General features: G+C 45.5%; 6 protein-coding genes across 11 annotated transcripts; 4 read left to right on the top strand and 2 right to left on the bottom strand.

Moving 5' to 3' along the window:
- The first annotated feature begins 88,060 nt into the window (after nt 1–88,060).
- Nucleotides 88,061–88,861, top strand: LOC147977397 (uncharacterized). The gene has a single exon (XM_087521154.1). The coding sequence runs from the start codon at nt 88,061–88,063 to the stop codon at nt 88,859–88,861; it is 801 nt and encodes a 266-aa protein (XP_087377280.1).
- Nucleotides 88,862–90,065: 1,204 nt separating this feature from the next.
- On the top strand, nt 90,066–93,360 carry LOC125553262 (DUF1499 family protein). Its single transcript, XM_048717070.2, has 8 exons — nt 90,066–90,298; nt 90,390–90,446; nt 90,570–90,695; nt 91,647–91,722; nt 91,819–91,911; nt 92,008–92,121; nt 92,243–92,330; nt 93,074–93,360. The coding sequence occupies exons 1-7, from the start codon at nt 90,186–90,188 to the stop codon at nt 92,294–92,296; spliced, it is 633 nt and encodes a 210-aa protein (XP_048573027.2). The 5' UTR covers nt 90,066–90,185; the 3' UTR covers nt 92,297–92,330; nt 93,074–93,360.
- A 1,883-nt stretch (nt 93,361–95,243) lies between these two features.
- On the top strand, nt 95,244–97,180 carry LOC125553261 (uncharacterized). Its single transcript, XM_048717068.2, has one exon. It carries the CDS (start codon nt 95,333–95,335, stop codon nt 96,956–96,958), a length of 1,626 nt encoding a protein of 541 aa, XP_048573025.1. The 5' UTR covers nt 95,244–95,332; the 3' UTR covers nt 96,959–97,180.
- Nucleotides 97,181–105,239: 8,059 nt separating this feature from the next.
- LOC125553263 (uncharacterized) lies at nt 105,240–109,295 on the bottom strand. Of its 3 annotated transcripts, none has more exons than XM_048717071.2 (4): nt 108,596–109,295; nt 108,287–108,479; nt 107,432–108,187; nt 105,240–105,471 (listed from the first exon to the last, which is right to left on the bottom strand). In XM_048717071.2, the coding sequence occupies exons 1-4, from the start codon at nt 109,214–109,216 to the stop codon at nt 105,344–105,346; spliced, it is 1,698 nt and encodes a 565-aa protein (XP_048573028.1). In that variant the 5' UTR covers nt 109,217–109,295; the 3' UTR covers nt 105,240–105,343. The 3 variants fall into 3 exon arrangements, with proteins under 3 accessions (XP_048573028.1, XP_087375446.1, XP_048573029.1); XM_087519320.1 differs by having other exon boundaries at nt 108,072–108,187; XM_048717072.2 differs by lacking the exon at nt 105,240–105,471 and adding an exon at nt 106,753–107,318.
- A 3,483-nt stretch (nt 109,296–112,778) lies between these two features.
- LOC125553264 (Transducin/WD40 repeat-like superfamily protein) lies at nt 112,779–117,059 on the bottom strand. Its single transcript, XM_048717073.2, has 10 exons — nt 116,765–117,059; nt 116,282–116,387; nt 115,890–115,950; nt 115,525–115,820; nt 114,534–114,673; nt 114,374–114,448; nt 114,201–114,291; nt 113,607–113,810; nt 113,461–113,505; nt 112,779–113,196 (listed from the first exon to the last, which is right to left on the bottom strand). The coding sequence occupies exons 1-10, from the start codon at nt 116,993–116,995 to the stop codon at nt 113,111–113,113; spliced, it is 1,335 nt and encodes a 444-aa protein (XP_048573030.2). The 5' UTR covers nt 116,996–117,059; the 3' UTR covers nt 112,779–113,110.
- A 383-nt stretch (nt 117,060–117,442) lies between these two features.
- On the top strand, nt 117,443–120,284 carry LOC125553265 (uncharacterized). 4 transcript variants are annotated; one of them, XR_015601893.1, is made up of 4 exons: nt 117,683–117,897; nt 118,302–118,665; nt 119,409–119,457; nt 119,900–119,987. XR_015601893.1 is itself a non-coding variant. In XM_087519319.1 (3 exons), exons 1-3 carry the CDS (start codon nt 117,644–117,646, stop codon nt 120,065–120,067), a joined length of 471 nt encoding a protein of 156 aa, XP_087375445.1. In that variant the 5' UTR covers nt 117,443–117,643; the 3' UTR covers nt 120,068–120,284. The 4 variants fall into 4 exon arrangements, 1 of the variants encoding a protein (XP_087375445.1); XR_015601894.1 differs by having other exon boundaries at nt 117,762–117,897; nt 118,472–118,665; XM_087519319.1 differs by lacking the exon at nt 118,302–118,665 and having other exon boundaries at nt 117,443–117,897; nt 119,900–120,284.
- Nucleotides 120,285–144,179: the final 23,895 nt, after the last annotated feature.

Raw genomic sequence — 144,179 nt, 5'->3', positions numbered from 1 at the left:
GTTTATTGGGTTGGCACGAATCAAGACTGGGATTTGTCACTCCGTGTGATGGAGAGGTATCTCTGGGCCCACTCGGTAGGACATCATCATAATGAGCTCAATGTGACCAAAGAGTTGATCACGGGATGATGTGTTACGGAATGAGTAAAAGTGACTTGTCGGTAACGAGATTGAACGAGGTATTGGGATATCGACGATCAAATCTCGGGCAAGTAACGTACCGATTGACAAAGGGAATTGTATACATGATTGATTGAATCCCCGACATCGTGGTTCATCTGATGAGATCATCGTGGAACATGTGGGAGCCAACATGGGTATCCAGATCCCGCTGTTGGTTATTGGCCAGAGAGCTGTCTCGGTCATGTCTGCATGATTCCCGAACCCGTATGGTCTACACACTTAAGGTTCGGTGACGCTAGAGTTGTTATGGGAATTAGTGTGCAGTTACTGAATGTTGTTCGGAGTCCCGGATGAGATCCCAGATGTCACGAGGAGTTCCAGAATGGTCCAGAGGTAAATATTTATATATGGGAAGTCCTATTTTGGCCACCGGAAAATGTTCGGGATTTTTCGGTATTGTACCGGGAAGGTTCTAAAAGGCTCCGGAGTGGGACCCACATGAACGTGGGTAGTGGGGGCAAGGTCCCACACCCCTGGTCAAGGCGCACCAAGATCCCCCCTTAGAAGGAATAAGATCATATCCCGAAGGGATAAGATCAAGATCCCTAAAAAAGGGGGATAACAATCGGTGGGGAAGGGAAATGATGGGATTTCTTTCCCCCACCTTTGCCAACGCCCCAATGGACTTGGAGGGCAAGAAACCAGCCCCCTCCAACCCTATATATAGTGGGGAGGCGCATGGGAGCCGCACCCCTTCCCCTGGCGTAACCCTCTCCCTCCCCAACACCTCCTCCTCCTCCGTAGTACTTGGTGAAGCCCTGCCGGAGAACTGCAAGCTCCACCACCACGCCGTCGTGCTGCCGAAGCTCTCCCTCAACTTCTCCTCTCCCCTTGCTGGATCAAGAAGGAGGAGACGTCCCCGGGCTGTACATGTGTTGAACGCGGAGGCGCCATTGTTCGGCGCTTAGATCGGAATCAACCGCGATCTGAATCGCTACGAGTACGACTACTCCATCAGCGTTCTTGTAACGCTTCCGCATCATGATCTTCAAGGGTATGAAGATGCACTCCCCTCTCTCTCATTGCTAGTCTCTCCATAGATTGATCTTGGTGATGCATAGAAAAAATTTAATTTCTGCAACGATCCCCAACAGTGGCACCATGAGCTAGGTCTATGCGTAGTTTCTATGCACGATTAGAACACAAGTTGTTGTGGGCATCGATTTTGTCAATTTACTTGCCGTTACTAGTCTTATCTTGATTCGGCGGCATCGTGCGATGAAGCGGCCTGGACCGACCTTACACGTACGCTTACGTGAGACAGGTTCCACCGACTGACATGCACTAGTTGCATAAGGTGGCTAGCGGGTGTCTGTCTCTCCCACTTTAGTCGGATCGGATTCGATGAGAAGGGTCCTTATGAAGGGTAAATAGAAATTGTCATATCACGTTGTGGTTTTGGCGTAGGTAAGAAACGTTCGTGCTAGAAACCTATAGCAGCCATGGAAAAACTTGCAACAACAATTAGAGGACGTCTAACTTGTTCTTGCATCATATGTCGTGTGATGTGATATGGCCAAAAGGATGTGATGAATGATATATGTGATGTATGAGATTGATTATGTTCTTGTAATAGGAATCACGACTTGCATCATGCAGATGAATATGACAACCGGCAGGAGCCATAGGAGTTGTCTTAATTTGTTATATGACCTGCGTGTCAATGAAAACGACATGTAATTACTTTACTTTATTGCTAACCGTTAGCCATATTAGTAGAAGTAATAGTTGGCGAGGCAACTTCATGAAGACACGATGATGGAGATCATGGTGTCATGCCGGTGAAGATGATGATCATGGCGCCCCGAAGATGGAGATCAAAAGGAGCAAAATGATATTGGCCATATCATGTCACTATTTGATTGCATGTGATGTTTATCATGTTTTTACATCTTATTTGCTTAGAACGACGGTAGCATAAATAAGATGATCCCTCATAAAATTTCAAGAAAGTGTTCCCCCTAACTATGCACCATTGCGAAAGTTCGTTGTTTCGAAGCACCACGTGATGATCGGGTGTGATAGATTCTAACGTTCGCATACAACGGGTGTAAGCCAGATTTACACATGCAAAACACTTAGGTTGACTTGACGAGCCTAGAATGCACAGACATGGCCTCGGGACACAGGAGACCGAAAGGTCGAACATGAGTCGTATAGTGGATACGATCAACATGAAGATGTTCACCGATGATGACTAGTCTGTCTCACGTGATGATCGGACACGACCTAGTTGACTCGGATCATGTATCACTTAGATGACTAGAGAGATGTCTATCTGAGTGGGAGTTCTTTAAATAATTTGATTAGATGAACTTAATTATCATGAACATAGTCAAAAGGTCTTTGCAAATTATTTTGTAGCTCACGCTTTGGTTCTACTGTTTTAGATTTGTTCCTAGAGAAATTTAGTTGAGAGTTGACAATAGCAATTATGCAGACTGGGCCCGTAAACTGAGAATTGTCCTCATTGCTGTGCAGAAGGATTATGTCCTTAATGCACCGCTCAATGTGCTGAACCTGGAGCGTCGGTTGTGGATGTTGCTAACATCTGAGATACACGTTTTGATGACTACATGATAGTTCAGTGCGTAATGCTAAATGGTTTAGAATTGAGGCACCAAAGACGTTTTTAAACATCGCAGAACATATGAGATGTTCCAAGGACTGAAATTGGGATTTCAGGCTAGTGCCCACGTCAAGAGGTATGAGACCTCTGACAAGTTTCTTAAGCCTTCAAACTAAGGAGAAAAGCTCAATTGTTGAGAATGTGCTTAGATTGTATGAGTACTACAATCGCTTGAATCGAGTGGGAGTTAATCTTCCAGATGAGATAGTGATGGTTCTCCAAAGTCACTGCCACCAAGCTACTAGAGCTTCGTGATGAACTATAACATATTAGGGATAGATATGATGATCCTTGAGCTATTCGCGACACCGCAAAAGTAGAAATCAAATAGGAGCATCAATTGTTGATGGTTAGTAAAACCACTAGTTTCAAGAAGGGCAAGGGCAAGAAAGGGATACTTCATGAAACGACAAATCAGTTGCTGCTCTAGTGAAGAAACCCAAGGTTGAACCCAAACCCGAGACTAAGTGCTTCTGAAATGAGGGGAACGGTCACTGAAGCAGAACTACCCTAGATACTTGGTAGATGAGAAGGCTGGCAAGGCCGATAGAAGTATATTGGATATACATTATAATGTGTACTTTACTAGTACTCCTAGTAGCACCGGGGTATTAAATACCAGTTAGGTTGCTAAGTGGTAGTAACTCGAAATAAAAAGCTACGGAATAAACGGAGACTAGCTGAAGGTGAGATGACAATATGTGTTGGACGTGTTTCCAAGGTTGATGTGATCAAGCATCGCATGCTCCCTCTACCATCGAGATTGGTGTTAAACCTAAATAATTGTTATTTGGTATTTGTGTTGAGCATAGACATGATTGGATTATGTTTATCACAATATGATTATTCATTTAAGGAGAATAATGGTTACTCTGGTTATTTGAATAATACCTTCAATGGTCTTGCACCTAAAATGAATGGTTCATTGAATCTCGATCGTAGTGATACACATGTTCATGCCAAAAGATATAAGATAGTAATGATAGTACCACATACTTGTGGCACTGCCATTTGAGTCATATTGGTTTAAAACGCATGAAGAAGCTCCATGTTGATGGATCTTTGGACTCACTCGTTTTTTGAAAAGTTTGAGACATGCGAACCATGTCTATTGGTTTATACGCATGAAGAAACTCCATGCAGATGGATCGTTTGGACTCACTTGATTTTGAATCACTTGAGACATGCAAATCATACCACATGGGCAAGATGACTGAAAGGCCTCATTTTCAGTGCGATGAAACAAGAGAGCAACTTGTTGGAAGTAATACATTTGATGTGTGCAATCCAATGAGTGCTGAGGCACGCAGTGAATATCGTTATGCTCTTACTTCATAGATGATTTGAGTAGATTCTAAGTATATTTACTTGATGAAACACAAGTCTGAATTATTGAAGGGTTCAAGTAATTTCAGAGTGAAGTTGAAGATCATCGTGATAAGAGGATAAAATGTCTATGATATGATCATAGAGATGAATATCTGAGTTACGTGTTTGGTACACTACTAAGACATTGTGGAAATTGTTTCACAACTAATGCCGCCTGGAACACCATAGTGTGATGGTGTGTCCGAACATCATAGCTGCACCCTATTGGATGTGGTGCAAACCATGATGTCTCTTATCGAATTACCACTATCGTTTATGGGTTAGGCATTAGAGACAACCGCATTCACTTTAAATAGGGCACCACGTAATTCCGTTGAGATGACACCGTATGAACTATGGTTTAGAGAAACCTAAGCTATCCTTTCTTAAAAGTTTGGGGCTGCGACGCTTATGTGAAAAGGGTTTAGCCTGATAAGCTCGAACCAAAAGCGGATAAATGCATCTTCATAGGACACCCAAAACAGTTGGGTATACCTCCTATTTCGGATCCGGAAGCAAAAGTGATTGTTTCTAGAAACGGGTCCTTTCTCGAGGAAAAGTTTCTCTCGAAAGAATTGGGTGGGAGGATGGTGGAGACTTGATGAGGTTATTGAACTGTCACTTCAACCAGTGTGTAGCAGGGCACAGGAAGTTGTTCCTGTAGCGCCTACACCAATTGAAGTGGAAGCTGATGATAGTGATCATGAAACTTCGGATCAAGTCAGTACCAAACCTCGTAGGTCGACAAGGATGCGTACTATTTCAGAGTGGTACGTAATCCTATCTTGGAGGTCATGTTGCTAGACAACAATGAACCTACGAGCTATGGAGAAACGACGGTGGGCCTGGATTTCGACAAATGGCTCGAGGCCATAAAATCCGAGAGGATCCATGTGTGAAAACAAAGTATAGACTTTGGAAGAACTACTTGATGGTCGTAAGGCTATTGGGTAGATGGATTTTAAAAGGAAGGCGGACAATGATGGTAAGTATCACTATTAAGAAAGCTTGACTTGTCGTTAAGATGTTTTCCGACAAGTTCAAGGAGTTGACTGCGGTGAGACTTTCTCACTCGTAGCGATGCTAAGAGTCTGTTGGAATTGTATTAGCAGTCACTGCATTATTTATGAAATCTTGCAGATAGTATGTCAAAACATTGTTTCCTCAACAATTTTCTTGAGGAAAGGTTGTATGTGATGCAACCAGAAGGTTTTTGTCAATCCTAAAAGATGCTAACAAGTATGCAAAGCTCCACCAATTGTTCTAAGGACTGGAGTAAGCATCTTGGAGTTGGAATATACGCTTTGATGAGATGATCAAAGATTTTGGGTTTATACAAAGTTTATGAGAAACTTGTATTTCCAAATAAGTGAGTGGGAGCACTATAGAATTTCTGATGAGTATATGTTGTTGACATATTGTTGATCAAAAATGATGTAGAATTTCTAGAAAGCATATAGGGTTATTTGAAAAGTGTTTTTCAATGGAAAACCTGGATTAAGCTACTTGGACATTGAGCATCAAGATCTATAAGGATAGATAAAAAACGCTTAATAGTACTTTCAAATGAATACATACCGTGACAAGATTTTGAAGGAGTTCAAATAAGATCAGCAAAGGAGTTCTTAGCTGTGTTATAAGGTGTGAGCATTGAGTGAGACTCAAGATCTGACCACGTTAGAAGAGAGAGAAAGGACGAAGGTCGTCCCCTATGCTTTAGACGTAGGCTCTACAGTATGCTATGCTGTGTACCACACCTGAATTGTGCCTTGCCATGAGTCAATCAAGGGATACAAGAGTGATCCAGGAATGGATCACATCACAGCGGTCAAACTTATCCTTAGTAACTAGTGGACTAAGGAATTTTCTCGATTATGGAGGTGGTAAAAGAGTTCGTCGTAAAGGGTTACGTCGATGCAAACTTTGACACTAATCTGGATGACTCTGAGTAGTAAACCAGATTCGTATAGTAGAACAGTTATTTGGAATAGTTCCAAGTAGCGCATGGCAGCTGCATCTACAAGATGACATAGAGATTTGTAAAGCACACACGGATCTGAAAGGTTCGGACTCGTTGACTAATAACCTCTCTCACAAGCAAGATATGATCAAACCCCATGGGTGTTGGATTCATTACAATCACATAGTGATGTGAACTAGATTATTGACTCTAGTGCAAGTGGAGGACTGTTGGAAATATGCCCTAGAGGCAATAATAAAATGGTTATTATTATATTTCCTTGTTCATGATAATTGTCTATTGTTCATGCTATAATTGTATTAACCAAAGACCGTAATACATGTGCGAATACGTAGACCACAATATGTCCCTAGTAAGCCTCTAGTTGACTAGCTCGTTGATCAATAGATGGTTACGGTTTCCTGACCATGGACATTGGATGTCGTTGATAATGGGATCACATCATTAGGAGAATGATGTGATGGACAAGACCCAATCCTAAGCATAGCACAAGATCTTGTAGTTCGTCTGTTAAAGCTTTTCTAATGTCAAGTATCATTTCCTTAGACCATGAGATTGTGCAACTCCCGGATACCGTAGGAATGCTTTGGGTGTGCCAAACGTCACAACTTAACTGGGTGGCTATAAAGGCACACTACGGGTATCTCCAAAAGTGTCTGTTGGGTTGGCACGAATCGAGACTGGGATTTGTCACTCCATGTGATGGAGAGGTATCTGTGGGCCCACTCGGTAGGACATCATCATAATGAGCTCAATGTGACCAAAGAGTTGATCACGGGATGCTGTGTTATGGAACGAGTAAAAGTGACTTGCCGGTAACGAGATTAAACGAGGTATTGGGATACCGACGATCGAATCTCGGGCAAGTAACATACTGATTAACAAAGGGAATTGTATACAGGATTGATTGAATCCTCGACATCGTGGTTCATCCGATGAGATCATCGTGGAACATGTAGGAGCCAACATGGGTATCCAGATCCCGCTGTTGGTTATTGTCGAGAGAGTTGTCTCGGTCATGTCTGCATGATTCCCGAACCTGTAGGGTCTACACAGTTAAGGTTCAGTGACGCTAGAGTTGTTATGGCAATTAGTGTGCAGTTATCGAATGTTGTTCGGAGTCCCGGATGAGATCCCACACGTCACGAGGAGTTCCGGAATGGTCCGTAGGTAAAGATTTATATATGGGAAGTCCTATTTTGGCCACCGGAAAATGTTCGGGATTATTCGGTATTGTATCGGGAAGGTTCTAGAAGGTTCCGGAGTGGGGCCCACATGAATGGGGGGACCCACATGAACGTGGGTAGTGGGGGCAAGGCCCCACACCCCTAGTCAAGGCGCACCAAGATCCCCCCTTAGAAGGAATAAGATCATATCCCGATGGGATAAGATCAAGATCCCTAAAAAAGGGGGATAACAATCGGTGGGGAAGGGAAATGATGGGTGAGGGAGTCCTGGATTAGGGGGTGTTCGGATAGCCGGACTATACCTTCAGCCGAACTCCAGGACTATGAAGATACAAGATTGAAGACTTCGTCCCGTGTCCGGATGGGACTTTCCTTGGCGTGGAAGGCAAGCTTGGCGATGCGGATATTCAAGATCTCCTACCATTGTAACCGACTTTGTGTAACCCTAACCCTCTCCGGTGTCTATATAAACCGGAGGGTTTTAGTCCGTAGGACAACTTCATCATACAACAATCATACCATAGGCTAGCTTTTAGGGTTTAGCCTCCTTGATCTCGTGGTAGATCTACTCTTGTACTACCCATATCATCAATATTAATCAAGCAGGATGTAGGTTTTTACCTCCATCAAGAGGGCCCGAACCTGGGTAAAACATCGTGTTCCTTGCCTCCTGTTACCATCCGGCCTAGACGCACAGTTCGGGACCCCCTACCCGAGATCCGCCGGTTTTGATACCGACATTGGTGCTTTCACTGAGAGTTCCTCTGTGTCGTCACTTTTAGGCCCGATGGCTCCTTCGATCATTAACAACGATGTAGTCTAGGGTGAGACTTTTCTCCCTGGATAGATCTTCGTCTTCGGTGGCTTCGCACTGTGGGCCAATTCGCTTGGCCACCTTGAGCAGATCGAAAGCTATGCTCCTGGCCATCAGGTCAGGTTTGGAAGCGTAAACTACACGGCTGACATCCGCGGGGACTTGATCTTCGACGGATTCGAGCCACAGCCAAGCGCGCCGCACTGTCTCGATGGGCATGATATAGCTCTGCCGCCGAACAGCGCCTTGGAGGCCACACACGCATTGGTTCCGACCATTGATTCGGAGCCTACTGCGCCGATCGAGGATCAGCGGTTGGACGCTGCCTCAGGGGCTGCGATCTCAGAGGCGATTAAGCCGAACTCCAGCCCCGCACTCCGCATGGCCCGTGACTCCGAGGAGCCGGATTCCTTTCCGAACTCCGAGCCCCCCGCGCCCCTGCCGATCGAATCCGATTGGGCGCCGGTAATGGAGTTCACCGCCATAGACATCTTTCAGCACTCGCCCTTCGGCGACGTCCTGAATGCGCTAAAGTCTCTCTCTTTATCAGGAGAGCCCTGGCCGGACTACGGTCAGCAAGGATGGGATTCAGATGATGAAGAAATTCAAAACCCACCCACCACCCACTTCGTAGCCACTGTCAACGACTTAACCGACATGCTCGACTTTGACTCTGAAGACATCGACGGTATGGACGACGATGCAGGAGACAACCAAGAACCAACGCCTATAGGGCATTGGACAGCCACCTCATCTCACGATGTGTACATGGTGGATACCCCTAAAGGAAGCAACAACGAGGAAAACGGGGATGGAAAGAGGGATCGGTCTCTCGAAAAACAATCAAAGCGTCGGCGTAAACACCGACCCAAGCCCCACCTCGATAAAGACCCAGCCATAGAGCAGGATGAGCCGGTAGACGACGAGCATGCCTTAGAGCAACCGTCCCAACAGGACAACCAGAATAGAGAAACCGAACATCCCTCCCCCGGCGAAAATGGCATTCCGGACGACCCTACGCCGGACAAGCCCACGAAGCAGAAGAACCTCCACAAACGGCTCGTTGCAACCGCACGCAGCCTGAAAAAGCAGAAGCGGAAGCTAAAAACTGCGGAAGATGCACTCAAGATCAGATGGAGTAAAGTAATCAATACCGCAGACAAATACGGCGACAGTCGCCGCACTAAAAGCTATCCGAAGAGAAAGCTACTGCCTGAATTCGATGAGGAGGCCTTAGAGCCCTCGCATTCCAAAAGTGAGAAAGCCACACGGTCGGATAGACGACCCCATGGCCAGCATAAAGCGGCAAGCAGCGCCGCACTTAAGCTGGCATGCGACCCACTTAAGGATTCGCATCATGGCCCAGCTAGGTCCATTTACGGGCCAAGAAAGCAAGCTCTCGTAAGCAATGCAGTAAAGCCATCATCAGAATCCAGCACACCCAAATACAGGGGTGCTGCACACCCCCTATGTTTCACCGATGAGGTCCTGGATTATGAATTTCTAGCGGGATTCAAACCCGTAAACATAGAGGCATATGATGGAACAACAGACCCTGGAGTCTGGATCGAGGATTATATCCTCCACATACATATGGCTAGAGGAGATGACCTCCATGCCATAAAATACTTACCCCTCAAGCTTAAAGGGCCAGCCCGGCATTGGCTCAAAAGCCTTCCTGAAAACACAATCGGAAGTTGGGAAGAGCTCGAGGACGCTTTGCGAGCAAATTTTCAAGGGACCTATGTCCGCCCTCCGGATGCAGACGATCTTAGTCACATAAGTCAACAGCCCGGAGAGTCAGCTCGGCAATTCTGGAATAGATTTCTTACTAAAAAGAATCAGATAGTCGACTGTCCGGACGCTGAAGCCTTAGTGGCTTTCAGGCATAATGTCCGAGACGAATGGCTCGCCAGACACCTCGGCCAAGAAAAGCCAAGAACAATGGCCGCACTAACAAGCCTCATGACCCGCTTTTGCACAGGAGAGGACAGCTGGTTGGCAAGATGCAGCACCAGTGACCCAAGTACATCCGAAACTAGGGATGGAAACGGAAAACCACAACGCAATAAGGACCGTCGCCGGACTAAGGAAAAAAGTCCGAAGAGCACGGCAGTCAACGCTGGATTCAAAAGCTCACGACAGAATCAGAAAAAGCCGCCCCTCGAAGATAACAGGGACAACCTATCCAACCTAAAAAAAATCTTGGATAGGGTATGTCAAATACACAGCACTCCCGGAAAGCCTGCTAACCATACCCACAGAGACTATTGGGTTTTCAAACAATCTGGCAAACTCAACACCGAACATAAGGGGCTCGACACACCAAGCGAAGACGAGGACGAACCCCAAAAGCAGAGTACCAGGAAACAAAAGAATTTCCCACAAGAAGTAAAAACAGTAAACTTACTCCACATAACAAAACGCGCGGCGCCCATAAAGGTACGCGCCCCACGGCCTATCCCAAAGGAATCCCGCCACTGGTTGTCAAAACCAATCATCTTCGATCATCTGGATTATTCTAGAAGTGTCAGGAACCCAGGCTGGACTGCCCTGGTACTCGATCCAATAATTGGCGGACTCCAGTTTTCAAATGTCCTTATGGACGGTGGCAGCGGACTCAACCTGATATATCAAGACTCAATCCACCACATGGGGATCGACCCAAAAAGAATTCGCCATAGCAAAACCTCCTTTCAAGGAGTAACGCCAGGTCCGGACACCCATTGCATGGGTTTTCTTCGACTCGAGGTTATTTTCGGCTCTGCCGATAACTTCCGTCGCGAAAAGCTGACTTTCCACATCGTCCTATTCTCAAGTCGCTATCAAGCACTACTGGGACACGAAGCTTTCACCCGCTTTAACGCAATACCGCATTATGCATCCCTTACGCTTAAGATGCCCGGTCCACGCGGCATCATCTCCTTAAAGGGGAAGCAGTGATAACACCTCCCCCAAGCGGAGGATTGTGCGGCCGCTTTAACAGCCCCACAATACAATGGCTTCACCAGCCAGAACATCGGAACAGGTCATTAAGACCACGGACACAGATAGACGAGTCCGGCACAAAAGTATCATTGATAAAGTCTTAGTGGCCATATACCCCTGCACTAGGGGCTTCACACGTATAAAATAAGAGACAATAAAGCTCAATTTTTCATATTTTACTTTACACTTTGTTTATTTCATATAACTTTTGTTCGGCACGCCCCTTTTTCAACTTAGTTGCTCTCTTTTTACAGATGAACGTCGTGCTGCGCCCGTTCAGGATATGACACAACGGAGACACATGCACAGACGTGCAGTAGGGACCCGTTCCAAGGATTCTTTTCAGATTAAGACCCTGCGCAAACCTTTTTTTACTGTCTCTTGTTGATACACATCCCTTGGTTCTATGACCAAGGAGGAGGCTGGCGTCTTGGCATGTGGCCACATCAGAATTCTTGCGCGTACCTGGACACTAGGGGCTTATACCTCAGAGCGTTACCTCGCCCGCTCTCATAAAGACCGAATACCTTAGGGAGTGTTCGGCGTCGCAAGTTTGGCCTTATATGCATCAGCTCCGAGTCATGATTTTGGTCAAATGTTGGGTTACCCGGCTCCTGTGTTCGGCCGCCTTACATTCCGCTCTATCGGCTAAGGCAGCACGAGGAGAACTACTGCGATTGTGCCCTGGTTCGGCCAGGCGAGCACCTCAGTAGAGAAAGCCGAAAACCGACTGTCATGATATGGTGTGAGACTGGTCAACCACTCGACGACTCTCCGGAATCTATAGGATTCCTCCGCATTAACGAAGGGCCGTTTCCCAGCCAGGCACATACACGCCCCGAATTTGGGCGAGCGCAGTCGCCACCAGGGGCTACCTAAATAGTCCCATTGTCAAGCTCCTATGGCTAAGTGAAAGTGTTAAAGCATTATAGTCCGATTGCCTAACTCGCTATGCTATCACCTCCTTTGTAGGACCAAGGTGTTGGATTAAGTGTGAAAATGCGCCTTCTGCGAGCACCCCCGCACTATGTGCATGGGGGCTGAAGCCAACGACTGCAATCTTTCAGATTTTGTACATATATCTTAAAACGGCCGCACAGGAGGTGTTCCAAATACTTGAAGGCACAAGTATAAAAGGCTACTACAATTCATCAAAATATTGCTTTTATAATTACATATGCTATCAGAACATAGCATCCTTTGAGCACTGCGTCTCTATTACACGAGCGCCTTCAAGGACTTCCTGAAAATAGTGCTCGGAGGGTACTCGGCTTTTGTCCGAATCTAGGGATGCAACAACAGTGGTCTCCATCTCTGCCCAGTATGTCTTGACACGGGCAAGAGCCATCCATGCGCCCTCTATGCATGCTGACCTCTTCATCGCATTGATACATGGCACCGCGTCAAGGAATTGCTGCACCAAGCTGAAATAACTCTTCGGCTCCGATCTCCCCGGCCACAGATGACCCATGACGTACTTCATGGCGAGTCCGGACAATCTATTCAGTTCGGCCCATTGAGCCAGACGATCGTCCACTGCCAGTGGACGCTCTGGATTCTGGAACTGCGACCAGAAAAGCCTTTCCACTTCGCGATCTTCTTGATCTCGGAAGTATTCGGTCGCATCAGCAGCACTCGCTGCCAAATCCAGATAGGTGTCCTCCGCACTCCACATCTGGTCCAACGGAGCAAACTTCGAATCGCAAAACTTCCTCCGCAGCATAAAGGGCTTTCCAGCCGCAATCTGTCCGGCCTGACGCAGCTCCTCCTTCGCAGCTCTCATCGCAGAGCGAGCATCCTTGGCATCAGCAACGGCCTTCTCTAAGTCCGTCTGTCTCGCCCGGTCTTCTTTCTCAAGAAACTTGCAATGGTCAGCAGCACTTTTTAACTTCACGGCCATCTCCTTCTTGCTTCGGCAGTGAGCAGCCTGTTCGGCTCTCAGCTCTTCAAGGGCCTTCTCGGCAGCCGCATCACTTTTCCTGGCTTGTTCCTTAGCTCGGGCAAGTTCCGCCCGAAGACTCTCCACGGCGGCCGCACCATCTATGTCAAGCACACACATTGTAAGATACTGGCATAAAGCTCCTCTTACCAGATGCCACCCGAGGAATTGCATACCTTGAGCCTCATCAAGCCACTCGTTGACGAGCACGATGTCGGCATCTGCCACGTCAAGTTGCCGCTTTAGTTCGGCAAAATCATCAGTTCGGATCGATTCCGGACACTTCGCCACCTATATACAAAGGCAACATTTTAGACCTGGGATTACGATCCTCTGCGCCGTCAATTTTGACAACGCACAGAGTCTCAGGGGCTACTATCTACACAGGGCGCATCTTGTTTATGCGCAACTAACAAAGAAGTACATTATCAAACGTACCTCAAAACCCGTCAGCAAACTTCTGACGGCCTCATGCAATCCGCTTTCCGCGGACGAAATCCTTCCAATCACCGTACCCATCAATGCACGGTGCTCCTCTGAGATAGAAGCTCGCCCCAGCAGAATCATCAGCTCCTCGGACCGCGCATCGGACGGTGCCGGACTCGTCCTATGACCTCCATCGAAGGCCGGACGCGGAGAACCTTGGGGGGACATATGGCTACCTTCCACCCCTGCCGGATTCGGAGAAACCCTCCGCGACGACACCTCAGGGTCGCCCACCTCGCCAGGCGGTACGGCAGGGGGAGGCGTTCCACTCTCCATCATCTCCGGAAGAAGATCCCCTGAAGACGAGCTCTGCTGAGAAGGGCTGAGGTCCGAGCTACAAAGTAAAATTTCGGTTAATCTTCTCAGATAAAAAGCAAGGATTTCTCTCATCCCTCTAAAGGAAAATCTTTCTCTACTTACGGCTCGCTGGAGGGCTGATCCCTTTGAGGGTGTAGTTCGGCCGAGGATCTCCCCGGCGTCGGACCCTCTGATGAGGACTTTTTCCCCCGCTTTGAGGCCATGGTCTCCGGGTCGTCAGAGGCGTCCCTCTTCTTCCCCTTAGGAGAGGAATTGTCGGTTCTTCCCTTCGGAGCAGCCTCCTTCGAGGAGGCCATAGTTTCCTTGTCCTCCCCCTCACTTCCCTCCAAAGGCACGATCTTCAACATCCTGACTAGCACGGGATCCGGCCTGGTCTCAGGAAGGGGAGCCGGACACCTGATCAGCTTTGCCTTCTCTATCCACTCCTGTTTAAAAGGACAGCTCTTTTAGGGGCGAATTTATGACAATTTTACGGATAGCGAGTCCGGGCACAAGGTTACTTACTTGAGTATCCGGGCGATTGCAGCTCAAACCTGCGTCCTCGGTCAAATCCGGACACATTGCTTGTGATCTGAAGAACATTTTATACATCTCCACGGGCGTTGCGCCCATAAAATGCTGGAGAGCTCGTGGTCCCTCCGGATTAAACTCCCACAGACGAAGGGAGCGATGTTTGCCGGGCAGTGTTCGGTGAATCAGCATGACCTGCGTCACTTTGACCAGGTTGAGGTCTCTTTCTAAGAGATCCCTAATGCGGCCCTGCAACAAGGGCACGTCTTTAGATAACCCCCAATCTAATCCTTTGTTGACCCATGACGCTAGCCGTGGTGGGGGACCCGAGCGAAAGGCAGGAGGCGCCACCCACTTGGCGCTCCTGGGAGCGGTGATATAGAACCACTCTCGTTGCCACAAGCCGAGCTCCTCTTGAAAGGAGCCCTCGGGCCATGGAGCATCAGCATTCTTACTTATGACAGCGCCTCCGCACTTTGCGTGCCGTCCCTCGATCATCTTCGGCTCCACTCCAAAAGTCTTGTGCCATAATCCAAAGTGAGGAGTAACACGGAGGAACGCTTCGCACACAACGATGAATGAGGAAATGTGGAGGATGTACTTCGGAGCTAAGTCATGAAATTCCAGCCCATAATAGAACATCAGCCCCCTCACGAAGGGATCCATCGGGAAGCCTAACCCCCGAAGGAAGTGAGACATGAACACTACGCTCTCACCGGGCTTGGGACTGGGAATAGCCTGCCTTTGAGCAGGCAACCTATGCAAAATTTCGGCGGTCAAGAACTTAGCCTCTCTCAATTTTAGCACGCCCTCCTCCGTGACGGAGGAGGGCATCCATCGACCTTGAAGGTCGGAACCGGACATTGTCGAAGGTCCGAAGCGCCTGGAATCTTGAGCCTAGGGTGTTGGAACTCGAGGCGACGGGCGAACTTGTTTTGAGATTGGAGAAAAGGAGTAAGGCCTTGGTCTCTTTATAAGAGGTTGAATACCAGGAGCCCTCCCCGTAACCGTTTGGGACTCGCCTTTAATCAAGAAGACATGCTAACGGGCACGATTGGGTTACCCACGTCCGTATTGGTGAGAATCCCGTAAATAAAGGGGACACGATCTCTGCTTTGACAAGACGTTCCAAGGAAACCGCCTCACAAAACACGCTGAGGTGGAAAAGCGAAAACGATTCGAATAAAGGCTTGGCCGTAGAGTGATGTCACGCTGCGGAATACGTCAGCGGATTAGATTTGTGTTAATATTATTCTCTCTGTGGCAATACGTGGAAACTTATTTTGCGGAGCCGGACACTACTCTTGGTGTTTATAAACTTTTATGCAGAATTTGGAGGAGGAACCCACCTTGCAATGCCAAAGAAAATCTATGCGCCGGACTCGTCGTCATTGAAGCCTGGTTCAGGGGCTACTGAGGGAGTCCTGGATTAGGGGGTGTTCGGATAGCCGAACTATAACTTCAGCCGGACTCCAGGACTATGAAGATACAAGATTGAAGACTTCGTCCCATGTCCGGATGGGACTTTCCTTGGCGTGGAAGGCAAGCTTGGCGATGCGGATATTCAAGATCTCCTACCATTGTAACCGACTTTGTGTAACCCTAACCCTCTCCGGTGTCTATATAAACCGGAGGGTTTTAGTCCGTAGGACAACTTCATCATACAACAATCGTACCATAGGCTAGCTTTTAGGGTTTAGCCTCCTTGATCTCGTGGTAGATCTACTCTTGTACTACCCATATCATCAATATTAATCAAGCAGGACGCAGGGTTTTACCTCCATCAAGAGGGCCCGAACCTGGGTAAAACATCGTGTTCCTTGCCTCCTGCTACCATCCGGCCTAGACGCACAGTTCGGGACCCCCTACCCGAGATCCGCCGGTTTTGACACCGACAATGGGATTTCTTTCCCCCACCTTTGCCAACGCTCCAATGGACTTGGAGGGCAAGAAACCAGCCCCCACCACCCCTATATATATAGTGGGGAGGCGCATGGGAGCCGCACCCCTTCCCCTGGCGCAGCCCTCTCCCTCCCCAACAGCTCCTCCTCCTCCGTAGTGCTTGGTGAAGCCCCGTCGGAGAACTGCAAGCTCCACCACCACGCCATCGTGCTGTCGGAGCTCTCCCTCAACTTCTCCTCTCCCCTTGATGGATCAAGAAGGAGGAGACGTCCCCAGGCTGTATGTGTGTTGAACGCGGAGGCGCCGTTGTTCGGCGCTTAGATCGGAATCAACCGCGATCCGAATCGCTACGAGTACGACTCCTTCGTCCGCGTTCTTGTAATGCTTCCGCATTGCGATCTTCAAGGGTATGAAGATGCACTCCCCTCTCTCTCTCGTTGCTAGTCTCTCCATAGATTGATCTTGGTGATGCATAGAAAAAAATTAATTTCTGCAACGATCCCCAACAAAAATGTAAAGGAGATCCGATAAAGATGAGATGTTGCACTATTCTCCTATATATATAAGAATAAGAAAAAGAGGACATGTATGAAAAAAAGTTAAAAGGAGGCATGACGGCAAAAAATAAAATAAAAGCACAAGTTTGATAAGATATAAATAGTGATGAAATAGGGACCGATACCTATGACATGTATGGCAAGAAATAGTGATGAAATAGGTGTTGGGAACGTAGTATTTCAAAATTTTCCTACGATCACGCAAGATCTATCTAGGAGAAGCATAGCAACGAGCAGGCAGAGTGTGTCCAGTGGCGAGTTCTCCAGGCAGGCTTCGATAGGCTTGAGCCTACCCTCCAAATTCACGGAATTGTTTTTACTACTAGGCTTCAAAAAAATTCTTAGGCCCGGCCTAGAAAAAACGGTCCAGCAGGCAGCCCACCTAAGAATCGGTGACTAACCCAGCCTCCCACACACTCGCACGTGCACTAAGCACATCAGGCGCACGAGCAGCGGCCACCCAATAACCTAGCCGCTGGCCGCTAGACGCCACCTCCTAGTCTGGCGCCGCCTCCCCGCCTCCTCGCCGTCGCTGCGTCCTCGCCGAGTGCCGCTTCCCCGCCGGACGCCGTCATCAGCCGAGCGCCCGAGCCTGCATGAGGGACGAGGCCACGGGGGGAGCCGGGCTGCGCCTGCCGGGGAGCTCGTCGCCCACGATGCCCAGGGCTCTCTACAGGTCACCGGATCCGCCGACTCCCCACTGGACGCCGGACGCCTCTCTGCAGGGCTCTCTGCAGGTCACCGGATGCCAGACACCAGAGTCCCAGTCCAGAGCAGTTCGAAATAGGTTGTCTGTTGTCTCTGTCTGACTCTGTTTGATTCTTCTTAGTTTAGTTGATAGTAGCTGCTAGTTTAGTTAATTCTAGTCAGTACGTAGTTTGGTTCTAGTCAGTACTGGTTCTAGTAACAATTAATTCATGAATGAATTTATGTCCTTGTTTATTTTTTTAATAGAAATGAAGAGAAAGAGGACTCTGCATAGTTGGTTTGCAAATAGTTCAAATACACTTCCTATTGTTCCAGAATCCAATGTTGCCCCAATTAATGTTATTGTTCAACCTACCCTCATAGAGAACATAATCCCTGATGATCCAACAAATGAGAGCACTAATCCCTCGGTTGATGTGAGCACTAATCCCTCGGTTGGTGAGAGCACCAATTGGTATATCACCTTATCGAGTTGGCATTAATTCTTCCAGTGGCAACTTCGTCGGTCGAGCGAATATTTTCAGCAATGAAGGTCATCAAAACCGATTTGCGCAATAAGATATCAGATGATTAGTTCAATGATTTAATGGTATGCTACTGTGAGAAAAGGATATTCAAAAGTATTCCAGATGATCAAATTATGATACGATTTCAGAAAAAGAAAAATCGCAAAGGACATTTGCCTCCTGAGTATGATGTTATTTCTTAGAGGTATATCTCTATTTTAGTACTAGTGCCTGGTAGTTAGTTGAGGGTACTTTACCATATCACTAACATTTGTGCCAATTTGGACAGATGGCTTGTAGTTTGTCACTTGCATTTTGGTGTGGAGGAGTCCTACAACTACAATATTGTTAGTAAGAAGCAACACCAGTATCTTGTCTTTGCCTTATTTTGGTTGATTCTCTAGTACTTGATGTATTAGTGTGCGGATTGTATGAAACTTTGTTGTTGGTCAATCATGCTACTAGTATTTGTCTTGAGAATCATGTCCATTTGAGCACTGTTTGGCACATATTGTCTCTATAAATTGGTAAAACCATTTTTCTTTCAAAATTCCAGAAAAAAATCAGTAAATACTACATGCTTCCAGTAGTAGGCTGGGAAATTTTGAGCTTATCTGGCCAAGAGGATTAGGAGATAATGGCCATTTTAGTCACCTAATTCAAAATTTGGTTCAAAATTTGATAATTTCTAAAAAATCCAGAAAAATTCTAGTATATAGTACGTGTTTCCAGTATTAATCTGGGAAAGTTTCAGTTTATTTGTACAAAAGGACTAGGAGATAAGCAGTTTTTTCTTCAAAAGAGCGTTCAATTTTCTCGGCTTAAACTTTGAGCCCACCCTTCGTTTTTTCTCTAGATTCTCCACTGAGTGTGTCCAAGTACCCTCGTACACCGAAAACGGAAGCGTTTAGTAACGTGGTTGATGTAGTCGAACGTCTTCGCGATCCAACCGATCCAAGTACCGAACATACGACACCTCCGCGATCTGCACATGTTCAAATCAGTGACGTCCCTCAAACTCTTGATCTAGTTGAGGCCGAGGGTGAGTTTCGTCAGCACGATGGCGTGGTGACGTCCATAACTATACATGTTCCTATGACTATGAGATCAAGCAACTCCCGAATACTAGAGGAACACTTTGTGTGCTACCAAACGTCACAACGTAATTGGGTGATTATAAAGGTGCTCTACAGGTGTCTCCGATGGTGTTTGTTGAGTTGGCATGGATCAAGATCAGGATTTGTCACTCCGATTGTCGGAGAGGTATCTCTGGGCCCTCTCGGTAATGCACATCACTATAAGCCTTGCAAGCAATGTGACTAATGAGTTAGTTATGGGATGTAGCATTACGGAACGAGTAAAGACATTTGCCGATAACGAGATTGAACTAGGTATTGAGATACCAACGATCGAATCTCGGGCAAGTAACATACCGAGGATAAAGGGAACAACGTATATCGTTATGCGGTTTGACCGATAAAGATCTTCATAGGATATGTAGGAACCAATATGAGCATCCAGGTTCCGCTATTGGTTATTGACCGGAGACATGTCTCGGTCACGTCTACATAGTTCTTGAACCCGTAGGGTCCGCACGCTTAATGTTCGGTGACGATCAATATTACGAGTTTATGTGTTTTGATGTACTGAAGGTAGTTCGGAGTCCCGGATTTGATCACGGACATGACGAGGAGTCTTGAAATGGTCGAGACGTAAAGATCGATATATTGGAAGCCTATGTTTGGACATCGGAATGGTTCCGGGTGAAATCGGGAGTATACCGGAGCACCGGGAGGTTACCGGAACCCTCGGGAGGTATATGGGCCTTATTGGGCCTTATTGGAAGAGAGGGAAAAGAAGCAAAGGAGGGGGTGCGCCCCCCGCCAAGCCCAATCCGAATTGGGAAGGCCCCCCTTCCCTTCCTTCTTCCTCCTCCTTCCTTCTCTCCTAGAACCAACAAAGGGAAGGGGGGAATCCTACTCCCGGTGGGAGTAGGACTCCCTTGGGGCACGCCTAGAGAGGCCGACCCCCTCCCCCTCCTCCACTCCTTTATATACGGGGGAGGGGCACCCCATGGACACACAAGTTGATCATTGATCTTTAGCCGTGTGCGGTGCCCCCCTCCACCATAATCCACCTCGGTAATATCGTAGCGGTGCTTAGGCGAAGCCCTGTTCCGGTAGCAACATCATCACCGTCATCACGATGTCGTGCTGACGAAGCTCTCCCTCGAAGCTCTACTGGATCGTGAGTTCGTGGGACATCACCGAGCCGAACGTGCAGATCACGGAGGTACCGTATCTTCGGTACTAGATCGGCCGATCGTGAAGACGTACGACTACATCAACCGCGTTGTCATAACGCTTCTTCTTACGGTCTACGAGGGTACGTAGTACTCTCCCCTCTCGTTTCTATGCATCACCATGATCTTGCGTGTGCGTAGGAATTTTTTTGAAATTACTACGTTCCCCAACAATTGGCTCCTACATATTCTACGAAGATCTTTATCGGTCGTACCGTTATGACAACATACACAATTCCCTTTGTCCATCGGTATGTTACTTGCCCGAGATTCGATCGTCGGTATCTTTATACCTAGTTCAATCTCATTACCGGCAATTATATTTACTCGTTCAGTAATACATCACCTCGTGACTAATTCCTTAGTCGTTTGCTTGCAAGCTTATGATGTGTATTACCGAGAGGGCCCACAAATACCTCTTCGATACTCGGAGTGGCAAATCATAATCTCGATCAATACCAACTCAGCAAACATCTTCGGAGATACCTATAGAGCATATTTATAATCACCCAGTTACGTTGTGACGTTTGATTGCACACAAGGCATTCCTCTGGTATCCGGGAGTTGCATAATCTCATAGTCAAAGGAATATGTATTTGACATGAAGAAAGCAATAACAACAAAACTGAACGATCATTATGCTAAGCTAACGGATGAGTCTTGTCCATCACATCATTCTCCTAATGATGTGATCCTGTTATCAAATGACAACTCATGTCTACGGTTAGGAAACCTTAACCTTTTTTGACCAACGAGCCAGTCTAGTAGAGGCTTACTAGGGACACGATGTTTGTTTATGTATTTGCACATTTATTTAGGTTTCCGATCAATACAATTCTAGCATGAATAATAAACGTTTATCATAAATAAAGAAATATGAAATAACAACTTTATTATTGCCTCTAGGGCATATTTGCTTCAAGATTTGCTGAAGTCCTATGTATCCAATGCCATTGAATAAGCAAAGAAATGTATTTTCTTGTGTGAAATTGAATTGAAAATTTCGGATTTGCGGGCCGGCTGGAGCAGCGGCCGAGCAGACCCCGCAAAACGGACTCGTAAAAGAGCATATTCCGCAAATATCCCTTTATACGGGTCCGTTTTGTGGAGTCTGACTCTGCGGCCGCCCGCGCCGACCCGCAAAGCCATTTTTCCGTGAACTGCAAATGCGTTTTGTGGGTCGGAGTTATACGGGGTCTACTAGAGATGCTCTAATAGGGATGATAGGCTACTCATATCATCAAGGAATTCCTTCTTTTCCGAGAGCCCATTCGGAAAGAATTTCGAAGTTAAGTGAGCTCAGCTTGGAGCAATTTCAGGATGTGTGACTGACTGAGAAGTTGGTCTCAGGTGCGCACGAGAGAGAGCAAATTGCGCAAAAAAGACTTGTGGTGATCCGTGGAGTCAGCCAAGATCCCACCAGAAGTAACGGCCAGTAACCGGCGGGTGTGTCCGAGGTGTTACATGCACATCTATCGAAAAGCGTCAACTTTGCGTCTTGGAGATGTCACACCGAGACATACAACTAAGTACTCCCTTTGTTTCTAAATATAAGTCTTTTTAATATTTCAATACAAACTAAATACGGATGTATGTAGACATATTTCAGAGTGTAGATTCACTCATCTTGCTCTGTATGTAGTCCCTTATTGGAATATCTACATAGACTCATATTTAGGAACGAAGGGAGTACTTTTCAGTGAGGAAAGTAAACAGGTTTAAAATCTAACAAATAGTTTTTTAAATATAATTTAGGAGTTAAAACATGTTTAAATTTTGACAACGAAGTACTTTTGTAACATGAAGCATATTTAAACTTGATAACTAAGTGTTTTTAGTGCGGTAAGCAAACATGTTTTTAATCTGACACATATTTTTTTTATAATGTAGCAATTAATATTCAAGCATGTTTAAATTTTGGAAAGTATGTACTTTTGTAACCTGATGTTTAAGCTTATTTAAACTTCATAACTAATTACTTCTTAATGTGACAAGTAAATTTGTTTAAAATCTGACAAATCGTTTTTTATAATCTATCAATTAAGTATATTTGGAACCAAATAATTCTAATCTGGGTAGCGATGATTTTGGAACAACAGTTGCATGTAGCCAACATCGGTGGAAATGTTTTCGAGTTAATTACACTATTGGTACATAAACTTGCAGCGCGGGTACAATCTCATACAAAAACTTACAAAATGACTCAAATTAGCACCTAGACTTGCTTTACAGGAACAAACTGATACAAATTAGTTGAAACCTGCCACGTCGGCTCTAGGAACTTGGCCCAGGACCAAGTTAATTTACAGGAACTCCCTGTTGTATGATGTAAATAGATCCCCCAGTAGCCTAGCCAGCCACTCTGTTCGTGTCGGTGTGAAACGACGCCTATGTGATCACAAGAATCCCTACTACGGTTGTCGGGGCACAGGGTTGCGAGGAGATCGGGGCTAGTAGACAGCACGAGGATCGTTTACCCAGGTTCGGGCCGCAAGGATGCGTAAAACCCTAGTCCTACTTTGGTGGGTGTATTTCTGAGAGTTCTTGAGCTCTCGAACTAGCTGTGGTCAGTGTGTGGTTCCAAAGAGCTGAATCCCTCTCCTTGTCACCTCGGGCCTCCATTTATAGGAAAAAGGGGTTGCCATAGTGGCACACAGGAGGTAGAAAGGTCTACAGTGGCACGAGGTTATCCCTCGTATTACAGGACAAGGTGCATTTAATGCACCGCTTAGGTGTCCTCTTGCTTTATCGGGGACGGGGGAGAGGCCCGTCCCATCCGTCGCCGCTTCTCCTCGCTTCGACACGCGCCTTGGCCAGGGATCCGTGCGGTGCCATGTAGGCAGGCAGGCAGCTGAGTTGGCTTGGTGGTGGAGCCTTCACGAAGATCTGCATGCCGCCATGCAGGCACTTGATGAGTTGGCCTGGGAGCAGCATGTTGCCACGCAGGTGCCCACCCAGCTGGTTGAGCTGGCATCTGCATGTGAACGGCGGTGGGAGCTTGGTTGACGTGGGCTTGGCGGTGGCCTTGCCGGCGTCTTTGGCGAGGGCCTTGCCGGGTGGCCCGGCAAGGGGTCTCGCCATGGCGTGTTATCGTCCCCGACAAGGATCTTGCCGGGGGTCTGGTGGCCTTCCTTGGCAGGGATCCTGCCGAGGATCGTCGTCTTCTAATCTGATCTTGAATATGTCTTCACAAAGATCCATATGCCACCACAGGGGTGCCTTTCCGAGCCCTGGCCCTATGCTGATGATGGCACTGGGGGCCGTGGGCTCAAGGGTGGCTCGCCCTGTTGGCGTGGGGCGAGCTGTCCTGGCAAGAGTCTTGCCGGGGCCGTTGAGGCCACCCAGCAAGGGTCTTGCCGGGGGAACCTTCTTCTTCCCTCTGCTCTTTGTGGTCTTGGCCTTGGCGTTGCTTTGATTGTCTTGGGCTTCGATCTTACCTTGGCTCACCTCCCTCGTTCTGCTAGGTGTGGCCGTGGGCGCGGCTCTGACTACCCGTGCACAGGAAAAGGGGTACAAAGATGCGCCCCTATTTTTGTACAACGACAGGAGCCCCGGGCCTGGGCCACACATAAGCGCAACATGTTGTTGAGCCAGGCCCAAAACGGTGCGCGGGCAGGTGGGGCGGTTTTCACCGTGGTAAGTTTCTTCGCGCGCTTCGCCTCCCATGACACGCGCGTGTGGCGCGGCGTGGGGGGTGTGCGTGACATGGGCGGCATGCGTGGGATGGTTTTCGCACACATGCGTCACGTCGCAGTAAAGAGGCGGCTCGCATCTTCCCCGTAAAAAGAGGGAGGCGTGGAGGCGCGGCTCATTTACTGAGCGGGGTCAGGGCTCGGTCTTGAAGGCGTCCTTTCCCCACGATCACGGGGAGTGGAGAGGTCGCCTCACCCGTCCCTTTAGTTCTGCACGTCTGCCACACATCCTTGTGGTGGCAAACAGTGGAGGCGAGAAACCGGGCCGCCGCTGGTTGATCGGCGGGTCGGTCCTGATTCCCCGCGCCTGCGGTGTCTGGATTGGCCGAGCGGGGCGGCCGAGCCTCAACCCCGTTCCTTTATAAAGAGGAGAAAGGGGGAAACGGCACCCCGCATTCTTCCATCTTCCATCTCTTCTCTGCTTCTGCTCTTTCCTCTCACCTGCCATGGAGAAAGGGAATCCTGGCCCTTCGACGGTGGCGGCGAGGGTCGCCGCTCGACAGTGCGTCCCTCCCCCTCCTGAACCCGTGGTGGCGGAATCGACCGCGAGGGGAAGGGGGAGGGGGCAAGGCCGAGGCAGAGGCCGTAGTGCTCGGGAAAGAGGAGGACGGGGAGGCACGCCAGCCCCTCCCCTGCCAATGATGCCCTTCTCGATGGAGGGCCACGTTGAAGACCTGCCTTGAGAGTTCTTCATCAGGCTCCGCCGTCCCCCAAGTCGTTGTCTTCGTCTCCTCACTCCGTTCGCTCTGGTGGTGGAGCGTGCCCCGCCCCAAACCCTCAGGTTGCACATGAGGGGCTGCGGGAACGGGGGCACGCGGGTCAACGTCGACTTCCCGGCTCCTCGAGTCATGTATCTCCGTCGTGGATGGAAGACATTCGCCCGCATCCACAGCCTGACGGCGGGGCTCGTCCTCTACTCCAAGTTAATGGAGGACGGCCTGCTCTTCGTCAAGGTCTTTGGAGATCTTGGAACTCGTCTGAAATGCTGCATGGGGAGCTCCTCTGGTGGAGATTCTGACGATGGGAGCTCGTCCTCGAGCGAGAGCGACGAGGAGGACAGCGGGGCGGACAGCGGGGACGAGTCCGACTAGGCGTCGGACGCCCCGCGCCTGGGCGGGTGTTGCAGCAGCAACATCTACACCTGGCCGCTCCTCCGGCAAAAGCTGGCCGGGGGCAGGGCCAGCTCCTTGAACCTTGCGGGGTTGTCTCCTTAGGCGGCTGGCGTCGGGAGGCTGCGGAAGAGGAAGAGGGCGGGCGGCAAGGCCGTCAACTCGGAGTACGCGGGCACCGACGCCTTCGTCGCGTATTGCCGGTCATGCCGCCTCATCTTCTAGCTCCTTTCCCGGCGCCGTCATCACCGGCCCGTCCGTGGGTGGCCACCGAGATGTTCTCTTGGTTCTTTCTGCTGCTCGTAGCTCGCCTAGGCGCCCCTTTTGCCCTTTCGCCTCCTTGACCTGCCTCCTGAGGAGAGGGACAAGAAAGGGATTACTGGCATCTTTATCTTTTTTTAGTTTGTAAGCCTGCGGGACTTTGTTAATTTTGAAACTTGTAATCCCCTTGCCCATGTTTTTCATCTCGCACGGACTGTACCTGTATGGGATGTTTTTAATGAAAAAGGGATGCTTGCCGGGTTTTTCGTTCGCAGGTAAATCCCTCGACAAGGAGTGAATCCTTGTTATTGTTTTAAGATAAACGGTTTTCGCCTGGCAACAGGCCTTGCCCCCCCCCCCACTCCAATCGACCGTTCTCGTGCTCTTGGCGGAGGCAGGGATGAAGTGGGTTTTAGGCTCCTCGTCCCACCTCCTTGCCGCCGCGGCTACAACCAAATCCGGACCCAGGAAATAATCCCTAGGTATAGGAAAAAAGGGGAGCACAGCAACCTAGAGATAAAAGCGAGGTTTCACATGCCCCAGTCCGATTCTGAAATGCATGACAGAGGATAAAAGACTCATCTGGACCTGCATCCCTTGGCAATCTCATCTTGCCGTGGTTGGATCCTTGTGCTTGCAGCCCCCGGCAACTCTGGCTTTTCGTGGTCGGGACGCCGGTCCGTTTCCTTCTTTCCGAGTAGCTCAGCAGAAGTGCTCATGTGCCCTGCAAACCAAAGGAGGACAGAAAAGGAACAAACAGACGCGCACTCGACCTCTAGGCTAGGGGTTAGTCGCCGCTAAGCACTATCAACCCTAACCAAGGAAGAGACTCGACCTAGCATGCATGCTATAACTTAGGGCACCAGCGCTTCATTTATTCTCGCTCAGGGTCTGCGTCTGGCTTTGTACAAAGGGTCACATGCCTCGTCGTCAAAGCTTGTACAAAAGGTGGCTTGTCGGGAGGCCTGGCAAGCTGCGCCTTATGGGTAAAACTTGCGAAGATGCTCGATGTTCCAGGAGTTGCTCACTGGGACGACATCTTCGGTCTCCAGGCGGACTGCGCCAGGCCTGGTGACTCGTATTACCCGATAAGGGCCTTCCCACTTCGGCGTCAACTTGTTGGAATTCTTGGCCGACTGAACGCACCGAAGAACAAGTTCGCCTTCCTCAAGGCTTCGGGCATGAACCTTGCGGATATGATAGCGGCGCAAGGCTTGCTGGTAGCATGCCGCTCTCACAGCCGCCCGAAGATGATCTTCCTCAAGGAGAGTCGCGTCATCTTGGCGCAACGGCTCTTGATCAAGCTCATCATAAGCGAGCACTCGAGGTGACCCGTATATGAGTTCCATGGGGAGAACTACTTCTGCCCCGTATACCAGGGCAAAAGGTGTCTGGCCGGTGGCTCGATTTGGCGTCATCCTGATTAACCAAAGAACCGCCGGCAACTCAGCAATCCGGCGCCTTCCACTCTTGTGTAGCTTGTCAAAGGTCTTCGTTCTCAAGCCTCGCAACACTTCAGCATTTGCCCTCTCCGCTTGGCCGTTGCTCCGTGGATGTGCCACGGAAGCAAAACAGACCTTGCTGCCGAGGTCTTGGATGTACTGCATGAAGGTGTGGCTTGTGAACTGCGTGTCGTTGTCGGTGATGACTCTATTTGGCACACCAAAATGGCAGACCAATCCTTTGAAGAACTTGACGGCTGACTGAGTGATAACCCACAAGTATAGGGGATAGAAACAGTTTTCGAGGGTAAAGTATTCAACCCAAATTTATTGATTCGACACAAGGGGAGCCAAAGAATACTCTCAAGTATTAGCAGCTGAGTTGTCAATTCAACCACACCTGGAAACTTAGTATCTGCAGCAAAGTATTTAGTAGCAAAGTAATATGATAGTAGTAGTAACGGTAGCAAAAGGTAACAGTAGTAAAAGTAATGCTTTTGGTATTTTGTAGTGATGATAGCAATAGCAACGGGGAAGTAAATAAACAAAGAACAATATATGGAAAGCTCGTAGGCAATGGATCGGTGATGGAGAATTATGCCGGATGCAGTTCATCATGTAACGGTCATAACCTAGGGTGACACAGAACTAGCTCCAGTTCATCAATGTAATGTAGGCATGTATTCCGAATATAGTCATCCGTGCTTATGGAAAAGAACTTGCATGACATCTTTTGTCCTACCCTCCCGTGGCAGTGGGGTCTTTATGGAAACTAAGGGATATTAAGGCCTCCTTTTAATAGAGTACCAGAACAAAGCATTAACACATAGTGAATACATGAACTCCTCAAACAACGGTCATCACCGGTAAGTATCCCGATTATTGTCACTTCGGGGTTAACGGATCATAACACATAATAGGTGACTATAGACTTGCAAGATAGGATCAAGAACTCTCATATATTGATGAAAACATAATAGGTTCAGATCTGAAATCATGGCACTCAGGCCCTAGTGACAAGCATTAAGCATAGCAAAGTCATAGCAACATCAATCTCAGAACATAGTGGATACTAGGGATCAAACCCTAACAAAACTAACTCAATTACATGATAGATCCCATCCAACCCATCACCGTCCAGCAAGCCTACGATGGAATTACTCACGCACGGCGGTGAGCATCATGAAATTGGTCATGGAGGATGGTTGATGATGATGATGACGATGGCGACGGATTCCCCTCTCCGGAGCCCCGAACGGACTCCAGATCAGCCCTCTTGAGAGGTTTTAGGGCTTGGCGACGGCTCCGTATCATAAAACGTGATGAATTCTTCTCTCTGATTTTTTTCTCCCCGAAACATAATATATAGAGTTGGAGTTGGAGTCGGAGGAGCTCCAGGGGGGCACGAGGTAGGGGGGCGCCCTAGGGGGGCAGGCGCGCCCCCACCCTCGTGGATAGGTGGTGGGCCCCCTGGCCTTGATCTTTTGCAGGTATTTTTTATATTTTCCAAAAAGTTGCTCCGTGAAGTTTCAGGTCATTCCGAGAACGTTTGTTTCTGCACATAAATAACGCCATGGTAATTCTGCTGAAAACAGCGTCAGTCCGGGTTAGTTCCATTCAAATCATGCAAGTTAGAGTTCAAAACAAGGGCAAAAGTGTTTGTTAAAGTAGATACGACGGAGACGTATCAACTCCCCCAAGCTTAAACCTTTGCTTGTCCTTTGATAAACTGAAAGTGATAAAGAAAAACTTTTACAAACTCGGTTTGCTCTTGTTGTTGTAAATATGTAAAGCCAGCATTCAAGTTTTCAGCAAAGATTATAACTAACCACATTCACAATAACGCTTAGGTCTCAAGTTTACTCATATCAATAGCATAATCAACTAGCGAGCAATAATAATAAATCTCGGATGACAACACTTTCTCAAAACAATCATAATATGATATAACAAGATGGTATCTCGCTAGCCCTTTCTGAGACCACAAAACATAAATGCAGAGCACCTTTAAAGACCAAGGACTGACTAGACATTGTAATTCATGGTAAAAGAGATCCAGTCAAGTTATACTCAATGTAAACTAACAATAATGAATGCAAATGACAGCGGTGCTCTCCAACTGGTGCTTTTTAATAAGAGGATGATGACTCAGCATAAAAGTAAATAGATAGGCCCTTCGCAGAGGGAAGCACGGAGTTGTAGAGGTGCCAGAGCTCGGTTTTGAAATAGAGGTGAATAATATTTTGAGCGGTATACTTTCATTGTCAACATAACAAGCAAGAGATGGTGATATCTTCCATGCTACACACATTATAGGCGGTTCCCAAACAGAATGGTAAAGTTTATACTCCCCCTTCCACCAACAAGCATCAATCCATGGCTTGCTCGAAACCACGAGTGCCTCCAACTAACAAGAGTCCCAGGGGGAGTTTTGATTGCAATTATTTTGATTTAGTTTGCATAAAGCATGGGATTGGGCATCCCGGTGACCAGCCATTTATCTCGTGAGTGAGGAGCGGAGTCCACTCCTCTTGAGAATAACCCGCCTAATATGGAAGATACAGACAGCCCTAGTTGATACATGAGCTATTCGAGCATACAAAACATGATATTTATTTGAAGGTTTAGAGTTTGGCACATACAAATTTACTTGGAACGGCAGGTAGATACCATATATAGGTAGGTATAGTGGACTCATGTGGAATAACTTTGGGGTTTAAGGGATTGGATGCACAAGCAGTATTCCCGCTTAGTACAGGTGAACGCTAGCAAAAGACTGGGAAGCGACCAGCTAGAGAGCGACAACAGTCATGAACATGCATGAAAATTAATCACCACCGAATGCAAGCATGAGTAGGATATAATCCACCATGAACATAAATATCGTGAAGGCTATGTTGATTTTGTTTCAACTACATGCGTGAACATGTGCCAAGTCAAGTCACTTAAATCATTCAAAGGAGGATACTACCCTATCATACCACATCATAACCATTTTAATAGCATGTTGGCACGCAAGGTAAACCATTATACTCAAAGCTAATCAAGCATGGCACAAGAAACTATGATCTCTAGTTGTCATTGCAAACATGTTTATTCATAATAGGCTGAATCAGGAATGATGAACTAATCATATTTACAAAAACAAAAGAGGTCGAGTTCATACCAGCCTTTCTTATCTCAGTCAGTCCATCATATAATCATCATTATTGCCTTTCACTTGCACGACCGAACGATATGAATAATAATAGTGCACGTGCATTGGACTAAGCTGGAATCTGCAAGCATTCAATAAACAGGAGAAGGCAAGGCAATATGGGCTCTTTCGTCAGATCAACAAGTATGCATACAAGAGCCACTTCAACAATTTGATTATGGTCTTCTCCTATCGACCCCCAAAGAAAAGAAAAGAAATAAAATTATTTACACGGGAGAGCTCCCAACAAGTAAAAGAAGAACAAGAAATCTTTTTGGGTTTTCTTTTTTAATTACTACTACAAGCATGGAGAGTAAACTAACTAAAAGCTACAACTAATTTTTTTTGGTTTTCGTAAGGTTTATCAAACACACAAGAAGAAAGCATAAAAAGGAAATTAAACTAGCATGGAGATACAATGAAAAAGTATGAGCACCAACATTTAGCAATAAGTGTGTGAACATAAATGTAATGTCGGTGGGAAATACAAACTCCCCCAAGCTTAGGCTTTTGGCCTAAGTTGGTCTATGGCCACGGCTGGCCTGGCGGATATCGATAATAATAGCTGGGGTCGTACTGCGATGAAGAAGAAGACTCCGATTGCCACTGGCTGGCAATCATCTCCGGATCTCACTGGTAATTAGACTGTCGTGAAGGATCAACTAGTGGTTCCGGCTCTGGCTCCATAGCTGGTGCAGGGTTCCGGTAGGCATGAATAGCCTTTAACGAAACAAGGTACTGGCCTGCAGATAAATCAAACAAAGAAGGTGCAGGCAGGGTAATGGTCTCAGGATGATGTTTATCAAAGAACAATTTGTATTTAAGCTCTCCTTCCCTATTCTTAACAATAAAATCATGTGCAACCATACTTTTATAATCTAGATAAACACGAGGCAGCACTTTTTCTTCCTTCTCATAATGCCTAATAGGTAGCATAGATGCCTCCAAAGATGGGGCCCTTTGTACGGTTCAGACTTAACCGTTTAGCAATAATGCCACCCATACTAACAGAGTTATCACCGTATAAACCATGGAGCAAAATAATAATATCAGGGACACTAAGGTTTCCACAGTTTCCGCGACCAATTAAACAACGACTAGCAAATAATGCAAAATAGCGTAAAATAGGAAAATGTATGCTAGTGATTCGTGCATCAGAAACATTCCTTGTTTCCCCTACAGTGATAATGTCAATAAACCCATACACATCCTCACGATGTGGTTCCTCTGTCTTGCCCTCGAAAGGGACTAAACAAACCTGTCGTGGAATTGTCACGGCAGATGTCCTTTTGCAAGGACTTAGTAGTGGAGCCATCGCAACTAGGAAGCTTAAAGGGGTTAATCGGGACAAGGACATGCGAGGTTTATACTAGTTCAGCCCCTTACGGTGAAGGAAGGCCTACGTCTAGTTGGGTTGGAATTGCTTGAGGTTTTGATGACCAGGGAGCGAGATACGCTATGCCTGGCTCTCGATCAGTTGTTTTTCGCCCTAAGCCACTGGCGGGTCGTCCCCTTATATACACGGGTTGACGCCCTGCGACCTACAGAGTCCCGGCCGGCTCATAAACAGTGTCCGGCTCGGCGACTAGTTACTTCTACCTTACAGTACAAGTTATACCATCACGGCGGTTTATCTTTACAGGCCTCAGAGTCGCCTGTGGGCCTTTAAGCCTTTTAGTGAACCGCCATCTTCATGCCTTGGTCTTGGGATTTTGATGAACCTCTATTTGCGTAACCCGGCCCCTCCTGGATGGCTTACATAAATAGTCATATCCCCAACAAAACCCGACAAAAATCATAAAGTGACATCTCCTTATGCTCATCATATAAATGAAACTCCACCGTAGGTGGTGAGTTCCTAGAATGGAAATGAAAGTTTTGCACATAGCTATTTGTGAGTAAGAGATACTGATCGCGTTGGTCATGGAGGAAAGCGGTGAGGCCTGCATTCTTAGCCAATTCATGAAAATCTTCATAAATCCTGGCTGCTCTCAAGAAATCATTGGGAGGCCATTCACACGCCCGAACCTCCGCGGTGCGAGGCAGATTATACTTAGGCTTCGGTGTCTTTTCCTTCGAGCTTCGGCTCAATGAGCCCCTCAAAAGTCTCTTCATCATTTTCTGAAAAATTCTGAAATTTTTAGTAACTTCAAAATAAAAGTAAACCAAACTCAATAATATTGATAGCAACTACTCCTACAAGTGCCTAGGGCCTATATCATGCATCAAAACTACTTGGAACCATACAAATTTGACATGCAAGCTCAAGAACATGGTCACCTAGGCAGCAAAAAATTGCAATGAATAAAGCACTAGAACAAAAACAAATTGGACCAATGGAGGAGTCACATACCAAGGAACAATCTCCCCAAGCAGTTTTATGAGAGGTGCTTTGAGCAAGGAGATCGAAAATGGCAGCAAAACGAGCTTGGACTCGGGTTTGAGCTGGATATTCGTGTTTGGGGGAGGAAGAAGGAGTGTGTGGGTGAAAGGATAAGTGGAGGAGGGCCACCGTGGACCCACGAGGCAGGGGCGCGCCCAGGGGGGTAGGGCGTGCCCTCCACCCTCGTGGGCAGGTGCTTGACCCCCCTGCTGTGTTCTCAGTGCCAAATATTCTCAAATATTCCAGAAAAATCATATATAAATTTCAGGGCATTTGGAGAACTTTTATTTTCGGGGTATTTTTATATTCCACGGATAATCAGATAACAGACAGAAAAATACTATTTTTATTTTATTTAATATAAATAACAGAAAGTAAAGGTGGGGTACAGAAGGTTGTGCCTTCTAGTTTCATCCATCTCATGATTATCAAAGGGAATCCACTAACAAGGTTGATCAAGTCTTGTTAACGAACTCATTCCGAATAACATGGAACCGGAGAAATTTCGAATAGCACTATGTTACCTCAACAGGGATATGCACATCCCCAATAATAAGAATATCATATTTCTTCTTGACAGTAGGAAGAGGAAATTCAAAACCTCCAAATATAATCGATGGAATTTTTCCAATAGAGTTGATACCATGAACTTGAGGTTGTTTCCTCGGAAAGTGTACCGTATGCTCATTACCATTAACATGAAAAGTGACATTGCCTTTAGTGCAATCAATAACAGCCCCTGGAGTATTCAAAAAGGGTCTTCCAAGAATAATAGACATACTATCGTCCTCGGGAATATCAAGAATAACAAAGTCTGTTAAAATATTAACGTTTGCAACTACAACAGGCACACATCCTCACAAATACCGACAGGTATAGCAGTTGATTTATCAACCATTTGCAAAGATATTTCAGTAGGTGTCAACTTATTCAAATCAAGTCTACGATATAAAGAGAGAGGCATAACACTAACACCGGCTCCAAGATCACATAAAGCAGTTTTAACATATTTTCTTTTAATGGAGCATGGTATAGTGGGTACTCCTGGATCTCCAAGTTTCTTTGGTATTCCACCCTTAAAAGTATAATTAGCAAGCATGGTGGAAATTTCAGCTTCTGGTATCTTTCTCTTATTTGTAACAATTTCTTTCATATACTTAGCATAAGGATTCATTTTGAGCATATCGGTTAATCGCATACGCAAAAGGATAGGTCTAATCATTTCAGCAAAGCTATCAAAATCCTCATCATCCTTTTTCTTGGATGGTTTGGGAGGAAAAGGCATGGGTTTCTGAACCCATGGTTCTCTTTCTTTACCATGTTTCCTAGCAACAAAGTCTTTCTTATCATAACGTTGATTCTTTGATTTTGGGTTATCAAGATCAACAACAGGTTCAATCTCTATATCATTATCATTACTAGGTTGAGCATCATCATGAACATTATCATTAACCTTATCACTAGTTTCAGGTTCATTACCAGATTGTGTTTCAGCATCAGAAATAGAAATATCATTTGGGTTCTCAGGTGTTTCAACAATAGGATCACTAGAAGCATGCAAAGTCCTATCATTTTTCTTTTTCTTCCTTTTAGAAGGACTAGGTGCATCTATATTATTTCTCTGAGAATCTTGCTCAATTCTCTTAGGGTGGCCTTCAGGATACAAAGGTTCCTGAGTCATTTTGCCACCTCTAGTCATAACTCTAACAGGATTATCATTATTCTTGCTATTTAATTCATTGAGCAAATCATTTTGAGCTTTAAGTATTTGTTCTACTTGAGTGGTAACCATAGAAGCATGTTTACTAATAAGTTTAAGTTCACCTTTGACATTAGCCATATAATCACCCAAGTGTTCAAGCATATTTGAATTGTATTTCAATTGTCTACCAAAATAAGCATTAAAATCTTCTTGCTTAACCATAAATTTATCAAACTCATCTAAGCATGGGCTAGCAAACTTAGCAAATGGGATTTCAGCTTTATCATATCTATAGAGAGAATTTACTTTTACTACCTGTGTCGGGTTATCAAGACCATGAGTTTCTTCAATAGGTAAAGGATTAAGATCATATGTTTCTTCAACAGGCGGTAAATTAAGACCATGTACTTCTTCAATAGGAGGTAAATTCTTAACATATTCAGCTTTAATACCTTTTTCTTTCATAGATTTCTTTGCCTCTTGCATATCTTCGGGACTGAGAAATAGAATACCCCTCTTCATCGGAGTGGGTTTAGGAATAGGCTCAGGAATTGGCTCCGGAGTGTTGGGGAACGTTGCAGAAAACAAAAAATTTCCTACGGTTTCACCAAGATCCATCTAGGAGTCCATCTAGAAACGAGTGATCGGATTGCATCTACATACCTTTGTAGATCACGCGCGGAAGCGTTCAAAGAACGAGGATGAGGAAGGCGTACTCGACGTGATCCAAATCACCGGAGATCCTAGCGCCGAACGGACGGCACCTCCGCGTTCAACACACGTACGGTTAGCGTAACATCTCCTTCTTCTTGATCCAGCAAGGGGGAAGGAGAGGTTGAGGAAGATGACTCCAGCAGCAGCACGACGGCGTGGTGGTGATGGAGCTGCAGTACTCCGGCAGGGCTTCGCCAAGCACTATGGAGGAGGAGGAGGTGTTGGAGAGGGAGAGGGAGGCACCAAAGGCAAGGGTGAGAGGTCCTCCCTTCCCCCCACTATATATAGGGGGCCTAGGGGGGGCGTCGGCCCTAGGAGATGCAATCTCCTAGGGGGGGCGACGGCCAAGGGAGGAATCCCTCCTCCCCAAGGCACCTAGGAGGTGCCTTCCCCTCATAGGACTCTTCCTTTAGGGTTTCCCCCACCCTAGGCGCATGGGCCCTAGGGGGAAGTGGCGCCCCAGCCCACTTTGGGCTGGATCCCTTCCCACTTCAGCCCATGGGGCCCTCCGGGATAGGTGGCCCCACCCGGTGGACCCCCGGGACCCTTCCGGTGGTCCCGGTACAATACCGGTGACCCCGAAACTTGTCCCGATGGCCGAAATAGCACTTCCTATATATAATTCTTTACCTCCGGACCATTCCGGAACTCCTCGTGATGTCCGGGATCTCATCCGGGACTCCGAACAACATTCGGGTTACTGCATATACATATCCCTACAACCCTAGCGTCACCGAACCTTAAGTGTGTAGACCCTACGGGTTCGGGAGACATGTAGACATGACCGAGATCGCTCTCTGGTCAATAACCAACAGCAGGATCTGGATACCCATGTTGGCTCCCACATGCTCCTCGATGATCTCATCGGATGAACCACTATGTCGAGGATTCAAGCAACCCCGTATACAATTCCCTTCGTCAATCGGTATGTTACTTGCCCGAGATTCGATCGTCGGTATCCCAATACCTCGTTCAATCTCGTTACCGGCAAGTCACTTTACTCGTACCGTAATGCATGATCCCGTGACCAGACACTTGGTCACTTTGAGCTCATTATGATGATGCATTACCGAGTGGGCCCAGTGATACCTCTCCGTCATACGGAGTGACAAATCCCAGTCTTGATCCGTGTCAACCCAACAGACACTTTCGGAGATACCCCTAGTATACCTTTATAGTCACCCAGTTACGTTGTGACGTTTGGCACACCCAAAGCACTCCTACGGTATCCGGGAGTTACACGATCTCATGGTCTAAGGAAAAGATACTTGACATTGGAAAACTCTAGCAAACGAACTATACGATCTTATGCTATGTTTAGGATTGGGTCTTGTCCATCACATCATTCTCCTAATGATGTGATCTCGTTATCAATGACATCCAGTGTCCATAGTCAGGAAACCATGACTATCTATTGATCAACGAGCTAGTCAACTAGAGGCTTACTAGGGACATGTTGGTGTCTTTTATTCACACATGTATTACGATTTCCGAATAACACAATTATAGCATGAATAAAGACAATTATCATGAACAAGGAAATATAATAATAATGCTTTTATTATTGCCTCTAGGGCATATTTCCAACAGTCTCCCACTTGCACTAGAGTCAATAATCTAGTTACATTGTGATGAATCGAACACCCATGGAATTCTGGTGTTGATCATGTTTTGCTCTAGGGAGAGGTTTAGTCAACGGATCTGCTACATTCAGGTCCGTATGTACTTTACAAATATCTATGTCTCCATCTTGAACATTTTCACGAATGGAGTTGAAGCGACGCTTGATGTGCCTGGTCTTCTTGTGAAACCTGGGCTCCTTGGCAAGTGCAATAGCTCCAGTGTTGTCACAGAAGAGTTTGATTGGCCCCGACGCATTGGGTATGACTCCTAGGTCGGTGATGAACTCCTTCACCCAAATTGCTTCATGCGCTGCCTCCGAGGCTGCCATGTACTCCGCTTCACATGTAGATCCCGCCACGACGCTCTGCTTGCAACTGCACCAGCTTACTGCCCCACCATTCAAAATATACACGTATCCGGTTTGTGACTTTGAGTCATCCAGATCTGTGTCAAAGCTAGCGTCGACGTAACCCTTTACGACGAGCTCTTCGTCACCTCCATAGACGAGAAACATTTCCTTAGTCCTTTTCAGGTACTTCAGGATATTCTTGACCGCTGTCCAGTGTTCCTTGCCGGGATTACTTTGGTACCTTCCTACCAAACTTACGGCAAGGTTTACATCAGGTCTGGTACACAGCATGGCATACATAATAGAACCTATGGCTGAGGCATAGGGGATGACACTCATCTCTTCTATATCTTCTGCCGTGGTCGGACATTGAGCTGAGCTCAATTTCAAACCTTGCAACACAGGCAAGAACCCCTTCTTAGACTGATCCATATTGAACTTCTTCAATATCTTATCAAGGTATGTGCTTTGTGAAAGACCTATGAGGCGTCTTGATCTATCTCTATAGATCTTGATGCCTAATATATAAGCAGCTTCTCCAAGGTCCTTCATTGAAAAACTCTTATTCAAGTAGGCCTTAATGCTGTCCAAGAGTTCTATATCATTTCCCATCAAAAGTATGTCATCTACATATAATATGAGAAATGCTACAGAGCTCCCACTCACTTTCTTGTAAACGCAGGCTTCTCCATAAGTCTGCGTAAACCCAAACGCTTTGATCATCTCATCAAAGCGAATGTTCCAACTCCGAGATGCTTGCACCAGCCCATAAATCGAGCGTTGGAGCTTGCACACCTTGTTAGCATTCTTAGGATCGACAAAACCTTCTGGCTGCATCATATACAATTCTTCCTTAAGGAAACCATTAAGGAATGTCGTTTTGACGTCCATTTGCCATATCTCATAATCGTAGAATGCGGCAATTGCTAACATGATTCGGACGGACTTCAGCTTCGCTACTGGTGAGAAAGTCTCATCATAGTCAACACCTTGAACTTGTCGATAACCCTTAGCGACAAGCCGAGCTTTATAGATGGTCACATTACCATCCGCGTCTGTCTTCTTCTTAAAGATCCATTTATTTTCTATGGCTCGCCGCTCAACGGGCAAGTCAGTCAAAGTCCATACTTCGTTTTCATACATGGATCCTATCTCGGATTTCATGGCTTCTAGCCATTTGCCGGAATCCGGGCCCGCCATCGCTTCTTCATAGTTCGAAGGTTCACCGTTGTCCAACAACATGATTTCCAAGATAGGGTTGCCGTACCACTCTGGTGCGGAACGTGTCCTTGTGGACCTACAAATTTCAGTAGGAGCTTGATCAGAAGTATCTTGATCATTATCATTAACTTCCTCTCTAGTCGGTGCGGGCACCTCAGGAACATTTTCTTGAGTTGCGCCATTTTCCGGTTCAAGAGGTAATACTTCATCAAGTTCTACTTTCCTCCCACTTACTTCTTTTGAGAGAAACTCTTTTTCTAGAAAGGACCCATTCTTGGCAACAAAGATCTTGCCTTCGGATCTGAGGTAGAAGGTATACCCAATAGTTTCTTTAGGGTATCCTATGAAGACGCATTTTTCCGATTTGGGTTCGAGCTTTTCAGGTTGAAGTTTCTTGACATAAGCATCGCATCCCCAAACTTTTAGAAACGACAGCTTAGGTTTCTTCCCAAACCATAATTCATACGGTGTCGTCTCAACGGATTTCGACGGAGCCCTATTTAAAGTGAATGCGGCAGTCTCTAAAGCATAGCCCCAAAAAGATAGCGGTAAATCGGTAAGAGACATCATAGATCGCACCATATCTAATAGAGTGCGATTACGACGTTCGGACACACCATTACGCTGAGGTGTTCCAGGCGGCGTGAGTTGTGAAACTATTCCACATTTTCTTAAGTGTGTGCCAAACTCATGACTCAAGTATTCTCCTCCACGATCTGATCGTAGGAAATTGATTTTCCTGTCACGTTGATTCTCAACCTCACTCTGAAATTCCTTGAACTTTTCAAAGGTTTCAGACTTGTGTTTCATTAAGTAGATATACCCATATATACTCAAGTCATCAGTGAGGGTGAGAACATAACGATAGCCACCGCGAGCCTCAACACTAATTGGACCGCACACATCAGTATGTATGATTTCCAATAAGTTGGTTGCTCGCTCCATTGTTCCTGAGAACGGAGTCTTGGTCATTTTACCCATGAGGCATGGTTCGCACGTGTCAAATGATTCATAATCAAGAGACTCTAAAAGTCCATCAGCATGGAGCTTCTTCATGCGTTTGACACCTATGTGACCAAGGCGGCAGTGCCACAAGTATGTGGGACTATCATTATCAATCTTACATCTTTTGGTACTCACACTATGAACATGTGTAGCATTACGCTCGAGATTCATTAAGAATAAACCATTCACCATCGGAGCATGACCATAAAACATATCTCTCATATAAATAGAACAACCATTATTCTCGGATTTAAATGAGTAGCCATCTCGAATTAAACGAGATCCTGATACAATGTTCATGCTCAAACTTGGCACTAAATAACAATTATTGAGGTTTAAAACTAATCCCGTAGGTAAATGAAGAGGCAGCATGCCGACGGCTATCACATCGACCTTGGAACCATTCCCGACGCGCATCGTCACCTCGTCCTTCTCCAGTCTCCGCTTATTCCGCAGCTCCTGTTTTGAGTTACAAATGTGAGCAACCGCACCGGTATCAAATACCCAGGAGCTACTACGAGTACTGGTAAGGTACACATCAATTACATGTATATCACATATACCTTTCGTTTTGCCGGCCTTCTTGTCCGCTAAGTATTTGGGGCAGTTCTGCTTCCAGTGACCACTTTCCTTGCAATAAAAGCACTCAGTCTCGGGCTTGGGTCCATTCTTTGGCTTCTTCCCGGCAGCTTGCTTGCCGGGTGCGGCAACTCCCTTGCCGTCCTTCTTGAAGGCTTTCTTACCCTTGCCCTTCTTGAACTTAGTGGTTTTATTCACCATCAACACTTGATGTTCCTTTTTGACTTCTACCTCTGCTGATTTCAGCATTGCAAATACTTCAGGAATGGTCTTTTCCATCCCCTGCATATTGAAGTTCATCACAAAGCTCTTGTAGCTTGGTGGAAGCGACTGAAGGATTCTGTCAATGACCGCGTCATCCGGGAGATTAACTCCCAGCTGAGTCAAGCGGTTATGTAACCCAGACATAGTGAGTATGTGCTCACTGACAGAACTGTTTTCCTCCATCTTACAGCTGAAGAACTTTGTCGGAGACTTGATATCTCTCGACCCGGGCATGAGCTTGGAAAATCATTTTCAGCTCTTCGAACATCTCATATGCTCCGTGTCTCTCAAAACGCTTTTGGAGCCCCGGCTCTAAGCTGTAAAGCATGCCGCACTGAATGAGGGAGTAGTCATCGGTACGTGCCTGCCAAGCGTTCATAACGTCTTGTTCTGCAGGGAGAATAGGTGCGTCACCTAGTGGTGCTTGTAGGACATAATCTTTCTTGGCAGCTATGAGGATTATCCTCAGGTTCCGGACCCAGTCCGTGTAGTTGCTGCCATCGTGTTTCAGCTTGGTTTTCTCTAGGAACGCGTTGAAGTTGAGGACTACGTTGGCCATTTGATCTACAAGACATATTGTAAAATATTTAGACTAAGTTCATGATAATTAAGTTCATCTAATCAAATTATTCAATGAACTCCCACTTAGATAGACATCCCTCCAATCATCTAAGTATAACATGATCCGAGTTAACTAGGCCGTGTCCGATCATCACGTGAGACGGACTAGTCAACGTCGGTGAACATCTTCATGTTGATCGTATCTTCTATACGACTCATGCTTGACCTTTCGGTCTTCTGTGTTCCGAGGCCATGTCTGTACATGCTAGGCTCGTCAAGTCAACCTAAGTGTTTTGCATGTGTAAATCTTTCTTACACCCGTTGTATGTGAACGTTAGAATCTATCACACCCGATCATCACGTGGTGCTTCGAAACAACGACCTGTCGCAACGGTGCACAGTTAGGGGGAACACTTTCTTGAAATTATTATGAGGGATCATCTTATTTACTACCATCGTTCTAAGTAAACAAGATGCAAAAACATGATAAACATCACATGCAATCAAATAATAAAAGTGACATGATATGGCCAATATCACATAGCTCCTTTGATCTCCATCTTGGGGCTCCATGATCATCTTGTCACCGGCATGACACCATGATCTCCATCATCATGATCTCCATCATTGTGTCTCCATGAAGTTGCTCGCCAACTATTACTTCTACTACTATGGCTAACACGTTTAGCAATAAAGTAAAGTAATTTACATGGCGTTTCTCAATGACACGCAGGTCATACAAAAAATAAAGACAACTCCTATGGCTCCTGCCGGTTGCCATACTCATCGACATGCAAGTCGTGATTCCTATTACAATAGCATGAACATATCATACATCACATATAGATCATTCATCATTCATCACAACTTTGGCCATATCATATCACAAAGCACTTGCTGCAAAAACAAGTTAGACGTCCTCTAATTGTTGTTGCAAGTTTTAGGTGGCTGAAAAAGGATTCTAGCAAGAACATTTTCTTACCTACGTGAAAACCACAACGTGATTTTTCAACTTCTATTTACCCTTCATAAGGACCCTTTTCATCGAATCCGCTCAAACTAAAGTGGGAGAGACAGACACCCGCCAGCCACCTTATGCAACTAGTGCATGTTAGTCGGTGGAACCGGTCTCACGTAAGCGTACGTGTAAGGTTGGTCCGGGCCGCTTCATCCCACAATACCGTTGAAGCAAGATAAGACTAGTAGCGGCAAGAAAGTTGACAACATCAACGCCCACAACAAATTGTGTTCTACTCGTGCAAGAGAACTACGCATAGACCTAGCTCATGATGCCACTGTTGGGGAACATTGCAGAAAACAAAAATTTTCCTACGGTTTCACCAAGATCCATCTAGGAGTTCATCTAGCAACGAGTGATCGGATTGCATCTACATACCTTTTTAGATCACGCGCGGAAGCGTTCAAAGAACGGGGATGAGGAAGGCGTACTCGACGTGATCCAAATCACCGGAGATCCTAGCGCCGAACGGATGGCACCTCCGCGTTCAACACACGTACGGTTAGCGTAACGTCTCCTTCTTCTTGATCCAGCAAGGGGGAAGGAGAGGTTGAGGAAGATGGCTCCAGCAGCAGCACGACGGCGTGGTGGTGATGGAGCTGCAGTACTCCGGCAGGGCTTCGCCAAGCACTATGGAGGAGGAGGATGTGTTGGAGAGGGAGAGGGAGGCACCAAAGGCAAGGGTGAGAGGTCCTCCCTTCCCCCCACTATATATAGGGGGCCTAGGGGGGCGGCGGCCAAGGGAGGAATCCCTCCTCCCCAAGGCACCTAGGAGGTGCCTTCCCCTCCTAGGACTCTTCCTTTAGGGTTTCCCCCACCCTAGGCGCATGGGCCCTAGGGGGAAGTGGCGCCCCAGCCCACTTTGGGCTGGATCCCTTCCCACTTCAGCCCATGGGCCCCTCCGGGATAGGTGGCCCCACCCGGTGGACCCCCGGGACCCTTCCGGTGGTCCCGGTACAATACCGGTGACCCCGAAACTTGTCCCGATGGCCGAAATAGCACTTCCTATATATAATTCTTTACCTCCGGACCATTCCGGAACTCCTCGTGACGTCCGGGATCTCATCCGGGACTCCGAACAACATTCGGGTTACTGCATATACATATCCCTACAACCCTAGCGTCACCGAACCTTAAGTGTGTAGACCCTACGGGTTCGGGAGACATGTAGACATGACCGAGATCGCTCTCTGGTCAATAACCAACAGCAGGATCTGGATACCCATGTTGGCTCCCACATGCTCCTCGATGATCTCATCGGATGAACCACTATGTCGAGGATTCAAGCAACCCCGTATACAATTCCCTTCGTCAATCGGTATGTTACTTGCCCGAGATTCGATCGTCGGTATCCCAATACCTCGTTCAATCTCGTTACCGGCAAGTCACTTTACTCGTACCGTAATGCATGATCCCGTGACCAGACACTTGGTCACTTTGAGCTCATTATGATGATGCATTACCGAGTGGGCCCAGTGATACCTCTCCGTCATACGGAGTGACAAATCCCAGTCTTGATCCGTGTCAACCCAACAGACACTTTCGGAGATACCCCTAGTATACCTTTATAGTCACCCAGTTACGTTGTGACGTTTGGCACACCCAAAGCACACCTACGGTATCCGGGAGTTACACGATCTCATGGTCTAAGGAAAAGATACTTGACATTGGAAAACTCTAGCAAAAGAACTATACGATCTTATGCTATGTTTAGGATTGGGTCTTGTCCATCACATCATTCTCCTAATGATGTGATCTCGTTATCAATGACATCCAGTGTCCATAGTCAGGAAACCATGACTATCTGTTGATCAATGAGCTAGTCAACTAGAGGCTTACTAGGGACATGTTGGTGTCTTTTATTCACACATGTATTACGATTTCCGGATAACACAATTATAGCATGAATAAAGACAATTATCATGAACAAGGAAATATAATAATAATAATAATGCTTTTATTATTGCCTCTAGGGCATATTTCCAACATGGAGGTGTCCAATTATTTTCATTTGTCAACATATTATTCAATAGAATTTCAGCTTCATCGGTGCTCTTTCCCTGAAAACAGAACCAGCACAACTATCCAGGTAATCTCTGGAGGCATCGGTTAGTCCATTATAAAAGATATCAAGTACTTCATTTTTCTTAAGAGGATGATCAGGAAAAGCATTAAGTAATTGGAGAAGCCTACCCCAAGCTTGTGGGAGACTCTCTTCTTCAATTTGCACAAAATTATATATGTCCCTTAAAGCAACTTGTTTCTTATGAGCAGGGAAATATTTAGCAGAGAAGTAATCAATCATATCCTGGGGACTACGCACACAACCAGGATCAAGAGAATTAAACCATATCTTAGCATCACCCTTTAATGAGAACGGAAATATTTTAAGGATATAAAAGTAGCGAGTTCTCTCATCTTTAGTGAACAGGGTAGCTATATCATTTAATTTAGTAAGATGTGCCACAACAGTTTCAGATTTATAGCCATGAAAAGGATCAAATTCAACCAAAGTAATTATATCAGGATCAACAGAGAATTCATAATCCTTATCGGTAACACATATAGGTGAAGTAGCAAAAGCAGGATCAGGTTTCATTCTAGCATTTAGAGATTGCTTGTTCCATTTAGCTAATAACCTCTTGAGTTTGTATCTATCTTTGCAAGCTAAAATAGCTAAATAAGCTTCTTTATCAAAAACATAACCCTTAGGAATAACAGGCAAGTCTTCATCATCAATTTCATCAGTATTATCAGATTCAATATTTTCAATCTCTCTAGCCCTAGCAAGTTGTTCATCAAGAAATTCACCAAGTGGCACAGTAGTATCAAGCATAGAAGTAGTTTCATCATAAGTATCATGTATAGCAGAAGTGGCATCATCAATAACATGCGACATATCAGAACAAATAGCAGAAGCAGTTTAGGTGTCGCAAGCTTACTTAAAACATAAGGTGAATCAAGTGCAGAGCTAGATGGCAGTTCCTTACCTCCCCTCGTAGTTGAGGGATAAATCTTAGTTCTCGGATCTTTCAAGTTCTTCATAATGATAAGCAGATATAAATCCCAAGTGACTCAAAGAATAGAGCTATGCTTCCCCAACAACGACGCCAGAAAATAGTCTAGATAACCCACAAGTATAGGGGATCACAACAGTTTTCTAGGGTGAAGTATTCAACCCAAACTTATTGATTCGACACAAGGGGAGCCAAAGAATACTCTCAAGTATTAGCAGCTGAGTTGTCAATTCAACCACACCTGGAAACTTAGTATCTGCAGCAAAGTATTTAGTAGCAAAGTAACATGATAGTAGTGGTAACGGTAGCAAAAGGTAACAGTAGTAAAAGTAATGTTTTTGGTATTTTGTAGTGATGATAGGAATAGCAACGGGGAAGTAAATAAGCGAAGAACAATATATGGAAAGCTCGTAGGCAATGGATCGGTGATGGAGAATTATGCCGGATGCAGTTCATCATGTAACGGTCATAACCTAGGGTGACACAGAACTAGATCCATTTCATCAATGTCATGTAGGTATCTATTCCGAATATAGTCATACGTGCTTATGGAAAAGAACTTGCATGACATCTTTTGTCCTACCCTCCCGTGGCAGCGGGGTCCTTACGGAAACTAAGGGATTTTAAGGCCTCCTTTTAATAGAGTGCCAGAACAAAGCATTAACACATAGTGAATACATGAACTCCTCAAACAACGGTCATCACCGGTAAGTATCCCGATTATTGTCACTTCGGGGTTAACGGATCGTAACACATAATAGGTGACTATAGACTTGCAAGATATGATCAAGAACTCTCATATATTGATGAAAACATAATAGGTTCAGATTTGAAATCATGGCACTCGGGCCCTAGTGACAAGCATTAAGCATAGAAAAGTCATAGCAACATCAATCTCAGAACATAGTAGATACTAGGGATCAAACCCTAACAAAACTAACTCGATTACATGATATATCCCATCCAACCCATCACCTTCCAGCAAGCCTACGATGGAATTACTCACGCACGGCGGTGAGCATCATGAAATTGGTGATGGAGGATGGTTGATGATGACGATGGCGACGGATTCCCCTCTCCAGAGCCCAGAACGGACTCCAGATCAGCCCTCCCGAGAGGTTTTAGGTCTTGGCGGTGGCTCCGTATCGTAAAACGCGATGAATTCTTCTCTCTGATTTTTTTTATCCCCGAAACACAATATATAGAGTTGGAGTTGGAGTCGGAGGAGCTCCAGGGGGCCCACGAGGTAGGGGGCGCGCCCCCCACCCTCGTGGACACGTGGTGGGCCCCCTGGCCTTGATCTTTTGCAGGTATTTTTTATATTTTCCAAAAATTTGCTCCGTGAAGTTTCAGGTCATTCCGAGAACGTTTGTTTCTGCACATAAATAACACCATGGTAATTCTGCTGAAAACAGCGTCAGTCCGGGTTAGTTCCATTCAAATCATGCAAGTTAGAGTCCAAAACAAGGGCAAAAGTGTTTGGAAAAGTAGATACGACGGAGACGTATCACTGAGCAGTCACCTTCCTCACTGCTTCCACTTTCGGCCACTTTGTGAACTTGTCGATTGCAACATACAAGTACTCAAAGCCCCAGACAATGCGGTGGAAAGGGCCTAGTATATTGAGCCCCTAGATCGAGAATGGCCAGGATAGAGGGATTGTTTGAAGGGCTTTAGCTGGCTGATGAAGCTTCTTTGAATGGAACTGGCACGCTTCACACTTGGTTACTAGTGTCGTCGCATCCTGGAGGGCGGTGGGCTAGAAGAAACCTTGCCGGAACGCCTTCCCGACAAGGGCCCTTGACCCTATGTGGGAGCTACATATGCCTCCATGTATCTCCGCCAACAGCTCCAGTCCTTCCTCCCGGGGAATACACTTGACTTTCACATCGTTTGGCCTCCTCCGGTACAGGACGTCATCGACGAACTGGTACAGGGTGGACCGACGGGCTACTTTCTTTGCTTCTTCCTGCTCCTCAAGAAGCTCCCCTGTTTGGAGGAAGTGGACGGTAGGCTGCTGTAGCGACCAGACCTCAAACAGTCTGATCTCTGTGCTTCAGTGTCATCCCTGGATCAGTAATGCTGACACGCACAGTACTTGAAGGATTTATAACAGAGTAGCAATCACACACTTATTACATCGAGTGTTTCAAAAGAGAACTTATTACAAATAATATGGCTTAAGGCCATCTAATAACGATAACAGCGGAAGGCTCGGAAGATAAGTGAGTCCATCAACTCCAACGACATCACTGAGTATAGACCCACGACCTAAGGCTCCTTACTCGTCGTCTGAAAAGTATGCAACAGGAACGTTGTAGCCCGAAAAGGGTCAGAACATGGAATATGCTGGCAATGTAACACATAGAGAGTAGTGAACAGAAATAGGCTATACTACATGCATATATGGCTGGTGGAAAACTCTATGGTTACAGTTTGCGTAAAGCCAATTTTTCCCTACTGCAAAGAAATAAATTTTATTTAACTATCATGGTGGTTGTTAAACATTGAGAGTGTAGACACCCTCTCAATCCCAATTAAACATCATCATTAAAACCCAACAAAATTAATTAAAGTCACATGATGAGATTCACATGATAATCCAAGTACTAGATACTCAAGACGTCCATAACCGGGGACACGGCTAACCATGATTAGTGTATACACTCTGCAGAGGTTTGTGCACTTTTCCCCACAAGACTCGATCTCCTCCGTTGGGATTCTTGCACTACATGGTGTTTGAGAAACGGATGACCGAGACATAGTCTTTTAGAAGAGCTAGCACCTTACGATCAGGTAGACTGTTACACCTACTTTCCCCTACATCTGCTAGTCTACCACTGTAAGAGTTCGCACGACTTAATCAATTATGCTAGAGCCCATAGTAGCTTGTGGTTGCACACGGAAGTTTCTAGCATGAATAATCTCATGATCCCTTTGAGCCTGGGTGGCGGTCCATAAATAAAAACAGGCAATCGCTGGAATACCCAGGTGCCTCAATCCACCCAGATGTGTATTTAAGTTGCCACCTTAAGTTTAACCATTAATTAAACAATCTCACATCTGTCATGAATACTCTCAAACCCAATCCACGTCTACAAGCATAGCATGGCATAAGCAAACGTAGAAGTAACTCCCAGGGTTTGATAATAAAACAGGTAATAGGTACTACCTCAACTAGTTCCCAAAACCCACATATTAAGCAGATCCTATTCATGCAATTGTTTGAGGATTGATCTAATGCAATAAAACTGGGTAGTAAGAGGTATGATCAAAGTGTTATTTGCCTTGCTGATGATCCGTGAAATCTACAGATTTGAAGTAGCAAGCGACGCACTCCGGGTACTCTAACGCAAACAAACAAACAAACAAACAAGCATACAATAAGTACTCATCTAATGCACAGGTAAAACTCAAATAAGAGATCTAACCAGAAAGTTCAACTTAAGAACTCCGGTTTGCAAAAAGAAACAAATTGAACGAAACAACGAAAGTCAAACAGCGAAAGAAACAAGCTTCGATTACTAATCTGGACCTAAGTCAAATTTTATAGAAGCAAAAACTTCTTTGAGTTGGTTAAACGGAAAGAGGGTTTCGAGACAAAACTCTAGGCGCTTGAATTGCCTAATTCCGATAAACGAGCGAAAAGTTAAACTAAAACGAAAATCGGATCAGAAATCGCGATCAGAAATAATCGCGGAAAATCCGAGAAAAAGAAAAAAAACTGACGAACAAATTAATAAACGAACGTTCGTTATCTGAAACTAAATGGTGAACTCGTCCGTAAAAACTAACGAACGAGCGAACGCTCGCTAAATAAGTGAACCGATAAAACCGATCTAATAAAATAAAAAATAAAAAAACCTAGGGTTCTCAAAAAAAACCGGATCGATTTTCTTCGGAAAACCGGCGGCGGACGACGCGGCTACCTCGTCGGAATCTGGCGGCTCGAGCCTCCAGCGGGGTGGGGCGGTGCGGGCATCGGCGGCGGGCGGCGCGGGCGCGGCGAGCGGCGGCGGCAGGCTGCTGCGGGACGTGGGGCGGGTCGAGGTGGCGGGGTGAGGCGGTGGCGGTATTTAAGGGGGGGAGGCGGCGTCCGGCTTGGGGAAGGGGGCGCCGGGTCGGGGTCGGCCTCGGTAGGCGTGCCCCGGCCGGACTCAGCGGCGGCAGCGGGTCGGTCTCCCGCGGGGAAAGGCGGCGGCGGCGCGGGCCTGGCCTGGCTCGGTTGGGCCTTCGGCCCAGTCGGGCGCGCGGTACCTTTTTTTTAAAACCAATTCAGCCGAAACTAAGAAAAATTCTAGAAAATAAAATAAAATTCTAAAAATTCCAAAATAAATTTTCACCGCCTAACTAAAATATTTAGAACGAGATGAACATTTTCTTGGCCCTAAAATGCAGTTTAGAAAAACATGCAATTTTTCCTAAATTCAAATAAACTAGCCAAAAACTCCGAAATAAAATCTTATTTGATTTTTTTATCAAATCCTCAATATTTCTTTATTTTGGGAAAGTCATTTTATTCCCTCTTTCATATTTTTATAATAAAAATAATTGAAGATAAAATAAATAAAATCAAATGATCCTATTTTTCAAAATTTGACAAAAATCAAATATGAAAATAACGAAATCCCCAACTCTCTCCGTGGGTCCTTGAGTTGCGTAGAATTTCTGGATCAGGCCAAAAGCAAATAAAATATGATATGCAGTGATGATCTAATGTATAACATTCCAAATTGAAAATTTGGGATGTTACAAACCTACCCCCCTTAACATGAATCTCGCCCTCGAGATTCGGGTTGGCTAGAAAATAGGTGAGGGTGGTCCTTCAGCAGATCTTCCTCTCGCTCCCAGGTGGCTTCATCCTCGGTGTGGTGGCTCCATTGAACTTTGCAAAACTTGATAACCTTGCTGTGGGTGACTCGGCTGGCATACTCGAGAATCTTGACTGGTTTCTCCTCATAGGTCAAGTCACTATCCAACTGAATCGCTTCCAGCGCCACTGTATCTCTCAGCGGTATATCCGCCATCTCTGCGTGGCACTTCTTCAATTGGGAAACGTGGAACACGTCGTGAACTCCTGACAATCCCTCAGGCAATTCCAACTTATAAGCAACTTCTCCCATGCGTTCCAAAACTTTGTATGGTCCCACAAAATGTGGCGCTAACTTTCCCTTAACTCCAAAGCGCTTAACTCCTCGAAGTGGAGATACACAAAGATAAACTCTATCTCCGGCTTCGTAAACTGTCTCCTTGCGTTTAGAATCTGCATAGCTCTTCTGCCTGGACTGGGCTACCTTGAGCCTATCGCGAATCAATTTCACCTTCTGTTCAGACTCCTTAATCAAATCTGGTCCAAACAACTGGCGGTCTCCAACTTCGTCCCACGACAATGGTGTTCTGCACCTTCTTCCGTACAAGGTTTCAAAAGGGGCCATCTTCAAACTGGATTGATAACTATTGTTGTAAGAGAACACCGCATATGGCAAGTTGTCATCCCAACTAGATCCATAATCTAGTGCACAAGCTCTCAGCATATCCTCCAAAATCTGATTGACTCTCTCGGTCTATCCATCGGTCTGCGGATGAAAAGCTGTACTGAACTCTAGTCTAGTACCCAAAGTTTCGTGTAACTGATTCTAGAACTTTGAGGTAAACTGGGTTCCTCTATCTGATACAATGCTCCTCGGAACTCCATGCAGACATACGATCCTGGTCATGTATATCTTTGCCAACTTAGCACTGGTGTAATTGGGATGAAATGAGCTACCTTCGTCAAGCGATCGACTACAACCCATATCGAGTCATAGCCTGCACGGGTCCTGGGTAATCCCGTGATAAAATCCATGCCTAGCTTATCCCACTTCCATTCGAGTATCGGCAATGGCTGTAGCAATCCTGCTAGCTTTTGATGCTCTGCCTTCACTCTCTGACATACATCACAAACTGCTACATATTCCGCAATATCCTTCTTCATTCAGGTCGACCAGATAGTGTCTTTCAAATCCAAATACGTCTTGGTGTTTCCTGGGTGAATCGAGTATGGCGAATCATGGGCCTCTTGCAAAATTAGCTTCCTGATCTCCGGGTCATTAGGCACATAAACGCGGTCCTCAAACCATAAGGTATCGTGTTCATCCTCACGAAATCCTTTAACTTTTCCCTTGCTCACCTTCTCCTTTATGGTGGCAATCTCCTTGTCGGTCTTCTGAGCTTCTCTAATCTTATCCATCAGAGTAGATTGAATCTCCAATGCTGCTACATATCCTCTCGAAACTATCTCCAAACATAGCTCACTAAGATCCTCGGCTAACTCCTTTGGTAATTCTCCGGTCATTAGTGTGTTGACATGGCTCTTGCGGCTCAATGCGTCAGCTACTACGTTAGCCTTTCCGGGATGATAATGCAATCTCATATCATAATCCTTGATGAGTTCCAACCATCTCCTTTGCCTGAGATTCAACTCCTTCTGCATGAAGATGTACTTCAAACTCTTGTGATCCGTGTACACCTCACAATGTTTTCCGATGAGAAAATGTCTCCACATCTTCAAAGCGTGCACTACGGCTGCTAATTCCAAGTCGTGTGTAGCATAATTCAACTCATGGGGCTTAAGCTGTCGTGAGGCATATGAAACAACTCTTCCCTCCTGCATAAGCACTGCTCCAAGTCCTCGACGTGAAGCGTCGCAGTATACCTCATAATCCTTGCGCTGATCTGGCAGAATCAACACTGGCGATGTAACCAAACGTTTCTTCAACTCCTGGAAACTGGCCTCACATTCCTCAATCCATTTGAACTTTGTATCCTTCTTCAACAACTCCGTCATAGGTTTTGCAATTTTCGAGAAATTTTCAATGAACCTCCGGTAGTATCCTGCGAGTCCAAGAAAACTCCGGATCTCTCCAACTGTTGTTGGGGCTTCCCAATTTGTCACAGTGACTACCTTGGTGGGATCTATGGCTATTCCTTCTCCGGATATAACATGTCCGAGGAATCCAACTTCCTTCAACCAAAACTCACATTTGCTGAACTTGGCATATAACTGATGTTCTCTGAGCTTACCAAGTACCAAACGCAAATGTTCTTTATGTTCTTCTTCATTCTTCGAGGAAACCAGAATATCATCAATGAGCACTACGACGAACTTATCCAAAAACTCCATAAAAACTGTGTTCATCATGTTCATAAAATAGGCAGGTGCATTAGTCAGACCAAATGACATAACGGTATACTCATACAGCCCATACCTTGTGGTAAAAGCTGTCTTAGGTATGTCCTTCTCTCGAATCTTCAACTGGTGGTATCCTGATTGCAAATCGATCTTGGAAAATACCTTAGCTCATTGCAATTGGTCAGAAAAATCATTGATCATCAGCAGTGGGTACTTATTCTTGATCGTCACTTCATTCAATCCCCGATAATCAACAACCATCCTTAACGATCCATCCTTCTTTTCCACTAGAAGTTCTGGTGATCCCCAAGGTGACGAACTTGGGCGAATATATCCCTTATCCAGTAACTCCTTAATCTGCTTCTTAATCTCCTCCAAATCCTTTGCAGGCATTCTATATGGTCTCTTAGATATTGGTCCTGTGCCTGGCAAAAGCTCAATCAAAAACTCAATGTCTCTATCCGGTGGCATGCCTGGCAACTCTTCTGGAAATACATCCAGAAAATCCTTTACCACCGATACCTCCTCCTGTAAAAATCCTGATAAGGAATTTACTTGAGTCCTATTCGGCACATGCCGTGATACATACTTGATCCTTCTTCCCTCTAGGGTGGTAAGCAAAATCGACTTACTGGCGCAATCGATGTTTCCTCCATACATCGATAGCCAATCCATACCCAGAATTACATCCAAACCTTGCGATTCCAAAATGATTAAATCCGAGGGAAACACATGCCTACCTATACTCAATGGCACTTGAAAACATCCTTTACTGGCCATATACTCTGCTCCTGGTGAGCTTACTAACATAGGTGTTCTAAGAACCTTGGTGTGCAGTTTATACTTATCCACGAATCCCCTTGATATGTATGAATGCGATGCACCAGTGTCAAAAAGAACGATTGTAGTAAATGACTTAACCAAAAACTTACCTATTACTGCATCTGTCTGGGCTTCAACCTCCTCCACGTTAACGTGGTTCACCTGTCCCCTGTTGAAAGGGTTCGGCTTCTTCCCAGAGCTTCCATTGCCATTTCCGTTCTGGGCTTCAGGACATTCATTGGCATAATGTCCGGTCTTCTGACACTTATAACAAGTGACTTGGCTCAGGTCTCTCTTGGCTGGGGTTGATGGGTTGGTACGGTTCTGACCGTTGCTTCCCCCATTCCCATTACCATTCTTGAGGCCATTATGATTATGTGAACTCCCTCCTCCATGGGTATGCTGAAAATGTCCTCCCAATTTTGGGGTAAAACGTGGCTTCTGCTGAGCTCATGAATTGTATTTCCCTTGTCCATACTTCCTCTTGCGGTTCTCAATCTGCTGCTGCTTCCCTTCTATCATAAGTGCACGATCTACCAACTCCTGGTAGTTGTTAAAAGTTGCTACCGTCAACTGCATGCTCAACTCATCATTCAGTCCTTCTAGAAACTTCTTCTGCTTAGCTGCATCCGTAGCAACGTAATCCAGGGCATAACGTGCTAACTTACTAAAGTCATCCACGTATTGGCCAACTGTCCGTCCTCCTTGGTGCAAGTTGCGAAACTCACGCTTCTTCATGGACATAGCTCCTGCTGAAACATGGGCAGTATGGAAAGCCTGCTGAAACTGATCCCATGTGGCAGTGTCGATAGGATAAGTGGCTGTGAAGTTCTCCCACCATGATGCTGCGGGTCCTTCAAGCTGATGTGTGGCAAAACGCACCTTTTTTGCATCTGTGCATCCTGCTGTGGTCAATTACCTCCCTGTCTTGCGGAGCCAATCATCCGCCACCATCGGCTCGGTGCTACTGGAGAACACCGGCGGATTCAGTCTAAGGAAACGGGTTAAGTGATCAACATGTGGTGGTGGTGGGTTGTTGTTGTTGTTCCCCTGATTCTGATTCTGGACTAGCAACTGCATCAATGCATTCTGCTGCTGGATCAACTGAGTGAGCTCCGGTGGGAAAGCAAATCCATTGTCACGTCTCGGAGGCATCTGAGGGTTTAGAAAAGATGAGAATATAGAATAGATTGAGGCCTAGAGAGAAAACACTACCCATATGCACATGAGGCAAAAGCAAACAAAATCACTTCATTCAATTCAACCAAGGGCATACAATCGGTCTAGAACTATCATTACAAAAGTGCTTGGACTATGCTATACACATGGTGGAATTCTACTACTATGATGGTGGTCTACTAAGAAAACTGCTCCGATGAAGAGTCCATGATATCCGCTCCAGCTTCATCAACATAGTCATCATCGCTATCGTCTGGGTTTGAGTCGGTGTCGTCAATGATGATGTAGTTATCCAGGCAAGTGGAATCGTCATCTTCTCCTCCTGGCGCGGGATCTCCCATGAAAACTCCTAGCTTCCTGGTCAGGTCATCATTCTTCTCCACTAATACTTCGATTTCCTCCATATAGTCTCCATGTGTAGCCTTGAGTTCTTCCTCCAGCTCCATGATTCTTGTCATCGCCTTCTTCAGATCTATCATGCCTGCGCACATCTGGTTCTCCTGGTGTCGAATGTGCTGGTTTAAACTCCTGGATAAAAGATGCGATTGATCTATCCTTCCTGGTGGTGATCATCTCCCATTGCTCATCTCAGCGGCCACAAATCTGGTAGATAGTATCTTTCAGATCATTGCGGTAAACTTCTCCAATACGTCCCATGGTGATGTGGGCTGCCATGCTCTTTCCTAGACTCCAGGTTGGTGCATCAAAGGAAAACTCTATGGGCTCGGTGACTGGCGTGAACGTCCTTCCTGGAACTTGAACTTGAATCATCCAGCGCTCCTCCTCGGGTAAAGTGGTGTTGTAGGTCCCGGTGAAGCTTGGTACTACGATGTTCAGGTACTTAGTGACTTCCTTTAGGTGGCGTCCAAAGGGTGTATCTTCATCCGGTTGCGTGAACTTGTTCCTTGCATCCGCCATCCTAAAAGAGTAGAAAAGATGAGAAGTCAGAAATGAGAAGAGAGTGGTGATCTAGGTCTTTATCTTAGTGGTCGTGTCCTACAGTCAGCGTGTGCCCTGATACCATCTTGTAGCGACCAGACCTCAAACAGTCTGATCTCTGTGCTTTAGTGTCATCCCTGGATCAGTAATGCTGACACGCACAGTAATTGAAGGATTTATAACAGAGTAGCAATCACACACTTATTACATCGAGTGTCTCAAAAGAGAACTTATTACAAATAATATGGCTTAAGGCCATCTAATAACGATAACAGCGGAAGGCTTGGAAGATAAGTGAGTCCATCAACTCCAACGGCATCACTGAGTATAGACCCACGACCTAAGGCTCCTTACTCGTCGTCCGAAAAGTCTGCAACATGAACGTTGCAGCCCGAAAACGGGTCAGCACATGGAATATGCTGGCAATGTAACACATAGAGAGTAGTGAACAGAAATAGGCTATACTACATGCATATATGGCTGGTGGAAAACTCTATGGTTACAGTTTGCATAAAGCCAATTTTTCTCTACTGCAAAGGAATAAATTTTATTTAACTATCATGGTGGTTGTTAGACATTGAGAGTGTAGACACCCTCTCAATCCCAATTAAACATCATCATTAAAACCCAACAAAATTAATTAAAGTCACATGATGAGATTCACATGATAATCCAAGTACTAGATACTCAAGACATCCATAACCTGGGACACGGCTAACCATGATTAGGTTATACACTCTGCAGAGGTTTGTGCACTTTTCCCCACAAGACTCGATCTCCTCCGTTGGGATTCTCGCACTACATGGTGTTTGAGAAACGGATGACCGAGACATAGTCTTTCAGAAGCGCTAGCACCTTATGATCGGGTAGACCGTTACACCTACTTTCCCCTACATCTGCTAGTCTACCACTGTAAGAGTTCGCACGACTTAATCAACTATGCTAGATCCCATAGTAGCTTGTGGCTACACACGGAAGTTTCTAGCATGAATAATCTCATGATCCCTTTGAGCCTGGGTGGCGGTCCATATATAAAAACAGGCAATCGCTGGAATACTCAGGTGCCTCAATCCACCCAGATGTGTATTTAAGTTGCCACCTTAAGTTTAAACATTAATTAAACAATCTCACATCTGTCATGAATACTCTCAAACTCAATCCACATCTACAAGCATAGCATGGCATAAGCAAACGTAGAAGTAACTCCCAGGGTTTGATAATAAAATAGGTAATAAGTACTACCTCAACTAGTTCCCAAAACCCACATATTAAGCAGATCCTATTCATGCAATTGTTTGAGGATTGATCTAATGCAATAAAACTGGGTAGTAAGAGGTATGATCAAAGTGTTACTTGCCTTGCTAATGATCCGTGAAACCTAGAGATTCGAAGTAGCAAGCGGCGCACTCCGGGTACTCTAACGCAAACAAACAAACAAACAAGATTACAATAAGTACTCATCTAATGCACAGGTAAAACTCAAATAAGAGATCTAACCAGAAAGTTCAACTTAAGAAATCCGGTTTGCAAAAAGAAACAAATCAAACGAAACAATGAAACTCAAACGGCGAAAGAAACAAGCTTCGATTACTAATCTGGACCTAAGTCAAATTTTACAGAAGCAAAAACTTGTTTGAGTTGGCTAAACGGAAAGAGGGTTTCGAGACGAAACTCTAGGCGCTTGAATCGCCTGATTCCGATAAACGAGCGAAAAGTTAAACTAAAACGAAAATCGGATCAGAAATCGCGATCAGAAATAATCGCGGAAAATCCAAGAAAAAGAAAAAAACTGACGAACAGATTAACGAACAAACGTTCGTTATCTGAAACTAAACGGTGAACTCGTCCGTAAAAACGACCGAACGAGCGAACGCTCGCTAAATAAGTGAACCGATAAAACCGATCTAATGAAAAAACCTAGGGTTTTAAAAAAAACCGGATCGGTTTTCTTTGGAAAACCGGCGGCGGACGGCACGGCTACCTCGTCGAAATTCGGCGGCTTGGGGCTCCAGCGGGGTGGGGCGGCGTCGGTGGCGGGCGGAGCGGCAAGCGGCGGCGTCGACGGGCTGCTGCGGGAGGCAGGGCGGGTCGAGGTGGCGGGGTGAGGCGGCGGCGGCGATATTTAAGAGGGGGGTGCGGCGTCCGGCTTGGGGAAGGGGGCGCCGGGTCGGGGTCGGCCTCGGGAGGCGTGCCCCGGCAGGACTCGGCGGCGGCAGCGGGTCGGTCTCCCGCGGGGAAAGGCGGCGGTGGCGCGGGCCTGGCTTGGCTCGGCTGGGCCTTCGGCCCAGTCGGGCGCGCGGTACTTTTTTTTTAAACCAATTCCGCCGAAAGTAAGAAAAATTCTAGAAAATAAAATAAAATTCTAAAAATGCCAAAATAAATTTTCACTGCCTAAATAAAATATTTAGAACGAGATGACCATTTTCTCGGCCCTAAAATGCAATTTTGAAAAACATGCAATTTTTCCTAAATTCAAATAAACTAGCCAAAAACTCCGAAATAAAATCTTATTTGATTTTTTATCAAATCCTCAATATTTCTTTATTTTGGGAAAGTCATTTTATTCCCTCTCTCATATTTTTATAATAGAAATAATTGAAGATAAAATAAATAAAATCAAATGATCCTATTTTCAAAATTTGAGAAAACTCAAATATGAAAATAACGAAATCCCCAACTCTCTCCGTGGGTCCTTGAGTTGCGTAGAATTTCTGTATCAGGCCAAAAGCAAATAAAATATGATATGCAGTGATGATCAAATGTATAACATTCCAAATTGAAAATTTGGGATGTTACAGCTGCGCCCATGCCGGAGCCTGGGGCTCGACGACAAGGACCAAAGGCATTTCTTTCGCCATGAGAGCAGCTGTCTCTACGGCCAGGGCTTGACGCCCTGTCGGAGCCAGTTGCTCTTGGGCAGGCTCAGCATCCGTCGCAGCACCCTTGCCGGCGGCCCCAGGGGGCTGATACATCTCCGTCGTATCTACTTTTCCAAACACTTTTGCCCTTATTTTGGACTCTAACTTGCATGATTTGAATGGAACTAACCCGGACTGATGCTGTTTTTAGCAGAATTACCATGCTGTTATTTATGTGCAGAAACAAACATTCTTGGAATGACCTGAAACTTCACGGAGCAACTTTTTGGAAAATATGAAAAATACCTGCAAAAGATGAAGGCCAGGGGGCCCACCACCTGTCCACGAGGGTGGGGGCGCGCCTGCCCCCCTAGGGCGCGCCCCCTACCTCATGGGCCCCCTGGTGCCTCTCCGACTCCAACTCCAACTCCATATATTGTGTTTCGGGGAGAAAAAATCAGAGAGAAGAATTCATCGCGGTTTACGATATGGAGCCGCCGCCAAGCCTTAAAACCTCTCGGGAGTGCTGATCTGGAGTCCGTTCGGGGCTCCGGAGAGGGGAATCCGTCGCCATCGTCATCATCAACCATCCTCCATCACCAATTTCATGATGCTCACCACCGTGCGTGAGTAATTCCATCGTAGGCTTGCTGGACGGTGATGGGTTGGATGGGATCTATCATGTAATCGAGTTAGTTTTGTTAGGGCTTGATCCCTAGTATCCACTATGTTCTGAGATTGATGTTGCTATGACTTTGCTATGCTTAATGCTTGTCACTAGGACCCGAGTGACATGATTTCAGATCTGACCCTATTATGTTTTCATCAATATATGAGTGTTCTTGATCCTATCTTGCAAGTCTATAGTTACCTATTATGGGTAATGATCCGTTAACCCCGAAGTGACAATAATCGGGATACTTACTGGTGATGACCGTAGTTTGAGGAGTTGATGTATTCACTATGTGTTAATGCTTTGTTCCAGTACTCTATTAAAAGGAGGCCTTAATATCCCTTAGTTTCCGTAAGGACCCCGCTGCCACGGGAGGGTAGGAAAAAGATGTCATGCAAGTTCCTTTCCATAAGCACGTATGACTATGTTCGGAATACATGCCTACATTATATCAATGAACTGGAGCTAGTTCTGTGTCACCCTAGGTTATTACTTTGCTACTAAATACTTTGCTGCAGATACTAAGTTTCCAGGTGTGGTTGAATTGACAACTCAGCTGCTAATACTAGAGAATATTCTTTGGCTCCCCTTGTGTCGAATCAATAAATTTGGGTTGAATACTCTACCCTTGAAAACTATTGTGATCCCCTATACTTGTGGGTTATCAAGACCATTTTCTGGCGTCGTTGCCGGGGAGCATAGCTCTATTCTTTGAGTCACTTGGGATTTATATCTGCTTATCATTATGAAGAACTTGAAAGATCCAAGAACCAAGATTTATCCCTCAACTACGAGGGGAGGTAAGGAACTGCCATCTAGCTCTGCACTTGATTCACCTTCTGTTTTGAGTAAGCTTGCGACACCTATACCTGCTTCTGCTATTCGTTCTGATATGTCACATGTTATTGATGATGCTACTTCTGCTATGCATGATACTTATGATGAAACTACTTCTACGCTTGATACTACTGTGCCATTTGGTAAATTTCTTGATGAACAAATTGCTAGGGCTAGAGAGATTGAAAATATTTAATCTGATAATACCGATGAAAGTGATGATGAAGAATCACTAGTTATTCCTGAGGGTTATGTTTTTTATCAAGAAGCTTCTTTAGCTATTTTAGCTTGCAAAGATAGAAACAAACTTAAGAGGTTATTAGCTAAATGGAATAAGCAATCTCTAAATGCTAGAATGAAACCTGACCCTGCTTTTGCTACTTCACCTATCTGTGTTACCGATAAGGATTATGAATTCTCCGTTGATCCTGATATAATTACTTTGGTTGATTTGATCCTTTCCATGGCTATGAATCTGAAACTGGTGTGGCACATCTTACTAAATTAAATGATATAGCCACCTTGTTCACTAAAGATGAGAGAACTCGTTACTTTTATATCCTTAAAATATTTTCGTTCTCATTAAAGGGTGATGCTAAGATATGGTTTAATTCTCTTGATCCTGGTTGTGTGTGTAGTCCCCCGGATATGATTCATTACTTCTCTGCTAAATACTTCCCTGCTCATAAGAAACAAGCTGCTTTAAGGGATATATATATAATTTTGTGCAAATTGAAGAAGAGAGTCTCCCACAAGCTTGGGGGAGGCTTCTCCAATTATTTAATGTTTTGCCTGATCATCCTCTTAAGAAAAATGAAATACTTGATATCTTTTATAATGGACTAACCGATGCCTCCAGAGATTACCTGGATAGTTGTGCTGGTTCTGTTTTCAAGGAAAGAACACCGGATGAAGCTGAAATTCTATTGAATAATATGTTGACAAATGAAAATAATTGGACACCTCCGGAGCCAATTCCTGAGCCTATTCCTAAACCAACTCCGAAGAAGAGAGGTATTCTATTTATCAGTCCTGAAGATATGCAAGAGGCAAAGAAATCTATGACAGAAAAAGGTATTAAAGACGAAGATGTTAAGAATTTACCTCCTATTGAAGAAATACACGGTCTTAATTTATCGGCAGTTGAAGAAACATATGATCCTAATCCTTTACCTATTGGAGAAACTCATGGTCTTGATAACCCGACACAGGTAGTAAGGGTAAATTCTCTCTATAGATATGATAAAGCTGAAATCCCGTTTACTAAGTTTGCTAGCCCATGCTTAGATGAGTTTGGTAGATTTATGGCTAAGCAAGAAGATTTTAATTCTTATTTTGGTAGGCAATTGAAATACAATTCAAATATGCTTGAACACTTGGGTGCTTATATGGCTAATGTCAAAGGTGAACTTAAACTTATTAGTAAACATGCTTCTATGGTTACCACTCAAGTAGAACAAATACTTAAAGCTCAAAATGATTTGCTCAATGAATTAAATAGCAAGAATAATGATAATCCTGTTAGAGTTATGACTAGAGGTGGCAAAATGACTCAGGAACCTTTGTATCCTGAAGGCCACCCTAAGAGAATTGAGCAAGATTCTCAGAGAAATAATATAGATGCACCTAGTCCTTCTAAAAGGAAGAAAAAGAAAAATGATAGGACTTTGCATGCTTCTAGTGATCCTATTGTTGAAACACCTGAGAACCCAAATGATATTTCTATTTCTGATGCTGAAACACAATCTGGTAATGAACCTGAAACTAGTGATAAGGTTAATGATAATGTTCATGATGATGCTCAACCTAGTAATGATAATGATATAGAGATTGAACCTGTTGTTGATCTTGATAACCCACAATCAAAGAATCAACGTTATGATAAGAAAGACTTTGTTGCTAGGAAACATGGTAAAGAAAGAGAACCATGGGTTCAGAAACCCATGCCTTTTCCTCCCAAACCATCCAAGAAAAAGGATGATGAGGATTTTGATAGCTTTGCTGAAATGATTAGACCTATCCTTTTGCGTATGCGATTAACTGATATGCTCAAAATGAATCCTTATGCTAAGTATATGAAAGAAATTGTTACAAATAAGAGAAAGATACCAGAAGCTGAAATTTCCACCATGCTTGCTAATTATACTTTTAAGGGTGGAATACCAAAGAAACTTGGAGATCCAGGAGTACCCACTATACCATGCTCCATTAAAAGAAAATATGTTAAAACTGCTTTATGTGATCTTGGAGCCGGCGTTAGTGTTATGCCTCTCTCTTTATATCGTAGACTTGATTTGAATAAGTTGACACCTACTGAAATATCTTTGCAAATGGTTGATAAATCAACTGTTATACCTGTCGGTATTTGTGAGGATGTGTGCCTATTGTAGTTGCAAACGTTAATATTTTAACGGACTTTGTTATTCTTGATATTCCCGAGGACGATAGTATGTCTATTATTCTTGGAAGACCCTTTTTGAATACTACAGGGGCTGTTATTGATTGCACTAAAGGCAATGACACTTTTCATGTTAATGGTAATGAGCACATGGTACACTTTCCGAGGAAACAACCTCAAGTTCATAGTATCAACTCTATTGGAAAGATTCCATCGATTATATTTGGAGGTTTTGAATTTCCCATTCCTACTGTCAAGAAGAAATATGATATTCTTATTATTGGGGATGTGCATATCCCCATTGAGGTAACATAGTGTTATTCGAAATTTCTCCGGTTCCATGTTATTCGGAATGAGTTCTTTAACAAGACTTGATCAACCTTGTTAGTGGATTCCTTTTGATGATCATGAGATGGATGAAACTAGAAGGCACAACCTGTTGTACCCCACTTTTACTTTCTGTTATTTATATTAAATAAAATAAAAATAAATATTTTTTTGTCTGTTATCTGATTATCCGTGCAATATAAAAATACCCCGAAAATAAAAGTTCTCCAAATGCCCTAAAATTTAAATATGATTTTTTTCTAGAATAGTTGAGAATATTTGGCACTGAGAACACAGCAGGGGGGTCAACCACCTACCCACGAGAGTGGAGGGCGCGCCCTACCCCGCTGGGCGCTCCCCCCTGCCTCGTGGGCCCACGGTGGCCCTCCTCCACTTATTCATGCACCCACACACTTCTTCTTCCTCCCACAAACACGAATATCCAGCTCAAGCACGAGTTCTAGCTCATCTTGCTGTCATTTTCGATCTCCTTGCTCAAAGCACTTCTCACAAAACTGCTTGGGGAGATTGTTCCTTGGTATGTGACTCCTCCATTGGTCCAATTAGTTTTTGTTCTAGTGCTTTATTCATTAGAAATTTTTGTTGCTTAGGTGACCCTGTTCTTGAGCTTGCATGTCAAATTTATATGGTCAAAAGTAGTTTTGATGCATGATATAGGCCCTAGGCACTTGTAAGAGTAGTTGCTATCAATATTATTGAGTTTGGTTTACTTTTATTTTGAAGTTACTAAAAAAATTCAGAATTTTTCAGAAAATGATGAGGAGACTTTTGAGGGGCTCATCGAGCCAAATCTCGAAGGAAAAAGCACCTAAGCCTAAGTATAATCTGCCTCGCACCGCGGAGGTTCGGGCGTGTGAATGGCCTTCCGATGATTTCTGATAGCAGCCGGGTTTTATGAAGATTTTCATGAATTGGTTAAGAATGCAGGCCTCACCGCTTTCCTCCACGACCAATGCGATCAGTATCTCTTACTCACAAATATCTTTGTGCAAAACTTTCATTTCCATTCTAGGAGCTCACCACCTACGGTGGAGTTTTATTTATATGATGAGCATAAGGAGATGTCACTTTATGATTTTTGTCGGTTTTGTTCAGTCCCTTTTGAGGGCAAGACAGAAGAACCACATCGCGATGATGTGGAGGGTTTTATTGATACTATCACTGTAGGGGAAACAAGGAAGGTTTCTGATGCACGAATCACTAGCATACATTTTCCTGTTTTACATTATTTTGCATTATTTGCTAGCCGTTGTTTAATTGGTCGCGGAAACTGTGGAAACCTTAGTATCCCTGATATTATTATTTTGCTCCACGGTTTATACGGTGATAACAATGTTAGTATGGGCGGCATTATTGCTAAACGGTTAAGTCTGAACCGTACCAAGGGCCCCATCTTTGGAGGCATCTATGCTTCACGCCTAGCTGCACATTTTAACATACCTATTAGGCATTATGAGAAGGAAGTAAAAGTGCTACCTCGTGTTTATCTAGATTATAAAAGTATGGTGGCACATGATTTTATTGCTAAGAATAGGGAAGGAGAGCTTAAATACCAATTGTTCTATAATAAACATCATCCTGAGACTATTACCATGCCTGCTCCTTCTTTGTTTGATTTATCTGCAGGCCAGTACCTTGTTCCGTTAAAGGCTATTCACGCCTACCGAAACCCTGCACCAGCCATGGAGCCAGAGCCGGAACCACAAGTTGATCCTTCACGACAGTCTAATTGTCAGTGGAATCCGGAGATAATTGTCAGCCAGTGGCAATCGGAGTCTTCCTCTTCTTCATCTCAGTACGACCCCAACTACTATTATGGATATCCGTCAGGCCAACCGTGGCCATAGACCAACTTAGGCCAAAAGCCTAAGCTTGGGGGAGTACGTATTTCTCACCGACATTACATTCATGTTCACACACTCATTACCAGATGTAGGTGCTCATACTTTTTCATTGTATCATCCATGCTAGTTTAATTTCCTTTTTATGCCTTCTTCTTGTGTGTTTGATAAACCTTAAGAAAAACCAAAAAAAATTAGTTGTAGTTTTTAATTAGTTTACTTTCCATGCCTGTAGTAGTGATTAAAAAGAAAACCCAAAAAGATTTCTTGTTCTTCTTTTGCTTGTTGGGAGCTTTCTTGTGTAAATAGTTTTATTTCTTTTCTTTCGGGGTCGATAGGAGAATACCATGATTAAATTGTTGAAGTGGCTTTTATATGCATAATTGTTGATGTGACAAAAGAGCCCATATTGCCTTGTCTTCTCCTGTTTATTGAATGCTTGCAGATTCCAGTTTAGTCCAATGCACATGCACAATTATTATTATTCACATCGTTCGGTCGTGCAAGTGAAAGGCAATAATGATGATTATATGATGAACTTATTGAGATGAGAAAAGCTGGTATGAACTCAACCTCTTTTGTTTTTGTAAATATGATTATTTCATCGTTCCTGATTCAGCCTATTATGAGTAAACATGTGTGCAATGACAACTAGAGATCATAGTTTCTTGTGCCATGCTTGATTAGCTATGAGTTATAATGGTTTACCTTGCATGCCAACATGCTATTAAAATGGTTGTGATGTGGTATGATAGGGTGGTATCCTCCTCTAAATGATTTAAGTGACTTGACTTGGCGCATGTTCACGCATGTAGTTGAAACAAAATCAACATAGCCTTCACGATATTTATGTTCATGGTGGATTATATCCTACTCATGCTTGCATTCAGTGTTGATTAATTTTAATGCATGTTCATGACTGTTGTCGCTCTCTAGCTGGTCGCTTCCCAGTATTTTGCTAGCCTTCACCTGTACTAAGCGGGAATACTGCTTGTGCATCCAACCCCTTAAACCCCAAAGTTATTCCACATGAGTCCACTATACCTACCTATATACGGTATCTACCTGCCGTTCCAAGTAAATTTGTATGTGCCAAACTCTAAACCTTCAAATAAATATCCTGTTTTGTATGCTCGAATAGCTCATGTATCAACTAGGGTTGTCTGTATCTTCCATGTTAGGCGGGTTATTCTCAAGAGGAGTGGACTCCGCTCCTCACTCACGAGATAAATGGCTGGTCACCGGGATGCCCAGTCCCATGCTTTATGCAAACTAAATCAAAATAATTGCAAACAAAACTCCCCCTGGGACTCTTGTTAGTTAGAGGCACTCGTTGTTTCGAGCAAGCCATGAATTGATGCTTGTTGGTGGAAGGGGGAGTATAAACTTTACCATTCTGTTTGGGAACCACCTATAATGTGTGTAGCATGGAAGATATTGCCATCTCTTGCTTGTTATGTTGACAATGAAAGTATACCGCTCAAAATATTATTCACCTCTATTTCAAAACTGAGCTCTGGCACCTCTACAAATCCCTGCTTCCCTTTGCGAAGGGCCTATCTATTTACTCTTATGCTGAGTCCTTATCCTCTTATTAAAAAGCACCAGTTGGAGAGCACCGTTGTCATTTGCATTCATTACTATTAGTTTACATTGAGTATGACTTGACTGGATCTCTTTTACCATGAATTACAATGTCTAGTCAGTCCTTGATCATTAAAGGTTCTCTGCATTTATGTTTTGCGGTCTCAGAAAGGGCTAGTCAGATACCATCTTGTTATATCATATTATGATTGTTTTGAGAAAGTGTTGTCATCCAAGATTTATTATTATTGCTCTCTAGTTGATTATGTTATTGATATGAGTAAACTTGAGACCTAAGCGTTATTGTGAATGTGGTTAGTTATAATCTTTGCTGAAAACTTGAATGCTGGCTTTACATATTTACAACAACAAGAGCAAACAGAGTTTGTAAAAGTTTTTCTTTATCACTTTCAATTTATCAACTGAATTTCTTGAGGACAAGCAAAGGTTTTAGCTTGGGGGAGTTGATACGTCTCCGTTGTATCTACTTTTCCAAACACTTTTGCCCTTGTTTTGGACTCTAACTTGCATGATTTGAATGGAACTAACCCGGACTGACGTTGTTTTCAGCAAAATTACCATGGTGTTATTTATGTGCAGAAACAAACGTTCTCGGAATGACCTGATGTTGGAAATATCCCTAGAGGCAATAATAAATTGGTTATTATTATATTTCCTTGTTCATGATAATCGTTTATTATCCATGCTAGAATTGTATTGATAGGAAACTCAGATACATGTGTGGATACATAGACAACACCATGTCCCTAGTAAGCCTCTAGTTGACTAGCTCGTTGATCAATAGATGGTTACGGTTTCCTGACCATGGACATTGGATGTCGTTGATAACGGGATCACATCATTAGGAGAATGATGTGATGGACAAGACCCAATCCTAAGCCTAGCACAAGATCATGTAGTTCGTATGCTAAAGCTTTTCTAATGTCAAGTATCATTTCCTTAGACCATGAGATTGTGCAACTCCCGGATACCGTAGGAGTGCTTTGGGTGTGCCAAACGTCACAACGTAACTGGGTGGCTATAAAGGTACACTACAGGAATCTCCGAAAGTGTCTGTTGGGTTGGCACGAACCAAGACTGGGATTTGTCACTCCGTGTAAACGGAGAGGTATCTCTGGGCCCACTCGGTAGGACATCATCATAATGTGCACAATGTGACCAAGGAGTTGATCACGGGATGATGTGTTACGGAACGAGTAAAGAGACTTGCCGGTAACGAGATTGAACAAGGTATCGGGATACCGACGATCGAATCTCGGGCAAGTATCGTACCACTAGATAAAGGGAATTGTATACGGGATTGATTAAGTCCTTGACATCGTGGTTCATCCGATGAGATCATTGTGGAGCATGTGGGAGCCAACATGGGTATCCAGATCCCGCTGTTGGTTATTGACCGGAGAGGTGTCTCAGTCATGTCTGCATGTTTCCCGAACCCGTAGGGTCTACACACTTAAGGTTCGATGACGCTAGGGTTATAGGGAAAGTATGCACGTGGTTACCAAATGTTGTTCGGAGTCCCGGATGAGATCCCGGACGTCACGAGGAGTTCCGAAATGGTCCGGAGGTAAAGATTGATATATAGGAAGTATGGTTTTGGCCACCGGAAGTGTTCAGGGCATCACCGGTAGTGTACCGGGACCACCGGAGGGGTCCGGGGGTCCACCAGGTGGGGCCACCAGCCCCGGAGGCCTACATGGGCCAATAGTGGGAAGGGACCAGCCCCTAGGTGGGCTGGGGCGCCTCCCACCAAGGCCCAAGGCGCCTCCAAGAGGGGAAGGGGCAAACCCTAGGGCAGATGGGCCCTAAGGCCCACCCCAGGTGCGCCTCCCCCTCTCCCCCTTGTGGCCGCCACCCAGATGGGATCTGGGGGCTGCTGCCACCCCTAGGGAGGGAACCCTAGGTGGGGGCGCAGCCCCTCCCCTTCCCCTATATATACTTGAGGTTTGGGGCTGCCCAACACATGTGATTTGCTCTCCCTGTTGGCGCAGCCCTACCCCTCTCCCTCCTCGTCTCTCGTAGTGATTGGCGAAGCCCTGCTGGAGTCCCGCGCTCCTCCACCACCACGCCGTCGTGCTGCTGCTGGATGGAGTCTTCCCCAACCTCTCCTTCTCCCCTTGCTGGATCAAGGCGTAGGAGACGTCACCGGGCTGTACGTGTGTTGAACACGGAGGTGGCGTCCGTTCGGCACTAGGATCATCAGTGATTTGGATCACGACGAGTACGACTCCATCAACCCCGTTCACTTGAACGCTTCCGCTTAGCGATCTACAAGGGTATGTAGATGCACTCTCCTTCCCCTCGTTGTTAGATTACTCCATAGATTGATCTTGGTGATGCGTAGAAAATTTTGAATTTCTGCTACGTAACCCAACAGTGGCATCATGAGCTAGGTCTATGCGTAGTTACTATGCACGAGTAGAACACAAAGTAGTTGTGGGCGTCGATACTGTCAATTATCTTGCCGTTACTAGTCTTATCTTGATTCGGCGGCATCGTGGGATGAAGCAGCCCGGACCAACCTTACACGTACGCTTACGTGAGACCGGTTCCACCGACTGACATGCACTAGTTGCATAAGGTGGCTGGCGGGTGTCTGTCTCTCCCACTTTAGTCGGATCAGATTCGATGAACAGGGTCCTTATGAAGGGTAAATAGAAATTGGCAATTCACGTTGTGGTTTTGGCGTAGGTAAGAAACGTTCTTGCTAGAATCCTATAGCAGCCACGTAAAAACTTGCAACAACAATTAGAGGACGTCTAACTTGTTTTTGCAGCAAGTGTTTTGTGATGTGATATGGCCAAAGGATGTGATGAATGATATATATGTGATGTATGAGATCATGTTCTTGTAATAGGAATCACGACTTGCATGTCGATGAGTATGACAACCGGCAGGAGCCATAGGAGTTGTCTTTATTTTTTGTATGACCTGCGTGTCATTGAGAAACGCCATGTAAATTACTTTACTTTATTGCTAAACGTGTTAGCCATAGTAGTAGAAGTAATAGTTCGCGAGCAACTTCATGGAGACACGATGATGGAGATCATGATGATGGAGATCATGGTGTCATGCCGGTGACAAGATGATCATGGAGCCCCAAGATGGAGATCAAAGGAGCTATATGATATTGGCCATATCATGTCACTATTATTTGATTGCATGTGATGTTTATCATGTTTTTGCATCTTGTTTACTTAGAACGATGGTAGTAAATAAGATGATCCCTCATAATAATTTCAAGAAAGTGTTCCCCCTAACTGTGCACCGTTGCGACAGTTCGTTGTTTCGAAGCACCACGTGATGATCGGGTGTGATAGATTCCAACGTTCACATACAACGGGTGTAAGACAGATTTACACATGCAAACACTTAGGTTGACTTGACGAGCCTAGCATGTACAGACAAGGCCTCGGAACATAGGAGACCGAAAGGTCAAACATGAGTCGTATAGAAGATACGATCAACATGAAGATGTTCACCGATGTTGACTAGTCCGTCTCACGTGATGATCGGACATGGCCTAGTTGACTCGGATCATGTAATCACTTAGATGACTAGAGGGATGTCTATCTGAGTGGGAGTTCATAAGATGAACTTAATTATCCTGAACATAGTCAAAAGGTCTTCGCAAATTATGTCGTCGCTCACGCTTCAGTTCTACTGTTTAGATATGTTCCTGGAGAAAATTTAGTTGAAAGTTGATAGTAGCAATTATGCGGACTAGGTCCGTAAACTGAGGATTGTCCTCATTGCTTCATAGAAGGCTTGTGTCCTTAATGCACCGCTCAGTGTGCTGAACCTCGAATGTCGTCTGTGGATGTTGCGAACATCTGACATACACATTTTGATAACTATGTGATAGTTCAGTTAAACGGTTTAGAGTTGAGGCACCGAAGACGGTTTTGAAACGTCGCAAAACATATGAGATGTTTCGAGGGCTGAAATTGGGATTTCAGGCTCGTGCCCACGTCAAGAGGTATAAGACCTCCGACGATTTTCTTAGCCTGCAAACTAAGGAAGAAAAGCTCAATTGTTGAGCTTGTGCTCAGATTGTCTGAGTACAACAATCATTTGAATCGAGTGGGAGTTGATCTTCCAGATGAGATAGTGATGTTTCTCCGAACACACTACCACCAAGCTGCTACAGCTTCGTGATGAACTACAATATATCAGGGACATATATGATGATCCTTGAGATATTCGCGATGTTTGACACCACAAAAATAGAAATCAAGAAGGAGCATCAATTGTTGATGGTTGGTGAAACCACTAGTTTCAAGAAGGGCAAGGGCAAGAAGGGATACTTCATGAAACGGCAAATCAGCTGCTGCTCTAGTGAAGAAACCCAAGGTTGAACCCAAACCCGAGACTAAGTGCTTCTGTAATAAGGGGAACAGCCACTAGAGCAGAATTACCCTAGATACTTGGTAGATGAGAAGGCTGGCAAGGTCGATAGAAGTATAATGGATATACATTGTGTTAATGTGTACTTTACTAGTACTCCTAGTAGCACCATGGTATTAGATACTGGTTCGGTTGCTAAGTGTTAGTAAACTCGAAATAAAAGGCTGCGGAGTAAACGGAGACTAGCTAAAGGTGAGCTGGCGATATGTGTTGGAAGTTTTTCCCAAGCTTGATGTGATCAAGCATCGCACGCTCCCTCTACCATCGAGATTGGTGTTTGCGTTGAGCATAGACATGATTGGATTATGTCTATCGCAATACGGTTATTCATTTAAGGAGAATAATGGCTACTCTGTTTATTTGAATAATACCTTCAATGGTCTTGCACCTAAAATGAATGGTTTATTGAATCTCGATCGTAGTGATACACATGTTCATGCCAAAAGATATAAGATAGTAATGATAGTACCACCTACTTGTGGCACTTCCACGTAAGTCATATCGGTATAAAACGCATGAAGAAGCTCCATGTTGATGGATCTTTGGGCTCACTCGTTTTTGAAAAGTTTGAGACATGCGAACCATGTCTATTGGTGTATATGCATGAAGAAACTCCATGCAAATGGACCGTTTGGACTCACCTGAGTTTGAATCACTTGAGACATGCAAATCATACCACATGGGCAAGATGACTGAAAGCCTCGTTTTCAGTAAAATGGAACTAGAAAGCAACTTGTTGGAAGTAATACATTTTGATGTGTGCAGTCCAATGAGTGCTGAGGCGTGTAGTGGATATCGTTATGTTCTTACTTCACAGATGATTTGAGTAGATGTTGAGTATATTTACTTGATGAATCACGAGTCTGAATTATTGAAAGGTTCAAGTAATTTCAGGGTGAAGGTGAGAGATCGTCATGACAAGAGGATAAAATATCTATGATATGATCATAGAGATGAATATCTGAATTACGAGTTTGGCACAGAATTAAGACATTGTGGAAATTGTTTCACAACTAATACAGCCTGAAACACCATAGTATGATGGTGTGTCCGAACAACATAACAGCACCCTATTGGGTATGATGCATACCATGATGTCTCTTATCGAATTACCACGATAGTTTATGGGTTAGGCATTAGAGACAACCACATTCACTTTAAATAGGGCACCACGTAATCCCGATGAGATGACACCGTATGAAATATGGTTTAAAGAAACCTAAGCTGTCATTTGTTAAATGGTTTGGGGCTGCGACGCTTATGTGAAAAGTTTCAGGCTGACAAGCTTGAACCCAAAGCAGATAAATGCATCTTCATAGGACACCCAAAACAGTTGGGTGTACCTCCTGTCTCAGATCCGAAAGCAATAAGGGATTGTTTCTAGAATCGGGTCCTTTCCCGAGGAAAAGTTTCTCTCGAAAGAATTGAGTGGGAGGATGGTGGAGACTTGATGAGGTTATTGAACTGTCTCTTCAACTAGTGTGGCAGGGCACAGGGAGCTGTTCCTGCGGCACCTACACCAATTGAAGTGGAAGCATATGATAGTGATCATGAAACTTCAGATCAAGTCACTACCAAACCTCGTGGATGACAAGGATGCGTACTACTTCAGAATGGTACATAATCCTGTCTTGGAAGTCATGTTGCTAGACAACAATGAACCTACGAGCTATGGAGAAGCGATGGTGGGCCTGGATTCCAAAATGGCTCGAGGCCATATAATCCGAGAGAGGATCCATATATGAAAACAAAGTGTAGACTTTGGAAGAACTACTTGATGGTCGTAAGGCTGTTAGGTACATATGGATTTTAAAAGGAAGACGGACAATGATGGTAAGTATCACCATTAAGAAAGCTCGACTTGTCGTTAAGATGTTTTCCGACAAGTTCAAGGAGTTGACTACGATGAGACTTTCTCACTCGTAGCGATGCTAAGAGTCTGTTGGAATTATGTTAGCGATTACTGCATTATTTATGAAATCTTGCAGATAGGATGTCAAAACATTGTTTCCTCGACGATTTTCTTGAGGAAAGGTTGTATGTGATACAACCGGAAGGTTTTGTCAATCCTGAAAGATGTTAATAAGTATGCAAAGCTCCAGCAATCCTTCTAAGGACTGGAGTAAGCATCTCGGAGTTGGAATGTATGCTTTGATGAGATGATCAAAGTTTTTGGGTGTATACAAAGTTTATGAGAAACTTGTATTTCCAAAGAAGTGAGTGGGAGCACTATAGAATTTCTGATGAGTATATGTTGTTGCATATTGTTGATCAGAAATGACGTAGAATTTCTGGAAAGCATATAGGGTTATTTGGAAAGTGTTTTTCAATGGAAAGCCTGGATTAAGCTACTTGAACATTGAGCATCAAGATCTATAAGGATAGATCAAAACGCTTAATGGTACTTTCAAATGAGCACATACCTTGACATGATCTTGAAGGTGTTCAAGATGGATCAGTCAAAGAAGGAGTTCTTGCCTGAGTTGTAAGGTATGAAGTTAAGACTTAAAGCTCGACCACGGCAGAAGAAAGAGGAAGGACGAAGGTCGTCCCCTATGCTTTTGTCATAGGCTCCATACGGTATGCCATGCTGAGTACCACACCTGATGTGTGCCTTGCCACATATAGTGCAAGAGGGTACAAAGGTGATCTAGGAGTAGATCACCGGATAGCGGTCTAAATTATCCTTAGAGGAATAAGGATATGTTTCTCAGTTATGGAGGTGATAAAGAGTTCGACCTAAAGAGTTACGTCGATGCAAGCTTAACACCTATCCGGATAGCTCTGAGTAGAGATACCGGATACGTATAGTGGAGCAACAATTTAGAATAGCTCCAAGTAGAACAATTATTTGAAATGGCACCAAATGTAGCGTAGTAGTTGCATCTACAAGATGACATAGAAATTTGCGAAGTACATACGGATCTGAATGATGCAAACCCGTTGACTGAAACCTCTCTCACAAGCATAACATGATCAAACCCAGAACTATTTGGGTGTTAGTCACATGGGGATGTGACCTTGAGTGTTAATCACATATCGATGTGAACTGGATTATTGACTCTAGTGCAAGTGGGAGACTATTGGAAATATGCCCTAGAGGCAATAATAAATTGGTTATTATTATATTTCCTTGTTCATGATAATCGTTTATTATCCATGCTAGAATTGTATTGATAGGAAACTCAGATACATGTGTGGATACATAGACAACACCATGTCCCTAGTAAGCCTCTAGTTGACTAGCTCGTTGATCAATAGATGGTTACGGTTTCCTGAACATGGACATTGGATGTCGTTGATAACGGGATCACATCATTAGGAGAATGATGTGATGGACAAGACCCAATCCTAAGCCTAGCACAAGATCATGTAGTTCGTATGCTAAAGCTTTTCTAATGTCAAGTATCATTTCCTTAGACCATGAGATTGTGCAACTCCCGGATACCGTAGGAGTGCTTTGGGTCTGCCAAACGTCACAACGTAACTGGGTGGCTATAAAGGTACACTACAGGTATCTCCGAAAGTGTCTGTTGGGTTGGCACGAATCGAGACTGGGATTTGTCACTCCGTGTAAACGGAGAGGTATCTCTGGGCCCACTCGGTAGGACATCATCATAATGTGCACAATGTGACCAAGGAGTTGATCACGGGATGATGTGTTACGGAACGAGTAAAGAGACTTGCCGGTAACGAGATTGAACAAGGTATCGGGATACCGACGATCGAATCTCGGGCAAGTATCGTACCACTAGACAAAGGGAATTGTATACGGGATTGATTAAGTCCTTGACATCGTGGTTCATCCGATGAGATCATTGTGGAGCATGTGGGAGCCAACATGGGTATCCAGATCCCGCTGTTGGGTATTGACCGGAGAGGTGTCTCAGTCATGTCTGCATGTTTCCCGAACCCGTAGGGTCTACACACTTAAGGCTCGATGACGCTAGGGTTATAGGGAAAGTATGCACGCGGTTACCAAATGTTGTTCGGAGTCCCGGATGAGATCCTGGACGTCACGAGGAGTTCCGGAATGGTCCGGAGGTAAAGATTGATATATAGGAAGTATGGTTTTGGCCACCGGAAGTGTTCAGGGCATCACCGGTAGTGTACCGGGACCACCGGAGGGGTCCGGGGGTCCACCAGGTGGGGCCACCAGCCCCGGAGGCCTACATGGGCCAATAGTGGGAAGGGACCAGCCCCTAGGTGGGCTGGGGCGCCTCCCACCAAGGCCCAAGGCGCCTCCAAGAGGGGAAGGGGGCAAGCCCTAGGGCAGATGGGCCCTAAGGCCCACCCCAGGTGCGCCTCCCCCTCCCCCCCTTGTGGCCGCCACCCAGATGGGATCTGGGGGCTGCCGCCACCCCTAGGGAGGGAACCCTAGGTGGGGGCGCAGCCCCTCCCCTTCCCCTATATATACTTGAGGTTTGGGGCTGCCCAACACATGTGATTTGCTCTCCCTGTCGGCGCAGCCCTACCCCTCTCCCTCCTCGTCTCTCGTAGTACTTGGCGAAGCCCTGCTGGAGTCCCGCGCTCCTCCACCACCACCACGCCGTCGTGCTGCTGCTGGATGGAGTCTTCCCCAACCTCTCCTTCTCCCTTTGCTGGATCAAGGCGTAGGAGACGTCACCGGGCTGTACGTGTGTTGAACACGGAGGTGCCGTCCGTTCGGCACTAGGATCATCGGTGATTTGGATCACGACGAGTACGACTCCATCAACCCCGTTCACTTGAACGCTTCCGCTTAGCGATCTACAAGGGTATGTAGATGCACTCTCCTTCCCCTCGTTGCTAGATTACTCCATAGATTGATCTTAGTGATGCGTAGAAAATTTTGAATTTCTGCTACGTTCCCCAACACCTGAAACTTCACGGAGCAACTTTTTGGAAAATATGAAAAATACCTGCAAAAGATGACGGCCAGGGGGCCCACCACCTGTCCACGAGGGTGGGGGCGCGCCTGCCCCCCTAGGGCGCGCCCCCTACCTCGTGGGCCCCCTAGTGCTTCTCCGACTCCAACTCCAACTCCATATATTGTGTTTCAGGGAGAAAAAAATCAGAGAGAAGAATTCATCGTGTTTTATGATACGGAGCCGCCGCCAAGCCCTAAAACCTCTCGGCAGGGCTGATCTGGAGTCCGTTCGGGGCTCCGGAGAGGGGAATTCGTCGCCATCGTCATCATCAACCATCCTCCATCACCAATTTCATGATGCTCATCGCCGTGCATGAGTAATTCCATCGTAGGCTTGCTGGACGGTGATGGGTTGGATGGGATCTATCATGTAATCGAGTTAGTTTTGTTAGGGTTTGATCCCTAGTATCCACTATGTTCTGAGATTGATGTTGCTATGACTTTGCTATGCTTAATGCTTGTCACTAGGGCCCGAGTGCCATGATTTCAGATCTGAACCTATTATGTTTTCATTAATATATGAGTGTTCTTGATCCTATCTTGCAAGTCTATAGTCACCTATTATGTGTTATGATCCGTTAACCCCGAAGTGACAATAATCGGGATACTTACCGGTGATGACCGTAGTTTGAGGAGTTCATGTATTCACTATTTGTTAATGCTTTGTTCTGGTACTCTATTAAAAGGAGGCCTTAATATCCCTTAGTTTCCGTAAGGACCCCGCTGCCACGGGAGGGTAGGACAAGAGATGTCATGCAAGTTCTTTTCCATAAGCACGTATGACTATGTTCGGAATACATGCCTACATTATATCAATGAACTGGAGCTAGTTCTGTGTCACCCTAGGTTATGACTGTTACATGATGAACCGCATCCGGCATAATTCTCCATCACCGATCCATTGCCTACGAGCTTTCCATATATTGTTCTTCACTTATTTACTTTTCCGTTGCTATTGCTATCATCACTACAAAATACCAAAAACATTACTTTTACTACTGTTACCTTTTGCTACCGTTACCACTACTATCATATTACTTTGCTACTAAATAATTTGCTGCAGATACTAAGTTTCTAGGTGTGGTTGAATTGACAACTCAGCTGCTAATACTTGAGAATATTCTTTGGCTCCCCTTGTGTCAAATCAATAAATTTGGGTTGAATACTCTACCCTCGAAAACTGTTGCGATCCCCTATACTTGTGGGTTATCAGGGGCTAGGTAGGAAAGTACTTGTCGGGACCTGATTTCCTTCGCTTGTTCTTCCCCGCTGATGGTTCATCAGATGGTTGAGTTAACCGGAGCAAAAAGGTACCTGGTTCCACAGGTAGCTTGAATGCGGCACGCTTTGACAGGTAATCGGTGATGTCATTCTCCGCTCGGGGGACGTGCTCCGCCTGGATACCGTCAAAGCGTTCCTGCAGCTCCCTCACCTCATCTACGTAGGCTTCCATCAATGGGCTCTGATAATCCTTGTTGACCTGCCTGACAACGAACTGCGAGTTGCCCCTGACGATGAGCTTCTTAACCCCGAGGTCTGCCGCAATCTTGAGGTGTTCTCCGGTGGGTGCGACGAGTAGCACACCGGCACTGGCCGATGAGTCCCGGAGGTTTTGCCAGGGTGCCATGACCAAGGTTCTCACCAAGATGGCGCACTGGTACCCCGACCTCGACTTCGACGCCGCGCTAGAGAGCTTGTCGGAAGGGACCGACCTTGCGCCGCTCAGGGAGTGCATCAAGCCCATCATCAGCCGAGTCAGCGGAATTCAGAGGGTGGAGGGCCAGCGCCGGGATTAGGCATCCCGTTCTTTTTTATCGCCGCTGCAGGTTCACAACCAAGACAATTGCTATCTCTAGTTAGAACCGCAGCAACAATTTGATGTAACATAACTCTGCAGCACTTTTTAGTATCAGGCATGCTATTTCCCTGTTTGATTTTCCCTTGTATGTCTACCCTACGCAACTAGGTAGGCTTGCCGGTGCGTATACCCAGGGTGGCGTCGTGGGGACGGATCCCCATTGGCCTGTCGGGTGTGCTTGCTGCCGGGCAAACCACCTTACCGCCCTTAGCGCGGCCGCCCAAACTGTCGAGTTTGACTCGAGTCAGACTCAGGAGCGTTGCCAGGTGCGGAAGGCTACCCCACCACTCTCGACGCGGCGGCTTTGAGCTGTTGAGCGGACTCAAAACAGAACAAAGGCGTTGCCAATCGCGGGGGCCCCCCTTGCGTGCAGGTTTCCCATACATAGGCCAGATCTCTGAGGACGATAACCTTAAGTGTAAGAGGAAATAATCCAAGGCTCTGGATGACTTAGCTTTTCTATGGCCGAGACGGCGTCGCTCCTCCAGTCGCCTTCTTCTCAGAAACTGAAAGTGATGAAGAACCGCTAGGCTAACTACAAGACCAGATTCTCGCAATTGCGCCCCTACCTGGCGCGCCAAGGATGTCGGTGTGAAACGACACCTATGGTATCACAAGAATCCCTACTACGGTTGCCGGGGCGCAGGGTTGCGAGGAGAGCAGGGCTAGTAGACAGCACGAGGATCATTTACCCAGGTTCGGGCCGCAAGGATGCGTAAAACCCTAGTCCTGCTTTGGTGTGTGTATTTCTGAGAGTTCTTGAGCTCTCGAACTAGCTGTGGTCAGCGTGTGGTTCCAAAGAGCCGAATCCCTCTCCTTGTTGCCTCGGGCCTCCTTTTATAGGAAAAAGGGGTTGCCACAGTGGCACACAGGAGGTGGAAAGGTCTACAGTGGCACGAGGTTATCCCTCGTATTACAGGACAAGGTGCATTTAATGCACCGCTTAGGTGTCCTCTTGCTTTATCGGGGACGGGGGAGAGGCCCGTCCCATCCGTCGCTGCTTCTCCTCACTTCGACACGTGCCTTGGCCAGGGATGTTTACGGTGCCATGTAGGCAGGCAGGCAGCTGAGTTGGCGTGGTGGTGGAGCCTTCACGAAGATCTTCATGCTGCCACCCAGGCACTTGATGAGTTGGCCTGGGAGCAGCATGTTTCCACGCAGGTGCCCGCCCAGCTGGTTGGGCTGGCAGCTGCATGTGAACGGCGGTGGGAGCTTGGTTGACGTGGGCTTGGCGGTGGCCTTGCCGGCGTCTTTGGCGAGGGCCTTGCCGGGTGGCCCGGCAAGGGGTCTCGCCATGGCGTGTTGTCATCCCTGGAAAGGATCTTGCCGGGGGTCTGGTGGCCTTCCTTGGCAGGGATCCTGCCGAGGATCGTCGTCTTCTAATCTGATCTTGAATATGTCTTCATAAAGATCCGTATGCTACCACAGGGGTGCCTTTCCGAGCCCTGGCCCTATGCTGATGACGGCACTGGGGGCCGTGGGCTCAAGGGTGGCTCGCCCTGTTGGCGTGGGGCGAGTTGTCTCGGCAAGAGTCTTGCCGGGGGAACCTGCTTCGTCCCTCTGCTCTTTATGGTCTTGGCCTTGGCGTTGCTTTGATTGTCTTGGGCTTCGATCTTACCTTGGCTCACCTCCCTCGTTCTTCTTGGTGTGGCCGTGGGCGCGGCTCTGACTACCCGTGCACAGGAAAACGGGTAGAAAGATGCGCCCCTATTTTTGTACACCGACAGTTCGCCACACACCAGCCAAATCCCTAGTCGTTCTTCTCTGTTCTTCCCATAAATTCACACTCGACTGAGGCAGCCTTCCCCTCAAGCCAAATCCCTAACCCTTGACAGTGGCAACGACCGCGGCAAGGACTGAAGAACGTGGCTCGCTGTGATGCAGCGTCCTTGTCGGGGGATAGTCAGCCCCTCCTCGTGGATGCATGGGCCATGGGCGGCGGCGGTGGCAATGTCGGTCCCGACGGCGGCCTGGGCGATGGTTGTACTGAAGAATGGTGGGTGACATCTGAGCTTCATTTCGGCCCCAAAAAATCCGGAGGTGCTTTTCTATCATAATTTCTTGTGTCCTACAGTATGTGACTTTGAGCAGAACTCAACAATTTTATGTAGAGTCGCAAATGGCCACCGAGTATGATTTTGATGGGTTTATTTCACCATTTGAGTTTTGCCCTGACTTTTTTGACATTGAGAAGAAGGAGAATTGCGGGCATTTTCGTAGCATCATCTGAGGTATGTAAAATAGTGGTAGTGAAAAGATTTAAACGACACTTGTTTTAGTCACAAAACTATGAAAGTAATCACATCACAAGATTATGAGCATACAACAACAACTCCACTGTAGCAGAACACTATTTTCTGCAACTCTGAACATCACACCCAACACCGGTGTCAGTACACAATGACAAGCGGGCGGAAATACCACAAAACAACGCCTTTCATCTACCGACGCCTGATTATCAACCATACGCACCACAGAAAAACCACGTGCGGGCGAATATACCACCGACCAAACCGGATGAATACCCTAGTGATAAGAGATGCCAATACAAGGGGGACACTCCAATATAGAAGAAGGAAGGTGATTTCATACCGTAGTCCGTCGGGAACTCGCCAATGCCGCGAGGACGCGACTCCATCCAGCGTCGATCTCCTCCCCGACGACCGTCGCACCGTCGACGACGAGAAACAGAAAGGCGAAAGAGCCGATAAGAAATGAAAACCGAAGTGACCGGTGCGTGCCTCTCATCCGACGGATAGGTTTCAGACTAATTTGTATCAGCTTGTTCCGGCAAAGTAAGTTTAGGGGCTTATTTGAGTCAATTTGCAAGTTTTTGTATGAAACTGTACCAGCGCTGCAAGTTTATGTATTAATAGTGTAATTAACTCAATGTTTTCAAATAAAAAACTACATATGCAAAAAGACATATACATTGGTTGTGCACAATGAATCTTGAGTTAAGGATTCGTTACCTCTCTTCACTGGCAGCCTACTACCTAGTGTTGTAGATTACATAATTTTTCTTCTTGTAGCTTACATAATTTTTCTTTTAAAATCGATCACATGTAGATTAGGTACAATATGATACGTGTCGCATGTTGCTTTTTTGAATGTGTTTCGCTTGCCGCACCAGAGGATCGAGATATGGCGCCTCTATCTAGTCGAGTCTAATATTAAACTAATATTTCAAATAAAATTGCTAAACATGAGTCTTTCCCTCTCACCTAACCGGCCCAGCTAGCCCACCTAGCCCTTCCTATTCCTAACTATGCAGCCTCCGCTTCGATCTAGGTTAACACGAGAGCTATTTATCGCATTAAGCGATGCTACAAACTAGTCTCACGTCGAGGTTTCCTGCCGTCATCATTTATAGGGCTGGCCCATTCTCACAGAGAAAAATAGAAGAGAAAAAGGGAAGTACTAGGGATCCCTGGTCACGCACGAACAAACAAAGGGCACTAGCCACCGCGCCACGGCAACAGTTCGTGATAATAGCAAGGGCGCGACCCACTTGAAGCATGACGTGCCGGTTTTCTCCTTTTTTCCTTTTTTTCTTCTCCATTCTTTTTTCATTTCTTTGATTTTGTTTCTTCATTTTTTATTTTCTATTTTTCATTGTCTGAATGCTTATTTAACATTTTTCAAATACTTGTTCTACATTTTAATCCTTATTCAACATTTTTTTAAACTTAGTCAACATTTTTTCTAATACCTGATCAACATTTTAATACGTATTCAACATTTTTTCAATTGTTTTTCAACATTTTCCAAATACTGATTCAATTTTTAATACTTATTTAATATATATTTTCAAATAGTTGTTCAACATTTTTAATAATTATTCAACATTTTTAAATACTTTTACAACATTTTTTTAAATACTAATTCAATATTTTTCAATACTTATTCAACATTTATTTAAAATTTGTTTTGAAAAGTGTTTTTAATACATATATATATAATACATATATATATAATACATATATATGTAAAATGTTTTAAAGTATACAGAAAAGTACAAAATAAATCAAGAAACAAGGGGGAAAAAAGCAGGTCATGGCTCCCGCATGGCTGGGTCGGCCCATCTGGGCCTGCCAGACGCGAGCGCTTCCCTCTGTCTTGTGTCAAGCGAGAAAATAGGGCTACCCCTAGGTTAAACACTAATTTTTAAATTGAGAAAAATAGAATAATTTCCATGTCCTCCCACCCTCCGATCAAAATTTATACTAAACATTTTTGTTTGTCACTAAGCATATGCCGATTTTAGTGATATTTTATGCATACTTTCTTAAAATACAATTTTCAACTACGAACAATATGATCATGCTCGCGTGTAAGGTACATATTGTCATATATTTCTAACAATCATTATATACATGATTTCTTGTGCAAACGCAATACTATAATTGTTGAATCTTCTACAATTTTCCAAAGCTAATTTGAGATGTTCAAGGAAATCCTTTGCTACAGTAAAAATAATTCCAACTCCAAGCAAAGTGTCACATTACTTAAAAGTTAATTTACCTCAGATTATTGTGTTCAGAGCGAGCATTTATATGTATACTTGCCCGGAATTTAGTAAGTATGTATAGAACTTGTAAATTGATACAGAATAATAAAGAGGGTTCTAGAGCATAATATTGTCGTGTTTAGATATAATTAACTCATGTTTCAAAATTTATGAAGTATCAGCACACGACCTTACCCATTTTTTCCATTCCGTTATCCAGCTAATTGCTTTGTGGGGATTGGCTTGGACTTAAATCGGAAGACATTCTTCATTGCTCACAAACACTCTCAGGTAGGTTCCATGCATCCAAACCGGCTACCCAATGGTGAAGTGCTCCATCGTCAAGCTACAACCCTAGGCCTAGAGCCATATGCATCAATTGGTGTCTTGGTTCTCCTACACTGCCCTGAAGAAGTACTGAATAGGGAAAGTAAGATGGAGACTGCGTCTGGCGACGCCCCTGGCGACAGGGCCGGCCCTGGGGCATGGGCAGAGGGGCGACGGCCCAGGGCCAGGTCGAAGTGGGGCCCATGATGTAGTACACATATAGTATAGCCCAGAAAAAAATAGACAAAGAAAAAATTATGAGAGGAAGAAAAAATTATGATAGGAAGAAAATAAGATGGGCTCGGCCCATCGGATCGCCTGGTAATGCATAGCAAGGCGTCGCACATGCAAGTCATAGCCGCTCGATGCATGCGTACGTGTGAAACAAATCAATCGGAATGTCTGGCTTTCCCTTTCTTCTCAAAAATAAAAATAAAAATCTGACTTTTCCCATTCGTCGCTCGTCGGTTCTTCTTCGTCGTCTCATCTGCCCGTCGCTCTGTCATTCCTCGCTCGGTGCCTCAGCCGCTCGTTGTCTCCACGGCACGCAGCAATCCGAGAACTCGGCCTTCCAGCAATACGGCAATACATATGTATGCGAACGCAGGTCCGTACCCAATATCCATGTTCGGATGTTCCTGATCCATTCGTCCATCCCTAATTTCAGTAGTTTCTTTAGTACGTATATTAAACTATTCATCCCATGAAGTATCTATTTTTTGATGTATAATTTTCTAATTCAATCTTTCATAGTATGTATTCAACCATCCTAATTTTTTGTCATTCTGTGTACATGTCTAGGGTTCTGATCATCCGATTTATAAATTTTTAATTCGTCGTCTACTCTTTGCTTCGTAATATTAGGACATTAGCATGCCATGTTGCCTAAGAAGCATTTGTCGGGTGCTGAAAAAAGAAAAAAAAAGAAAGAAATGCATCTGAAAATTCAACCACTGAAGGGTTCTTTGACAAAGTATTTTACATCTTCAAGTATTGTTGATGTCAGTGAAGAACATAAGCAAGGAACTAATCCCGAGCATGAAAATTCAGATATTAAGGTCAATGAAGATTGTGAAAGTATACAGAGAAGCAAATAAATTTGTTTCCTATTTGAGGCAATCATGTCATGTTTGTTTTATTTTGCATTGTCCAACAACTATTGTAGTCAAATTTCAAATTAAAGATGTGTAGTCGAAAGTTTACTTTTAGTATTATGCAAATGAAGTTATATATATGTATCACACAAACACATACGTATAAATATGATCTTAGGACTTAAAGGGCCCATGTCATCGAGTTCGCCTAGGGCCTCCCGAAACACAGGGCCGGCCCTGCCTGGCGACGAGCCTGGCGACGCAGCCGGCGCAGCGCCTCCGCGTAGTTCCTTTGTAGCCACCCCCACCGTCGTTGCGGGACCGCCTGCTCCGCCCATTGGCCGACGACCTGGCGGCCGTCGCCGTCCCACACGCCCCCCAGATACGCGTCCAGCGCTTGTCGTTGTTCCCCGTCCAGGCTCGGCCTTCCATGCCGGCATCCTCTCTGTCCATTCGCATGGGGTTGCCTTCGACCCCATCGCATACCCCGCCCTCTCTGAGCCCGGCGTCGTCTGGGTCACGCCGCCTTCGGCGGCCGTTTGTTTCAGCGCATCGACGGTCTCGTGCCTCATGTCTGTATTTTTCTTCCATGCTCCTGAGAATCTCGTCGCGACCGCGGTCGGGGACTGGGTCTTCTCCGTCCCTGTTGCCAGCCCGGTTGTCGCTCGGGCTATCGTCTCCGGCGGGCTCCCGCCGGTGCCTCCGTGAAGCTTCTCCTCCACTCGTCTTGTGCCGACGCCGTGTTGGCCGTCTCTGCATTCACCGTGCCCGCCCACCCACCTGCCGCGGGGTGTGGAGTTACGGTGGGAGTTACCGCTCGTAGCCTTTCGGCTGGGCGTCGCCGCCTTCCCCCTAGGTCTCTGCTGCCTCCATGCTGCCCATTCCTACGAGCCCCTGCGTGTCGGCTGCTGGTTCGGCAACACGCGATCTGTCTCCTAACCACCCCCTGTCTCTCAAAACCAACCCGCTCCTGTCCCTGTCGGAGGGAACCCCCCTCTGTCCCCGCGCGGCGGACAGGGGAGCAATGACGCCGCGCCTTCAACGCCTATCGCTGTCTCGCCTACCCGGCGTCCTTCCTTTCTCCACGCGCTGTCCCCCCCCCCCCCCCCGCCCCGCCCGTTCACCGCCACCCGCCGCCTGTAGCGCCCCTCTCCCTCGACGGGTGTTTCCGGTGTCTCTCGATGCGGCATTTCATAGCCGACTGTAGGGACCCTGTCTGCTGTCGCCAGTGCTGGTGCCGCCGCTCGGGCCACAAAGCGCGCTCCCACTCCTGCCCCATGGCTGCCCCCCACCCCCGCCCCGCTGCGATGCGCCCTCCCGCTCCCACCGCCTCTCCCGTGCCTCCACCGCCCCCGCCCCCACACCGCGCTCCCACCCCTACCCTGGTGCTTCCCGACGCGCAACGGGGGTCCCTCCCGCCCACCGCCCCCGCTGCATTGGTTCCCCCGAGAGCATGTGTGGCGTCGACGGTTCCCCCCCCCCCGCCCCCTGCGCGCGACGTCTCCATCACCTCGGTGTGCGCGTCTCCGATGCCCTCGCCGAACGACGACGCGGCTCCAAGCCACCTCGGGGCGTCGCCGATGATCCTGGCGGCCCCAGCCCCACCCTCGCCGGAGCTCTTGCTGCTGCGCGGGCAATCCTCCTCGAGCTGCTCATCGCTCTCATCCTCCTCTGCCGGGACGGTGGTCTCCTCCGGGGCCCCGTCCTTCGGCAACGACTCTGACCGCCCCGCCTTCGTCGAGGTTTACATGCCGGATGGCGACTATGAGGCTGCTCGTCGCCTCGCCGTCGTCTCCATCGAGCCGTCGTCCGCATTCATCAACTCGACGGTGGCAGTGCAGACGGCGCTCGCGCGTGGGGTGGGGGACCTCTCATTCGACGTTGTCCCCTCTTCGGTCAGCGTCATGTACCTGCGGTTCGCCTCGTGGGCGGACCGTGAGGCCGCCATGCGCCGCCAGCCGTTCTTCCATGAGGGGGCCCGCATCGACCTGCATCGGGAGGAAGAGTTCGGGCGTGTTCCCCAACGCGCTCGCTTCTGCGTCCTCCTCGCCACTTCCGCCTTCCCCGTCGAGTTTCTCAACCCTGTTGGGATCCGCGCCGCCTTCTCCGGCTTTGGCAAGCTGCTGGAGGTAGACCCGCGGGTCATCTCTGCGCGCGAGCTGGCCATGGTTCGCGCCGTCGTCCTCATGGAGCGGCCGCGCGACCTACCTTCCGACGTCTGGCCATGGAGCGGGCGCTGGGCGGCTCGTGTGGTCTCCATCGAAGCCATCAAGTTCTGGGACATGGAGGCGTCGTTCGGCGACGACGGCGAGTACATTCCCTTCTTCTCCGATGGGCCGCCTCCGTTCGCGCATAACCAGCCCCCTCTCCTTGGCCGCCCCATGCAGCGCTCTTTGGACGCCGGGCCGGTGCTGGCGGAGCACCGTGGACGGGGGGCGGGGGCCAGCTGGCCTCTCTTCTCCGCGTCTTGAATGCTCCTCCCCTCCCCGACGCCGGCGACGCGGGTGGCCTGTGTGCCTGGAGCCCACCCACCCTCTCGTCCTCTCCGGCCAGCTCTGGGCATGGCTGCTCGTCCGTGGTCATCGCCGAGCTCGACGGTGAAGCTGATGATGCCGATAGCGCCATGGCCTCCCTTGAGCTGGGGGGCAACGTCGCACCCCCGCCTCGCCCTGCTCGAGCCGGCCACCTTTGTCAGTATCGAGGAGAAGGCCGTGAAGCGTCGGGCCCTGAAAGAGGCCCTCCTTGGCTGCTCTCCTAGGCTTCAGGGAAAATCCATTTGTAACCAGGTGGTTGAGGCCGTGGTTCGCCCCCTTGGGAGGAAAGCAGTGGCGGAGCTCCGTTCTGCTGCGGCCATCCTAGCTGCCCTGGTGCGCCGTCCTGAAGATGTGTAGACGCCCTAGGCTTGCTTGTATCGCCTCGAGCACCATTGTTGTTGTTTCATCCCGCCTGTTTGGGAGGCTTGTGTCGGTCTTTTCTTCTACTTGTGCTCGGGTGCCGCCGCTGTGTCTCCATGGCTAGCCCACCCTGTGTCAAACTCTCTCTCCTCTCCTGGAACGTGCAAGGTTTAGGCGATCCCGATAAATGCGCCCGTGTCCGGGCGGCCGTCGAATCAATCAACCCTTGTGTCGCTTGTTTTCAGGAGACGAAGCTTGCTCACCTAGACTCCTTTAAGCTCGCCTCTTTCCTACCAGGGCGTCTCTTGACTTTCACCGTCAAGGACGCCGACGGGAGCCGCGGGGGGATTGTTACGGCCTGGGATCCCCACCTTTTCGACTTACTCTCTTCCACACCCTCCCGTTACTCTCTGACCACGGTCCTCCGCTCTGACTCCACGGACCTCTCTTTCGCTCTCACAAACGTCTACGCTCCCGCCGATCACTCCTACACGCAGGCCTTGGTCGACGACCTGGAGGGGGTTGCCGCCTCTATTTCGCGCCCCTGGCTTGTTTTAGGAGATTTCAACCTCATCCGGAGACCGGGTGAGAAGAACAACGATCATTTCGACGCCGCCCGGGCGGCGACCTTTAACGCCATGATCAATGGCCTTGGGTGGCTTGAGCTGCCGCTCTCTGACCGTCTTTTACCTGGACCAATAAGCGCTCCCCCCACTCTCGCTCGCCTCGACAGGGTCTTCTTCGACTCTAGGTGGGATGCCCTTTTTCCGGACTCCTCGCTCTGCTCTCGCCCCCGCACGGTCAGCGACCACGTCCCCCTGGTCGTCTCTGCCGCGTCAAAAATCCCAGCCTCCACCCGCTTCTTCTTTGAGACTGCCTGGTTAACTAACCCTCTCTTTCTCCCTTCCACTCTCCCTGCCTGGACGAGGTGCACTAGCGACCGGGATGTGGCCGGGGCGCTGGCCACGCGCAAAAAGGCTTTCAGGCCGGCGGCCAAAGCTTGGAAAAAGCAACACCGCTACGTCCCAACTTTTAGGAATGACTGCTCCTTTATTATTGATCTCATGGATTTTCTGGAGGAGTATTGTTGTCTCTCTACAGATGAGGCTGCTCTCCGCTTGGATGCCCGTCTGGCTTTGGACGCTGCCATCATCAGGCAGGCGGCGTATTCGAAGCAGCCGGGGAAGTGTCGCGGCGTGCGGGAGGGGGATGAAAACACCCGCTTCTTCCACGTGCAGGCCTCCCAACGCCGGCGTGGGAACTGCATCCGCGTCCTCGACGTCGACGGCTCCCACGTCATGGGGCATGCAGCGAAGGCGGGGGCACTTTTGGGCTTCTACTCCAGCCTCCTGGGCCGTGCGACCCCGCCCGTCTGGCATTTCGACATTGCGGGCCTCCTCGCCGCCCCCCCCCCACGTCCACGGGCCCTCGCTTGTGGCCCCCTTCTCCACCGACGAGATCAGGCGTGCGGCCCTTTGCCTCAATCGCTCGAGCGCCCCGGGCCCCGACGGATTGGGCCCGGCATTCTACCATGCCGCATGGGGCACGGTCGGGCGTGACATCGAGCGCCTGTTCGCCGCCGTCTACGACGGGTCGGCTCGGCTTGACAGGATCAACAGGGCGTTCATCACCCTGCTCCCGAAGAGCGAGGGGGTGCCGACGCCGGGCGGGTTCCGCCCCGTCTCTTTGCAAAACGCCGATATCAAGATCTTGTGCCGCGGCCTCACCACTAGGCTGCAGAGGCAGATCGGCTTGTTGATCGACGAGGACCAGTCCGGGTTCATCCCAGGGCGAAGCATCGCCGAAAACTTCGTCTACGCGGTGGAGATGGTGCAGTGCTGCTACAAGCGTGCTGCCCCCTCCATCATCTTCAAGTTAGACTTCTCCAAAGTCTTCGACTGCATCAACTGGGAGAGCCTGTGTGTGATCGCGCTGGCTAGGGGTTTCCCCGAGCTTTGGTGTGATTGGATGGAATTGATCCTTCGCTCCTCGCGCTCTGCGGTCCTGCTCAACGGCGTCCCGAGGAAGTGGTTTCCCCTTCGCTGCGGGCTGCGGCAAGGGAATCCCATCTCCCCCTACCTCTTGCTCCTCGTCGCCGACGTGCTCCAGAGGCTGATCCGCCGGGACGACCTGCTGCGTCACCCGCTGCTTGACGGGGAGCCGCCGCTGGTGTTGCAGTACGCGGACGACACGCTCATCATCATGCGTGTGTGTCCGTCTGCGGCGGTCCGGCTACGCTCGATCCTTGACGACTTCGCTGCGCCTACCGGCCTCGTCATCAACTACTCAAAGAGTACGTTGTTCCCGATGCATGTGGAGGCTGACACCCTAGCCGCGATTGTTGCGGTAATGGGGTGCCGGGTGGAGGGGTTCCCGCAGACATACCTGGGGCTCCCGCTGTCATGCCACAAGCTCTCTCTGGCGGATTTCCACTTCATCATCGCCAAAGTCGACCGGTACCTTGCTGGCTGGTGTGCCCGTCTCCTCCCAACCTATGCCATGGGCGCGCTCAAGCTGCCTCCCAAGGTGATGCGCGCGCTGGACTCCCTCCGCCGCTCATTCCTCTGGAACGCGGCAGAGCGAGCTTCCGGTGCGCAGTGTCTCGTTGCCTGGGAGTTGGTGTGCCGCGGCAAGGAGGAGGGAGGCCTGGGGGTCCGCGACCTCGCCACACAGAATGACGCCCTCCTTCTGAAGATCCTGCACCGACTCCACTCTGTCCCTTTGTCTCGCTGGGCGACCTGGGTTTGGGGCGCCCTGGGGGGCGTCTCCTTCTAGACCCTCGTAGCTCGGGGCTCGCCGGCGAGCATTGGGTTGCGCTTCGGGGGCTTATGCATGTCTACCGCGCTCTCTCCCGCGTCTCCTTGGGGGATGGCAGGATGACGGCCTTCTGGGAGGATCATTGGCTCCCCTGCGGGCCCGTACGGTGCGCCTTCCCGGCCCTGGCTTCACATGCGACGTGCTCGGAGGTCTCGGTCTGGGTTGTCCGCAACCTGGGGCTAGACGCGGTGCTTGTGCCACGGCTGACCACTGCTGCAGCCCGGGAACGCCTCCTCTTGCTCCCGCTCATCGGGCGGGCGGGAGAGGGCGAGGGCAAAGCTGACGATCGCAGCCTGATCCTTTGCGATCAGAAGGGCGGGCGGCTGGCGTCGAGCGCAGCCTACGGGCTCTTCCGCCTGGGCGGAGAGGTGGTGGAGAACGCCGCCTTTCTCTGGAGATCGCCAGCGCCTTCCAGGGTTCGGTTCTTCGCCTGGCTGCTGACGCTCGGCCGTATCCACACTCGGGACAATCTGCTGAAGAAACACGTCGTCGAGCTGCGGGGCGCTGGGTGCCCGGAGTGCGGGGCGAGCCTGGAGACGCCTGATCACTTGATCTTCGGCTGCCCCTTCACGAGTGCGTTCTGGTGCTCTCTGCGCCTCTCCACCTCGAGGGCCTCTGTGCGTGCTCTGCATCTCTTTGACGCCTTCGCGGTTGTCGACTCTGCCTCGCCACAGGCGTTCGTACAGCTGTGCTGCTGGCACCTCTGGAAGCGGCGGAACGCGGTTGTGTTCAGACAGGAAACGCCGTCCCTGACCGCCACTTTGAAAGCCTGTCGCGACGACGCCATCCTCTGGCGCGGTCGGTTCCGTTTTGCGGATCGTGGTCATGTTGATACATGGCTGCTGGCCCTGCGTGGATAGATCAAACTGCATGTAATATAGCAAAGGGGTCTGCCCCCTCCTTCTTTCTCTCTGCCACCCCGGCTTCTATACCAATTGTACTGAATGTTGGGTCGAGAGGAAATATATTCAGGTGGGGGAGTCCCCCCCCCCCCCCCCCCCGACAAGATTCAAGTGTACCGATTGTCTCCTAACGTATTTTTATGATCAATCAAAACTTTATTAAAGGGACTAATGTTGCCTCTACATGTAATCATTGTATGTCCCACAAGATGCAAGTTAGGGAAACTTATTTTGACCCCTCAATTCTCAACGATGATATGTTGACAAGAGTAAGGATCATTTCATAGTTTTTGGTGATCTATTACCACTTTGAGGTTATAGGTGTGTGAATACTATCAAAAGGGGATTAAGGTTTGTGAGGCGAGTCCCTCTATGGTAGCAGGGGGAGTTGCATGTGTCTTCGTCCGGTCGGTGGTGCTTCGGCAGCGATGGTGCTGATTTGATTATTACGTGGTCTCGGGCGGACATTTAGGTTTGATCGACCCAACCTCGTATTCTTCTCTAAACCATGGATGCTTGGGGTTCTGCATCACTAACACTTCCTGGCAGAGGTCATGATGCTTTATTGTCCTGACTGATGACGACGCAGAACTCCAACAGCTGCAACATCAATATGTGGGGGTGGAGAGGATGGAGGACTCCCTAAGGACTGGATTGCTTTTTTGTAGCATTGTTGGCGTTCCATTAATACTCTCTCTGTTTCTAAATATTTATCTTCTTAGTGATTTTAAATGAAATACCACATACGGATGTATATAGACATATTTTAGAGCGTAGATTCACTCATTTTGCTTCGTATGTACTCCTTCCGTTTGGAATTAGTTGTCTCGGATATGGATGTATCTAGAACTAAAATATGTTTAGATACATCCATTTCTGTGACAAGTAATTCCAAACGAAAGGAGTAGTCACTTGTTGAAATCTCTAGAGAGACAAATACTATTTAGGAACGGAGGGAGTAGATAGCAGCAGCTCTTGGAAAAAATAGCAGCCCCAAGTCGGGAAACCATTTTTTTAGCAACACTCTGGAAACCAAATAAGATGCACTTCTTTTCTCTTGGTGGAATTATCTGGCCCAACCTAGGCCTCCTCCCCCTCTCCCACGACGAGCCTAGAACAGCAAGCCTGGGCTGGGCTGGGTTAGGGCCGAAGTTCGTTACACACACACTCGTGGCCCAGGCCGGGTCGTCCACTCAGACCAGCCTCCCGTCCCACTCCCATCCTCTCCACGGTGGCCGGCCGGAGTGAGTCCCTCCGTCCCTGCCCACCGGACGAGCAAACGATGAACTCGTCGGCGGTCACCTGCTGCTGCCCCCCACCAACCCCCGCTCCCGGCGGCAAGGCATCACCCTCTCCACGCCTTAACAACAAGAGCAGCGCAAGAATCGGACGAAGGTATGTATCCTCATCCCCCATCTCCGACTAGAGTACGTACATCTGATGGTGGATGGTCGCCGCTTGTATCTCAACCCCGGGACGAATTCAGGGACCTGGTGCTGAGGAGCAGCGAGCTCGCCACGCTCGCCGCCATCTTCCACTTCAGGTAAAATTCAGAACCTGAGCTCTCTCTGAAGAAGGGGATGCAGTCAACAGTTAACTGAATTTCTTGTTCTGTTCTTCTGACAAGTGTGTTTGTTTATTTCTCTTGCTCTCTTTGCTGCGCCAGTGGCACAAAGCCGAGCTACCTTGGCGTGCAGAAGAGGCCCCCATCCCTTGCGCTGTGCCCGGCGACCAACAACTGCGTGTCCACGTCGGAGAGGATAAGCGACTCCAATCACTACGCTCCCCCATGGTAACCATTTGTGTTTAGTTCTTTCACACAATGGGCCCTATGTTTATGTTAAACTCTAATTGTTCTCCGTTTTGAAACTGAACACCCAGCGATTCAAAACCGTAAGCGCAGCATAGAGTTTTCGTTCGACAGTAGGCAGGCCTGCTTCATCCATCCTTAATTTGTGCGTCGTACGCGCTGTGGAATGTTTGGTTTGGTTTATTCTGTATGTATGGAAGCTCTTGATGATGAACCACACTATATGATAAATTCAGCGAGTAAGAAATTGCAGAGTCCCAAATATGACAAAATGACATCTTTTATTTTCTAAAAACAATAATGCATCTGTTGACTCAAACCGTTAAGAAAACCAACACTTTCCCTTTGTATAACAAGTGTGTGCCTTGAGCACTTCTCACAGTCTGCTGGGTGTCACTTGTCCTGCATATGTGCATATACACAATGTAAGATTTTGGTTCGACAACAGGCCTGCTTCTTTAATCCTTTGTCCGGCGTATGCATTATGTAATATGTGTGATTCAATTTATTCCCTACGGTAGTTCTTGATGAACCACAATATATGATAAGTTCAGTAAGTCAGGAATTGCAGTTCTAAATAGTACGTATGACAAAATAAGAGTCACTGTTATCTGCATTTTCTAACACAATTAATTGAATTACTCTTCGTTTCTAAAACTAAACTTTGCCTCGTCGCAGTACTGCACTTATATATGCATCTGTTGACTCAAACCTTTGAGGAACAACACTTTCCCTTTGTGAACAAGTGTCTGACTTGAGCACTGCTGACAGTCTGCTTTGCAAATGAATTTTTCATTTTCGAATGTTGTATCGCATATTCTGTCTAATCATCAGGTGCTCCTTTGATAGCTCTTTAATATATCCGGATTTGTAAAAATGTTTGAAAGATTCATCATCTGCAGTGTGGAGTACTGAACATGACCTTTTTTTTAGGAATTACAATCCCAAGGATGGCCCCAGAGATAAACCCATAAGCAAAGATGAGGCCATGAAAGAGCTCATTGAAGTTGTATGTAACATCTCTACCTTGTTTTTATAGTGTGCAGCGGGTGGGTAAATTGCTAAAGTCATATCAGCATGTTGTATTTGTAATACCTGTTGGCAGGTGACCAAGACAAAGCCAGACAACTTCAGTCCTCGTGTGGTAGAGAAAGGAGATGACTATGTTCGAGTTGAATACGAGAGCCCTATATTCGGGGTAGCACCTTGTTACTCTTGTAATCCACATGCTCACGCAAGTGTAGATTACCATGTTATTATTCAGTAATGACTGTATGTTCCTCCGTCCGTGCAGTTTGTAGATGACGTCGAGTTCTGGTTCCCTCCTGGCAACAAATCAATCGTTCAGTACCGATCGGCGTCTCGGTCAGGATTCATCGACTTTAATGCTAACAAGAAGAGAGTAAAGGCAAGCACACACACACACACACACACACACACACACACACACACACACACACACACATCATTTCTGTCATTTGTTCTGGTGTATATTTTAGGTATGATGTGCGATTCTTGTTCTGTGGCAGGCACTGAGATTGGCACTGGAAAAGAAGGGCTGGGCTTCAGAAAGCACCTTCTGAATATGAATCAGCATAGCTGTGAATTGATCAATTGGTATAGCAGTATATCACTATTCCTCTTAATTTGTCACCCCTACAGAATATCTACTGGAAATCTGGTAACTAAAGTTTGCATCACACAACTTTTATCATGACATCGAAAGAGGTTTGTACATGGATGCTTTCCACGCAGAGCGCTTCCTAATCAGTAGCAGCACTAGTGCATATGTTTTGAGTGCATGCATCGTTTGCACTCCAAACAAATTAGCAGCATTGTCATGATACCATGCCATATGGCAGATATGCAACTTTGTGAGGCATAAATGGGTGGAATATCTCCTCCATTGAACTTGGAGGTGCATATCCATCGAAAGGCGTCAACTTTGGGTGCTGTCGACGCAAAGTGGGAGCGCTGGAGATGTCACATTGCTCCATCTCTCTCTGCTTTTCCCCTTGTTTCAAAACCTCTTCTGCCGAATCCCGTTTGGTCAGCGCTGCCGCTGACCGTTGGATTCGATTGGTGGCACAGCTCTGCAGACAAAAAATAAAATAACAAATCACGGCCACTTAAGCGCCTAGTGTCTCAAGTAACTTACTAGGCATTGCACTGCACTGTCAAGCATGGCATCATGATGGCTGGTTTGACAAAAGAAAACCAAATTGTTGAGGTACACATACGTGATGCAAAAACAAGCATATCTGAATTTTGATTTTGCAGATATATTTGCATATACTGCGCCGGATTGAGTGAGGTGGCTATCGGTATCATGACCCATGACTGCTGCTTTTGATTTCCAGCCAAGGCAGGAGGAACAGCCAGGCGCACTCACTATGCAACAATGGAATGGGGTCAAAAGGAGCAACCATGCATGGATGGGCGCCATTGAGGGGTCAAACCCAACAAGATCTAGTGTACTCCTTTTTCTTCTTTTTTGACTGCCTAGTGTGCTACTACCACTACTACTTAATTGACTTAGTGCACTCGTCCGACACTTGGTGGCTAGCTTTCGTCGACCAGGTGTCGATCACGCAGGACTCCTGAGACAAAAAGAGTGCTCAATATATATTTATTTTTCGATATACAAGTGGCAAAACCAGATCAAGTGCCAACTAAGTGGCCATGTCACTTCAGGTGGCAGAACCAGAGCAAGTGCCAGCTAGGATGCCATGTCACTGAAGGGGCTTCATCTGCAGTTGTCTTGGGGTCGAGGAGGGTGAAAAGTAGACTTGAGAAGAGTAATATTTTTAGGGTAGACTTGGGAAGAGTTTGGCTGACTAAAAGTAGCCATGTTTTTTCTACTTCTTTTTGGGGGTATGGCCAATATGATTCATGCATGCATGGTTGACAAACAGAAAAGCTAGTAGCAGCATCTTTTCATGGCGTGGACCGAATGTGATGATACGGCAACGGTGGGTGCAGATGCAGATGCAGCCATTCTCAAGGCTGTACTCCATCTACTATCCATCTAGCATGATTGTCTCCTCTCCTGGCTAACTTTCCTAACACTAGTCACTAGTACTAGTACCTTAATTATTACTACTAATTTATTTATATGCTAATCTGGGCTAGAGAATTCTCCATGAAACTTCAAATCACACACCTCAGATCTCTTCTTAGCCAGGCACTGCAACCTCACCCACAGGCCAGGTGTTGAATGTTAATCAGAGTGTGTGTGAAGGCCACTGAACAGAAAAATCATGTCTCCCAACAGTTTCAGCTAAGTGGACTCACACACACACACACACACTATCTATCTAGCTTTACACTTAAGCAGTGGTGAGATCTGCTCCTTCCACACAATGTGCAACAAGCAAGCAGGTGGATCTAGGTAGCTTAGCTAGATTAGCTATGAGCCAATATGGTCAAGTCAAAAGAGATGATGCAGATGGATGCATGGATGGATGGGGATGCAGCACCACTCCCACCACCTTCACTTGTCTAGCTTGTGGTTTACCCCTCCCTCTCTCATGCACCAGGAGAATACGATCCACCAGCTAGTGTGAGTGTGACCACACCTCTCTTTCTTCTCTTGCAAACCCCCAACCCTACTTAATTCTCCAACCCTCTTTCCTTGTCCAAAATTGGTCATACGTGTCGGGACGAAGATTCAGCCGACGTCACGCCCCCTCTTCTCCTTTGTTGTGACCCTCCACCCTCCTCGTCGACATGATAGAGAACATATGCGATAAATCATCCGCTATCGTTCAAAATAATACCGAAAATTTCACTCTTTGGATTTGTGCAGCTATTTTTCGCAGATTTCGTAATATTTTTTTGTTTCGTAAAGGATGATCACCTACGCCTCTGCATCGATCGGTTGATGCACACAACCATACATTATTTATTATTGAAAACAATGATTAGCCCCAAGATTTGCTTTGTAAGATTGATTTTTTTGATCCGGTGGTATGATCTAGACGACACAAGGCATGTCATTGTCCTCACGAGCAGAGGTTGACACTCCATGCCTCCACCATCCTACAACTCATCGTCAAATCGATGTGTTTCCATTCCCATATCACCATCACCACTCACCTTTAACACGTCGCAATTTCGCGCTCTAGATCTTACTATAACGCACCAAACATTCCAAATCAGGTTCCTACCATGCGCTTACAAATCATTCTTTCTTTTTTTCCTTGTAATATTATTAATATTTCTAAAAAATCTTTTATTCCAAAGTATTATGAAAATAATATCAATGGATATTTATGGCATTACCGAATATATAAACCTTTTAACACCTGCGCGATTCACACTCTACTTTCCACAACATTCAAAGCATTTCAAACCAAAATTCAACCGCGTGTTTTTGTTTCATCGACACTTTGATCATCTTGTGATTATTTCAAATTTGTAGAGACTTTTTTTGTGCTTGCATCCCTAATAGTGTTGTTGTACTAGGATAGGAAGCACTTGAAACATTTTGACCTTGAGACCTTTTCCATTCCTTTGGACTACAACTATCCTCTTATATATACACGCACGAGGGCAAGTGGCTAGCTCTTGCTCCCTTCTTGCTGGTGCGTGCCATTGACAGACAGATCGATCCACCCATGCCCATGGCGCGCGAGTCATGGCTGGCCAAGGTCCGGTCGGCCATCTCGTCGAAGCCCTCGTCGTCGGGTGCGCCGCCGGCGGGTGCCGGTGGCAAGAAAGGCAACGTTGGTATCCTCGCCTTCGAGGTGGCCAGCCTCGTGTCCAGGCTGCTCCACGTGTGGCGCGCCGTCGGTGACCCGGCCGTGGCGCGCCTCCGCCACGAGGTCGTCCACCTCGACGGCGTCCGCAAGGTCGTCTCCGACGACGACGCCTTCCTGCTCGGCCTCGCGCGCGCCGAGCTCGTCGACGCGCTGCGGGGAGCTGCCGATGCCGTCGCTGCCCTGGCGGAGCGCTGCGCCGACCCCTGCTTGCGTGAGTTCAGGGACGCGCTGCTGGAGTTCGCCGACACCGGCCGCGACCGCCACCGCTGGGCCGCGCCCACGTGGAAGGAGATGGACGCGCGCGCGAGGAAGTTGGAGAAGCAGGTGGCCACCACCGCCGCGCTCCGCGGGGCCATGGAGGAGCTCGCGGAGGCTGAGCACGGCCTCCGGAAGTTCCTGCGGGCCGACGCTGCTGCAAGCGGCGGCGGAGGGTGCCATCGGCGCAGCATGTCGGCGAGCAAGATCTCGGTGGCGTCGGAGCAGCAGCAGCTCATCTTCTCCAAGAAGCAGGACGTGAAGAACCTCAAGCAGACGTCCCTGTGGGGGTGCACCTTCGACGCCGTCGTCTCGTCGCTGGCGCGCGCGGCCTTCACCATCCTCGCGCGCATCAAGCTCGTCTTCGGCGCCGGCGGCCAGGACCAGCGGCACGCGCCGCTCTACCGGAGCCTCACGCTCTCCTCGGCCGTCCACCCGTCGGCCGACGCGCAGTCCCCGCCGCCGCCGTCGCGCAAGTCCATGTCGATGGAGGCGGTGCCGTTCGACGTGGCCGCCGTCGTCCAGAGCGCGAAGGGCAGCAGACGGCGCGGCTTCTTCGAGTACAGCACGGCGACGCTGGTGCCGCCGGCGGGGACGCTGGGCGCGGCGGCCCTGGCGCCGCGTTACGCAGGGCTGGTGATCTCGATCGAGCGGATGGCGCGGTCGCCGCAGCGCATGGTGGGGCCGGACGAGCGGGACGAGCTGTACGGCATGCTGACGGCGAGCGTGCGCGCGCAGCTCCGGGCGCGGCTGCGCGGCGCGGTGGCCGAGGCGGACGCGGGGCTCGCCGGCGAGTGGCGCGCGGCGCTGGGCGGCATCCTGGAGTGGCTGGCGCCCATGGCGCACGCCACGGTGCGGTGGCAGGCGGAGCGCAGCTTCGAGCAGCGGAAGACGACGTCGACGTCGTCGACGACGGACATAGCCCGGCTCCCCCCTCGCCACGGCGGCGGCGGCGGCGGCAACACGTTCCTGCTGCAGACGCTGCAGTTCGCGGACCGGGACAAGGTGGAGGCGGCCGTGGCGGAGCTGCTCGTGGGGCTGAACTACGTGTGGCGGTTCGAGAAGGAGATGAGCTGCCGCGCGCTCTTCGCCGTCCACCGCGAGTTCGTGGAGCGCGGCGGCCGCCCCAGCGACTTCGACGGCGCCGACAGCTGCCGAGGAGGAGGAAGCCACTCCCACCACGCCGTCGACGGCAGCGGCAATGGAACAGTAAGCTCGTGCGCCTAGGCCGTCCGATCAGAAACCAACGGCCCTGATCAGACATCCGTGTGTTTAATCGTTCCTCTTATTTTGTCCGCCCACCCCTCCCCCTAGTTAAAGGATTTTTGTGGTAATTGGGGCCGGATGGGATCTCTTGTTCATCTTCATCTTGATGTGAGTGGTTAATTAGCATGTAATCGTACATAGAAATCAAATATTCTCATATACACTATGATAATTAAGTACGTACTACCTTCGATCCATAAAATGTGCCGCGGTTTTAAACTAACCTCACTTCAAAACTAGTTCAAAACTGCGACACTTATTTTGGATCAGAGGGAGAAGTGTTTTTGCCATTTTCTTTCCGTGATTGAGAAAAGATGAGATGAGGGATGATGGTGAGCCAACATACATGCATCTGTGTCTGATGAAGCCCCTCCATCACCACAGACAGCAACCCTACACAACACCAGTTGAAGTGAGCAAGATGATGATGGTGATGCATCTGTGAGCCCATTGTCCACTGCATGGGGGGCAATGGAGGCAACAGTAAATCCAAGGATGTAGATTTGCTGCTCCTCTCCTCAACATTCAACAAGTTGTTACATATCTAATCTACCAGTCTACTCAAGCACTCGCCCTTTCCATCTCATCTCATCTCATCTCATCTCATCAGCAGCAGCAGCAAAGTTGCTGCTGCTAATTGTTAAATAATGAGGGTGCATGTGGTGGCTGTGACCACAGGAGGTGAGGTTTGAGATGTAGAACTGGGGGACACATGGGGGTTGAGTCAATCATGATGGAGGATTCCATCCATCCATGCAGCACATGCTTCCCTAGCTAGCTAACTAAGCTAGCTGCTCCTGAATCACAGAGACACTTGCAGGAGCCTGCTTGCACTAGATTAATCTATCTGTGTGTATGTGGCAGTTCAGTTGGAAGAACTATGCATACCTGATGCATGCACCTCTCTGTATTCTACACCAGGTATCCCTGTGTTCATACAGTGGAAGATCTCAACCCCTTTTGTTTATCTACAGTACCTGCAGCCAGCTCCCCACAGCTGGTCATTTGGGTGTTCCAACACCTAGCTGCTTGTCCTCATGCTGTATTGTTATTATCATTCATAGGTCCTTCATTCATGAATTTCTGAAATTGTTCCCACTCAAATACATATATTTCTCTCTTTTATACTACAAGAGAAAGAGAGATCTAAAGCTGACTTATATGCTCTGTCAGGTCCTAATCGCACCTTTCGATCCGCTGAATCGCTCTAAATTTCATTCGTTTTGCACATGTCTGCATCCACCTTGCACGCACAGGGGGGCTGGGTGTGTGGGATGAAAGCTCCTGGACATTGATCAGAGAATCATGTCACATGGAGTGCTGCATCTCTGAAAGCACCCTGTGCCTTAAGGGATCAACATGAGCATTTCCCTTTTCGATGCCATGTCATTGTTAATGAGCTGCGAAACACTCATCTTATCTTCCTTGAAAAAGCCCGTTCAGGCAGACATTTGAAAGACAAAAGTGATCTTTTTTTCTGAAGGATAAAAGAAAATACTTTGTGCAGCTGCTGAAAAATGAAGAACAGCTGCTTTAATCATGTCACAGGGGGGATCATGCAGGAAAGAGCAGAGCGCCGGTGGTTACCTGAAGCTTTAATTCAGATATATAATAGTAGTAGTGGTTAGTAGTAGTAGCTGCTGCTCTAATCTCATCATCTCCTGTAGTAGTCTACTCCAAAAGCAGATAGACACTCAATCCATGGACCCACCTACCATCTAGTACAAGAAAAAACATATGGTACATACATGTAGTATGATTTTGTAGCTTTTTTCCAACAACAGAAAATAAATAATTCTGTAGGGCTATGAAGATGGGTGTGCTTAGATGCATGATTGGTTATGTATTTGAAAGCCAATCTTTGCCAAGATTTCATTGGAACAGATAGCAACAAAATCAGTTTACTAGTTTATTTTCTGGTTGCTTGTATATATAGGCACGCATTTGTTGCTTTAAACTTGACGCATCTTCTTATTCAGAATAGCGCGGTGCAGATCGCAGAAGAATGTACCAACAATCAATTGCTTCCACTTTCTCCTCATCCCACTAAGCTACCTTGCTCAAGTTGTGAGTAGATATATATATATAGTTGATGTTCTACCTTTGTAGGTAAAATTAAATAAACAGAAAAGGTGCAACTTGGAGCAATAGACTACAAACAAAATAGATATAGTCACTCATGATTCGTCGGCGAGAGCTTTGACTCGAAAACACTCGACTAGCTACCTCGAGTGCGTCGATCGATCCATGGAAGTGGAGTGAGGGGCCTCCGAATTTCACAAGAAAAGGAAAGGCAGCAGATTTTCTTTCTCAGGAGGAAAGCATGTCATGGCATTGATATGGATCTCATTTTTCTCCTAGTTATTCTCTTTTTTCAAAAGAAGAAACAAAGGGAAGTAAAGTCTAGAATTGTGCTCTGAATTCTCCGATCCAATGACGACGGTGGACCCCTAAAGGCGAAGATGCTCGATCGTGTGCGCACAATTGAAATTAGAACATGGCCAGGTGCATGATGGTCTCTCTCCAATCTCCATGGCCGTGCTGCTGATGGTAATTAAGCAGCATTCATCGTCATCATTTGCAGGGCATTGCTGTGATTAATTAGTTACTTAATTAATTAATGTAGGAGTCACTAGCTAGATAAGTAGTGGACATATCACACCATGGTTAGCTGCACAAGGAACCAATATGGATTCCAAATGTTCCTGCCCAGGTGGTAATATGGGCGTAAAGTTAGGATCTGATTGGGCGACAAGTGTCCATTTCAGTCTTCAGAGAGCTGACTGATGTGTACCTTAATTTCCTACTTACAGTACCTCATGCTTGGCAAATAATTAGGTATGTAGGTGCATAGAATCTGCCGATGTTCTAGTTAATTATCATAGAAACGCCAAGCACATAAAGAAGAAGAATTGATACGGTGCGATCCATGAGTATATGTGCTTATTATTGCTCATATTGTATATACTACTAATAATCAAGTGCATTGTGGGGAACGTACGGCTCAAAGGTTGGTGTGTAGGCTTTATTCGACATTGTCAAAACATTCCATCTCCCTGTGGTTTCTTTATCAAGGAACGTTGGTTCAATCAAGAATGGACAAATGTACGTGTTTATATCAGCTTTTTTGTTGATTAAACTTAATTTTGGATGTAAAACTCTGTCCAGACACCGAGAGCATGACTATGGAGACGATTCGATGGTATCGCGTGCATGCTACGGACCTAGAAGGTGACACGAGGCCATATCCTAGATGTATATTTTGATTGAAGGCTTAAAAGACACAAAAAATTATTCACTTCTCCTAAACATATCAACGGGAAATATCTCTCCATACCCATTTATAATAAATGGTAGGATGGTCTTTATCTTTAATATGTCGCGCGTCCACCAGAACGTATTCGCCCTACGTTCGGGGAGGCACCCTCGACTGGGCCGGCTCACCGGTTGAGCTGACTAGTGTTTGTGACAAATGAGGAGCGTGCAAACTTAAGAACTAACACCAACACAGAATCTGGACGCCTTTTCAATTTTTTCGAACATTTGTTGGAATTTCTGAATAAATATTTAAAAATCAAATAATATTTGAAAATCCAATAAAAATGAACAACTTGAACACATCTTCAATTTTCCATTTTTTTATTAAAAGCATGAACATCCCAAAAAAACAAAGAGATATGTTAGTTCAAATGTTAAGAACATTTTTCTAAACAACATTTTCAAGAATTTTAAAGAGATATGAGGACTGTGCAAACTTAAGAGCTACTCCCTCCGTTCGGAATTACTTGTCTCGCAAATGGATGTATCTAGAACTAAAATACGTCTAGATACATCCATTTCTGTGACAAGTAATTCCGAACGGAGGGAGTAACTTAGTGAACAGTTTTTTGAACACAACTTGAACAACTTGCTTTCTTTTCGGCTTCTTATGTGGCAAAAAATGTAACTTTGTGGATTTTCAGGATGTTTTTTTTTGTGTTTTTCAAAACCTGGTTTTGTTCTATTTTATTTTGTTTTTTAACATTTTTTGTTTTTACCTATTTTTTCAAATGCGTAAACTTAAAAATAAATATTAAAAATACAATTCGTGAATATTTTTCAATATCTCGAAATTTTTTGGTAACCTTTTTTTGGTGAACTTTTTTTTAAAATCTATGTAAGTTTTCAAATCCATGAACATTTTTTTCAACATGGATGATTTTTTTTCAAATCCGCGAACGCTTGACCCGGCCCAAAAAGCGCCCGACCGGAGCAATGCCATCGCCTATCAGGGTGGTAGAAATCGAAAAACGGTTTTACCATTTGTTTATTTTAAATTTCGGTAAGCAAACCTACAAACCGAAAATGTCAACCCAATACAAAAAATCGATATTTTGGTTAACCGACTCATTCCGTTCGGGTTTCAGCTTATAACGAAACCCTTTTTGTGGCGTATACATACAAGCTACAACGCAGCTGCGAGCGCTTCCCATGTGTGGCATCCTCTTATATCCACGAGCACCTTTACCTTTTGAGCATACCTAAGCGATTGTGGCACTAACAAATAAGACGGTTGTCGTTGCACGGTTTGCCAGCCACACAGAAGGGGAATGTATCTGGTGCACCGCACCCCCGTTGCACATTAAAAAATGTTTAAATTTTTTTAAAAAAAATAGTGCATTGACACAACATCAATGTAAGTTGTCATAAAAATTCAAATCAAAATTCAAAACAATGCTCAAGATACAAAAATGACAAATTTGACGTCAATATGCTAATGGGCCAAAACTGAAGCCCAACTTGTGTTATGTACTATTCAATGTCAAATTTGTTATTTTTATATCTCGAACAATGTTTCGAATATTGACTTAAATTGTTGTGACAATGTACATTGATGTTGTGTCAATGCACTAATTTTTTTTGGATTTTTTCGAACATTTTTGCATGTGCAACGGACGACCGGTGCACTGGTAGCACAAATTGCCCCGATGCACCACATACGTCCCCCACACAGAAGTACTAATAGTTGCCTTTGGGCCTTACAATTAGGCCTGACAATAATTTAGCGACGTGGGGAACAAATCATGCATTGGGCCATTCGTATCGTACGTGGTCAGACACCTCCGCAACTAAGCCGTGATAGTGCGTGAGGGAGCCTCGTACTGGATGCCTGTGCTTTGGTTTTTCTTTTGGTTATACTATTTAATACGGAACCTGATTCGAATTTGGTTATTAAAACAAACACTGATTTTAACTGTACTAGCAATAAAACCCTTTAAAAAAACAATAAAAACCGAAAACTCGCCTTTTTTGGTTTCGGCTTGGGTTCGGCGTTCTGTTGGTCAGAGTTTTATGCCCACCCCTAGTCACCTAGTTGAACCAAGGCCTAAGAGTTTATTTCTCATTTTTTCATATTTCTTCTCTTTTTTGTTAATTAATTTGTCTCATTTTTAAACTTTATTATTCTTTTTGAACCTGTTCAAATATTGTTTAGAATTTTAAAACATATTCTGGAATTTGAAAAAATGTTTCTATTTTTGAAAAAAATACCAATTTAAGAAATGTTTGCATTTAGAAAACTTGATAAATATAAAACAATACGGGTTTGCAAATTCATCAATTGTTCAAAATTTGTTAACAATTTCGGAAAAAGTGTTCAAGTTTGTAAAATTTTCATACACAATTCAAAATTCAAAAATTGTTGACAATTACAAAGCCTTTTATCCCAAACAAATTGAGGTAAGTTAGAGCTGAAACCCATAAGATCTTACAACTAACTCACAGTTTTGCCACATGGATAACAAGTTTCCACGCACACATGTCTATGGCTAGTTCTTCAGTAACACTTCAGTCTTTCAGTTATGTCTTAACGGACTCCTCCCATTTCAAGTTTGGTCTATCTTGACCTCTTTTTGACATTATCAGCATGCTTTAACCGTTCGCTATGTACTGGAGCATCTGGAGGCTTGCGCTGAATATGCCCAAAACATCTTAGACTATGTTGGATAAGCTTCTCTTCAATTGATCCTACCTCAACTCTATCTCATATATCATCATTCTGGACCCGGTCCTTCTTTATGTGGCCACACATCCATCTGAAAATGCGCATTTCTGCCAAAACTAACTGTTGAACCTGTCTTCTTTCAGTAGACCAACACTCATCGCCAAATTGTTGACAAATTTCAAGAAATGGTTGACATAAGAAAATGTTCCTATTGATTGTTAATGATGGAAATTGCAAATAATAAAAGCATTCAAATTAGGAAGAACTTTATGATCACTGATTTCCTCCGTCTGGCATAGCGTGGCACACCTCTCAACTGGTGGTTTTTTGGACTATGGATAAATAAACCCAACTTCTCGCTGACATGGACATATGAGGCTCCGAAATCGTATGCAAGTTGCGACACGTCCAACCATTTATCAAATTTGTAAAAACAAAAAAAATGGCATGATGCCTTGAATTGGTCATACAAGCCAAAGAAAAAAAGGGGTCATTTAATGGATGTCAAGAAACAATATGCTCTCAAACGGAACTTTCTGGCCTATCCGCACACCATACTTTGAACATGGTGTTTTTTAGACATTCATGAAATGATCTCAATTTTTGCCAGTAGGTGGGCATGCACATGGTAGGCATCTATGCCATGTCTGAAGGAAAAACGTATTTAAAATCATAATCTAAACTGTTACTTAAAACTGTTATTCTAATTTTTTCCCTGTTTTCGGGTGTGACAAAGGGTAGGCCCAGTCGGGCGGCCTCGTGTGAAATAAGTATTTAATGTAAAAGATTTGTCAATTCATGAACTTTATTTTCAAACCGATGAACTTATTTTAATTTTGTGAACTGATTTTTCAAATTCATCGACTTTTTTAAAATCAATGAACTTTTTAATTTTGCGAACTGTCTTCAAATTCGCAAACTTTTTTTTTCTCCTTGGAGCCTTATGCGCCTGAAAGATAAGTTGGCGCTCATGCCCGTCTTAGTGGGCCGCTTCTTCACTTTGCATTGACCGGTTTGTGATGGTCGGTTTTCATTTGCTCACTATATTTTCTCGGTTTCTCTTCTGCTGCTGTTTTGTTACCTGGAAAAACAATTTGTCGGGTTTAAAATTTTAAGTAGATTCATGGATTAAAGCAAAGTTCACAAGTTTAAAAAAGTACACAAATTTGACAAATTAGTTCATGAAAATGGAAAAAGTTCATCAATTTTTAAAAAAGTTCACAAACTGGACAAAATTTTTCAGGAATTTGAAAAAAGTTCACAAAATTGAGAAGGTTCATTGATTTTAAAAAATGTTCATGAATTTGATAAAAAAAAAGTTTCTAGTTTTGAAAAAAGTTTATTGATTGACAAATAAGTTGACAAATTTGAAGAAAGTTAGCGAAATTGAAAAAAGTTCATTGATTTGAAAAAATCTTCACTAATCTGACAAAAAATACACAAATATATGAAAAAAGTTCATGAGTTTAACAAATAATTTTGCAAATTTCAAAAAATCATGAAATTGAAAATTTTCACCGATTTATAAAAAAATTGTGAAATTGAAAAACATTTATTCATTTGAAAATAAGTTCATGGATTTAAAAAAAGTTCATGAATTAAAGAAAAGAGAAAAAGAAGAAGAATAAATAAAAATAAACGCGAGTAAAACCGAAGAAAAAAAGGACAAACAAAAAAGAAGAAACCAGACTGAGAAGATGCACGGCAAGAAGAGAAAAAGAAGTAAGTAGGCACTACAAGGGAGTTGCCACAGTTGGTTACAGTGGGTGAAAGTAAACCAAGAGGTCGGGAGTTTGAATCCTACTTCACACCCCTATTTTTTGTAGGTTAAAAAAAATGGGCCAGGCTGAGGGGCTCAATATTCTTATGAGCATATCGCCATTTATGCATCAATCTCCCCTTTCCTAACCATATCATCAATAATTAGTACCAACATCCAATAAAATGTCAAAACCAAATAACTGATCCATAGTTCCATACAAGAAATGAATAACCTCGGACTCCACTCAGATGCAAATCTTTCCAGTTTATAGATTTCATCTTTAGTTCGTTTCCACTTATAACATGACATTTTTGTTTGATGAGATGAGAAAGGGGCGAGAAGAATGAAAAACGACATGTTCCTCTCTGGAGACCGAGTTGTGACATCCGTTATGATTTTGTACGTCAACTCGATCATGGAAAAGGAAAAAAAACGTTGATCAAAAAGGTCGATCGAAAAAAGTAAAAAAAAACAAGCAGATGTAGCGACATGTCATATATAATTAGGCGTTGCGTTAAGCGTTAAGTAGCAGCAATCCCAGTTACTACATGTTACTCGAAGTTCTCTAGTAAAAATAAGGGCTTGCATCACAAATTTGTGATTATAAAATCGATTTGGGCATCAATTTTTCTTGTTTGCAAGCATCACCTTTGACCAAAAACTTGCAAGGAACCTTCTGTTGGAGCACTTCAGCAGCGACGAGCGGCGTTTCTTGCTTGGTTTGGTCATCTATAGAGCAAAAAATCATTCTATCAATTAGACATTCATTATGTACTCAATCTCGAGAAAGGAAAAAAAGTTACAATTTGTAAGATACATTTTCTTGTCCCGCAATGTTGTATGGCGAGGAGTGTTGGCCGACTAAAAGGCGACATGTTCAACGGTTAGGTGTGGCGGAGATGCGTATGTTGAGATGGATGTGTGGCCACACGAGGAAGGATCGAGTCCGGAATGATGATATACGAGATAGAGTTGGGGTAGCACCAATTGAAGAGAAGCTTGTCCAACATCGTCTGAAATGGTTTGGGCATATTCAGCGCAGGCCTCCAGAAGCTCCGGTGCATAGTGGACGGCTAAAGCATGCGGAGAATGTCAAGAGAGGGCGGGGTAGACCGAATTTGACATGGGAGGAGTCCGTTAAGAGAGACCTGAAGGATTGGAGTATTACCAAAGAGCTAGCTATGGACAGGGGTGCGTGGAAGCTTGCTATCCATGTGCCAGAGCCATAAGTTGGTTGCGAGATCTTATGGGTTTCACCTCTAGCCTACCCCAACTTGTTTGGAACTAAAGACTTTGTTGTTGTTGTTGCTATCTCATTCATATCTCACTTTGATAATACTTTTACGACTAATCTGATATCAAGTCACGATGTAAACGGCGCCGGTTTAAGCCCACTAATCGGTCTAACAGTTCAAGAAAGTTTAATTTTTACGGGAAAATGAACTACCAAGCTAACTAAACAGGCCTTGCGGCGCCGTTACATCCCTAACAGCAAGTACAACTTATTCATGATCAAAGTATAGCAGATATAGCTGTACAAGCGGAACAAACAACTCTGTCCAGATTTGAGACTCGTGATCTACTCCATTTAGAATATTCTTCAAAAAATTGCAAGTGCTAAGTGCAGTGTCTGAACTGGTAGCAACATTAGATCATTCAAGAGGCACATCACTTTGCTAAATGAAAATTGTATTGACAGAGAAAACAAAGTAACAGAAACCATGAATGGAACTATGCTACAACAGAACTAATGAAGCAAAGCAAAGACTACTAATGAGCTAGTTCACTTAGATTGAGACTCATGAGCTACTTCATTTAGCTAGTTCCCTACGTGCAGATGTATTCTCTTGAGAATAAATACACATGTCAGCTTTAAAAAAAGATACACAGGACACCTTATGTTGGATTCAACACCATATGCGTGTGTTATCCTAAGTGCCTGTAGTTAATATTCATTCATTGTTATCTACAGTTTAGTTGCAATCGGAATATATGTATTTCTAACTACGGTTTTGAATCGCATTGTAGGCCTGTTACTGAATTTCGTACTGGATAACATGGAAGAACAATGGATCGGCTCATTGTGTACATGGCGGCTCCAGTTGACAATCCAATCTGTTTTTTTCTTCTAGAATACACACTAGCGTGTGTATCATGCATTAAAGGAGGGGGGAGCCCCATCCACCAAAGTTAAAACAGTTTACATGCTATCAAACCCGGGCAAACAGCCCAAACCCTACCAAGCCCCACCCAAGCAGTCCCGATCTAGCTATTCGCGACATCCCACCTAGACATCTCATACAGGAAAGAGGCCATGTCATTCTTGCCGCGTATAGTGGCATAAGGTGCCTTCTCCCGGCCCCAAAATCTTGCCGTGTATGCCGATCTAGCCGTGAACTGGCCCGAGCCCTCCCAAGCCCATCTGATAGAGTCGCGCACGCCGGGCGTGAGCTGAACCACTGCCGTCGCCGACCACAATCTAATCTGTTAACACTTGCCTTTTTTCCCTCTTAGTTACCGTGAACAACTAGTTCTAAAATAGTATTCCAGTGTGTTTTCTGTTTGTAAATCTGCACCTGAGATAAAGCTATTTAAATTATCATTGGCATCTTTGTACTTGTGCTATCCTTGAGATCTCTAATTTTTCAAGCAACCTGTTACACTCAGTGTCAAGGAAATGTGAACGTACCGGTCTCTTCATCATCAGATAGGCATATCACTTCAGGAGCCGCCGCGCCATGGGGATCACTGGGCACCCCAAGACTGGTTAGATATTGATCCAGTGATTCTGGATCAGAATCTGACTGCGGCGAGCCTGATGCGCAAGGCCCAACACCTTTACTTGGCAGCACATTGTACGCAGCTGAGGAAACACTAGATGTCATAATCAAACCTCGTGGTAATGTTTGTGGAAGAACTGGATTTGGATTCGAAGGCACTGGAAATGGCAGGCGTGTTGGCTGTGAACTTGATGGCAGTGGTGGAACCTGCTGAATTTGATGTGAACTTGATGGCCCCAAGGGTGCAGGTATAGTGGAGTGTGAACTTGGATGCAAGCTTGACAGTGATGGGTTCCCTGGGGGAACTGCATGTGGGCATGTAGACCATGTCCATGCAGACATGCTCTCCAGCCTAGTTGGAAGCTGCTGCTGATTTGCAGATGCCATCGACTGCACCTGTGGAGGCAACCTGTTCTGAAGACGAGGAGCAGGTGCATGTGCTAGTTCACTCTGGACTCCAAAGCTTCCCCGTGGCAAAACTGGCGCAAGGCTAAAACTAGTTGATGCTGATCTGACAATGTTGCTTAGCATGGAGGGATGTGGTCTGACCACTTGCGAAGATGGCGATGATGATGGTGATGGTCGATCGACCTGTAACGGTTGGACATGATGTATCCGCACTGGTGGTCGAGCAGCTGACGACGACGCAGTTGGTGACTCCACCACTGCAGATCTCATCCATATATAAGTGAAAAAATGTCAGCATATTCATTTAGATAGAGGACATAAAAAAATGATTGCTTGTAGTCAATACTCAATAATACCTTGTTCTCCAGAAGATGCGAATTTATCCCGAAGATAGCCAGCTAGTGACTGGTTGAGGAGAACTTTGTCACGAAGATTATCAAGTGTCTTGGTTTGCTGAAGATGAGTGGAATCTTGTTCTTGAAGTAACAAATCATACTTTTGTTTGAGCTTCTTCATTTCTTGGCTACACTCGGTCCTAAGCTGTGATTGCTGTCCATATATAAGTGAAAAAAAATGAGAAGAAGAAGAAGATGAATCCCGGAACTAGCTAGTGTAAGAAATTCACAACCAAGATGTGCATACATGAGCTAGAAGGAATAGCAAACCTTTAATTGGTGGGTTTTGTTAAGCAAGTCAATGTGTAACCGTAATCTGTGCAACTCATTTTTCAGTGGATCATCACCAACTGGTGGATGATTAAACATCATTGGTGGCACCGGAAAGAGTTGTGCTGAAGAACCCGGTGCAGCCTCGGGTTGATGACTTGGTGGTTGACACTGATCAGGGTGTGCTCTTTCAAGCAGAATACTGGACGGTGGAACCGATGGATGCATTGCAGATGGCAAACGCTGAGATGATGGTACACGAGAAAGGCTTGCTTGTTCTGCAACTCTTTGTGAAAGCCCAGTTGGCACCGTACTTGGTTGTGCAGACTGAATTATCAGATCTGTCTGAGTATAAGCTTCCCTGGATGCTGGTGGATGCATTTCAGGTTGCAAAGTCTGAGATGATGTTGTACCAGAATGGTCTACTTGTTCTGCCCCTCTTTGCAGAGGCTGCGCTGGTGCTATAATTGGTTGGACCGACTGCATTACAAAATTTGCCTCAGCTTCAACTTCCATAGACATTTGCAAGCAAGCCTCGCTGGGCACATGAGCCACAGTCTGTGGTTCTAAGTAAGGTGAATCTGCTTGAGTAGTGTCCCCATTGCCGGTGTTAACTTCCATTTCAGCATCCCGTAAATGTTGTTCAGTCTCTTCCGGTAATGGTTCTGAACCCGCACCACTCTGTTGCTCAACATCTTAATTCCTTCTATGGTCACCACTTGAAGTCTGAGCTGGTGTTCTATCAGAAAAGTCTACTTGTTCTGCCTCTATTCGCAGAAGTTGTGCTAGTGCTACAACCGGTTGGGCTGACTGAATTACAGGATTGGCCTCAGCTTCAACTTCCTTGGACATTTGCAAGCAAGCCTGGCTGGGCACAGGAGCCACAGTCTGTGGTTCTACGTGAGGTGGATCTGCCTGAGTATCGTCCCCAATTTCCATTTCAGCATCTCCTAAATGTTGGTCGGTCTCTCCCGGTAATGGTTGCGAACCCACACCACTCTGTCGCTCAACATGTTCAGTCCGTCTATGGTCACCACTTGAAGATTCCTGATGTACGTTACAGGTACATATGATTAGTATCATAATGGGTATTAAATAAAAAAGGGTTCAAAAGGAATACTAGTGCAACCATAATGCAATGATGCACCCTGAATTAGAGCATGAAGACCATGTGGTCAGCACTGACTCAAATGGAAAAACAAGTGCTGCATCAACTATGTTTCGATGTTGTCCACTATTTGGAAGTGCGTTCAAGTAAATGGGCACACAGCGTCACAGACTCTCATAGATGAGCCCACTCTACTGAACATTTCTTTTCCTTTCGCTGTATTACAAGTAACTTAAATGAGTAATCAACAAACCGTAAAACATGACAGAGTATGAAAGGCAACATGCTACATACAGTTTTGTACGCCTAGTGTACTGTACATCCCATGATGAGCAAGTAACTATGTTCACATTACTACGTGGAAACGACACAACCTAGATGAGCCTACTAACATCTCCTTTCCTTTTCGCTATATCACAAAGGAAACTTATATGTACAATCCATAAAACATGACATGAAACTTGAACCAAAGCTACAATGTGTTGTAACAAGTTGAGTGCAAATTATGTTGGAAGTTTCAGTAAAGAGAGTTAAGCTGATGATAAGCTTATAAAATCAGAATGACACCACCCAAAGAAGTAGCAAGTATAAGACCTGATTATTCCATGCCATGTCTGCAAACATCCCACCAGCAGCTTCCATGTCTTGAAACATCCCACCAGCAGCTTGCGCCGACACCGCATCTTCAGTTTCAGTAGACATTGCCGCCGTTGGCTTCTCCATTTCTGTCTGCACACACCCAACCTTGAGTCCTGTTGACGCGGCGGCATCTTGAGCTTCAGCAGGCATCGCTGCTGATGACTTGTCTTTTCTTGGCCTCCCAGGCCTTCCCTTGGTTCCCGTTGACGCGGCACCTCCAGCTTCGGCAGACATTGCTGCTGCCGACTTGTCTTTTCTTGGCCTCCCGCGCCTTCCCTTGGTTCCCGTTGACATTGTCTTTTTTTTTCTTGGCTTCCCGCGCCTGCTCTTGACCCCCGTTGACGCGGCACCTCCAGCTTCAGCAGACGCTGGTGCTGCTGGCTTGTCCTTTCTCGGCCTCCCGCGGCCTCTCTTGATTCCGGTTTTAGGAGCGGGCGTTGCTGCTGGCGGTGCCTCCTTTGTTTGCCTCGCGAGCAGTCTCTTGGTTCTCATCGACACATCATCACCAGACATGTCTGTTGCTGGTGGTGGCTTCTCCGTCAGCATCGGGCTCGCATGCCCAGTTTGAGTTTCCGCGGTCTCGATCCTCGGTGCTGGAGTGGGATCAGGAGAGCTTGCTGCTTGTGATGGTTGCTGGTCCTTGTTACCGGTTGTTGACGGTGACGGCGCGGCTGGAGTTGCTTCAGGATCTGGGTGTTTGACGGCGGCCTCTTGTTGAATGGCCTCCCAAGCTTCTTCTTTTTCTTGATCCCCGACGAAACACCGCCAAGGACTAATCCGGCGATGGCGGCGGCGCGGCCGGAGGTGCCTCCCGGCTCTCTGAGCGCATCCGTGATCATCTGCATCGGAGATTAGAGCCAGCCATCCATGAGATGGAAAAGAAAAAGAGGGGGGGTGGGTAGGAGGAAGCGGGGAGGAGGGGCGGACGGACTCATACCACCGTTGGAGGAGGGAGCAGTAGATCCCTCGACCAAGGGCGGAGGGTCGCCATGGCCGGGCGGTCTAGGGTTTCCAGCACGAGGAGGGGAGGCGGCGGCGGAGTGGAGGCCGGGGTTGGGGAAGAGGACGGAGGTGGGCGGCGCCTCACTGACTCAACTCAACTGAACTTGGGAGGAATCCACACAAGGACAGGAAGAGTGGTTTTTCTTCTTCTTACATCCTCCTTATCTGCCCAAGAAATAAAAATAAAGGGACGGAAACTTGGTGCTCTCAGGTTCTGCCGCACCCTATATGCGCCAACAAAATTTAGTAATTCAAAAATTTATAAATCTTTTTTGGAATCATACATGATTAGGTATTCTACTCATATCAAAAGTTTGGACAAGAAATTGATTCATTTAGACTTCGGGGCAAAAAAAAAAGAGAAGCTTATGCCGATAGGAGTAATGCTACACGTACATGGTTATACATGGTTTTACAGATTGACTAGAAAATAATGCTACGTGGAGCTTTGTGGTTGGATTTCAGTTGTCAAAGCGGGCCCCACCCCCTGAAAATCAGGGGGGCCAACGTTTAGTTTGTTGGAAGGTCCCGTAAGAGCCTGTAAATGCCTGTACGTTTAGCATTTTCGTGCCAATAATATAGCGTGTGTACTACTTGTATATAGCGCTTTTTGCCGAATCTTCGACCCGGGGTACAACAAAAGTCTTTCTTTGACGAATCTTTTTATACATCTACAATATTTGATCATGTTTGATACCAAAGAAGTTTCGGGATTTTTTTTTCAACTTTTTCCGAATTACTAAATCTTTTTTGCATATAGGGTGCGCTGGTACCCATGTTCTCCTTTGTATTCTACTATAGAGAACGGGCGTTTGGTGACCGAGCTCACTGGAGCTTGAAGTTTTTGAAAAATTCAAGATTCAAACTTTCCGGTTTTAAAAAAATCTAAAAGAAAATCATGCAAGTACACAAGGATGTTACGTGTGTGTGTGTGTGTGAATTTTTCATGATGAAACATCTTGAAATGCAATCTGTATAAAAAAAGACAAAATTTTCATGGCCTGGGAGGATGAATGGTATCATGTGTTAAAAAGCCTCTGATTTTTTTCCCACAGCCCTCATTTCAACTCGTTTTGCTCTGGAAATTTACACACATGTGTGTTATACCTTCATGTATATCTGTATGTTTTTTTTCAGAATTATTTCAAACATAAAAATATGACTTGATGAAATTTGAATTTTGAATTTGGAGGCGGCCAAGCTCCAAAAGCAATTTCCGCTATTCTGTACCATTACACACGTAGTACGAATAATTAGAGCAAACCAGGGCGCACAGAATCAGCTGACAGTCTATAGTTATTTTCAACGGGAGCAACAAACACCAACAAGATTTGATACGATGTAGGGTTCAAAGGTTGGTGCGCAGGCTTTATTTGACACTCCCAAAGCAATGCCATCCAGCAAACATATCAATACCAATCTATGGAACCAACATTTTGAAAAGACCACTATGGCATGCATAGATAGAAACTATATATGGGTCTGCAGATCATAGCATATATAGTCAAGCGGACTAGTATGTCTATAGTTCAAAGAACCGCCGCAAAAACACTTTTAGTTACCTCCAGAAAACAACAGATTCACAGAGAAACTATAGTACAATGCACGTTTACACAACACACTATCTCTCTTTTTTCTGTAAAAAGGACTCTGGGCTACTCTCAAGCTCAAAAGGAACCGAACCGCAAACACTGAGGTTTTAACCTTGCCTTGTTTCTTTTTGTTTCCCCAGGGAAGGTATCTAGCAGAGGACGCCATCAACACGCTCATGTCGAGCTGACCTCCGGAGCTAACCACAGTTTCACCTTTTTGTCATCCCCGCAACTCCCCAGAATGAACGCAGGAGCACCACCTGAGAAAAATCAACAAACAATGTGATTTAGACACCTTAAACACATAATATTTCCAGCATGAAACTAGATCAAATAATTTACAAGATGGTGACAAGGATGAGTGAGCACGACACATCAAGTGCATCAGCTATCATAAGTAGATCCAGTCCACAAATTCCATTGTATCTGCACTACTAACCTAAGCAGGTTCCTAAGAGCTCTAGTGCAAGATCTAGCAAACAACAGAGATGCACATCACAAAAGAAATGGAGATAAAACGTTACCATTTGGAATTGTCCGTGGAGCCCACGCAATGCCAGAAATAGCACCTGAGTATATACGTACATAAAACACGTCAGCCCATACATTTTTCTTTTAGAGCAGGAGAACCTAAAGAGACTTCACGCTGGAAACTAGGAATATTACACACCTTCATGAGCCTTCTCGGCTGTATCCAAAACCACGCCAGTTTCTGCACATAACCATTGCAACGTCGATCCGCTTGTTACAGCCAGAACTTTACCATCTGGGGAGATGCCCATGTGTTCATACAGGCAAGTAGAGCCTTTTGAATCATGCAGAGGGACTGGCAAAACTCTCAAGGTTTTGGGATCCTCATCAAGGTGATACCTTACTGCAGGAGTAACAGAAACCATTAACCCTTAAGAAAGACTTGTACATTGCAAGATCTGACAAACGACAGGGTTACAGTTGACAAGTGCCATGACCTCAAAAGAGATTATATAATCATGTAAATGTGACAACTTTGGCCATGTCCACTACATATCAATAGCCTAAACTGATTGATTAACATTTTCTGTAATGAAGGGCTTATCAACCTTGGTGAAGAAAGGCAAAAAATAAAAAGGTTTTCATGCATTATCCTCTTGATGCAGACCGAGCAATCCCAAAAAGGGGCACACACACACACAAGAAGCTGACATGACTTTATGGCAACTTCCGGTAAACAGGGTTAACATATTAAAAATCAACAAGCACAACTGTTGGTAAATATAGAACATACCATTGATATTCCATACTCGGATGGTACCATCTTTCGACGCAGTAATAATCTTCTCAGAATCCGGAGTGAAACACAAACTAGTAACAGCACTCTGAATTCAAAACTTGTCAGTCTCCGCTCACAGGAATAGTTTGAAACTTGCAAAATAAAATGTAAGCAGGGAGGAATTTGACCTTGTGACCCTTGAGCTGCATAACCCTGTTAACCTCCTTCACTGAACTATCCTTCGAATAAACAATCTCCCACACCTAAAGAAAATGTGAATATTATCATAACTGGGAGGCAGCTAATGAGCAAAATAGTGAGATTCATTACAATGAACAGTCTACCAACCTTGACATCAGCAGTGAAAGCTGCAGCAGCAATGAAGCGACCATTTGGGGATATGTCAGCCATATTGTTTTTCAACTGATTAGTGTCAACTGTTCCCAACTCTTTGCCACTCTTTCCATGCCATATTTTGATATCAGTTGCTGCAAACAGTTTCCAAAAACAAATGTTAATACAAAATAGAACTTGTAACCTGGAATTAAGTCCACAATGTCACACGATTAGATCTTGTAAATTTGTGATATGTCTGCATATTCCTAGCACACATGTGTTGCATTAAAAAAGGGATGTTGCTTTGCAAATAATAGACGCACAACTTCAGGCTCATGGATCAAGAAAGGAAAGCAGAGAACAGTCTCTGCCCAATTCCTCAATCAAAGCTTGGTGAGGCAGATGGTTGACCAGTTCCCTCACTGATCCAGTTTTATAAACTGGCGTTTATTCTACCGCATCATACCTGCCCCCAGAAAAAAAAAATCCTTGCAACCTTGCTAATTAGAGACGGGTCAGGTCACCATGCACCCGTTAATCAACACTTAATTGTGAAGAGTGTATATTACTCCAAAGAGCAATGGCAGACTAACAGGAGGAGGCCTCTGGATTTTTGTTTACCCTCCTCCCGTAAGACTAGCATTTTTGTTTTTCACAAAAAAAAAATTGTACTCCCATATATATAAGTGAAACATGGTGCAGCGTTACTCATTAAAGCTTACTAGTTTAGTAAATTTCATTAAAGCTTACTAGTTTAGTAAACATTCTACACTGTATAGTGTTGCTTGCAGCATACGTGAAAAAAGCTCTAGCTGCATATACGGTATTAAGATTCATGGCGAATAATGTGAAACAAAAATTAAGATCCAAATTGACACAGTAATTATGCATGTTCGCAGGTCATTGCATCATGATTTAAAGGCTACTGCAGTAAGCAAATCCTGATTCATGAGTAACTACTTGAAACGGAAACAATCATAAGAAAGTATACAGCTCATCATACCTTCAGAGCAAGAAATCACTATTGTGCTCCCATCACCAGTCCCATGAGTCGCACGAGCTGCCGCAAGGTTCAGCACCGACTCCTTGCCGTGAATCTTTTTGTGGTCCCACTTGATCTCAGGAGGAGAAAGCTTGCCCTGCTGTTTGTTTCCCCCAGTTGGAGGAGCACCAACATCCGCATACATGTAGAGCGACGAGCCTAACAGCGCCTGTGCTGCCACAACAACGGATGATGACCCTTCTGAGTAAGCGATGGCAGTGGGATGTGCCCCAGCAGGCAAGTTTATCTTGAGAATCCTGCAAAACCCTTGTCGTGTTAGAATATGTTGTGACAAGGGATAACTCGCATAGAATGAAATGCCTTACTTAAAGCTCTTGCTTGATGCATCGTCGATCCTGAATACTCTCACAACCCCATCCGCGCATACTGCCAAGAAGATGGAGCAAACATATAAATACTGAAATTCAGGCCAAGAAGATGGAGCAAACATATAAATACTGAAATTCAGGGGAGCGGATGTGATTAGTTGATCAAGCGCAACGTTTTCCAAAATGGATGAGTCATTCCAAGAAAGGATCCTTTAATATCACTGAGCAACCCATATGAGCCCGACAAATAACTGGTCTGTGCGAGAAAAAATAAGACAGAACAAATAAATATCTTCACGGCTCCATCCGCACCACGAGAAGCAGCAAATATATAAATATCAACCAAAATTGGGGAAGCAGCTCTGATTGGAGGCTGGGGGTAGGCTCACCGGTGGCTAGGTTGCAGGCGTCGGTGGAGAAGTCGAGCGCGGTGACGCAGTCGGTGTGGCCCCTGAGGGTGTTGACGTCAAGGTGGTGGTGCTTCTTGGCCGCCTCCTGGAAGAAAACACACAATACAGTAGAGCTGAGACCACATCCACTGCACATTCCAATATGTCTATGAAACTATGCCTGTCTACATTTCAACACAGTTGCCAGTACCAATGAATGAACTAGCAAGATTATGCTCTACTACGATACACCCCGACTCGAATCGACAAGAAACGCGGTTGCTGTCCTGTTGCTTGGGGTCTGTCAGTGGTCGCTGTCTGATGAGAATCGAATCGAAGACACCACTTGCTGATCCCTGCCTGTGGGAGCAAGATCGGTACTAGCTAGTACTACGTGTGTTGAATCATGGATGATGGATCCCATCTTAGTGTGCGGTATGCGTGTGAGCGAGATGGGGGTGGAGATGAGATGCGATGGAGGACCTTGTCGGCGGCGGGGGTGTGGTGGTGGTGGACGCGGGCGTGCCCTCCGCCCTTCTTGTTCTGGCCGGCGGGGCGGACCTGCTTGGGCAGGTCCGGCGCGGCGGCGGCGGCGGAGGGGGGCAGGTGCGCGATGTCGGCGCGCTTGCGGCGCAGGTACCCGGCGAGGAAGACGAGCGCGACGGCCCCGCCGAGCAGCGCCGAGAGGAGCGGCACGGAGAGCGCGGACGCCATCTTCTCGCCGGAGATGGGAGAGGGGTGGGGTGTGTGGGGAAGAACTGCAACTGGATCGGCTTTCCTTCCGTGCTCAGGAGGAAGAGAGCGTCGGCTGGGCCGGGCCGTTCTGGGCTGGATGGGCCACACCGCGTTCTGGCCCAAACATGCAGTGAAGGGAATAACATCTTTCTCCGACGGTCACCTTAAAAAAACATTTCTCTGGCGGAGAACGGACCAAATTAAGACCCTCTATACCAATATCTTTATCTTTACCTAATCTCTACCTCTCTATCTCTATCTCTACCTTATTTTACTAATAATCGTCCGTCGTTAGTACTTTTGCAAAACAGTCCCTGTACTTTTGGGTAATCAACCCGCAGTCCACGATTAAGTGAACAACGTTTCGCTCAGCACGTTTTACATAAAAACACCTCATATTTTACATAATCAGCCCGCAGTCCATCATTATCTCTTTCCTCCTGAGTCCGAGCGAGATGGGGCCGCTATGCAGACGACGCCGGGCGCGGCGGCGGCGATCTCCGGCCAGATCCGGTCGGGGAGGCGAGGCAGGGGCCAGATCCTGTTCCGGGGACGGCGTGGAGGCGATCTACGAGGCACGGGAGGAGGTCAGGCGGCGGGGCTTGAACTCCAGCAGGCCCCCTTTTGATGGATGGGGCCGCCCACATCGCTAGCGACTCCTCGGAGGACGACAGGGCCTCCTCCTCCGCGTCCTCTACCGGTTCGGCCTCCTGGCGCTCCCGGCCGCACAAGTGGATTCACCTGCGGCGGCGCCGGCGCCGGCGCCCGTTGTCCGCTCGGAGAGCAGAGGGCGGTGAAGCCAACGGCAAGGGCGACGGTGACGACGTGCAGGACCTCGCGCTGCCGCTGGGGAGATGTCCTTCGCGGCGGTTCTCGCCCAGGTGAGCGTCTCCTCGGGTTTGGCCACTGCTCTTGTTCCTTAATTGGTAGGCGGCCCAAAGATTCGATTTTTCCGCTCCTTGTGCGGTTCTGTGGATTAGTGTCTTGCTTCATGGTCCCTCCATTGCTAATTGAACGACGGCCGGCGGCTAGCTGATGTGGTGGCCGGTCTCTGGCTCGCGAGCGTCGTGGTGCTCGAAAACTCAAATCCCTCGAGTGGTGCAAACTCCGCATCATGGACGACAGGTCGAGCGCCCGCAGCAGCCAGCCGTCATACAACCCATGCGGAAGAAGACGATTGTCTTTCCGTGGTTGGTGAAGGGGCTGGTGTCATCGTGCCTGTCAGCGTAGTTGTTGTTCTGAGAATTTCCATGATAAGCAAGCAGTGAATCTGTCTTGGCTGCAGATAAAAACTGTTGCAGCGGTATATGGATTCAGAAGTGACGAGTGCCCATGATTATGTTGCAGTACATGCCTTCGGAAAACCATGGCCAGTGTTGTTTCCACCGGACCGGGTCCTCTCTCCGCTGTTCTGATCTAATGTCGACTGTGTGCCGTTGGCTTCCCGTGCACAAGGTCCTACCGGCGGCATTGGGCACCACGTGGGAAGCGGAAGGAGGAGCCGCAACTCTCCATGCAAGCTCGGGTCAATGTCATCGCAAGTTCCGTGCTCGACGTTGCTGTTCAATGTCGCCTCAGCTGATTTCGCCCGCCATCCGCCCGATGCTCCACACTTTGCCGTAACTCAATCTGCCAGTTCTCCGCTTGAGGTATGTACTGAAGCTAACCTGGCAAGAGGCAGGCATGGGAGGCATGATTGTTGCTGAAGCGGAACTCATAAATGTCTCACGTCATGTGGTTCTGTGCTATTCTTAATCTTCTTCTCTGAAGTGTGTAGTTTCAGTTCCACATCAAATGTGTTGCGCTTGCAGTGCGTACCAATGTACAGTTTACCGATGTGTATATATGCGGAGTCAATGGAAAACATTGAAGCCACTAGTTGTATACCTATTTCAAAAATCAGCAAGTGGTTAGTAACATTCTACATCAAGGTATTACAGAGAGAAAGGAGTATCTCCTATTTTATTTTTGTGGGATTGGGAGCAATTTAGAAACTTATGAAAATATAGGAATCATTCTCACTTTAATCTCCAGTCCTCTTGTTTTGCTTCATTTATCATGCATTATGCATGTCATATGTTCCCACAAATGCCTGGCAGAAGCACAACTTTCATAGGGAACGTAGAATGGTCACTTTGGTAGCAGGGCAGATGCACGTTCCCAGTGTATATGTAAAATTATATGCATATCTAGCCATAGAAATACATGCATCTGAACCGCATCGGACATAGTGTCGGACTGTCAGCCTAAAATATTCCTCTTTATATCATTCTCCATTTCTGTGAATATGCAAATATAAGTGCCATGTATGTGCTTGTGGAACTTTTGCTGTAAAATTTCACTCTTCTTTACGAAAAGTAGGTTGAAGAAAGTTTTGATTTTTCTTGGATAGGTTATCATATGACAGAACGTCTGGGGTGAAAGCTAAGCTACTTCCAATGGTAAGAATTGAAATCTGGATGAAACCTCCATTATTTGTTTTATATATTTTTAGATACATGAGAGAACTAATGATATTTTTAGACTGTAGAACAACCCTTTCAAGGATTCTCTCTCTATGAGCATATATATTGCCTCAGCTTATATCCATTGCCGCACGCATGGGCGTGTCAGTAGCATTACTTTGATAACATGTCTATATCACTGTAATGTTGGACATAAGTTCTGCTACATCCAAACAAGCTTATCTGATTTCCAAGAAGAGTAAAAAAAATCTTTAGTAATTTCCTGGATTTTGCTTATATCACTGTAATGTTGGACAATAAGTTCTTAATACATTTGGAGCATCTACTCTCTGGTAAGGAGTCATGGGGAAGACTATATTTTTAGTTGACATTGTAAATAATTTTAATGCCCACAATTTTTTTTCTTGTTTCTTTTCAGGTCCCAAATGAGAAGGCAAGAAGGTATCAGCTGTATGAGAAGACCCCCGCACATGCCCATTCCATTCTCTATGAAGTCAAAAGTTTCCCACTGAATATATTTGGTACTAAAATGGTCGTTATGTCAGCACGACGATCGTGTGCCTATTGTTGGCTCTTAATTCTTTAGGATTATTTGATTTGTTTGATTCATTCTGTTCATATTTATGCAGCAACAAAATACAGTCAAGATCAGGGTGTGTGAGGGTTAAACATGTTAATTTATGTGGCATCAAGCTATGTATGTTAATAGCATGATCTACTTTTCTTTTGCTTTGCAGAATTATTCTCGACACTGGAGATATATGCTAATCCTCTAGCTTTGCTAATTTTATCTTTTGATTTCATTTCGGTGGTGGAGTATTGCACCTCATTCACAGTTGTAGATGTGTGTCAAGATATCAAATCATCTGTCTTTTAGGTCAACGGCATGCCCAAGGTGGTTCACCCCTAGATTTAAATGACTCTAAAGTCCATGGTCCACCTAATAAAGATAGAAATAATTATGTTGGTAAGGTGGGTTAAACCCAACTTAAGCTCACAGTGTTTTTATGTTCTCTTACACCTGCAGGTATTATTAAACAATATCCTAACTGAATATCAAACACATTGCTGGCTACATGATATGTAAAGTAAAATGTATGTTGCTACTAAAATTTATATCCGAATGATGGTGGCCATTATCTATTTTTAAGCAAACATGTCTCCCAAGTTTGACAAAGGTTTCCTTCATACTTCGATTAATATTTTCCTCCATTCTTGAATATAGCTATTTGTAATGTTCCTTTAGTTGAATTCTGGAAGGATTTGGTACAATAACATTACTTTCACATTGTCACTGGAGGTGAGGGTTACATTATTTTGTGATGTTTGTAAGAGTTTTATATAAGAAGTGACACGTGGAGCTGGTTTTGCGAAATGTGAGACATCTAACAATTATCACTAAGTTTGAATTCACACCAATTTTCCATGTTGCATTCATGGCAAACTCCAATCAGAGCAATGGCGTGGCCATTGGAGTAGATTTATGTGTAATGTTATCTTCTGCCATTTGTTATGTTTGTTAGAGTTGGATACAAAAAGTGGCGCGTACTAGCACGCCGGAATAGGTTTTTTGATATTTTTTGCCCGTTGCAACGCACGGGCATTTGTACTAGTAATAATAAAGTAAATTGGGTTTCTTTCGTCCGTCATGGCATTTTTCAAAAAAATCCCTCAATTTCAAATAATTCAACCTGCAGTCATGTTTTAAGTTAAAACGAATCGTTGTTTTTGTATTTTACAAAAGTCTCTGTCTTTTCTTGAAATCAACCCGCCGTCCGGATTTAAGTCACACCCGAACCGTTATTTTACATTTTTCGATGTTTTAAGTAATTCATCTGCGGATCATATTTAAGTCAAACAAATGCTTTTTAAAATCATCCATATCTTTTAAACCGTAACTCCGATTTGAACATGTTATATATGAAATTTGATTAGAAAAATATGTAGAATATGAATATGCGATTATTTTTACCAATTAAGTATTTTATATTATTTTGGAATATATTTGAGTCAAACCAAATGATTTTCTAAATTATCTGTATCTTTTAAACCGTAACTTTAATTTTAACATATTATATATGAAATTTTATTAGAAAAATGTGTGGGATCTAAATATGATGTTAATTTTACCTGTTAAATATTTTTAAAATATTGTTATGGAAGCAAACTTATAATTTATAGTGCAAGATCCATTTTTTTTCATACCTAACCATATAGGGAAAAGAAAACATCAATAACTACACATGCATACCTCTGAAAAATGTCACAGGGGAAAACAACAGATTTCTCATCGCGAGAGTGAGAGGCGAGAGAGAGAGAGAGAGAGAGAGAGAGAGAGAGGGAGGGAGGGAGGAGAGAGGGAGAGAGATGCCTTAGGATTAACCATATTCAACGCACGTTTTTTGTTGTTTTGTGTGAACACCGAGTCCATCGCCGGCGAGCGTGAGAAGGAGGATAAACGGCAACACAAATATGATGCTTCGCAAAAATAAAGGAGATTGACCTATTATGGTCTTGAGTGATGGTTGTTGAGTTAAGAGCATGTGGGAGCCAACATGGTATCCAGATCCCGCTGTTGGTTATTGACCGAGAGTTGTCTCGGCCATGTCTGCATGTCTCTCGAACCCGTAGGGTCTACACATTTAAGGTTCGGCGACGCTAGGGTTGTAGAGATATTAGTACGCGGTAACCCGAAAGTTGTTCGGAGTCCCGGATGAGATCTCGGACATCACGAGGTGTTCCGGAATGGTTCGGAGGTAAAGATTTATATATAGGAAGTCAGGTTTCGACCACCGGGAAGGTTTCGGGGGTAATCGGTATTCTACCGGGACCACCGGAAGGGTCCCGGGGGTCCACCGGGTGGGGCCACCTATCCCGGAGGGCCCCATGGGCTGAAGGGGCGTGGGAACCAGCCCCTGGTGGGCTGGTGCGCCCCCCTTGGGCCTCCCATGCGCCTAGGGTTGGAAACCCTAGGGGTGGGGGCGCCTCCACCTGGCTTGGGGGGCAAGTTTCCCCCCCTGGCCGCCGCCCCCCTTGGAGATGGGATCTCCTAGGGCTGGCGCCCCCCTAGGGGCCCTATATATAATGGGGGGAGGGAGGGCAGCCGCACCATAGCCCCTGGCGCCTCCCTCTCCCTCCCGTGACACCTCTCTCTCCCGCATGCGCTTGGCGAAGCCCTGCCGGGATCCCGCTACTTCCACCACCACGCCGTCGTGCTGCTGGATCTCCATCAACCTCTCCTTCCCCTTGCTGGATCAAGAGGGAGGAGGCATCTCTCCCAACCGTACGTGTGTTGAACGCGGAGGGGCTGTCCGTTCGGCGCTAGGATCATCGGTGATTTGGATCACGGCGAGTACGACTCCATCAACCCCGTTCACTTGAACGCTTCCGCTTAGCGATCTACAAGGGTATGTAGATGCACTCTCCTTCCCCTCGTTGCTAGATGACTCCATAGATTGATCTTGGTGATGCGTAGAAAATTTTAAATTTCTGCTACGTTCCCCAACAGTGGCATCATGAGCTAGGTCTATGCGTAGTTTCTATGCACGAGTAGAACACAAGTTGTTGTGGGCGTCGATTTTGTCAATTTACTTGCCGTTACTAGTCTTATCTTGATTCGGCAGCATCATGGGATGAAGCAGCCCGGACCGACCTTACACGTACTCTTACGTGAGACAGGTTCCACCGACTGACATGCACTAGTTGCATAAGGTGGCTAGCGGGTGTCTGTCTCTCCCACTTTAGTCGGATCGGATTCGATGAAAAGGGTCCTTATGAAGGGTAAATAGAAATTGGCATATCACGTTGTGGTTTTGGCGTAGGTATGAAATGTTCTTGCTAAGAAACCTATAGCAGCCACGTAAAAATTTGCAACAACAATTAGAGGACGTCTAACTTGTTTTTGCAGCATATGCCGTGTGATGTGATATGGCCAAAAGGATGTGATGAATGATATATGTGATGTATGAGATTCATTATGTTCTTGTAATAGGAATCACGACTTGCATGTCGATGAGTATGACAACCGGCAGGAGCCATAGGAGTTGTCTTAATTTATTTATGACATGCGTGTCAAGATAAACGTCATGTAATTACTTTACTTTATTGCTAAACCGTTAGCCATAGTAGTAGAAGTAATAGATGACGAGACAACTTCATGAAGACACGATGATGGAGATCATGATGATGGAGATCATGGTGTCATGCCGGTGACGATGATGATCATGGCACCCCGAAGATGGAGATCAAAAGGAGCAAAATGATATTGGCCATATCATGTCACTATTTGATTGCATGTGATGTTTATCATGTTTTACATCTTATTTGCTTAGAACGACGGTAGCTTAAATAAGATGATCCCTCGCAATAATTTCAAGAAAGTGTTCCCCCTAACTGTGCACCGTTGCGAAGATTCGTTGTTTCGAAGCACCACGTGATGATCGGGTGTGATAGATTCTAACATTCGAATACAACGGGTGTAAGCTAGATTTACACACGCAATACACTTAGGTTGACTTGACGAGCCTAGCATGTACAGACATGGCCTCGGAACACGGAAGACCGAAAGGTCGAACATGAGTCGTATAGAAGATACGATCAACATGAAGATGTTCACCGATGATGACTAGTCCGTCTCACGTGATGATCAGACACGGCCTAGTTGACTCGGATCATGTATCACTTAGATGACTAGAGGGATGTCTATCTGAGTGGGAGTTCATTAAATAATCAGATGAACTTAATTATCATGAACATAGTCAGAAAGGACTTTGCAAATTATGTCGTAGCTTACGCTTTAGTTCTACTGTTTTAGATATGTTCCTAGAGAAAATTTAGTTGAAAGTTGATAGTAGAAATTATGCGGACTGGGTCCGTAAACTGAGGATTGTCCTCATTGCTGCGCAGAAGGATCATGTTCGTAATGCACCGCTCAGTGAGCTGAACCTCGAGCGTTGGTTGTGGATGTTGCGAACATCTGACATACACGTTTTGATGACTACATGATAGTTCAGTGCGTAATGCTAAATGGTTTAGAATTGAGGAACCAAAGACGTTTTTGAAACATCACAGAACATATGAGATGTTTCAAGGACTGAAATTGGGATTTCAGGCTAGTGCCCACGTCAAGAGGTATGAGACCTCTGACAAGTTTCTTAAGCCTGCAAACTAAGGAGAAAAGCTCAATCGTTGAGCATGTGCTCAGATTGTATGAGTACTACAATCGCTTGAATCGAGTGGGAGTTAATCTTCCAGATGAGATAGTGATGGTTCTCCAAAGTCACTGCCACCAAGCTACTAGAGCTTCGTGATGAACTATAACATATCAGGGATAGATATGAGCCTTGAGCTATTCGCGACACCGGGAAAGTAGAAATCAAATAGGAGCATCAATTGTTGATGGTTAGTAAAACCACTAGTTTCAAGAAGGGCAAGGGCAAGAAAGGGATACTTCATGAAACGACAAAGCAGTCGCTCTAGTGAAGAAACCCAAAGTTGAACCCAAGCCCGAGACTAAGTGCTTCTGTGATAAGGGGAACGGTCATTGAAGCAGAACCACCCTAGATACTTGGTAGATGAGAAGGCTGGCAAGGTTGACAGAAGTATGTATTGGACATACATTATATTAAATGTGTAATTTTACTAGTACTCCTAGTAGCACCAGGGTATTAGATACCGGTTTGGTTGCTAAGTGTTAGTAACTCGAAATAAAAGGCTACAGAATAAACGGAGACTAGCCAAAGGTGAGACGACGATATGTGTTGGAAGTGTTTCCAAGGTTGATGTGATCAAACATCGCACGCTCTGTCTACCATCAGGATTGGTGTTAAACCTAAATAATTGTTATTTGGTGTTTGCGTTGAGCATAGACATGATTGGATTATGTTTATCGCAATACGGTTATTCATTTGAGGAGAATAATGGTTACTCTGTTTATTTGAATAATACCTTCAACGGTCTTGCACCTAAAATGAATTGTTTATTGAATCCCGATCGTAGTGATACACATGTTCATGCCAAAAGATATAAAGATAGTAATAATAGTACCACATACTTGTGGCACTGCAATTTGAGTCACAATGGTATAAAACGCATGAAGAAGCTCCATGTTGATGGATCTTTGGACTCACTTGATTTTGAATCACTTGAGACATGCGAACCATGCCTATTGGTATATATGCATGAAGAAACTCCATACAGATGGATCGTTTGAGCTCACTTGATTTTGAATCACTTGAGACATGCAAATCATACCACATGGGCAAGATGACCGAAAGGCCTCGTTTTCAGTAAGATAGAATAAGAAAGCAACTTGTTGGAAGTAATACATGTTGATGTGTGCAGTCCAATGAGTGCTGAGGCATGTAGTGGATATCGTTATGTTCTTACTTCACATATGATTTGAGTAGATGCTAAGTATGTTTACTTGATGAATCACAAGTCTGAATTATTGAAAGGTTCAAGTAATTTCAGGGTGAAGTTGAAGATCGTTGTGAAAAGAGGATAAAATATCTATGATATGATCATAGAGATGAATATCTGAATTACGAGTTTGGCACACGGTTAAGACATTGTGGAAATTGTTTCACAACTAATACCGCCTGGAACACCATAGTGTGATGGTGTGTCCGAACATCATAACTGCACCCTATTGGATATGGTGCATACCATGATGTCTCTTATCGAATTACCACTATAGTTTATGGGTTAGGCATTGGAGACAACCACATTCACTTTAAATAGGGCGCCATGCAATTCCGTTTGAGTCGACACCGTATGAACTATGGTTCAGAGAAACCTGAGCTATCGTTACTTAAAAAGTTTGGGGCTGCGACGCTTATGTGAAAAAGTTTCAGGCTGATAAGCTCGAACCCAAAGCGGATAAATGCATTTTCATAGGACACCCAAAAACTGTTGGGTATACCTCCTGTCTTAGATCCGAAAGCAATAGGGATTGTTTCTAGAATCGGGTCCTTTCTCGAGGAAAAGTTTCTCTCGAAAGAATTGAGTGGGAGGATGGTGGAGACTTGATGAGGTTATTGAACCGTCACTTCAACTAGTGTGTAGCAGGGCACAGGGAGTTGTTCCTGTGGCACCTACACCAATTGAAGTGGAACCTTATGATAGTGATCATGAAACTTCGGATCAAGTCACTACCAAACCTCGTAGGACGACAAGGATGCGTACCACTTCAGAGTGGTACGTAATCCTGTCTTGGAAGTCATGTTGCTAGACAACAATGAACCTACGAGCTATGGAGAAGCGATGGTGGGCCCGTATTTCGACAAATGGTTAGAAGCCATGAAATCTGAGATAGGATCCATGTATCAGAATGAAGTATGGACTTTAGTGGACTTGCCCAATGATCGGCAAGCCATTAAGAATAAATGGATATTTAAGAAGAAGACGAACACGGACGGTAATGTCACCATCTATGAAGCTCGACTTGTGGCAAAGAGTTTTCACAAGTTCAAGGAGTTGACTACGATGAGATTTTCTCACCCGTAGCGATGCTTAAGTCCGTCGGAATCATGTTAGCATTAGTTGTATTTTTCGATTATGAAATCTAACAGATGGATGTCAAAACAAGTTTTCTTACCAATTTCTGTAAGAAAAGTTGTATGTGATACAATCAAAGGTTTTGTCGATCCTAAGGATGCTAAAAGGTATGCTAGCTCCAGCGATCCGTCTATGGACTAGAGCGAGCATCTCAGAGTCGGAATATATGCTTTGATAGAGTGATCAAAGCTTTTAGGTTTATATAATGTTTGCTAGAAATTTGTATTTACAAGAAAGTGAGTGGGAGCACTACAAACATTTCTGATAAGTATATGTGGATGACATATTGTTGATCCGAAATGATGTAGAATTTCTGGAAAGCATAAACGGTTGTTTGAAGAGTGATTTTCAAAGGAAGACCTGGATAAAGCTGCTTACATATTCGGCATTAAGATCTATAGAGATAGATCAAGACGCCTGATGATACTTTCAAAGAACGCACACCTTGACATGATTTTGAAGGAGTTCAAAATAGATCAGTCAAAGAAGGGATTCTTACCTGAGTCGTAAGGTGTGAAGTTGAGTAAGACTCAAAGATTGACCACGATAGAAGAAAGAGGAAGGACGAAGGTCGTCCCCTATGCTTTTGTCATAGGCTCTATACGGTATGCCATGCTGAGTACCGCACCTGATGTGTGCCTTGCCACATGTATGGCAAGAGGGTACAAAGGTGATCTAGGAGTGGATCACCAGATAGCGGTCAAAATATTATCCTTAGAGGAATAAGGAAATGTTTCTCGGTTATGGAGGTGATAAAGAGTTCGACGTAAAGAGTTACATCGATGCAAGCTTAACACCTATCCGGATAGCTCTGAATAGAGATACCGGATACGTATAATGGAGCAACAATTTGGAATAGCTCCAAGTGGATCGTGGTAGCAACATCTATGATATGACATAAAGTTTTGCGAAATACATAGGGATCTGAATATTGCAGACCCATTGACTACAACCTCTCTCACAAGCATAACATGATCAAACCCAGAACTCATTGAGTGTTAATCACATAGTGATGTGAACTAGATTATTGACTCTAGTAAACTCTTTGGATGTTGGTTACATGGCGATGTGACCTGTGAGTGTTAATCACATGGCGATGTGAACTAGATTATTGACTCTAGTGCAAGTGGGAGACTGTTGGAAATATGCCCTAGAGGCAATAAATTAGTTATTATTATATTTCCTTGTTCATGATAATCGTTTATTGTCCATGCTAGAATTGTATTGATAGGAAACTCAGATACATGTGTGGATACATAGACAACACCATGTCCCTAGTAAGCCTCTAGTTGACTAGCTCGTTGATCAATAGATGGTTACGGTTTCCTGACCATGGACATTGGATGTCGTTGATAACGGGATCACATCATTAGGAGAATGATGTGATGGACAAGACCCAATCCTAAGCCTAGCACAAGATCGTGTAGTTCGTATGCTAAAGCTTTTCTAATGTCAAGTATCATTTCCTTAGACCATGAGATTGTGCAACTCCCGGATACCGTAGGAATGCTTTGGGTGTACCAAATGTCACAACGTAACTGGGTGGCTATAAAGGTGCACTACAGGTATCTCTGAAAGTGTCTGTTGGGTTGGCACGAATCGAGACTGGGATTTGTCACTCCGTGTGATGGAGAGGTATCTCTGGGCCCACTCGGTAGGACATCATCATAATGTGCACAATGTGATCAAGGAGTTGATCACGGGATGATGTGTTACGGAACAAGTAAAGAGACTTGCCGGTAATGAGATTGAACAAGGTATCGGGATATCGACGATCGATTCTCGAGCAAGTAATATACCGGTAGACAAAGGGAATTGTATACGGGGTTGATTGAATCCTTGACATCGTGGTTCATCTGATGAGATCATCGTGGAGCATGTGGGAGCCAACATGGGTATCCAGATCCCGCTGTTGGTTATTGACCGGAGAGTTGTCTCGGCCATGTTTGTGTTGGGTTTCGTAGTAATTTCAAAAAAATTCCTACGCACACGCAAGATCATGTGATGCATAGCAACAAGAGGGGAGAGTGCTGTCTACGTACCCACGCAGACCGACTGCGGAAGCGTTGACACAACGTAGAGGAAGTAGTCGTACGTCTTCACGATCCAACTGATCAAGCACCGAAACTACGGCACCTCCGAGTTCGAGCACACGTTCAGCTCGATGACGATCCCGGACTCCGATCCAGCAAAGTGTCGGGGAAGAGTTCCGTCAGCACGACGGCGTGGTGACGATCTTGATGTACTACAGCAGCAGGGCTTCGCCTAAACTCCGCTACAGTATTATCGAGGAATAGATCACGTGGATCAACTTGTGTGTTTCTGGGGTGCCTCTGCCTCAGTATATAAAGGATTAGAGGGGGGAGGCTGGCCGGCCACAGGAGGCGCGCCAGGAGAGTCCTACTCCCTCTGGGAGTAGGATTCCCCCCAATCCTAGTTGGAATAGGACTCCTTGAGGGGGGAAAGAGAGAGAGGGGGCCGGCCACCTCTCCTAGTCCTAATAGGACTAGGGGAAGGGGGAGGCGCACAGCCACCTTGGGCTGCCCCTTTCTCCTTTCCACTAAAGCCCACTAAGGCCCATATAGCTCCCGGGGGGTTCCGGTAACCTCCCGGTACTCCGGTAAAATCCCGATTTCACCCGGAACACTTCCGATATCCAAACATAGGCTTCCAATATATCAATCTTTACATCTCGACCATTTCGAGACTCCTCGTCATGTCCGTGATCACATCCGGGACTCCGAACAACCTTCGGTACATCAAAATGCATAAACTCATAATATAACTGTCATCGTAACCTTAAGCGTGCGGACCCTACGGGTTCGAGAACAATGTAGACATGACCGAGACACGTCTTCGGTCAATAACCAATAGCGGGACCTGGATGCCCATATTGGCTCCTACATATTCTACGAAGATCTTTATCGGTCAGACCGCATAACAACATACGTTGTTCCCTTTGTCATCGGTATGTTACTTGCCCGAGATTCGATCGTCGGTATCCAATACCTAGTTCAATCTCGTTACCGGCAAGTCTCTTTACTCGTTCTGTAATACATCATCCCGCGACTAACTCATTAGTTGCAATGCTTGCAAGGCTTATGTGATGTGCATTACCGAGAGGGCCCAGAGATACCTCTCCCACAATCGGAGTGACAAAACCTAATCTCGAAATACGCCAACCTAACATCTACCTTTGGAGACACCTGTAATGATCCTTTATAATCATCCAGTTACGTTGTGACGTTTGGTAGCACCCAAAGTGTTCCTCCGGTAAATGGGAGTTGCATAATCTCATAGTCATAGGAACATGTATAAGTCATGAAGAAAGCAATAGCAACATACTAAACGATCGGGTGCTAAGCTAATGGAATGGGTCATGTCAATCAGATCATTCAACTAATGATGTGACCTTGTTAATCAAATAACAACTCTTTGTCTATGGTTAGGAAACATAACCATCTTTGATTAACGAGCTAGTCAAGTAGAGGCATACTAGTGACACTCTGTTTGTCTATGTATTCACACATGTATTATGTTTCCGGTTAATACAATTCTAGAATGAATAATAAACATTTATAATGATTATAAGGAAATAAATAATAACTTTATTATTGCCTCTAGGGCATATTTCCTTCAGTTTGCATGTCTCCCGAACCCGTAGGGTCTACACATTTAAGGTTCGGTGACGCTAGGGTTGTAGAGATATTAGTATGCGGTAACCCGAAAGTTGTTCGGAGTCCAGGATGAGATCCCGGACGTCACGAGGTGTTCCGGAATGGTCCGGAGGTAAAGATTTATATATAGGAAGTCAGGTTTCGGCCACCGGGAAGGTTTCGGGGGTAATCGGTATTGTACCGTGACCACCGGAAGGGTCCCGGGGGTCCACCGGGTGGGGCCACCTATCCCGGAGGGCCCCATGGGCTGAAGGGGCGTGGGAACCAGCCCCTGGTGGGCTGGTGCGCCCCTCCTTGGGCCTCCCATGCGCCTAGGGTTGGAAACCCTAGGGGTGGGGGGCGCCTCCACCTGGCTTGGGGGGCAAGTTTCCCCCCTGGCCGCCGCCCCCCTTGGAGGTGGGATCTCCTAGGGCCGGCGCCCCCCTAGGGGCCCTATATATAGTGGGGGGGAGGGAGGGCAGCCGCACCGTAGCCCCTGGCGCCTCCCTCTCCCTCCCGTGACACCTCTCCCTCCCGCATGCGCTTGGCGAAGCCCTGCCGGGATCCCGCTACTTCCACCACCACGCCGTCGTGCTGCCGGATCTCCATCAACCTCTCCTTCCCCTTGCTGGATCAAGAGGGAGGAGGCATCTCTCCCAACCGTACGTGTGTTGAACGCGGAGGGGCTGTCCGTTCGGCGCTAGGATCATCGGTGATTTGGATCACGGCGAGTACGACTCCATCAACCCCGTTCACTTGAACGCTTCCGCTTAGCGATCTACAAGGGTATGTAGATGCACTCTCCTTCCCCTCGTTGCTAGATGACTCCATAGATTGATCTTGGTGATGCGTAGAAAATTTTAAATTTCTGCTACGTTCCCCAACAGCAGATCCAAACCATCTTGACCATTAAATCATGTTATCTAGCGGTTGAAATGGCTTCAATGTTGAGCACCAAACACGTTTAACGCTTTAATTATTCACCACTGACATTGGTTATAAACACGTTTTGGCTCAACGCTATCCCTTAAAATCTGCCATGTAATTAATATCCTACCATTCCCGCGAAAAAGTAATTGATATCTTACCAAATACCAACGTGCAACAGATATATCTGACCTAATATAATGTGCAACTAATATCCTAACTAATATAAACGTGCATTGCACGTACATTATTACTAGTTACAGCACAAGCACACGATGTTATCGTAATTTTGGGGATGCTGCTCAACTATGATCTATAAGCTGGGCATGTTTTGTGATCTTGTGTGTGTCGGCAACTTAATTCCGGTGTGTATTTATATACCTCCATTCGAGTAGATTTTTCCAATCGTAGTGATGTGTTTCCTTTATGACCCTTCTTCAAGTTTGCAAGATAATCTTGCAACTCCTTCTCTTCACGCACATTCATATACTCCTCATAAGGTTGACGGTGTTCGGCCGAAAATTTGTCAAGGCTAGGATTGAGGATGTTATCGGCGTCAACCCAGATGGCTTGTGAAGATAAGACATGATGGATGATGACGATCTTGATGTCCCATTGGAATCGACAAAAAGAGTATTCACTTCAACCCCGAACACGTTCACGTGTACCAGGGAAGCAAGAGTGATGCACCACAAGCGTCCATGTGAGGCCGACTGGAAGCACGATCCGCAGGATAATCCAGTAGATGCTTTTCAACCAGATACCCCACTTTATTGAGAGGGACCCCGTCAGGGCTTGCGGCGACGATTTGGATGATCTTTGATTCACTTACCTCTAGTTGTTGATCAACGAGCAATTCTTTAGGTAACGGAGTCGCCAATGAACGGAAGTAGGGACAACAGAGGTAGTTGATACGTTTCCGTCCTATCTATAATTTTTGATTGCTTCATGCCAATATTATACAACTTTTACATACTTCTGGAAACTTTTATATGATTTATTGGACTAACCTATTGATCTAGTGCCCAGTGCCAGTTCCTGTTTTCTGCATATTTTTTGTATCGCAGAGTATCCATATCAAACAAAGTCCAATTGCAATAAATTTTTACGGAGAATTATATTGGAATATATGCGATTTTTGGGAGTTGGAATCACCGCAAACGGAGGCCCACATAGCCCACAAGACACCAGGGCGCGCCAGAGGCCCCTGGCATGGCGTGGTGGGTTGTGCTCTCCTCGAACGTCGGTTGGGGCTCTACTTCGGGCGCAAGGAAGCTTATATCTAGAAAAAATCGTGTTCAAATCTCAGCGCAATTGGAGTTATAGATCTCCCGGAATATAAGAAATGGTTTTCGCCAGATCAGGAGAACGCGAAACAGAAGAGAACAGAGAGGGAGATCCAATCTCGGAGGGGCTCCCGCCCCACCGCGGCCATGGAGGCCATGGACCAGAGGGGGAACTCTCCTCCCATCTAGAGGGGAGGCCAAGGAAGAAGAATAATGAGGGGGCCTCTCTTCCCCTCTCCGCTCTCTCCCCCTCTCTCTCCTGGTGGCGCCGGAGTGCCGCCGGGGCAAGGACCGTGACGGCGATCTACATCAATAATCTTGTTATCGCCAACACCAACTTTCTCCCCCTCTATGCAGTGGTGTAACACCCCTTCTCCCCGCTGTAATCTTTACTTAAACATGGTGCTCAACTCCATATATTATTCCCAATGATCTATGGTTATCCTATGATGTTTGAGTAGATTCGTTTTGTCTCGTGGGTTAATCGTGATCTTGGTTGGCATGATTGTATATTTTATTTATGGTGCTGTCCTACGGTGCCCTCTGTCTCGCGCAAACGTGAGGGCCCCCCAATATAGGGTATTGCAATATGTTCATGGTTTACTTATTGTCAGTGTTGCGGGGATGACAGCAGCCCAAACGCGGATAAGTGGGTTATGGCGTATGGGAGTAAAGAGGACTTGATACTTAATGCTATGGTTGGGTTTCACGACCTTAATGATCTTTAGTATTTGCGGATGCTTGCTAGGGGTCCAATCATAAGTGCATATGATCCAAGTAGAGAAAGTATGTTAGCTCATGCCTCTCCCTCATATAAAATTACAAGAATGATTACCGGTACTTATTATCGATTGCCTAGGGACAAATATTTCTTGCTGACAAAAGCTCTCTACTAAAACTAACTTAGTTGTGTCTTTATCTAAACAACCCCTAGATTTTATTTACGTGTTCTTTATTATCTTGCAAACAAAAGCTCTCTACTAAAACTAACTTATTTACGTGTCTTTCTTGCTGACAAAGTACTTCTAGTTTCATACTTGTTCTAGGTGAAGCGAACGTAAGCGTTCGTAGAGTTGTATCGGTGGTCAATAGAACTTGAGGGAATATTTTTTTCTACCTTTAACTCCTCATTGGGTTCGACACTCTTACTTATTGAAAGAGGCTACAATTGATCCCCTATACTTGTGGGTTATCAAGACCTTTTTTGGCGCCGTTGCCGGGGAGCAATAGCGTGGGGTGAATATCCTCGTGTGTGCTTGTTTGCTTTATCACTAAGTAGTTTTTATTTTCTATTCTAAGTTCTTCTCTATCTTTAGTTATGGATATGGAACACGAAACACCAAAAAAAGTAGTTGTACCTACTACTCATGGAGATGGGGAACCTCCTAAAACCCTCGATGCTCGTTATGTGAAAAATATTATGCACTACTTTGATAATCCTGAGAAAACCCCATTCAACTTGATAATGGGAGTAACGTTGGATCAACATGAATACTTTAGGGATTACCGCTTGACACAAAAAGGGGAAACTTTTATGGGATCAAATTCATATGTTGCATTGGTATGCTTGGAATTTATGTCAGAGATATGATTTTACTTGTTGCTTTAGGATGAATGCTCCACATCTTCTCTTTTCATGTGAATTTAATGATAATGAAACCTTGGCTTCTTATGCTAATGGTATATATGATTATTATGATGTGGAACGAATAGAAGAATTTGTTGCTTTTAAGGGTGCTTATGAAATTGAATCTTTGTTTGAAAAATATGAAGCTTTTGATGATGATGTTTATAGACCTGAAAATTTTGCCATCCTTAAATATTGCTATGATAATTATAAATACAATTCTGATATTGATGAATTTATTGAGAAAGTCTCTGCTGTCCAAGAAGAGACTAATATTTTGAAGGAGTCTATGAAAGAAGAAATTGATGAAACTGTGAGCTCATTGGATGAAAAAGATGATGAGGAAAGCGAAGAACAAAAGGGGGGAGATCGGATAAGCTACCCGTGCCCACCTTCTAATGAGAGTAACTCTTCAACTCATACATTATTTCTAACTCTTCAACTCATACATTATTTCCCTTCGTGCGTACCGAAGGATGATTGCCATGATAATTGCTATGATCCCATTGATTCGTTTGAAATATCCCTTTTTGATGATGCTTGCTATGCTTGTGGCCATGATGCCAATATGAATAATGCTTATGGAGATGAACTTTATATAGTTCATTATGTTAAGAATGAAATTGTTGTTATTGCACCCACACATGATAGTCCTATTATCTTTTTGAATTCTCCAAACTACACTATATCGGAGAAGTTTGCTCTTATTAAGGATTATGTTGATGGGTTGCCTTTTACCGTTGCACATGATAATTTTGATGAATGTAATATGCATGTGCTTTCTGCTCCTACTTGCAATTATTATGAGAGAAGAACTATATCTCCGCCTCTTTATGTTTCCAACACGAAAAAATTGCAAGAAACTGCTTATGCTATGTATTGGCCTTTACTTGATGTTCATGAATTGTTCTTGTATGACATGCCGATGCATAGGAAGAGAGTTAGACTTCGTCATTGCTTGATATATGTTTCTCTGTGCTCACTACTAAATGCTAAATCATTGTTAATTAAAATTGGCTTTGATATACCTTGGGATCCGGGTGGATTCATTACTTGAGCACTTTATGCCTAGCTTAATGGCTTTAAAGAAAGCGCTGCCAGGGAGACAACCCGGAAGTTTTAGAGAGTCATTTATTTCTGTTGAGTGCTTTTATAAAGTTTAAAAACAAAAAAATATAGAGGGGAACATAAAACTTTTCACAAAAGAGAAGCGATTGTAAGTTATGCATTGGAGAAGTGAGGGTCGACCTTGAACACTTGTGTTCATGCTCATGAAAACAATGTAGAATTTTTCATGAAGATTCTCACAAAAATAATTATCCCCTTGTACAATTCCATTGTATTATAAAAATAATGTGCCAAGGTTTGCCTTTAGCATGTTTAGATTGCTTGTTGGTTTGTGCGGTGCAAAACAGAAACTTTGGCTATAGTGCGCGATTTTACATTTTTTTACTGGAACATCAAACGGTTCTGAAACTTTTTGCACTGTCTTTATATACAAATTGTTTATTTTTCCTAATATTTTCCAGAATTTTTGGAGTACGAGAAGTATGGTGAATGTTCAGATTACTACAGACTGTCCTGTTTAAGACAGATTCTGTTGTTTATGCATTGTTTGCTTGTTTTGATGAAATTATCCATTTCTATCAGTGTATTAAGCCATGAAAAAGTTATATTACAGTAGCTACAATGCAAAAACAAAATATGAATTGGTTCGCAACAGTACTTAGAGTAGTGATTTGCTTTATTATACTAACGGATCTTACCGAACTTTCTGTTGAGTTTTGTGTGGATGAAGGGATCAAAGATCGAGGAGGTCTCGATATGAGGAGAAGGAGGAGAGGCAAGAGCTCAAGCTTGGGGATGCCCAAGGCACCCCAAGTAAATATTCAAGGATACTCAAGCGTCTAAGCTTGGGGATGCCCCGGAAGGCGTCCCATCTTTCTTCAACAAGTATCGGTATGTTTTCGGTTTCGTTTCATTCATGTGATATGTGCAAATCTTGGAGCGTCTTTTGCTTTTAGTTTTCATTTTTATTTTGTGCACCATGCTGGTATGAGATAGTCCATGGTTGATTTATAGAATGCTCATTGCACTTCACTTATATCTTTTGAGTGTGGCTATATAGAATGCTTCATGTGCTTCACTTACATCATTTGAAGTTTGGATTGCGTGTTTCTCTTCACTTAGAAAACCGTTATTTGAAGAATGCTCTTTTGTTTCACTTATATTTATTAGAGCATGGTCTTTTGTAGAAAGAATTAAACTCTCATGCTTCACTTATATCTATTTAGAGAGTCAACATGAATTGGTCATTTGCATGGTTAGTCATAAAATCCTACATAAAACTTATGGATCACTGAATATGATATGTTTGATTCCTTGCAATAGTTTTGCGATATAGAGATGGTAATATGTGGGAGGTACTAGTGAATGGTTATGTTTAGTAGGAATATTGGTGTTAAGGTTTGTGATTCCCGAAGCATGCACGTATAGTCTCTTGTTATGCTATGATGTTGGAGCATGATTTATTATTGATTGTCCTCCTTATGAGTGGCAGTCAGGGACGAGCGATGGTCTTTTCCTACCAATCTATCCCCCTAGGGGCATGCGTAGTAGTGCTTTGCTTCAAGGGCTAATAAACTTTTGCAATAAGTATATGAGTTCTTTATGACTAATGTGAGTCCATGGATTATACGCACTCTTACCTTTTCGCAATTTGCTAGCCTCTTCGGTACCGTGCATTGCCCTTTCTCACCTCGAGAGTCGGTGCAAACTTTGCAGGTGCATCCAAACCCTGTGATATGATACGCTCTATCACACATACGCCTTATTATATCTTCCTCAAAACAGCCACCATACCTACCTATTATGGCTTTTCCGTGGCCATTCCGAGATATATTGCCATGCAACTTTCACCGCTTCCGTTTGATGACTTGAGCATTCATTGTCATATTGCTTTGCATGATCATATAGCTGACATAGTAGTTGTGGCTCAGCCACCGTTCATCATTTTTCATACATGTTACGCTAGATCATTGCACATCCTGGCATATTGCCAGAGGCATTCATATAGAGTCATACTTTGTCATGGTATCGAGTTGTAATTTTTATTTCTTTTGAGTTATAAGTAAATAGAAGTGTGATGATCATCATTATTCATTTTTAGAGCGGTGCCCCAGTGAGGAAAGGATGATGGAGACTATGATTCCCCCACAAGTCGGGATGAGACTACGTACAATGAAAGAAAAAGAAAAGGAACAAAAAAGGAAAAAAGGAAAAAAAAAGAAAAGAAAAAAAGAAATAAAAGAAATAAACAAAGATAGAGGGGGCATATCCTTTACCACACTTTTGCTTCAAAGTAGCACCATGTTTTTCATATGGAGAGTCTCCTATGTTGTCACTTTCATATACTAGTGGGAATTTTTCATTGTAGGATTAGATGCACACTCACTTAGTTTTCATATTGAGCTTTCATACACTTATAGCTCTTAGTGCATTCGTTGCATGGCAATCCCTCCTCCTCATATTGATATCGATTGATGGGCATCTCTATAGCCCGTTGGTTAGCCGCGTCGATGTGAGACTTTCTTACTTTTTTGTCTTCTCTATATTTACCCCTATCATCATACTCTATTCCACCTGCAGTACTATATCCATGACTTGCGCTCATGTATTGCGTGAGGGTTGAAAAAGATGAAGCGCGTTAAAAACTATGAACCAATTGCTCAACTTGTCATCGGGGTTGTGCATGATAAATACTTTGTGTTAAGAAGACAGAGCATGATAAGATTATATGATTTTGTAGGGATAACTTTCTTTAGCGTTGATATTTTGAAAGACATGATTGTTTATTGGGATGCTTGAGTATTGATGTCTTTATGTCAAATTATAGACTATTGCTTTGAATCACTTATGTCTTAATATTCATGCCAAGACTAGACATATGATCAAGTTTATGCTAGGTAGCATTCCACATAAAAATTATCTTTTTTATCATTTATCTGCTCGAGGACGAGCAGGAATTAAGCTTGGGGATGCTGATACGTCTCCGTCGTATCTATAATTTTTTATTGTTTCATGCCAATATTATACAACTTTTACATACTTTTGGCAACTTTTTATATAATTTATTGGACTAACCTACTAATCTAGTGCCCAGTGCCAGTTCTTATTTTCTGCATGTTTTTTGTATCGCAGAGTATCCATATCAAACGAAGTACAAATGCAATAAAATTTTATGGAGAATTATTTTGGAATATATGCGATTTTTGGGAGTTGGAATCACCGCAAACGGAGGCCCACATAGCCCACAATACACCAGGGCGCGCCAGAGGCCTCTGGCGTGGCGTGGTGGATTGTGTCCTCCTCGAACGTCGGTTGGGGCTCTACTTGTTGGAAATATGCTCTAGAGGCAATAATAAATTAGTTATTATTATATTTCCTTGTTCATGATAATCGATTATTATCCATGCTAGAATTGTATTGATGGGAAACTCAGATACATGTGTGGATACATAGACAACACCATGTCCCTAGTAAGCCTCTAGTTGACTAGCTCGTTGATCAATAGATGGTTACGGTTTCCTGACCATGGACATTGGATGTCGTTGATAACGGGATCACATCATTAGGAGAATGATGTGATGGACAAGACCCAATCCTAAGCATAGCACTAGATCATGTAGTTCGTATGCTAAAGCTTTTCTAATGTTAAGTATCATTTCCTTAGACCATGAGATTGTGCAACTCCCGGATACCGTAGGAGTACTTTGGGTGTGCCAAACGTCACAACGTAACTGGGTGGCTATAAAGGTACACTACGGGTATCTCTGAAAGTGTCTGTTGGGTTGGCACGAATCGAGACTGGGATTTGTCACTCCATGTAATCGGAGAGGTATCTCTGGGCCCACTCGGTAGGACATCATCATAATGTGCACAATGTGATCAAGGAGTTGATCACGGGATGATGTGTTACGGAACGAGTAAAGAGACTTGCCGGTAACGAGATTGAACAAGGTATCGGGATACCGACGATCGAATCTCGGGCAAGTATCGTACCGCTAGACAAAGGGAATTGTATACGGGATTGATTAAGTCCTTGACATCGTGGTTCATCCGATGAGGTCATCGTGGAACATGTGGGAGCCAACATGGGTATCTAGATCCCGCTGTTGGTTATTGACCGGAGAGTCATCTCGGTCATGTCTGCATGTCTCCCGAACCCGTAGGGTCTACACACTTAAGGTTCGATGACGCTAGGGTTATAAAGGAAGTTTGTATGTGGTTACCGAATGTTGTTCGGAGTCCCGGATGAGATCCCGGACGTCACGAGGAGTTCCGGAATGGTACGGAGGTAAAGATTTATATATGGGAAGTCCTGTTTTGGTCACCGGACAAGTTTCGGGGTCACCGGTATTGTACCGGGACCACCGGAAGGGTCCCGGGGGTCCACCGGGTGGGGCCACCTGCCCCGGGGGGCCACATGGGCTGTAAGGGGGTGCGCCTTGGCCTATATGGGCCAAGAGCACCAGCCCCAAGAGGCCCATGCGCCAAGGGATAAGGAAAGGAAGAGTCCTAAAGGGGGAAGGCACCTCCGAGGTGCCTTGGGGAGGAGGGACTCCTCCTAGCCGCACCCTTCCTTGGAGGAAGGGCCAAGGCTGAGCCTCCCCCCCTCTCCCTTGCCCCTATATATATGTGGGGGTGGGAGGGCAGCCATACCAATGTTCTGGTGCAGCCCTCTCCCCTCTCCCAAGTACTTCTCCTCTCCCGTGGTGCTTGGCGAAGCCCTGCAGAATTGCCACGCTCCTCCATCACCACCACGCCGTTGTGCTGCTGCTGGATGGAGTCTTCCTCAACCTCTCCCTCTCTCCTTGCTGGATCAAGGCATGGGAGATGTCACCAGGCTGTACGTGTGTTGAACGCGGAGGTGTCGTTCGTTCGGCACTAGGATCTCCGGTGATTTGGATCACGACGAGTACGACTCCATCAACCCCGTTCTCTTGAACGCTTCCGCGCGCGATCTACAAGGGTATGTAGATCCACTCCTCCCTCGTTGCTAGATGACTCCATAGATGGATCTTGGTGACACGTAGGAAAATTTTGAATTTAAGCTACGTTCCCCAACAGTGGCATCATGAGCTAGGTCTATGCGTAGTTTCTATGCACGAGTAGAACACAAAGTAGTTGTGGGCGTTGATTTTGTTCAATATGCTTACCGTTACTAGTCTTATCTTGATTCGGCGGCATCGTGGGATGAAGCGGCCCGGACCGACCTTACACGTACTCTTACGTGAGACTGGTTCCACCGACAGACATGCACTAGTTGCATAAGGTGGCTAGCGGGTGTCTGTCTCTCCCACTTTAGTCGGATCGGATTCGATGAAAAGGGTCCTTATGAAGGGCAAATAGCAATTGGCATATCACGTTGTGGTCTTTGCGTAGGTAAGAAACGTTCTTGCTAGAAACCCATAGCAGCCACGTAAAACATGCAAACAACAATTAGAGGACGTCTAACTTGTTTTTGCAGGGTATGCTATGTGATGTGATATGGCCAAAAGGATGTGATGAATGATATATGTGATGTATGAGATTGATCATGTTCTTGTAATAGGAATCACGACTTGCATGTCGATGAGTATGACAACCGGCAGGAGCCATAGGAGTTGTCTTAATTTATTTATGACCTGCGTGTCAATATAAACGTCATGTAATTACTTTACTTTATTGCTAACCGTTAGCCATAGTAGTAGAAGTAATAGTTGGCGAGACAACTTCATGAAGACACGATGATGGAGATCATGATGATGGAGACCATGGTGTCATGCCGGTGACAAGATGATCATGGAGCCCCAAGATGGAGATCAAAGGAGCAATATGATATTGGCCATATCATGTCACTATTATTTGATTGCATGTGATGTTTATCATGTTTTTGCATCTTGTTTACTTAGAACGACGCTAGTAAATAAGATGATCCCTCATTAAAAATTTCAAGAAAGTGTTCCCCCTAACTGTGCACCGTTGCGACAGTTCGTTGTTTCAATGCACCACGTGATGATCGGGTGTTTGATTCAAACGTTCACATACAACGGGTGTAAGACAGATTTACACATGCAAACACTTAGGTTGACTTGACGAGCCTAGCATGTGTATAGACATGGCCTCGGAACACGGAAGACCGAAAGGTCGAGCATGAGTCGTATAGAAGATACGATCAACATGAAGATGTTCACCGACGTTGACTAGTCCGTCTCACGTGATGCTCGGACACGGCCTAGTTGACTCGGATCATGTAATCACTTAGATGACTAGAGGGATGTCTATCTGAGTGGGAGTTCATAAGATGAACTTAATTATCCTGAACATAGTCAAAAGATCTTAGCAAATTATGTCGTAGCTCGCGCTTCAGTTCTACTGTTTAGATATGTTCCTAGAGAAAATTTAGTTGAAAGTTGATAGTAGCAATTATGCGGACTAGGTCCGTAAACTGAGGATTGTCCTCATTGCTTCATAGAAGGCTTATGTCCTTAATGCACCGCTCAGTGTGCTGAACCTCGAACGTTGTCTGTGGATGTTGCGAACATCTGACATACACATTTTGATAACTATGTGATAGTTCAGTTAAACGGTTTAGAATTGAGGCACCGAAGACGGTTTTGAAACGTCGCAAAACATATGAGATGTTTTGAGGGCTGAAATTGGAATTTCAGGCTCGTGCCCATGTCAAAAGGTATAAGACCTCCGACGATTTTCTTAGCCTACAAACTAAGGAGAAAAGCTCAATTGTTGTGCTTGTGCTCAGATTGTCTGAGTACAACAATCGCTTGAATCGAGTGGGAGTTGATCTTCCAGATGAAATAGTGATGGTTCTCCGAAGTCATTACCACCAAGCTGCTAGAGCTTCGTGATGAACTATGATATATCAGGGACATATATGATGATCCTTGAGAAATTCGCGATGTTTGACACCGCGAAAGTAGAAATCAAGAAGGAGCATCAATTGTTGATGGTTGGTGAAACCACTAGTTTCAAGAAGGGCAAGGGCACGAAGGGATACTTCATGAAACGGCAATTCAGCTGCTGCTCTAGTGAAGAAACCCAAGGTTGAACCCAAACCCGAGACTAAGTGCTTCTGTAATAAGGGGAATAGCCACTGGAGCAGAATTACCCTAGATACTTGGTAGATAAGAAGGCTGGCAAGGTCGATAGAAGTATATTGGATATACATTATGTTAATGTGTACTTTACTAGTACTCCTAGTAGCACCAGGGTATTAGATACCGGTTCGGTTGCTAAGTGTTAGTAACTCGAAACAAAAGCTACGGAATAAATGGAGACTAGCTAAAGGTGAGCTGACGATATGTGTTGGAAGTGTTTCCAATGTTGATATGATCAAGCATCGCACGCTCCCTCTACCATCGAGATTGGTGTTTGCGTTGAGCATAGACATGATTGGATTGTCTATCGCAATACGGTTATTCATTTAAGGAGAATAATGGTTACTCTGTTTATTTGAATAATACCTTCGATGGTCTTACACCTAAAATGAATGGTTTATTGAATCTCGATCATAGTGATACACATATTCATGCCAAAAAGATATAAGATAGTAATGATAGTACCACCTACTTGTGGCACTGCCACTTAAGTCATATCGGTATAAAACGCATGAAGAAGCTCCATGTTGATGGATCTTTGGACTCACTCATTTTTGAAAGGATTGAGACATGCGAACCATGTTTGTTGGTAGATATGCATGAAGAAACTCTATACAGATGGACCGTTTGGACTCACTTGATTTTGAATCACTTGAGACATGCAAATCATACCACATGGGCAAGATGACTGAAAGCCTCGTTTTCAGTAAAATGGAACTAGAAAGCAACTTGTTGGAAGTAATACATTTTTGATGTGTGCAGTCCAATGAGTGTTGAGGCGTGTAGTGGATATCGTTATGTTCTTACTTCACAGATGATTTGAGTAGATGTTGAGTATATTTACTTGATGAATCACGAGTCTGAATTATTGAAGGGTTCAAGTAATTTCAGGGTGAAGTTGAAAGATTGCCGTGACAAGAGGATAAAAGATCTATGATATGATCATAGAGATGAATATCTGAATTACGAGTTTGGCATAGAATTAAGACATTGTGGAAATTGTTTCAAAACTAATACAGCTTGGAATACCATAGTGTGATGGTGTGTCCGAACATCATAACTGCACCCTATTGGATATGATGCATACCATGATGTCTCTTATCGAATTACCATGATAGTTTATGGGTTAGGCATTAGAGACAACCGCATTCACTTTAAATAGGGCACCACGTAATTCCGATGAGATGACACCGTATGAACTATGGTTTAGAGAAACCTAAGCTGTCATTTCTTAAAAGTTTGGGGCTGCGACGCTTATGTGAAAAAGTTTCAGGCTGATAAGCTCGAACCCAAAGCGGATAAATGCATCTTCATAGGACACCCAAAACAGTTGGGTATACCTCCTGTCTCAGATTCGAAAGCAATAAAGGATTGTTTCTAGAATCAGGTCCTTTCTCGAGGAAAAGTTTCCCTCGAAAGAATTGAGTGGGAGGATGGTGGAGACTTGATGAGTTTATTGAACCGTCTCTTCAACTAGTGTGTAGCG

The sequence above is a fragment of the Triticum urartu genome, chromosome 4A, assembly GCF_056163025.1.
Source record: "Triticum urartu cultivar PI428250 chromosome 4A, HENAU_Tu73, whole genome shotgun sequence".
In the NCBI taxonomy this organism is placed as follows: Eukaryota; Viridiplantae; Streptophyta; class Magnoliopsida; order Poales; family Poaceae; genus Triticum; species Triticum urartu.
Note: the sequence above shows the minus strand (reverse complement) of the source record. Positions and strands in the feature narration are given on the sequence as shown.

What these genes read in the sequence shown, in the direction of transcription:
- LOC147977397 (XM_087521154.1), top strand. Translation starts at nt 88,061, where the DNA reads ATGACGGCCTTCTGGGAGGATCATTGGCTCCCCTGCGGGCCCGTACGG.
- LOC125553262 (XM_048717070.2), top strand. Translation starts at nt 90,186, where the DNA reads ATGAACTCGTCGGCGGTCACCTGCTGCTGCCCCCCACCAACCCCCGCT. An exon ending in AGCGCAAGAATCGGACGAAG is followed by an intron (nt 90,299 to 90,389) that starts GTATGTATCCTC and finishes GGACGAATTCAG; the next exon opens with GGACCTGGTGCTGAGGAGCA. An exon ending in ACGAGAGCCCTATATTCGGG is followed by an intron (nt 91,912 to 92,007) that starts GTAGCACCTTGT and finishes CCGTCCGTGCAG; the next exon opens with TTTGTAGATGACGTCGAGTT.
- LOC125553261 (XM_048717068.2), top strand. Translation starts at nt 95,333, where the DNA reads ATGCCCATGGCGCGCGAGTCATGGCTGGCCAAGGTCCGGTCGGCCATC.
- LOC125553263 (XM_048717071.2), bottom strand. Translation starts at nt 109,216, where the DNA reads ATGGAAGTTAACACCGGCAATGGGGACACTACTCAAGCAGATTCACCT. An exon ending in ACAAAACCCACCAATTAAAG is followed by an intron (nt 108,480 to 108,595) that starts GTTTGCTATTCC and finishes ATATATGGACAG; the next exon opens with CAATCACAGCTTAGGACCGA. An exon ending in ATCTGATGATGAAGAGACCG is followed by an intron (nt 105,472 to 107,431) that starts GTACGTTCACAT and finishes TTTGCTCTATAG; the next exon opens with ATGACCAAACCAAGCAAGAA.
- LOC125553264 (XM_048717073.2), bottom strand. Translation starts at nt 116,995, where the DNA reads ATGGCGTCCGCGCTCTCCGTGCCGCTCCTCTCGGCGCTGCTCGGCGGG. An exon ending in GCATCAAGCAAGAGCTTTAA is followed by an intron (nt 115,821 to 115,889) that starts GTAAGGCATTTC and finishes AGGGTTTTGCAG; the next exon opens with GATTCTCAAGATAAACTTGC. An exon ending in CTTTCACTGCTGATGTCAAG is followed by an intron (nt 114,449 to 114,533) that starts GTTGGTAGACTG and finishes CATTTTCTTTAG; the next exon opens with GTGTGGGAGATTGTTTATTC.
- LOC125553265 (XM_087519319.1), top strand. Translation starts at nt 117,644, where the DNA reads ATGGATGGGGCCGCCCACATCGCTAGCGACTCCTCGGAGGACGACAGG. An exon ending in TCGCGGCGGTTCTCGCCCAG is followed by an intron (nt 117,898 to 119,408) that starts GTGAGCGTCTCC and finishes TTTCTTGGATAG; the next exon opens with GTTATCATATGACAGAACGT. An exon ending in AAGCTAAGCTACTTCCAATG is followed by an intron (nt 119,458 to 119,899) that starts GTAAGAATTGAA and finishes GTTTCTTTTCAG; the next exon opens with GTCCCAAATGAGAAGGCAAG.